This window comes from Rhinatrema bivittatum, chromosome 8 (assembly GCF_901001135.1).
Source record: "Rhinatrema bivittatum chromosome 8, aRhiBiv1.1, whole genome shotgun sequence".
Taxonomy (NCBI): Eukaryota; Metazoa; Chordata; class Amphibia; order Gymnophiona; family Rhinatrematidae; genus Rhinatrema; species Rhinatrema bivittatum.
The window spans coordinates 155,733,901-155,865,283 of record NC_042622.1 but is presented as its reverse complement, the minus strand read 5'-3'; the positions used below and the strand labels follow the sequence as shown (position 1 = coordinate 155,865,283).

The 131,383-nt window shown below is 47.2% G+C and overlaps 2 protein-coding genes across 7 annotated transcripts; one reads left to right on the top strand and one right to left on the bottom strand.

Moving 5' to 3' along the window:
- Positions 1–11,786: 11,786 nt before the first annotated feature.
- Positions 11,787–27,529, bottom strand: TMEM203 (transmembrane protein 203). 3 transcript variants are annotated; one of them, XM_029612360.1, is made up of 2 exons: positions 27,487–27,529; positions 11,787–13,572 (listed from the first exon to the last, which is right to left on the bottom strand). In XM_029612360.1, exon 2 carries the CDS (start codon positions 13,441–13,443, stop codon positions 13,033–13,035), a length of 411 nt encoding a protein of 136 aa, XP_029468220.1. In that variant the 5' UTR covers positions 13,444–13,572; positions 27,487–27,529; the 3' UTR covers positions 11,787–13,032. The 3 variants fall into 3 exon arrangements, with proteins under 3 accessions (XP_029468220.1, XP_029468218.1, XP_029468219.1); XM_029612358.1 differs by lacking the exon at positions 27,487–27,529 and adding an exon at positions 26,874–27,012; XM_029612359.1 differs by lacking the exon at positions 27,487–27,529 and adding an exon at positions 26,862–26,998.
- NDOR1 (NADPH dependent diflavin oxidoreductase 1) lies at positions 26,915–127,195 on the top strand. Of its 4 annotated transcripts, none has more exons than XM_029612355.1 (15): positions 26,915–27,036; positions 51,518–51,681; positions 56,823–56,900; positions 59,005–59,102; positions 59,597–59,695; positions 80,522–80,623; positions 84,242–84,445; positions 87,861–87,982; positions 89,548–89,768; positions 105,935–106,042; positions 106,265–106,379; positions 107,538–107,684; positions 115,829–115,947; positions 124,878–124,972; positions 126,778–127,195. In XM_029612355.1, exons 1-15 carry the CDS (start codon positions 27,003–27,005, stop codon positions 126,920–126,922), a joined length of 1,851 nt encoding a protein of 616 aa, XP_029468215.1. In that variant the 5' UTR covers positions 26,915–27,002; the 3' UTR covers positions 126,923–127,195. The 4 variants fall into 4 exon arrangements, 3 of the variants coding, with proteins under 3 accessions (XP_029468215.1, XP_029468216.1, XP_029468217.1); XM_029612356.1 differs by having other exon boundaries at positions 26,928–27,036; positions 51,547–51,681; XR_003858183.1 differs by lacking the exon at positions 126,778–127,195 and having other exon boundaries at positions 115,858–115,947.
- The last annotated feature ends 4,188 nt before the right edge of the window (positions 127,196–131,383 follow it).

Genomic DNA, 131,383 nt, shown 5'->3' with positions numbered 1-131,383 from the left:
ACAAGAACTAAAAACCATGAAATATAATCTAAGAAAACAAGAAAGAAGTTGGCGGAAAGAACCTTCCCCCTCACTGCTTGCTAAATACAAGTCCTCCCTCCATAGCTACCGTGAAGACATTAAACAAAACTAAACGGGATTTCTGTGCCCGAAGAATCCACCATTTACAATTCAATGCCCAAGCCCTTTTCGATTACATCACTGCCTTAACTAAATCACTACCCTCCCTTATGCCTGACGAACATGCCAAAACCAAATGTGAGGACCTCGCACTATACTTCCATGACAAAATCATCAATCTACTGACACGCTTTCCATCTATCCCCGCAACCACCAGAACCCACCCAAAAAAACCACTCCACCGAACTAAAATCTTTCAAAATCATTGCTGCCTCCGAAATTGAAGCCATCCTAAAGAAAATGAGGCCATCCTCACACCCCTTAGACAACATCCCCAGTAAAACTCTCCTATCCATCTGTAATACAATACCAAATGCCCTCAAACAAGCAATAGTTAAACCCATATTAAAGAAACCCAAACTTGAGCCTGTAGATCTCTCCAACTATCGCCCCATTTCCAACTTTCCTGTCATTGCAAAAATCCTAGAAAAAATAGTTAACTCAACTGACTACCTGGATAAATATATTCTATCCCCAGCCCAATTCGGATTCTGTAAATATCACAGCACGGAAACCCTCCCTAACAGATTACCACATCAAAGGCCTTGACAAAGGCCACTCGTACATTCTGGCCCTACTAGACATATCCTCAGCCTTTTACACCATCAATCATAATATTCTTCCACAATGCCTCAGTGAAATTGGCATTTCTGGAATCCCCCTTAACTGGTTCAAATCATATCTTAGAAACAGGCAATACAAACTGTGAATCCAAACCAATCTTCATGACGCAAGGTGTCCCACAAGGCTCCTCTTTGTCATCCACACTTTTCAATATATACCTCCTACCCCTCTGTCACCTCCTTTCTGAACTTGGTCTCCCGCACTTTATATACGCAGATGATGTACAAATACTCATACCTGTGACTGACACCGTTTCCAACGCCATTAGAACATGGGAATCAGCTTTCCCTCAATCAGCAATCTACTCACTAACAGCAACCTAGCTCTTAACACTCAAAAACTGAACTCATGACCACTCGCCACAAAACATCACCACAAATCTCCTCACACTCGATACACCCCTACCCACAATTTCTTTTTCACAACAGGTACATGACCTAGGCATCACATTAGACTACCAAATTAATCTAAAAAAATGTATTAACTCTACCCTAAAAGATTGCTTCTTCAAACTTCACACCCTAAAAAAATTAAAACCCCTTCTGCACCTCAACGATTTCCGCACTGTTCTCCAAGCCATCTTCTTCTCTAAAATAGATTACTGTAACTCACTCCTCTTAGGCCTACCCAAAAACGCTATCCATCCTCTTCAAATGATGCAAAATGCTGCTGCCCGCATACTTACTAATACCCGCAGAAAAGAACATATCTCCCCCTGTTCTCAAGTTTTTGTAGTGTTAAGAGCTAGGTTGCTGTTAGTGAGTAGATTGCTGATTGAGGGAGAGCTGATTCCCATGTTGTATGGCTCCCTATCTCATCTCGAATCATATACAAGACCCTCACCATCATTCATAAAGCGCTGCATAGCCCCAATATGTAATGGCTCAACAACTCCCTACTATTTCGCACTACCACAAGACCAACCAGAAGTCATACCTAGCAACATTACACACCCTGTCACACAAACTCACCAACCTACCACCAAAAATCATGCACTTTCCATTGCAGGACCTGCATTTTGGAATTCTATGCCAAGAGAACTACGCCAAGAACTCTGTCCAAGAAAATTTAAACAGAACCTAAAGACCTGGCTATTTAAGTAGGCATACACTTGAACATACCCTCTAACTCCACCTTACAAGACATCTTCCTCTCTTACCCCTTCCTCGCTAGATAACTCTTTCTTTCCACCCCTATCCACCTCCCTCCCCTTTCCCCTTTCCCCTCACCTCCTTCCACTACATTTTCCCCCATCATTACACCCTCCCCTCTCCTCTTAAACTCCCTTCGTTCCACCAAGTTAAGCTTGCTGAAGAAATGTTCCCCCTCTAAACCCACTTACCTGCTAATGCCTCCCCACAATCTCCCTCACCCTCCTCTTATTGCCTTCCCCACGTCACCTTTTATTATGCAAACAGCTGGTTTCTGTTTACCTTGTATATTTTAAATCTGCACCTTTCATCAGGCAAATATCTGGATACCGCTTACATTGTATATATTAAATCTTTCCTGCTCACTCTGTAAATATTTAATTTTCCCTTTTCACATACACTGTGCTTAATCTTTGTTATAATCCCTGTTCTAAACCCTCATTGTAAATTGTCTTTATTTTTATTTAGTCAATTCCCTGTAAACCCTCATTATAAATTGTTTTAAATTATTCAGTTCCCTATAAAGCCTTTTCGGCTGCTTTCATGTTTAGTGTAAACCGATGTGATGTTCACAACTAATGTCGGTATAGAAAAATGTAAAATAAATAATCTCTTCATTCAACATGTTTGCTGCCTGCACAGCCTGCTAGTTCACCTCTCTGACAGAGGAGCTCAGGTCACAGCCCATTACCGGAAGGGCTTGTGTAGGAAGTTTGCAATTTCATTGAATTTCACCTCCGCTTACAAACCAAACAAGTGAATCAAAGCCTCAAGTCCTTTCTGCATGCCTACATGAATCTATGACAAAATAATTGGGCCTCCCTTCTTCCTTGGGATGAATTTGCCCATAACAATCATGTGAACAGCTCCACAGGGTCATCATCCTTTTATATGGTCTTTGGGTGTCATTCCCGTATATCTAGATCTATTGTCATCTCTGACAATTGCCAAGCATCTAATTGAAGGGGCAGAAACTCCAGGAACTATGGCAAAGGACGCACTTTCTCCTAGACCAAGTGGCAAAACGTTCTAAAGAAAAAGTTGATAAAAATCGTCAGTCTTATAGCACTGCCACTCCACCCAGGAATTCTAGTTTGGCTTAGCACCAGGAACCTACAGCTTAAGATGCCATCCATGAAGTTCACTCCGGGATTTGTGTGGCCCTTTTCCATCAAACAACAACTCGGTCCTGTAGCATACAAACTCAGATTGTCAGTTTCACTAAAGATTCAGGAACTATTCCACCTCTTTTTTTTTTTTTTTTTTAATTAAAACCAACAATTCTCTCCTGGTTGGGCAGCCCATCCCCCAAACCACCAAAGTTCCACTGAAGATGATACTCAGTTTGAGGTATAAGAAATTCTAGAATCTCAAAGGGTCCAAAATCAAGTATAATATCTCATTTCATGGAAAAACTATGGACTTGAGGAAAACTCATGGGAAACAACCTCCAAATCTACAAGCCCCTTAACTTTTATCGGAATTTCACAGAAAATTCCTCAGTAAACCCATGCGAAGACTGGGGAGGGAGCGTACTATTAGGATTCGCAGCTCGTCCTGTAAGTTGCAGCACTCAATCCCGATGCTGCCAGGACTCAACATGGCAGGAACGCGCTGGATCCAGCTGTCAACACAGCCTCTCCCATAGCCATTCAAATATGCATGCAATGACAGGAAGATCCAGAGCAGCGCCTTCTGAGAACATCAGTCTCCTGGCCTATAAAAGTTCAGGCCCTGCGGCAGTTCCTCATCTCAGCAACAGGTCTCCTGTCGTGCCTTGCTTGTCAGTGTGTATTGCCTTTTTCTTACATTCTTGTCCATCCCCATGTTCCAGTCATGTTCCTATCTCTAGCCTTGTCCTTTTCCTTGCCCGGTCCCAGTGCTCCTTACGCTTACTGGTCCTAATCTTGCCACTGTTCTGTCTTGTCCTTCCTTGGCTTGATTTTCCTGGATTCTGACCTCTGCTCTGACCCTTGCTTTGGACCTGACCTCATCTTGTCTGGTGCCTGTCCTGAACTCCGGCCATCTACTGGTTCTCATTGTCTGGTGCCTGTCCTTGGACTCTTGTTCTTGCTAACATCTTAGGGACCTACCTAAGGCCTGCTGGCTGCCAGACTCCAAGGGCTCAACCTGCAGGGAAAGTGATTGGTATAGGCTAAGCTACAGTTAGTCCCACCACAGGACGTGTCTGCCTGCTGATGGAGTGAATCTAGTCACTAGATTCTAGTGGGTTTCCTTGGCACCAAGGCTCCACCATCCAGATTTTTACACTACTTTCCCAGGTTCTCATAATTTTTCTAGATATTATCCCCTTTCTTCCTCTTTCTGTGATCTTTTGTAATTTATGAACAATAACCATTTCTCCCTTAACTTTTCAGCCATAACGGCCACTTTTTTCTCTTCCCTTTATTTACTTTTCTGGTTCTGCAACCAGGGCAGCAGACGATGGTGGTGAAAGTAAATGGTGATGCAGGCCTCCCTCAGCCAACAATAGATTGCCAGTCTGTGTTCCAGTATCCCTACTTCCCATGTCCAAAAGGGGAGGCCCTATTGGGATGGGGAGAAGATGCTGGGGCTCTTGTGGCCCAGGATGCGCCTGTTAGGGGTGGAGGACTGCTACTGCATCTCCAGCTCGTGGTTGGGGTGGGGGAAGATGGTCTCCCCAGCAGTGGCTGCTGCAAGGAGGGGTGGAGTTCTGGGGCTGGGTCCTCATTGCTAGACTCTTGGTCCTTCTCCTCCGGCGATGAGATGTCATCTGTGAAGAGTACAACAACAGTGTGTCATGTCATGTGCTTCCATTCTGTTACAGGGCATTCCTTTAGTGGGAGATGTGAGGAAATGGAAAAGCTCATTGCTATGGGACTAGGACATCCTATATGTGGTGGCTCACCCATATAAAGATCCTTTGATATTCAGAAGATAATTTTCAGTCGCATGTTGTTTGATGCTGCCTTGCATGTGCAATGGGCTCTGAGCTAGACTCAGTGACAGGGTTTGATGCAATAAGTAGTGGTTTACATAGCAAGGCATCTAGGGCCATAAGACTGTAAATAGTTGTGATGGATAGGGTCCATATAATTTCCATATGAAGAAATGTTAGCGTGGTTGGGAAGAGTTCAAAAGGTTACCATCTAGGCGAGAGGGTGACTTTCAACAGACCTCCTGAGGCAGTCTTTAATGAAAACACCGCACCCTGTTGGGGTTATCTGCTGTGTATAGCTTTAAATAACAGAAATGTCTTCGGTGCAATATAGAATTTGTATCCACTCTCAGAACTGGTATTGTCTTAGATACTATTTAGTTTTTGTGTTGGTTTTGTTAAGGTTTAATAGTTACATCAATATTTTAATTGTATGTTATACTTTATTGGATGTTCCACAGTCTGTTTAGCCTGTTTTTTCGTCAAAACTGTTATATGGAATTTAGTTTATTTAATACCTATTAATAATGTCAATGTAAAGCCTGTTGCTAAGTTATTGTTAAATGTAAACCGCGGTGATGTATTTCTTTACGTACTGCGGTATATAAAAACCCCTTAAATAAATAAATAAATGTTTTTTTTCATTGTGTGACAGATATTCAAGAAGAAAGACACCAGTTTTGGGTCCATTGGGATTTAAGCATTATATTTTCATGTCTAATTTTGGACTACATTTCTTCTATTTTAAGTGCACTGGAATATAACAAAACAAAAAATATATATAGTATATTGGACCAAATTTTGGTTGCAGCACTATTTCATTATAATTAGACCTCTTTATAAATAAGGTCCTACATATTTAATGCATATTATTATTTTAAATTTCTCTGGGGCAATGGTTTTTGTTCTGGATTCATTATCGCTCCCGGTATATAGAGATTGGGTCTTGGGCTTTGTTCAGTGATTGTTTTCACCACCCCAAATTTCTCATTTTATGACAGCTACTATTTGGCAAAATCTGAACATTGAAGACAATCACACTCTGGCTCCTAAAATGACCCAAGGTGAATCAACCCCTAGTTGATCTCTAAAACAATTTGTAAACTCTCAGATCCTGTTACATTATGATAATTAGCACATCTCCAGTCAAGCTTATAAAGCCTTTTCTTATTCACAAAACTGATTGTGGGAATCTGTTTTACCTAAACATCTGAGAAAGTCTGTAACAGCTCAAAATCCAGAGAGGAATTTTCTGTTAACTTCCATTTCTCAGTGAGATGATGTAATTTCAAACTAACTACTGGATGCATTCCTTAAAACACAGGCCCTGACAATGAGAAATTACTATTTTAATTTCCTTTTCTTTAGGACAAACAGATGAATCAAGAACCAGTGGGTTATACACCGCTACCAGCAGATGGAGACGGAGTAAATTGACGTCACAGTACATATACCTCTGCAGTGACATCAGCCTGCCAGTATCCTCTTCAAAAGCAACTGTGGACAGACTAGCAAAAACAATTAAAATCAGACAATCAAATCTATACTGAAACAAGAAACACTGAGCTCAGACAAGAATCTATTAACACTAATCTAGGGACTGAATTAACATTTACCAGTAATCCCTGGAAAATCTTAGCCATACAGGAGGACCAGAGCCCAATCATTCGGCAGCCAAAAGCAGGAAGCTGGATTCATCTGTATGTCCGAAAGAAAAGGAAATGATCAGGGAAGTAGTAATTTCTCATTTCTTAGCGTCCAGACAGAAGAATCCAGAACCAGTTTGATGTACCCAAGCTACTCCCGAATAGGGTGGGAGGCTGCCTGTGGTCCAGTCAAAACTGCACGTGCAAAGACTGAGTCCTCCCAGGCTTGCATATCCAGATGATACCTGGAAAAGGTGTGTAAGGAGGACCACAATCCAGCTCAGCAAATGCTGACAGGAGACAACAATCTAACCTCTGCCCATGAAAGTGCCTGAGCCCTAGTGGGATAAGCCCTAACCTGAGTGGACAATGGCTTTTCAGCTGCCACATACGTGGCTATAACCATCTCCTTAATCCAGCGAGCTATTGTAGCCCGTGAAGCTGGATCACCTGGTTTTCCTCCACCATGAAGGACGAATAGGTGATCCATCTTTCAGAAAGATTTAGAAACCTCCAGATATCTGACGACATGTCTCTTGACATCCAAGGGACGCAACAGGCGGTATTCCTCCGCATATCTTTCCTTATCCAAGGACAGTAAGGAAATGGACTGAATCAAGTGAAAATCTAAGATTACACTAGGCAAGAAGGAAGGAACGGTATGCATCCATATTGTCCCAGGAGTCACCTGAAGGAATGGCTCCCGACAAGACAAGGCCTGCAGCTCGGAAATTTGAAGCACAGAACAATCACCACCAGAAACACTGTTTTCAAAGTCAGTAACTACAAAGAAAGGCTATGCAGTGGTCGAAACAGGTCTGCTAAGAAATCCAACACCAGGTTAAGACTCCACAAAGGAACTGGTAACCATACGGAGCATGAAGATGTTTCACTCTCCTCAGGAAATGGGCCACATCAGGATGAGACGATAAGTATCCACATTCACCTCGCTCCTGAAACAAGCAAGAGCCGCTCTCTGTACCTTCAAAGAATTAAGGGTCAACCCTTTATTCAACCCATCCTGTAAAAATTCCAAAATGAGCAGGATCCCAACTGAACGAGGACGCACTCCTCGATCTTCAAACCAAGCCTCAAATACTCGCCAAACCCACGCATAGGCTAAGGAAGCGGAGAACTTTTGTCCTCGTAGCAAGGTGGCAATCACCGCAGAAGAATATCCACGCTTCAACAAGTGAGCTGTCTCAAGGGCCAAACCATAAGACAAAACAGAGTTGGATCTTCATGAAGGACAGGTTCCTGCTGCAACACTGAGTGCTATGTCTCCATGCAAAAGTGAGTCACCCGCAAATAACAGTTGACCACTTTGAGAACCAGGATGGGATGAAAGGAGTCCTTCTTGGGCACAACAAAATAAATGGAATATCAACCTGTATTTTCTTGAGACATGGGCACTGGAACCACAGCTCCACAGGTGCTAACCCTGCAGTCCTGACTGGCTGGATATTTTGAGGAAACTTTGCTCGCCGAGGTGGCAGGTTCCTGAAGAAGGGTCATCCCTCAGGCTGAGCCGAGCGTACGGGGGGTTGGATACCCCTGTCCAGTTCAGCCCAGGACCCCTGACAGCCAGTTCACCCCAAACTGGTAACCCCAAACTGGCTGTCAGGGGTCCCGCCAGTGCAGCCAGTCAGGGCTGCAGGGTTATCACCTGTGGAGCTGTTCACATGATTGTTATGGGCAAATTCATCTCAAGGAAGAAGGGAGGCCCAATTATTGTGTCAGATTCATGTAGACTGAGGAGCCTTGACAGCACACTCTTGGACTGCCTGCTTCTGAGGAGAGTGGCAAGGAGACACCATGAACACATCCTGAGGAATACTGAGAAACTCCAGCGCATATGATCCAATGTAATCTTAACCCACCTCTGATAAAAGAGAGAGAGGTATCCCCCTATCTCCTGTTCTCAGGGGTGGATCAGCACAGCTTCATTGGGAGGCTCGGGAGGTTCCACTACCCAAGCTTGCTCCCCGCTTGGACTGTCTGGAATGACAGGACTAAGACCTGCTAAAAGACCGAGCCCTCTTAAAGGTTGTCCCTCTGTAGGGATGAAAATGCATTGACCCTTGAGATGACCCCTCATAGCAAAGGGGTGTAGTGACCGCTTCTTATCCTCTAGCAATCGAGGAACCAGGGATTTGCCCCACTTACTGGCTAGCTTCTCCAACTTTCTCCGAAACAAGAGTGATCCTTTAAAACGCAATTTCGAAAGATTAGCTTTGGAGGTCGCATCAGCCGCCCAGTTTCTCAGCCATAACTGACACCTGGCCGCTATTACCAAAGCCACTCCTCTGGCAGAGGTGTGAACCATCCGCAGCCCGCATCTGCTAAAATGGCGGCGGCAGGTTCCATAACTATGATTTTGACGAAAGATCAGCCGACCAATTTCGTAGCCACAAATGATGTCTGGCTGCCACCAGCGACACCATACCGCGAGCCGTGGTTCTCACCAGGTCATATAAGGCATCAGCGCCATTGGCAACACCTGCCTCCAGGCGAGCTGCCTAGGTTGGGGACAGAGTCCCAGAGGCCGTCTGCTCCTGCAGCTTCTGGATCCAACACAAACAGGACCGCTGCATGAGACTTGCACAGACCACCACTCGCCAGCCTAAACCAAGAACCTCAAAGGCTCGCTTGAGATGCACCTCCAGCTTCCGATCCTGAACATCCTTCAGAGTGGAAGCTCCAGCCACCGCGATGGTAGTCTTCTTGGTGACCGCCGAAACCACCGCATCCACCTTTGGAACCTTAAGAACATCTAAATGTTCCTGCATCAGCGGATAAAGCTTGGACATGGCCCTGCCGATTCGCAGACCCGAGTCAGGGGAATCCCACTCCCGGTCAATCAACTTCTGAATTTTCTTCGGAATTGGGAAGGCACTGGGAGGTCTACTGAGGCCATCTTGCACCGGATTAACTCCTTCTGCATCCGAATCCTCCAGAGTGAGCTTAACCCCCAATTCCTCTAACACCTGGAGGATAAGCGAGCGAAGCTCCTCTCTCCTAAAGAGATGGATCACTCGTAAATCATCGCCTTCAGCCTCTGAGACCCCCTGTTCCGTTCTAGAGTCTATTGGGTCCAGAGGTTGGCCCCCGGGTCCTCATCTCGATCAGCCCCCGAGGAAATATCTTCCTCCTCTCGAGACTCATCCAAATCCGACTCCAAGCGCACTGAGCAATCCTCGCGGGGCAGGTCCCGCGGACCCCTTAGAGGAAACCTTCTTCTGCTTCGCCAAGTCCGCCGGGCTTACCTGCTCACTACACTTACCGGCCTGCCTAGTCAGGAAGGCCTCGTGTAGTAGCAGCACAAATTAGGGAGAAACCCCCACCTCCACGGGCCCCGAAGGGCGCTTGGGGCTGCTAGGACCACAACAATCCTGGTCTTCCAGTCTCGGCTGGACCATGGGAGACAGAAGCAGCGGGAACCCCCTGGAATCTCGGGGCAGAACCCCCTATCCGGCTCTGCTTCCATGGCCATAGCCACTCCCTCCTGTGCCCCAAGCGCGGCTGCTGCGGTCCTCAAATGTCTCAGGGGCTTCAACTTCTTTTCCGACGCCCCCTCCCTCCCTCCTGCACACTCTGTGCAGAGGAGGAGGTCATTAAGGGAGGCCGCCCGACCTCCACAGGCTCGGCAGGTCTTCCCGAGCTGCTTGTCTGCCATAACTTAATCCACTTCTGGATTTTCCCCAAAAGACAGTAAAAACCACAAAAATTACAAAATTGAAAAATAAAAAAATAAATACAATCAAGTCCGCTGCGCACCGAGCGGCAACACGGCCGGGACCGCGAGGGGGAGGGGCGCACCACGCAGCCGAAACGGAAGAAGGCGCACTGCCTGAAGGAATTCCCGCCGGCGCTATCAGAAGGCCGCTGGTGCGGCAGAAAATCACACACTCCAAAACGGAAGGGCAGTCAAGCTAAAAACGGAGGTACCTGTCCCCAGCTGGGGTCTTCATCCACTGTCAGTTCCCCCGCTCCGGTCGAGTACCACCAGGCCCGCTCCCGATGATTGCAGAGTCTACTGCCTGACAGGCAGCTCAGCCTAAGCTCAAGCCGCCTCTGCCGCAAAGCAGAAACCTTTTTTTTTTTTTTTTTTAAACTTAAAGCCTTAAAGGTCCATACACCAATAAAAAGGTAAACTAAGGGTACTTCCCTGAAAGATCCTGGGCCAGTGGAGGGGCTTCGGGTCCCACCAAGGGAACCAGACCACTGGCTGTCAGGGGTCCCGGGCTGAACTGACAGGGGTATCCAAACCCACCCCCCATACGCCCGGCTCAACCTGAGGGATGGCCCTTCTTCAAGAACCTGCCACCTCGGGGAGCAAATTTTCCTCAAAATATCCAGTCAGTCAGGACTGCAAGGTTAGCACCTCTACCATCTGCTGGAGGTAGAGAAATACTGAGGGACTGCAGGTAGCACTCTCGTAAATGTGGCAGTGCCCAAAGTTTTGTTCTCTACCTTCATCTGCTGGTAGGGATGAATAAAACCCACTTGTCTGGACTGATCTGGGTATGTTCAGGAATCTTCCTTTGCAAATTCTCCTTCTAAAAGCTGAAGCAATCCCCAGTAGGGAGATGCACATCCACCATCTGCTAGAGACGGAGAATATTTACAGGCTGTCACTGCAGGAGTATAAATACTGTGACGTCGGTTTGCTCCATCTCCATTTGCTGGTAGAGGTGCATAACGCAATGCTTCTGGATTCATTTGTCTGGATGCTAAGAAACTGAGGCTTATAAAGTGCTCTGGTAAGCAGTGTCATTACCATATGGCAACAGATGAAATATTTGCTCAGGAGGTGGTCACAAGTGCTGAAACTCTCCAGATGAGGCCATATACCAGCTGAGTTGCTTTTTTCTAGATTGGCATCTTCAAGGCTGTGCAGAAACCCTATGGATATTGGCATGATGACCACATTTTGCAGATAGCTAGAGAAGCTGCTGAGCAAGCAGACCCAGGATCTGTAAGGAAAACAGGGGCAGAAGGATCTAAGGGGATCAGACAGGCCTATAATGCAGCCCCAAAATTCAGCCAGTCTTGTGAAAAAAGAGGAACAGACTCAGTGTTTTCCTTGAGGTGGGGGAAGAGGGGAGGCGAAGAGGGGGAAGGAAAGCTTGCTTCAAAGTCACAAAGGTAACTATTATCAAAGAGACAGAAACAAACTATTTCTCAGCACTAATATGCAATTTATTTTGCCAACCGGATGCATCAACTACAAAATACTAAAAAAGGACTCTCAGGATCACATGAAAAAAAAAAAAAAAAGGTTTTTAATCACATAGAGCTATAATCCACCATTTCAGTTCCATACAGAAGTTGTCTCATAGTAATATTAATAATAAACCATTCCAGGTAAGTCCAAGAAAAGGGATAAGATCTTTTTCAGTGAGCCTGAATTGGAAAGAGTAAAAGTATACATGACTTATACAAAGTGAAGATCCCCAGTGGTCCTAATCCTTACCCCCCTCCCCGCCCCTCCTCCAGAATTGTCCATGCTTTGCTGGAGAACTCTGGGGCCGAGTCACAGACAGCTGCAAATTTTACTGCATTTTGGGGTCACTGACAAATACACTGGCTCAAAGACTCCAACAAGGACAAAGCTCAGGCACTGGGATATTAAGTGTGGCAGTGTTCAGTTACATTTACCCAGGAATGGTCTGTGCTGACAAGAGTCTATTGTAGCTGAGGGCACAGAATCCTCACCTGCTATGCCTCCCTGTACTGGCTATTACTGCATTCATGGGTGCGACCCATCCAGAAAGCAGAGTGGCTCACGCCCTTCCATAACCAAAGACACACACTCAGTATTGCTGCACCTACTTCACCAGGTCTTCAAATGCTTTCTGCTTTCTTTTTTCTCATATGGGAGTGATTCAGCTAACAAAGCATGTCGTGCTTTATTTTCTTAAAAGCAGCAGTACTAAACTACAGTGTCTGATTCTTCTTCTTTTGGTCTAATTCCTAGGTTCTCTTTCTTTTTCATTCCAATTCAATTTATTTCTCCTGTCTTTAACACAACAAAACAGGAGTGTCAACATTTTATTATGGTCATATATTCCTCATATTTAAAAATCTCCTTTCTTTAGTCCCCTCCCCAGCTATCTGTATTGTATTCATTCTTTACAAGCATCAGTGTAACCCTGAAAACTTGAGATGAATATTTAAAAAAATAAATATAAAGAACTCCTTTTGACAAATGAAGGACAGGGGGATTCTAAACTCATCTGGAAGGACATATGAACTTAGAAAAAAGGTTAGAAAGAGAAGATTTAGGTTTTGTAATATGCACATTCCCTCTGCAGATCATCTTAAGTTACAGATGGAGAGATATTACTTCTGTAAGACAGTGCAGAGAAAGAGATGATATACAGCAGTTAAGGTGAATCTTACCTTAACAAGGCCATAAACTACTCTACATTGGGCTGCAGACACAAAAACAAACACAACTCTCCTCCTCAAATAAAGCAGTTCTCTGGTAGGAGGCAGGGCTTGCTGCTTAATTGACTCTGCATGCTCGGATCATGAGGAGCTGAAGCAGTATGAACACAGGAGACATGATGAGTCCATACCAGAGATCAGGGTTTCCCTGCACAAGTTTCTGACACAGGAGCATCTCAAAGACAAACTTCAGACTGAGGATGGTCAGAATCCAGAAGAGGCGGAGCACTGCCAGCCGCTTCTCACCGTCTTGGAATAAGCGCACCGACACAATTGCAGTGAAGTATGTTCCAAGGCCGTCAGCTACGAAAAACGGAATGAAAATGTTCCACCAGCTCAGGCCCGGAGCAAAGTCATCCACCTTCAATGCCAGAAGTACGGAGAATATCAGCAGGGCAGACACGTGCAAAAATACCTCAAACTGAGCCAGGCCAAGCCATTGAACCAACTCCCGCAAGGAGAAGAGCATGCTTTCTGTGTTCTGGGATCAACTTGATACCACCGCTTATAGAATAGTTATATTACCCACAGGGCATCCTTCATGTCAACTGAGAATCACCTGCAGGCAGGCAGTGGTGAATGGAGAAGTAAAACACAGCTAGAAAGGAAAAGAAAAAGTATGAGCACTTCAGAACACATGAAAATCAGTTACCCTGGAATAAATTCAAGTGAAGGTCATGAATGGATACCATGTAAACATGGCAACCACAGTACATTATTAAAAAACAATTCCAGAAACAGATTAAAAAACAAAAATCAAGGATATTGGGTATCCTGAGATTGGGGGGGGAGGGATAAAATATTGTCCAGTGGTTCAAACAGGAGGCTATAGACCAAGGAGTTCCATGGGCTCCATGAATACTAATTTTGGTTCTGTGCCTTTACAACCAATGTCACTAACAGCCCTGACCTAATCCTGGCTCCACTGGGACTCTTTGTATCTCTGTTTAACCAGCAGTATTTAGGTGTACTATGGAGAAATTACTACTTACCTGATAATTTCCTTTTCCTTAGTACAGTCAGGTGAATCCAAAACTAGTGGGTTAGGCACCTCTACCAGCAGATGGAGAAGGAGCAAAGCTGACATTAAGGTATATACCCCTGCAGTGACATCAGTCCCTGCAAAAACCAACTGTGGACAAACTAGGAAAACTTGATTATTAACAGATAACCATTCCAGCACTCTGCCAACAGTAAACACTGAGCTCAGACAAAGAGTGTAAGAACACTAATCCAGGGACTGGATAGACACTTATCACTACTCCCTGGAACACACAGCCACTCACAGGAGGACCACAGCACAACCATCCGGCAGCTGAGGGTGGGAAGTTGGTTTCACCTGTCTGTACTAAGGAAACGCCTGGAAAAGGTGTGTAAGGCAGACCAGGTCGCAGCTCGGCAAATATCGACAGGAGACAACAATCTAACTTCCGCCCATGACACTGCCCGAGCCTAGTGGAATAGCCCTAACCTGACCAGGCAACAGCTGCTCAGCATCAACCTATGCGGCCGTAACTATCTCCTTAATCCAGTAGGCCAATGAGGCCCTGCGACGCCTGCATATCCTGTCAACTCCCACCATGGAGAATAAACAGTTGGTCCCAGATAAGGGCACACAAAAACTGTGCCCTTAGAAGTGCCCAAAACCTGAGCTCCCTCAGGACACTGAGCTCCTTCAGGACTGATAATGCACACAAAAGGCACGTGCATGCGCACACAACTGGGCGCTCTGGTAGGCGCTCTTATACACCTAACTAGGCGCCTAGCTAGGAGTCCAACTAGGCACACAAGCAAATGGCACAATGGACCCCATAAGCACGATCTGATGGAACTGAAGAGGGCAGTCTGTGGCACACAAAAAAATGTGTGAATACGCTGCTGCGGCCTACCACACGGCAAACCAGATGAGTCTTGGAGTGGGGCCTAGCTATAAGGACTGCTCAACCCACCAGGCTTCCCTCATCCTTTGAACTCCACCAGAGGTGGGAATGACCATTGGATTGCGCACTGAGCAATTTTTTTTTTTAAACTACCCTATACCTGAGCTCAGCCTGTCCCGGTTGAGTACAAGGTCGGTCTCCAGCTGCGGGCATAAACCTTCACCGCCATGCTGGGCTTCTTGCACCAGCTACCTTTTTTTTTTTTTTTTACAGTTAAGTCCACGCCAGTTGAAAAACCAGCCACCAGACCAAGGCACTCATCTGAGGGACCAAGGAAATCACCTCAAGAATTCTCAACTGAGGAAGGAACCATAAAGGTATCACCACAGGAGAGCAGAACAAATTAACTTTCCTTCTAAACTTTAAGCAATCCCCAGAAGGAAGATGCACGTCCACCATCTGCTGCAGATGGAGAATACTGGTGGGCTGATATCACTGCAGGGGCATATATACTGTGATGTCAGCTTTGCTCCGTTTCCATCTGCTGGTAGAAGCGCATACGTAACCCACTGGTTTTGGATTCACCTGTCTGTACGCTGTGAAATTCAAGCTTATTTGTAAAGACTGTCTGTAAAATAAAAAAGCGAATTTGTTTACTGTAAATGGTGTTCTCTGTAGACAGCAGGATGACTTAGCCATGAACAAACAGACTCGACTCTCTCTAGCTCAGTAGTGAATTAGTGCTGAGCATACATGGGAATTCCCACATATGCGCTGTCTTGTGAGCCCCTCAGTCGACTGTAGAGCTTAGCTTTAGCAAGGTAGTTGACTCTCCGGGGGGGGGGGGGGGGGGGGGGGGGTGAGCCGGTATTAAGCGTAGCTAATTCATCCTGCTGTCTTATTGTAAGACAATTTGCTTTCTCTGTTGACAAGCAGGGCTGAATTAGACATTATATGTGGGGAGTCCCAAGCTGAGGACTGCATAGCGGAGCACTTAACGAGCAAGCAACCCGGCCCCTCCTCTCCATCCTCCCTCAAGAAGAGTGCATTACTGGGTGAACAGGCTGTGCAAAATTGCTGGTTCAAAGTTGCTGTCATCTATTTAAAATCTGGCCAAACAGTGATGGGACATGAAGCTGTACAGTGTGGCAAGGAGTGAGTATATGTGCTAGCTACTGCACCACAAAAATCCCCCAGAAAAAGCTTATCACACAGTACAAGGTTAGATCCACCAGAGTAAAGTGCAGTGGACTACATTTCCCAGGTTCCAAAGCAGTAGGGAGAGCTCCACACTAAGTACACAGGTGAGTTAAAATTTAGAGAATTAGAATTTCAAAAAGGAGGAGGAGGAGGAGCTGCAGATGAACCAGGAATGGGAAATAAAAGCAGCAGAATCACTAGATGAATACGAATAGATGGAGAAAGCTTGAAGCTCTACTAATTCACAATGGGCTTATTGTTATTTTCTCTTTGTTGACTTGCTGTGAGGGATGAGCAGATTAATTGCTATAACTATGGACTGTGGCTATTACAAACACTGCAAAGTTTAATTGTGAGTAAGATCAGCGGTGAGAGAAAAGCCTTGCTTCTTTTGCTGCAGGAGGGGGTGACAACAACTGCTGTGAAGGAAACTATTATAAAATGCGGCCTGGACCAGTAAAGGCAGCGAGAAACAGAGGATGCATGCCTGAACTAACACACTTGTTATGGTTGACGGACAGGCTCTGTTCTGGGGGCATTTGGGTCTACACTACATTATAAGACACCCGTTGTGAGCCAGCAGTTAAAGGAAGAAGATAGTACCCTCTGTAAGAGTCTATTGGCCAAAGCTCCACCAGTGAGTTGCAGCTGAACAGACCTTCACAACAGGCAACCATATGGCAGCTTTGCAAATGACTTCAATTGAAATAGCCTTTAGATGAGCAACTGATGAGCCTTGACAGAGTCCTCAAGTTGGAGACCAGTCTGTGAATAACTGTGCAAAGCAGTTCACCAGCCTGTTAGATAGAATATGTTTGGAAACTGCTACTCCTAGTCTGTTAGGATTGTAAGGTATAAACAGCTGAGAAAACTGACAATGTGGTTGAATTCTTTTCAAGTAATAGGCTAGGGCCTTTTTGCAGTCCAGCATGCGCAGAGACTTTTCTCCTTTTACGTGCATGCGAACTCGAAAAGAACACAGGCAAAACGATAGCATGATTTAAATGAAAAGCGGAAACTAATTTCAGCAAAACATTTTGGGTGGATGCATAGCAATACTCTGAAGTATGACACCAAGGCTTGAATTTCACTGACTCTTCAAACTGAAGTGATGATAACCAAAAACACAACTTTCCATATGAGAATTTCCAAAGAAGTAGATTCCAGTTGTTCAAAGGGCAATTTCATTAGTTATGCTAAGACGGCACTGAGATCCCATGGCACAAGAGGTTTTGAAATGAGGGATCTTGTATGCCACAGGCATATATAGAGGAGACCTTCAGGGACATAGTAGCCAAGTCCAGTCTGGCAGCCCTGGTGCTGCCTTGGAGGAGGAAGGTCTCTTGGTCAGAGAGATCACCCTGGTATAATAGGAAATGATCCGGTAGCAAGGACTTGCTCTCCAGATGATGCATTGTCCTCTCACAAGTAGGACAAGTTTCCCAGGGCTATTTCCCAGGAGGGAGGGGTTAAGTCGGCTGTCATAGCTGGTGATTCCATCATTAGAAATGTAGACAGCTGGGTGGCTGGTGGACGTGAAGATCGCCTGCTAACTTGCCTGCCTGGTGCGAAGGTGACAGACCTCACGCATCAACTAGAGAGGATTTTAGACAGTGGTGGGAAGCAGCCAGCTGTCATGGTACATATGGGTACCAAAGACATAGGAAAAATTGGGAGGGAGGTTCTGGAAGCCAAATATAGGATTTTAGGTAGAAAGCTGAAATCCAGAACCTCCAGGGTAGCATTCTCTGAAATGTTCCCTGTTCCATGAGCAGGTCCCCAGTGGCAGAAAGAGCTCCGGAGTCTCAATGCATGGATAAGACAATGGTGCAGGGAATAGGGATTCAGTTTTGTTAGGAACTGGGCAACCTTTTGGGGAAGGGGGAGCCTTTTCTGAAAGAATGGGCTCCATCTTAACCAGGGTGGAACTAGGTTGCTGGCACTAACCTTTAAAAAGGAGACAGAGCAGCTTGTAAACTAGGTCAAAGGGAAAAGCCAACAGTCGCTCAACAGCACATGGATCGTAAGGAGGTATCTTCAAAGGATACTAATGAAACAGAAGAGTTAGGGCATCCTAACAGAGAGGTTCCTATAAAAGCAAAAGTAGTCCACATGTACCTATAAGTGAAGAATCACATGAGCTATAAGATTCCAAATTATCCCTATCAAGTGAAAAGAAGGTTATTAATACAAACAACACACTTTGAAATGTCTGTAAGCCAATGCCAGAAATATAAGAAGGGTGGGAGAGGAGTGTATAGCAGTGAATGATGAGATAGACTTGATTGGATATCAGAGACATGGTGGAAGAAGGAACATCACATCAATGGGATAGTGTAACACCAGGGTACAAATTATACTGCAATAATAGGGAGGATCAACTTGGTGGTGGTGGTGGTGGGGCACTCTATGCCCAGGACTGCATACAGTCCAACAGGATAAAGATCCTGCAAGAACCACACAACCGAACTCAACACGTGAGAGAGCTATATCCATCGCCAGCCCCACTCTATGGAACACAATACCAATCGAAATAAGAAATCAACCAGATATTAAAACTTTCAAAAAAGACCTGAAAACCTGGCTTTTCACCAGAGCCTACTCAAACTAACTCAATCATCCAGACCACCAATCAACCACGCAACCCAACACCAAGAAAAACGCTCCATCCCTCTAACAATTAAATAACGCCCACCATGTGAACACTTAGGATAATGTGCAACTGACCTTACTTATTACCCCAACCTCCCTAGTCTATATGTAACAACAATTTTTATTATATGTATATATTAACTTTAACGTATGTAGTAACTCTGCTGCTACATAAGATTGATAATATGTAATAATAATTTTATATGTATTTACCCAACCTTTAAACCCCAAACGTTATTTCAATATGACAGTTTGCTGCAATGATGTCTGTAAACAATATTATGTCTCTACTACTGTAAACCGTTCTGATGGCGAAACCGAATGACGGTATACAAAACATGTCAAATAAATAAATGCACAGTAGAATCTTCATGGGTAGAAATCCCATGTGTGTTGGGGAAGAGTATAACAATAAGAGTATATTACTGTCCACCTGGCCAAAATGAAAAGATGGATGCCTGGAATGCCCTTCCAGAGGAGGTGATGAACACAAAAACAGTCAAAGAATTCAAAGGGGCATGGGATAAACACTGTGGATCCCTAAAGGCTGAAGGACAAAAATGAAGACAAAGGGTGCATGGGGGTTACCTGCTCCATGGTGGTTACTACCCTTAACAATATGCATGGGGATTACTACCCTTAACCAATACGTCTTGATGCTTTTGACATAATTTCTCTCTGCTTTGATGGCTTGGGGGGAAAAGGGGAACTGGATTTAGAAGACAATCAACATGGGCCCTGACATTTATGGTCTGGGGTACTGATACACAGACATAAGGGAAAAAAAAAGCACAAAGACTGCTTTTACGGCCAAGTTCAAAAGCAAAACACATCAAGCAGCACATTCTGAATTTTCAAGAAGGCTCCTCAACCAGTAAAAATGTCTGACATATGAACTCCATAGACAGATATAGTGACTTATAATATGTACATAGTTCCTACTGTATTTACTACTTTCTGGTATATAGTGATTTATAAGATGTATATACTTCCTTGTTGCATTCACTATTATCAGGTACATAGTTCCTGTGTAACCAGTTTAGTTCGATTTCTATCTCATCATTCACTTCCACCCCTTTACCTTCTATCTCATCATTCGCTTCCCTCGTCTCCCTTTACCTGCCTTATCATCCTTTCAGTTCATTGTAAACCGGCTTGATGTGCCTTACGAATGTCGGTAAAGAAAAGCCTATAAATAAATAAATAAATAAATATGTTACTTTATTAATATATAAGGCTTGGGGGTAACCTGCACACAACGGCAGTTGCTACCATAGGAAACATGCTGGGCAGACTAGATGGCCCATTTGGTCTTTTTCTGCTGTTAATACTCTGTTAAGGCAGCCTTTAAAGAGAGATCCTAAATAGATGTTCTCTTCAAGGGCTCAAAGGGTGCTCCTACCAATAGTTTAAGGACTAGATTAAGGACCTATTGAGGATGTATTTAGAAGTTAGGCCTTAGTGGAGACAGAGCTCTCACACAGACACTCATCACATAATTATAACTACTGTGAGAATAAGTGGTGCAGATTCTGATGTGAAGGTGTCAGAATTAAAAGAGACAGCCTAGACTGTGTTTTGGGAACACTGCATGCATTTCTCATAAATGAAAATTGGTTCTTACCTGCTAATTTTCATTCCTATAATACTAGATCAGTCCAGAAAAGTGGGTTGTGTATCCCTACCAGCAGGTGGAGTCAGAGAGCAAAACCTTGGGCACTACTATAAATATAAGAGTGCCACCTGCAGTCCCTCAGTATTGGCCTGTACCCAAGCACACCAAAACAACACGAACGGGCGAAGGGTCGAGAAACCCCTGCATACCACTTTGCCCAACGTAAAACAATAAACCGAAACAACTGCCATAACAACTGCCCCATCAAACATGTCTGCAAAAAACCGGAGCTCCAAGAAAAACATAGCCATAGGCTAGCTAAAACAGTCTTTCGGTATCCGAGATAAGAGGTGGGCTTCTGGACTGATCTGTGGTATTACAGGAACAAAAATTAGCAGGTAAGAACCAATTTTCATTTCCTGAACATACCCAGATCAGTCCAGAAAAGTGGGATGTACCCAAGCCACCCTACACTGGGCAGGAACCCGAAAGACCCACACGCAGAACACTCTCCTCAAAGGACGGTGCATCAGTAGCCCTAACGTCCAGGCGATGATGCCGAGCCAAAGTGCGTAAGGAGGACCACACCGCTGCTCTGCATATTTCCTGAGGCGACAGTAGCTGACACTCTGCCCAGGAAGTAGCTTGGGCTCTGGTGGAATGAGCCCTGAGACCCAAAGGAGCTTGGCGTCCTCGGCCAAGGTATGCCAAAAAATAGCTTCTTTAATCCAACGCGAAATAGTCACCTTAGATTTTCCCCCTTCTTTGGACCCCCGAAGAGGATGAACAAATGATCAGATCGTCTGAAGTCATTGGTGACTTCCAAATAGCGCAATAAACACGCCGCACGCACAAAAGATGAAGCTCTCTGTCAGGAGATGCTTCACGAGACCATCGTGGGAATCCTGGTAGCTCCACCGTCTGATTTACGTGAAAGGCCGATACCACCTTAGGGAGGAAAGCCGGTACCATCCGCAAGGACACTCCATCATCGGAAATCCGAAGAAATGGATCCTGGCACGACAGAGCCTGTAACTCCGAGATCCGACGAGCCGAACAAATGGCCACCAAAAACACCGTCTTCAAAGTCAGATCCTTCAGCGAAGCCCTGCGGAAATGCTCGAAGGGAGTGCCACAGAGGACCCGCAGCACGAGATTCAAACTCCAATCTGGACAGACCGAACGTACAGGAGGCTGCAAATGTTTGACCCCCTTGAGAAACTGGGCTATATCCGGATGCAGTGCAAGTGAGAAGCCGTTGAACCTGCCCCGCAATGCACCGAACACTGCAAACTGTTGTGACCGTCGCTGCCCGACGTCTCCACTCTGCCCACCTTACCTCTTTGGCGACTCCCTCTTTGCTTGATGGAAGTTTGGCTGCTGCGGCGTCATCTTGCTGACCTTCTCCGGCGTCCCCAGACCGGCTCGACGCTGCCTTTCCGCTATGTTCTCCTGAGGGCTAAAGGCGCGCGCGCAGCTGGCCCCGATTCAAGTACCAGCAGTGGCGCGAACCTCAGGGGCGTCCCCCTGAGATGACGTCATCATCGTCAGATATTTAAGGTCTCTTGTTTTGCTAGCTAATCGAGCTAGCAAAGGGTTTAACTACCTAGCTGCCTCCAGGTATCGCTGCGGATTGGAGTTGCTCTCCGCTTACCTTGCTACTCTGCCTCCTCGGACTTTACCAGGGGTACCCGCTCCTCGGGGGCCTCGCTCTCTCTTTTGCTTTTCAGGACGCAGTCTGGAACAGATACTCGCTCCTCGAGGGCCCACGTTCCCGGACCTGCTACTGAATATAACTTCTGCCAGGAAGTCACTGCTGCCTACAACGCCAGTGAGTTACCATCTCTCTCTCTGAGCTTTCCCTGGAACCAGGTACTTGCTTCTCGAGGGCCTACTTCATTCCAGTTCCTGGGCTGTTCTAAGAGGATATTATGTGAGTGTACCATCAAGGTTCTGTTTCTGAACTCTGCATACTCTGCCTACTCACTATCTCAGTTTCTCTACAGCTCAGCCTTCCTGGGATCGCTGTTCCAGTGCCTGAGGGACTACAGCCCAGCCGGGCTTCTCCAGCTCACTACTGCCACCTCTGGTGGTTCTCAAAAACAGTTTAATAAAAGAACTTGTGTGTGTCTGTCTCCCAACTCTGATCCTGACCAGTGGTCCCTCTCGGGATCCTCCCCCGTTGGCATGATCATCTGCCACCGGCCCAAGGATCCACCCACAACTATCACAAACAACAACACAACCTGAAGACAATTGAAAGCTAACCCCTTAGCGAGTCCCTGCTGCAGAAAATCCAGTACCCGAGAAACATCGACCCGCAAAGGATCACAGGAGCGTTGGTGACACCATGCCTCAAACAGCTTCCAGACCCGGACATAGGCCATAGAGTTGGAAGGGCGTCTGGCCTGCAGCAAAGTGGAAATGACCGGTTTGGAGTAACCTTTCAACCGTAAACGTCACCTCTCAAAAGCCAAGCCGCGAGAGAGAAGTGATCCTCCCGATCCGAAAATATTGGTCCCTGCCGAAGAAGCTGCGGCAGATGAGCTAGCGATAACAGACCCTCTAGTGCCAGGCGAACCAGATCCGCGAACCACGGGCGACGCAGCCACTCCGGCGCCACCAGAACCACCCATCCTGGATGGATGCGCCGGAGCAGGGGACCGATGAGAGGCCAGGGAGGAAAGGCATACAGGAGAATTCCCGTGGGCCAGGGGCTGAAGAAGCGAACTGTTTTCGCATTCGCCCGCGTTGCCATCAGATCCAACTGTGGGACGCCCCATCTGGCACAAATTTGGTTCCACGCTTCGGGAGACAACTCCCACTTTCCTGGATCAAGTTGCTGTTGGCTGAGAAAATCCGCCTGTACGTTCTCCACTCCCACGACATGAGAAGCAGCAATTCCTCTGAGATGGTGCTCCGCCCAGGCGAACAGAAGCTGCACCTCCAGCGCCACCGCAGGGCTCCTTGTCCCGCCTTGCCGATGTATGCCACAGTCATCGCATTGTCGGAGAACACTCATACCATTCTGCCCTGGATCCATGGAAGGAATGCTTGCAGAGCCAGGCGCACCACTCTTGTCTCTAGGCAATTGATGGACCACGAGCCTTCCGTCTTCGACCAGAGGCCTTGGGCCGACCTCTGTCTGCACACTGTTCCCCAACCGGAAAGACTGGCATCGGTGGAGATGATCATACAATTTGGGGGATCCAAGTCCACCCCTCGATCCAGATTGTCACGCGACAGCCACCATGACAGACTGGCTCTGGAAGAAGTGGCACTGACAGGTGGAACAACTCAGAGACTGGATTCCACCGTGACAAAAGTGCATGCTGTAAAGGACGCAAGTGTGCGAACGCCCATGGAACCAAATCCAAGGTGGACGCCATGGAACCCAGAACCTGGAGATGATACCGTGGGATTGTCCCGAAGAAGGAGGGCATGAATCTGGTCTTGTAACTTCGTCACCCGGTTCTCTGCCAGAAAGACCTTTCCTTGACAGGTATCAAATCTTGCTGCCAGGTAAACCAGCTCTTGAGTGGGTTCCAAGTGGCTTTTCTGCACATTGACAATCCATCCGAGCAACCTCAACTTGAATAGGACCCTGTGTACTGATCTCTCGCAGTCCTCCAGTGACTTTGCGTGAATCAACCAGTCTTCCAGATAAGGATGGACCAAAATCCCTTCCTTTCATAGGAAGGCCGCTACCACCACCATTCACCTTGGTGAACGTGCGAGGAGCCGTCGCGAGACTAAACGGTACGGCTCAAAATTGGAGGTTGACCCAAGACCTTGAAGCGCAGGAATCGCTGGTGGCCAGATTGGGATATGAAGATACGCCTCAGTGAGGTCCAGGGATGCCAGGAACTCCCTCTTGCGAACCGCAACCATCACCGTCCGCAGTGTCTCCATACGAAAATGAGGGACACGAAGACAACGGTTTACCTTCTGCAAGTCTAAGATGGGACGAAACGTGCCCTCTTTCTTGGGGACCAGAAAGTACACAGAGTACCGACCTCGTCTCTGCTGTGCCTCCGGGACTGGGACAATCGCTCTGGGGTCGAGAAGCCGTTGTAGAGTTTCCTGGACCACTTCCTGCTTGTTGCAGGATGACACCCGGGACTCCACAAAAACTTCCCGAACCGGACGCGAAAACTCTAGCGCGTACCCATCTTTGATTACCTCTAGAACTCAACGGTCTAAGGTAATCCTTGCCCATGCCGTGTAAAAGTTGGATAATCTGCCTCCGACAGCTTCGACGACGGAATGGCGCTCGTGGCTTCATTGGGTGTTTTACTGTTTCCACTGCCAAGATGTCCTGTGTCCCTACCGGAGCGGCGACCTCCGCAAAAGGACTGCTGGCATCCAGAATTTGGTTTAGAAGCCGCCGGAGTGGTATATCTGCCGGCTCTATAGCGGCGAGAATCCCTAAAGTGAGAGCGCGATGGAAAAGTCTTCTTTGAGGACCTCCTATCCTCTGGTACCCAGTGGCCCTTGGATTCACCGAGTAGCTTCACCAGCTCCTCCCTGAAAAGAAGTTTGCCCTTGAAAGGCAGACTGCAAAACTATGACTTAGAAGACAAATCCGCAGCCCAATTCCTGAGCCAGAGAAGGCATCACGCCGCCACCATGGACACCATACTTCTCGCCGAAGTCCGCACCAGATTATACAGTGCGTCTGCAACGTGTGCGGAACATAGCGCACCCTTGCCACCAGTTCCAGAACCAGAAGCCGATTCCTGGACCCAGCACAGACACGTCCTCTGCATAAGGCTAGCGCATACCGCTGCCCGAAGACTCAAAGCTGCCACCTCAAACCCTCGCTTCAACTGGATCTCCAATTTGCGGTCCTGCACGTCCTTCAAAGCGGTAGCTCCATTCACCGGTATGGTGGTCTTCTTTGTGACCTCAGAGACCGTGGCATCTACCTACTGAATTTTCAGAAGGTCTAACACATCCGTCGTCAGGGGGTACAGCTTCGCCATAGCTCTGCCCACCTTTAGTCCTACGTCCGGGGCCTCCCACTCCTGTGTCACCAGTTTGCGTACCTTCTTAGGCAACGGGAAGGATGATGTAGGGCCCCATATGCCATTGAGGACTGGATTAACACCTTCATTATCCGATTCCTCCTGGGCAACTTTAAGCCCCAGGACCTCCAGGACCTGGGGAATAAGGGGCCACAGCTTGTCTCGTTTAAAGAGACGTAACACACTAGGGTCATCCCCCTCTGCAGACGAGGTATGGGATTGAGGGAAAGCTGCAGCAGTTACAGGGGTGATAAACCAGGAGCCCCTGGTCTTCACACGCTGACCGATGCGGGCGACCACCTGCCAGGGATATCCAATCCCCCAGGCACCCGGCTTCCACTGAGGGATGGCCCACGAAGGTGCCCAACAGAAAAAACCCCCAACTAAACTCTAAACTAAAATATTCAAAGCAAAAACTAAGACTGCAGGTGTGCATCTCTACCAGCTGCTGGAGTCAGAGAAATACTGAGGGACTGCAGGTGGCACTCTTGTATTTATAGTAGTGCCCAAAGTTTTGTCTCTGACTCCACCTGCTGGTAGGGATACACAACCCACTTTTCTGGACTGATTTGGGTATGTTCAGATACCAGAAAGAAAGGGTATAACTGGCAGAGGGACAGAGAGTGGAGAAAGCTGTAAGTAATTAGAACCATGCAGATCTTATACTTCCTCATAGCACAGACTGTTCCCTTGGAAATGTAAGCTTTGTATATACATATGTGTGTTTAAACATTTATTCTCTTTAGCAATTATCTGCAAGTACATTTCTGTATTACATGATTTTATTTATCATTTCTATCTTCTTATTGCTCAAATATACCTACTTTCATAAACCGTGATGTACTGAGTCAGAATGTGCGTATATTTGGGTGAGGAATAAACGCCTGGGTTTAAACTCCCGGGTATAATCCGAGTAACTGTGTGTAGGCACACAGGACTAGATTGTCTAGTCCTGTGTGCCTACAGGTGATCAGCCCCTCAAGTAACTCCCAGTGTAGATCCCAGTGAGAGCACAAGAGAAGAGAAAACGCTTTTATTTGGTTAAGAGAGAAATAATGTAATCATGGAAGTTAACCTTTTATCTTTAGAGACTGGCAGGCAAGCGAGGGCCCACGGCCCTTCACCATAAGAATGCTTCCCGCAGCCTCGCCAATTACATAGCAGCTAAGCTGTTAAGCTCGTACCCCCCTCCCCTCCCGACTTTAGGTACCCCGCTCGGTTCCGGTCCGTGCCGTCTATCTTTTAATATTGGCGCATCGAAACTCTCATAGAGACGTGATGGCCCAACGCCCTGGTTTGTGTTTTACTAAAGGAAGCATAGGCCTTCCACGAAGCGGCCGAGAGCGTCCATGAATCTGCGAGGCTTCATAGCACAGATGCTGCCCTGCCCCGCAGCGACCGGAGATTATACTGTACCAGATGCCAAAGCAGCTGCCCCAAAACCGGACTATCCTATCCAAAACCAATAGAGAGGCAGCGCGACCAAGCTTCTAACAGCGCAAAATAGCTCTACCTCTTCACTCACCCACAGCCTCCCGAAGTACTCGCTAGTCCCCACTCCATTACAGCCACAGTCCAGGGCGTCACATTCTGCGCCAAGCCAATTCTATGACGTCATCTCCGAGCGCTGTCCAGTGTGCGGAAGCACGGATCTATGCTTGGGGAGTATTGGGCTGTCTGCGGCAGAAGTGAGTGATATCACCTTTCGCTTAGGCACGGCTCTTTAGTTATTCTTTGTACCGCTTTCCTATGGTTTTTATTTTCTTTCTTCTATGCTGCTCCTTTGCTTTTCTATTTCTCTACCCTATACGGCTTCCCGTTCATGCAGCTAATCCTGACTCTCCTATCCTGCCGGTTGCTTCTGAGACATTCGTGCTGTTTGCATAAATTAAACCATAAAAGGATTCGGCTGTTGAAGTAAAAGGGTCTTTAGGCTCCTCTGTTACCCGAGGCTTTCTGCTGGCGCCTTTCGGGCGTTTTACAGTTATCCGGGTGTAGGACTGGTGTAAGCACTTGACTAGGCGATCGCCTAGCGCGCCACGGGTCTGGGGGCATTTCTTTCTTCCCAGCTGCGCGGCCCGGAAGAGGAAATGATGAGTCCGCGCGAGCGGAAAGAAGGAAAGAGCAAGTTTGCTTACCGTAAACGGTGTTTCCGTAGATAGCAGGATGAATTAGCCATGCTGTCATGGGACTGTCCGTCAGGCCCGGGAGGCGGAGCTTCCTAAGCGATGTCAGAGCTTTGCTCTGAGGCTGCGCGTGGGTTCCCGCGCCGGATTAACAGTTCTCCTCAGTCTGTGATATAGCAAGCGTGATCGTGTAGATCGGTCGATAGCCAGGGAGGTGGGTGGGTCAGCATGGCTAATTCATCCTGCTATCTACGGAAACACCGTTTACGGTAAGCAAACTTGCTCTTTCCCGTCGATAGCAGGCTGAATTAGCCCTGCTGTCATGGGAGTCCACAGCTCCCCGTCACGCTGAATTTGTGATTCTGTCCCGTAGCGTGGCGTGACTAAGTGGCTGTCGACCCTGGTTTTAGTGAAAGTGATGACTGTAGGACCGATTGACCCACTTGTGCATCATTTGTGGCTTGTTGATGAAGGCAGTAATGGGCTGCAAAGGTATGTAGAGATGCCCATGTTGCTGCTTTACATATGTCCAGAAGAGGGACCTGTGTGAGATATGCCAGAGAGGTTGCCACCTGTCGTGTTTGGTGAGCTTTTGGTCGAACGTGCAAAGTGATGTTCTGTTTGGTATGACAAAATTGGATACATTGAGCTATCCAACTGGCTATGGTTCGTTTCGCAACCGGTTTTTCTGGTGTGGTTGGGTTATAGGAAAGAAATAGTTGCAAGGGACGAGATGGCGATTGGGTTCTTAAGGTGTAGATTGCCAAAGTCCTTTTGCAGTCTAAAGTGTGTAGAAGTTTTTCGTGTTCAGAAGCATGAGGTTCTGGATAGAACGTTGGTAGGTCTATAGACTGATTAAGATGAAATGGAGTTACTACCTTTGGTAGAAAGGATGGATGAGGTCGAAGTGTCACCTTTTGTGGGTGAAATTGAAGATATGGCGAATAATGTACCAGGGCTTGTAATTCACTCACCCTCCGTGCTGAGGTAATGGCTACCAGAAACACCGTTTTCCATGTCAGGTATTTCGGGTGAGCGGTATGTATGGGTTCAAAGGGTGGCTTCATCAGTTGATTGAGAACCATGTTTAAATCCCATTGAATTGGAGGTTTGACGACTGGTGGTCGCAAGTGATTGAGCCCTTTCAAGAATTTGGATATCATTGGATGTAGAGAAATTGATTGACCTTTATATGGTCTATGTCTGGCCGCTATAGCGCTGAGATGAACGCGTACTGACGCGGTTGCAAGTCCTGCTACATATAACGTGTGAAGGTAATCCAGTAGTCTGGATGGGGAACAAGATAGGGGGTCTAAACGTTCCGTTGTACACCAGAGTGCATAACGTTTCCATTTAAATTGGTAATTACGTCTTGTAGATGGTTTCCTGGTTGCCAGGATTACTTCCTGTACAGATAAGGAGACACCTTGTTCGGTAAGGAGGATCCGTTCAGTCTCCATGCCGTGAGATGCAGAGAGGAGTGTAGAGGGTGTAGCAGGGCACCTTGTTCCTGAGAAAGCAGGTCCACCCGAGGTGGTAGCCGGAGTGGTTGTTCGATGGACAGTTGGAGTAGATGCGTGTACCAATGTTGACGTGGCCAGGCCGGTGCAATGAGAATCATTTGTGTCGCATCTAACATGCACTTTTGTAGCGTACGTGTGATCAAGGGTATTGGGGGAAACGCGTACATCAGCGGTTCCGTCCAAGGAAGGAGAAATGCATCTTGTGTTTGTCGTAGCTGACTGGGCCATACTGAACAGAACCTGTCCACTTTGCGATTGTGTTCGGTTGCAAAGAGGTCGATGGACAGGTATCCCCACGTTGCAAAGATCGAGTCTGCTACGTCTTGATTCAGTGACCATTCGTGGGGATGAAACACCCGACTCAGCTTGTCTGCTCGAGTGTTCGCTATGCCCGGAATGTAGGTTGCTTGTAGGTAGATGGAGTGCTGGCATGCCCAATTCCAGATCTTTATGGCTTCGTTGCATAGGGGCCAGGATCCTGTTCCCCCCTGTTTGTTGATATAAAACTTTGCTACCTGATTGTCCGTATAAATCATTACTCTGTGGCCATGTAAATACGGAAGAAATGTCCGTAGTGCGTAACGAATCGCTCTGAGTTCCAGAAGGTTGATTTGAAAAGTCCTTTCTATGGTCGACCAGAGGCCTTGTGTCTGGAGATGATTGAAATGTGCTCCCCATCCCTTCTTGGAGGCATCCGTGGTGACTACGGCATTGTGGGGTAGTACTGTAAACGGTGCTCCGTTGGTCAAGGTGTGATTCTGGAGCCACCAATCGAGTTGAGTGATCATGGGTGTCGTAAGAGTTACCCTCCAAGAGAGAGGTTGTGAGTGTTGTGTCCATTGTCGTCGTAGATGCCATTGAAGTATGCGCATGTGTAGACGGGTGTTGACTGTGTAAATGGAAGCCGCCATGTGACCCAACGCGACTAAGATTTGGCGGGCTGATGTTGTATGAAGCGTTCGCAAATGGAGAAATATCTGTCTCATGGTCAGACTCCTGTCTTGTGGAAGGAACACTCTGTGTTTGGTGGTGTCCAATATAACTCCGATGAATTGTAGGATCTGTGTTGGTTGTAATTGAGACTTTTGGTAATTTACTTGAAGTCCTAGCGTGTTCAGGCAATGAATGGTGTCCGAAAGATTTTGACGAAGTGTGGTGGGATCTGTTGCTACCAATAGCCAGTCGTCCAGGTATGGAAAAATCATGATCCCTTGTTGACGGAGATGTGCCACTACCACTGCCATGCATTTGGTGAAAACTCTGGGAGCCGTCGAGAGTCCGAACGGTAGTACTTTGTATTGGAAGTGATTGTTGTTGGCTCGAAACGAGAGGTATTGCCATGAAGAGGGGTGCATTGGAATGTGGGTGTATGCATCCTTTAGATCTATGCTGCACATCCAGGCTTTGTGTTGTATTAAGGGTAAGATTGATTTGAGAGATATCATTTTGAATTTTTCGTTTACTATGAATTTGTTGAGTTCCCGTAGATCTAAAATTGGACGTAGATCCCCGGACTTTTTCGGAATGAGGAAGTACGGGGAGTAAAAACCCGAATTCCATGACCCTTTGGGAAGAGGTTGAATTGCTTGTTGTTGTAATAACATTGTCAATTCCATTTCCATTTGAATTGTGTGGGGATGATGATTCTTTGGTGGTGGATGTGGTAGGGTGGGTAGTAGGTGAAAGGGGATTTGATATCCATATTTTACGATGTGAAGGACCCATTGGTCTGTCGTTATGGTCTCCCATTGATGTAGGTGAGAGGAAATACCTCCCGCAATGACTTTTTGTGGTAGTGGCGGGGGTATCACTAAAAAGATTGCACTGGTTTGGATTGCGTAGTTTGCTGTTGTTGTTGTTGTCGTTGTGGACGTCCTCGTCGAGACTGGTTTTGAGTATTTTGTTGTCTGGCTGGTGGTTGATAAGGTTGTGGTCGATAAGAGGTATATGGTCGGTATGGTCGACGTTGGAACGTAGGTCGACGGTATTGGGGGAAGTATCGCCTATTTGTACTATACGTTGAAGGTGTAGTAAGAGATTGTACCGCCACCGATTGTTCTTTAAGTTGTGCTACTGTGTCATGTAGTTTGTCTCCGAAGAGGTTGTCACCTCGACACGGTAAGTTGGCGAGTTTGGTGTGAACATCTTCACGTATGGAACTAGCTTTTAACCATGCCAGCCTACGTGCTGCCAAGGCACTTGCCGATACTCTGGAAGTCGTATCAAAATTTTCATATACCGTGCGTAGCAGATGGCGTATGGCCTCTTCTATATCTTGGAGGGGCGTGACTCCTACCAGGTTGTGTTCCGTCTTCAGCTGTTGTACACAATTGAATAAGTATTGCGCCAGATAAAATTGATGATGACTTATACGTGCTCCCAACATTGCTCCTTGAAAGGCTCGTTTTGCAAAGTCGTCTAGGGTTCGAAGATCTTTGATAGGAGGAGATGTAGAATGTAACCTCTGTTTCCGTGCTTTAGTCATTGCTGATTCAACTACAAGTGATGCATGAGGTAGTTGGGAGGTGGAATAATATGGAGATTTTTGTATCTTATATTTTAAATCTATTTTCTTGGATACAGCTTGTGTTGTGAAGGGAGTTTCCCATGATTTTTCCAACAATGCATTCAAAACTGCATGCGAGGGTAATGCAGTGGGTTCTGTTGGCACATCAAATATTTTTAACAGATCAAGCGTGTCTGCTCTCGGATCCGGTATCTTCTGGATAGGAATGTTTAAAGCCGTTCCCATTTTCTCCAAGAATTTTGGGTAAGTTAAATCTTCCGGAGGAGAATAAGGCTCCTGGGAAGCTTCCTCTGGATCTGACGGATATCCTGTGGAAGAATCAGGAGACACATCTGTGTCTAATGAATGTAAATTACTATGAGACGTATGCTGTGCATCTCGTGTACCATCATGTGGTATTGAGGATTGCGGAAGTGGTAGACGTGGGTTGTGATGTGGCGGTGAAAGAGTAATTGTACCCCGGGGACTCGGAGAGGTGTCCTGTTGACTTCCAGGATTTATAGTGTGGGTTGAAGTGGACTGAAGTTCAGCATCTACAGATGTTGGCATGTGATAGGAGGCTTGCATGGCTTCAAAAAATCCAGATAAGGCTAATGACAGTGTATGAAAAGCATCTTGTGCTTGTCCTGTCATTTGAGGTTTGTTGCCTGTTGAAGTATGAGAGGCAGGATTTTGTGCAGGTTCAGCATCTTTAGACATTTTCCTCTTTTTATTGAGTGGTTCTTGAAAAGATGTTTGTTTTGAGTATTTGGAATGGGTAAGGTTAGATGACCTGCCCAATGAGGAATAGGAGGAGGAGGAGGAACAAGAGGGCACGTCCGACTCCTCTGTAGTGTTCCATTGGGGAGGTGACTGTGAAGGGACAGTACGAATGGGATGTGCTGCAGGTCTTGTGTGACCTGAGGTTGTTGGTTGTGTAGACTGTGTATCCCTGTCTGCCCCAATCCTTTTTATTCTTTTATTTTTCACTTTCGATTGAAGGGGGTACTGTTTCTTTAAGGGTCCCCGTTGAGATTTTTTATTTACATTTGAGCCGTGCCGGCTCGAGCAGTCTGAAGCGCCGTGGTGCGCCGTGACTGGATGAACGGAGTCACATGGTGCGCCACGTCGGTGCGTCGGGCTCACGTGGTTTGCATTGAGAAGGGATTCAGTAGCGTGCCTCGCGCCAGTGAGAGCTGCGCCGTCTTTCACGGCGCCGGATTGCGCCTTTTCGCTCTGCCTCACTGCCCCCTGAGTCGCGTCAGTAGATGGCTGTTTTGAATGTTTGGTAAGTGCTTTCTTCTTTGAGGGGGAGCTATTCGATCTTGAAGAGGATCTCAGTCGTGAGGGCGGGCGATCCCTGTGCCTACGTTCCTCTTTTCTATTAGATTTTAATTTGTGTTGGCTAACATGTTTTGTGGAACGTCCTCTCTGCGTTTGAGGAGGAGTAGTTCCCGGACCCGGAGAAGATTTTGTGTCCGATACACTGTTAGCTGTCTCACGGAGGTGTGTTAGCACTCTTATCTTTTCCGCTCTCATTCTTTGTGCCCTCGGAGACATACGGCCACATGAAGGGCAATTATCAGTGTCATGGTTTGGCCCCAGACAGCGATAGCAGAGGGAATGTGTGTCCGTAATGGACATTACCTTGCCGCATTCACATGGTTTGAATCCTGAGGGTCTCGGCGGTCGTTGTGTGTCAGACATTTTTTTTTTTTTTTTTACTGGTATCTGTTATTTATACTGAGGAGTATAGAAGCTCCGCGTGCGATCCCGCGCGCAGAAAAACAGACTGAGGAGAACTGTTAATCTGGCGCGGGAACCCACGCGCAGCCTCAGAGCAAAGCTCTGACATCGCTTAGGAAGCTCCGCCTCCCGGGCCTGACGGACAGTCCCATGACAGCAGGGCTAATTCAGCCTGCTATCGACGGGAAAAGCCGTGCAGCCGAAGTAGGCGGAAGATCAGCGCGTGTTCCGGGTCATTGAGGGAACAGGCAACATCGGCGTTTAAGCACAAGTGGAGCGGCAACACTGCTGCTTCCCCTTCCCATCAAAGGTGCAGGAAGCAGGCGGGCGCTGTGCTTCTGATTAAGGTGGCCAATTTTTCATGGACCATAACTGGAAACTCCACTAAACTTCATGTATTGGTTACAGGCTACAGGCTACTGTCAATTGTCGATCCACTCATTTCTTGGCTTTCAAGCACTCCCCCTCAATATACTTTGTTTTATAAAATGTTTTTTTTTTTCCAATTATCCTCATAAAGACATCTACCACAGTCTCTCTCATGTAGTTTTGCTCTCTATCACAACTAAAGCCTTTCTAATACACACAATCTCCTATCTTATACATAGACATACAGCCTCCTCTCTCAGGTACAGGTGGTTTGCTCACCCCTTTATACCTTCCCAGCCTTTCACCTGCGTCTCCCTTGTTCCACCTGTCTCTCAATATGCCCTCCCCTTCCTCTGTGCACTCTTCTCTTGTGCTGCCTTCCTGTCTCTAGTCCCTTCCCTTACCATACTCTTGTTTTCTCCCTCTGCTCCCCAGTGCCACCTTTCTCTCAATATGCCTTACCCCTCTGTGCACTTTTCTCTTGTGCTGCCCTCCTGTCTCAGGGAATCCAAATTTCTTGAGAACAACGAACAAGAAAGGCCACCAAAGTCTATCAAAGGCCTTCTCTGCATTCAGACTCATAATTAACCCAGGAATGTTATCCCTCTTATCCACTCTGTTAATGGAGCACTTAGGGAAGATAAGGCCATCGTGGAAAGACCAAATGAATTCTTTGAGTCACTGTTTACTGAGGAGAATGTTGGGGATACCCATTCCAAGACCTAACTAGTGAACACACTAGTGCGTCCCTAGCGCCTCCTTTTTGACAGAAGCGCCCACTGTCAGCGGGTTTGACAGCCGACGCTCAATTTTACCGGCGTCTGTTCTCGAACCCGCTGACAGCCACGGGTAGATTTTTAATTTTTTTTAAAATTTTGGGGCCTCCGACTTTATATTGCTATGATATTAAGTCAGAGGGTGTACAGAAAAGCAGTTTTTTCTGCTTTTCTGTACACTTTCCCAGTGCCGGCCGAAATTAACGCCAGCCTTTGGCAGGCGTTAATTTCTGAAAGTAAAATGTGCGGCTTGTCTGCACATTTTACTTTCTGTATCGTGCGGGAATAACTAATAGGCCCATCAACATGCATGTGGATGTTGAGGGCGCTATTAGTTTCGGGGGGGTTGGCTGCGCGTTTTCGATGTGCTATTTTTACCCCTTATATAGTAACGGCCAAACGTGGCTAACAGTGCACTCCACCGGAGCGCACTTTACTGTATCGGCCTGACAGGTACTCCAAGCAGAATTGAGTTGCAGTAGTTTAGGTTTGAAAAAATGAGGGTATGCAGGACTATACATAAGTCTGCATGAGTCAGCAACGGTTTCAGTCTATGTAGTACGTGCAGTTTAGTATAGCCTGATTTGATTAATTTATTTACGTGCTTTTCCATTGATAGGTTCTTGTCAAATCTGTATTCCTAAGTCCTGCACTCGGTCTGAGGGTGTAATATTGAAGTTGCCCAGGTCTAGAGTTTGGAGTTGCTATGGGTTGGTTTCTTCTTACAGAATGATTTCAGGGTTTTTTTGTGTTTAGAGTTAGTTTGAGCTTGACTAGTTCATGCTGTATAGCCTTCATGTGTGTTGCAAGAGTCAATATTGTATTTTCAGCGGAGAAGGTGCATGGTATAGAACTAAATGTCATCGGTGTAAAGGTAGAAGGTGATTCCTAGATCAGATAGCAAGTTACATAGGGGAAGCATGTAGATATTGAATAGAGTTGCGGATAGTGCTGAAACTTGGGGAAAACCTGCCTCGATCGGAAAGGTGCCCAGTTTGACTTGGGATTTCCTTTTTGATAGGAAGGAGGTGAACCACTTTAATATCTCTCCTTCAATTCCAATTTTTCTCAGTTGATGTCATAAAAGGGTATGGTCAACAGTATCAAAGGCTGCTGTTAGGTCAATTAGTACCAGGATATAAGATTTGTCATTGTTAAATCCCCGTAATATGGGGTCCATTAAGGATACAAGTAATGTCTCGGTCGAGCAGTTTTTTTCTGAATCTGAATTGGTGTGGATGTAGAATGTGATGGTCATCAAGCTGGTCTTCTAGTTGTGATAAAATGGCTTTTTCAAGAATTTTAGATAAAAAGGGCAGTTTAGATATGGATCGATAATTTTCCCAATTGTCAGAACTGCTGGATTTATTTTTCAGGATAGGTTTTATCACTGCTTGTTTTTGTTGCACTGGAGGTGGACCCTTGGCCTGGCGCAGAGTTGGTACGGCCCTCTGGTCGGCCCCAGAGAGTATCTGCTACCAGGAGGCGGAGCACACGAGGAGACAGAGGCAAGCTGGAGCTTCGCCAATAACAGCCCGGGATTTCCACAGGTTGAGCCCTTGAGTACCCGGGCCGCCTGGACTTAGGTGGCCTCTGGAGGTCTCCTCGAGAGATGGCGGAGTAGTCAGGCAGGCGAAGGTCAGGCTTGGAGAGGTCAGCGTAGTCAGGCAGGCAGAGGTCAGATACCAAAGAATCAACAGTAGGGTGTACAGGAACCAGGACACAGCCAAGAACCAACAGTAACAGGATGAACCTTGTTGCAAAGGCAGGGCTGACGTGACGTGAGCCCTTTTGTATGGCTGAAGGTAGAAATGCCCAGCTGACATCACCGGAAGAGCCAGAAGGACTGGCCCTTTAAATCCAGTGAGGCGGTGCAGCCCTGCGCCTAAGGAGGAAGCAGGAAGGAGTGCAGGACCTTGGACAACGGCCCTGCTGAAGATGCCGAACAGGAGGGACAGGCCGCAGGATAGGCCCCGATGTGGGAGGCGGCTTCCTGCCGCACGAGGACGTTGAGGGAAGCTCTCCCTGCCACGAACCACCGGCATCTGCGGTCTCCAGGCCACAAGAAGAGGAGTCTGGTCGGCGGCCCCTGCCGTAGGAAATTCCAGCGTCGGCGGCCCAGCCACGAAGGAAGGTGAGATACTGTCCGCGGCCCTAGCCGCGGGCAGAAGCACAACAGTACCCCCTCCTCAAAGCCCCCCTCCTGAGAGCTGTGTTGACTAGAGTACCGAACATCCTCAAGATCATGTGAATCCGGGGATCGAGGCTCCGCATGGTGAGAAAGAAGGACATAGAGATTTCGGATCTTGTCTTCCGTGAAGGCCAGGAGGGATAAAAACCCCTTCATGGCTTGAGTATGCTTTTTGACGAGGGCTTTATGTTCAGTCCTCTTCTGTCTCAGTTGAGCCTCCAGTTGGTCAAAAAGTGCCCTCGAGACATCCGTTCGAGGGGAACTGGATCTGGTCTGGAACTCCCGAGTCTTCAGGCAAGGAAGAAGGTTGGGGAGAGCGGTAGCCACGGTTAAGGACCGAGAAGACTCGCTTGGTTCCAGACAGAATTCGGAACACTGTATTAGATCGTCTGTGGCCCAATCAAATTGAGGCTGATGTTTTCGAAGCCATGGAAGGCCCAGGATGACAGGATTCACCGCTGTAGGCAAGATATAAAAGGAAATAAGCTCCGAATGATCTGAGCCGATCTTCAGGGTAAGGGGTTGAGTGGCCCTGGACACAACCCCGGGAAGAAGGTCCTCATGGACTGAAGAAAGAGCCAAAGGTGGAGTTAATGGGAGCGTGGGAATCTGGTACTGCTCCACGAGGTCCTGCTGGATGAAGTTTGCCCCTGCGCTGGAGTCCACTAGGACTTGGGTAGAGAAATTGATGGCTGACATCTCCACTGAGGTAGGCAACAGGAATAATGATGAGGTCATGGTGAAACCGAGGACTATGGTTTCTGGAGCCTCTCGGCGCTGGGTCATGCTTTTCCTGGGACATTGAGGTAGGAGATGACCCGAATTCCCACAATAGATGCAGAAGCCAAGTTGACGGCGACAAGATCTTTCCTCATCAGGAAGACTGCTTTAGCCCAACTGCATGGGTTCTTCAAGGGAATTGGCGGAAGGCAAGGGGTGGTCACTAGGAGAGAGGGATTCCCTGAGGTGATTCCTTGGGGTAGTGCAGGTCTCCAGAGATCGTTCCTGGAGACGTCTATCAATCCTCCCTGTCAGATCGATGAGACCTTCGAGAGAGGTAGGGAGCTCCCGTGCTGCTACTTCATCCTTTATCCTGGGGGCCAATCCCTCCAGGAAAATGGCATGCAGGCTGTTCCCTTGCCAATTCAGCTCGGTGGCCAAAGTTCGGAATTCAATTGCGTAGTCAGAAAGGGAGTGGTTCCCTTGGCGCAGTTGCAAGAGATCAGATCCCATGGCTGGGAGCCTGCCAGGTTCCTCAAATACCTGCTTAAAGGTGGATACGAACTGCAGCAGGTTAGAAAGTATGGGATCAGAGCTCTCCCACAAGGGGAGGCCCACCCCAATGCCTTATCATCTAGGAGGGACAAGATAAAGATCATCTTGACCAAATCATTCGGGAATAGTACCGCTTGGAGAGTAAAATGCATGTAGCATTGGTTCAAGACTCCCTGACACCGTTTGGGATCCCCTGAGTAATGCAGTGGAGCTGGCATCGAAATGACCTCGCGTCCAAGGTTGGCTGCCAGCGTGGAGGCCACAAGGATAGGTGGTGGGACAATAGGCTGAGACAGGGCATCTTCTCGAGCCTCAAGACGGTTTACATCCGCCACCACTTGTTGCATGCTTAGCTGAAGGTCTTGGAGCTTCTGAAGTATCCCAGGAATGGATTTTAACACAGTCAGATCCACAGGATAGGAATCCAGCCTGGTGGAAATGTTCTAAGGAAGAGGCCAGATTTTCAAGAAAGTGCTGTTGCTCCTGCACCTTGGAAGCTAGGCTCAGAATGGTCTGCAAGGCACGCGGCTCCACCGAGTCCATGGCCTTTGCAATCTGTTGCGCTGGAGGTGGACCCTTGGCCTGGCACAGAGTTGGTACAGCCCTCTGGTCGGCCCCAGAGAGCACATGCTACCAGGAGGCGGAGCACACAAGAAGACAGAGGCAAGTTGGATCTTCGCCAATAACAGCCCGGTGTTTCTGCAGATTGAGCCTTGAGTACCTGGGCCACCTGGACTTAGGTGTCCTCTGGAGGTTTCCTGGAGAGATGGAGTAGTCAGGCAGGCTAAGGTCAAGCTTGGATAGGTCAGCGTAGTCAGGCAGGCAGAGGTCAGACTTGGAGAGGTCAGTGTAGTCAGGCAGGCGGAGGTCAGATACCAAAGAATCAACAGTAGGGTGTACAGGAACCAGGACACAACCAAGAACCTACAGGAACAGGATGAACCTTGTTGCATAGGCAGGGCTGAAGTGATGACTGAGCCCTTTTGTAGGTAGGACTGAAGGTGGAAACACCCAGCTGACATCACCGGAAGAGCCAGAAGGACTGGCCCTTTAAATCGAGGAGGCGCGGAACAAAGGAGGAAGCAAGAAAGAGTGCAGGGCCACAGGACAGGCCCGATGTGGGAGGCGGCTTCCTGCCGCACGAGGACATTGAGGGCGGCTCTCCCTGCCGCGAACCATCGGCGTCTGTGACCTCCAGGCCGCTGTTGCGTCCATCGGTCGCAGACGGCTGCGACCGCTCTGTCTTACCTCTTTTTCTCCTCTTTCACTCTCTTTGGGCAAGATGGCTGCCTCCGGTACCGAATGCTGAGAGTCTCAGCGTTTCCAAACCAGCATGTGTGTCCCCATCCGCCATGCTCACTCCCGTGGCCTCCTAGGGCGTGAGCACGCACATCTCCTACACTCAAATACACGTCATGGTGGGAACTTCGGGGGCGGCCCCACCGCATGACGTCAGTACCTCTGGGTATATCTAGCCTCCGCTTCCGCTACCACCTTGAGTTAGTAAGGACTTTGGTTTTAGCTACTCTGGCCGCTCTAAGCTGCACACTTAGACACTGCTTTCACTCCAAGGGCCTCGCTCCTGTAGAAGCTCTAGATACCCTCTCCTCGGGGGGTCTCTCGCTTCCAACTACCCTTCGGGGTCTCTTTAACTAAGACAACCACGCCTTGGGGGTCTTTCTCTCTCTCCTACATTCCAGGATATCGGACCATCGGGTTCTCGCTCCTCGAGGGCCTACCAGCCATTATATCCTGCACCACGGACCTTCGGTCCAACTTTCCACCATCAGGAAGATGCCATCATTCCTGTGAATACCTCTACCATCTGGTGCTCCAGCTCCACCCACTAGCCGCAACTTTACCCACACTGCGGGCTCCCACCTATCGTGAACATGTGGGTGAGACTTCACATCTGAATCTGTTGAATGTACTGGCACTTCTTGGATCACCATCTATCTACAGCAGTACAATAAAGCCTCTATCCATACTGTGTCTGCTATCTGAGTTCAGCCTATCGCAGTGTTTCCCCATGGGGCCCCTCCCTGTGGGCGGAGTCATCTCCATTGCAACCAAGGGTCCACTATGCCACAAACACAACAGCCGCAAGAAGAGGAGTCTGGTCGGCGGCCCCTGCCGCAGGAATCCCGGCGTCGGCGGCCCATCCGCAAAGGAAGGTGAGATACTGCCCACGGCTTTAGCCGCAGGCAGAAGCGCAACAGTTTTGCCCTGTCTGGGACTAGACCTTCCAAGAGAGATTGATTGATAAAGGATGTGATTGTTGGAGTGATAGTGCTATGTATTTGTTTTAAGGAGCTAGCTGGAATGGGGTCAAGAGGGTGATTTGTGGGTTTTATTTAAGAAACAATTTGCATGATTTGTAGTTTAGAGATCCTGCCGAAAGTGGTCTATTTAGCTGGTTCATGTTTTTCTTGTTGGTGGGCAGGCAGGGTATTGAGTTTTTAGTCTGGTTATTTTTTCTAAGAAATGATTAGTGTATTCATTACAGTCATTCTTAGAGAAGCAGTTGTAGCTCGAGATAGAGGAGGATGGGTCATTGATTAGGTGTTTAATGATGTCGAAGAGTAATTTAGAGTTAAAAATTACTCCATTGATCTGTTTAGCGTACTGTTCTTTCTTCACTTTGTTGTTTGAAACCCGATATTTTCCAAGTGATTCTGAAGTTTGGCTTTTCTGCCGGAGTTTCTCAGATTTCCTCAATAATTGTTTAGAGTGTCTTAGTTCTTCATTGTACCAAGGTTTCTTATTTTTGGAGGAGAGTTGTTTGGGTTGGATTGTTTTTGTTTGGATTGGGCTTAGGTTCTCTGCTATTTCATTAACCATGATATCCCATGCGTCAAATGATGCAGAAGCATTAGTATTCTGAATCAGGTACACCTCTGTGCTTTTTCCCATTCAGGCAGTTAACTTTCTCTCCAATCAGTCCTCAAGACAAAGATTCTTTAAGTTTGAAATCATTTATTGAACAGGTAAATTCCACTTACAATTGTTGAATCTCAAACGTAAGCTCCTAGGCAGAGATCTTTGTCAAATGGAGGGAGGGTAACAGTAGGGATTTGAGGCTGATTTAGTCTTCCAATGAAGGCAGTAAAAGAGAAGGTAAAAAACCCGATCATTTGACAGGTTTTCACAGAGCGCAGCTGGCTCAGAGGTAAACATAGGCAAGACTCTCGTCGAAAGTTGCTAAAGGAAATGCTCCACAAGCTGGGGGCAGGGGGCAAGGTCCAATGGCAGCGAGCCTAAGAAACAATTAAGACAGGGAAAACAAGAAGGGCAATCCCTTGAGCCTTTAGGGTACCTAGAAAGACTCAAGTTAGATTGAGAAGCATTCAAGCCTTTCCAATGTGAGAGAAAGAGATGGGGTGGGGCGCCTCTTAAAGATAAAGGCTCACATCTTTTTATCCTAGGTTACACACAGTACTAAGAGAGGACTGCATTAAACACAGTTAAACTACAATATATATATAGATACAACATGTACCCACTGCTGGGGACAGAGCAATTAGCAAAATTGAAATCGCTTAGTCTATTTTTTATTAAATCAGTAAGTAGGTCTGGCTCTTATCTTTTTTCTGAAGGTGAAAGTTTGGTTGTTTGTGTTTGTTCTTGTTGTGTTGAGGATACTCATGTCTGCTTTTAGTAATTGGTGATGGACCATGGCAGAATAGGGTGGGAGGTATTTATCCTACAACTGTTGAGATTGGTGAATATAAGATCTAGAATATGTCCTGCTTTATTGGTAGGTTTAGTTATGAATTGTGACCAACCCATTGCTTCCATTGTTTCTAAGAAGGTCTCACATGCAGAGGATTTGTTTGAACTATCAACATGTAGATTAAGGTCACCTACTCTGAGGGTGGATTCAGGTGATGGAAATGCTTTCGTGAATACTTCGATTAGAGGTGAACAGTCTTTTTGAGGAATTCTTTGGGGGCAATAGACCATACTAATGTTTATTTGTGACGATTTAATATCTACTTTGTATGGGATAAGTTTGAGCTCATTTTTACTAATAATTAATAATCCCCCACCTTTACGCTTAGGCCTGGAGATGTGAAAAACATCATATTTGGAATGCTCAATTTGATTTGAGTACATTATCATTGTTGGTTAACCAGGTTTCAGCGATGCAGAAGATGGTCAGGTTTAAATCTTCAAGTAGATCATTTATTAATGGGATTTTTTTTTTTTTTTTTTTTTTTTTAGAAAGCCTGAGCATTCAGAAACAGCAGAGTGAACATTAGGTGGGAATGAGCTGCTGAGGAGTTGCTGTTTCTCGTACAGTGGGTTAGGTTGGTGTTTGTTTGCTGTTTGTTTTTTGTGGATCTCCTAAGGTTTCCATGTAACCCTTGTCCTATCTTAGTTATGACGAGGTGTTCTTGCTCCATTTTCCTTGTATAGTCAGGGCAAAAGAGAAAAGCCTCTACCAGTGCGCACAAAGGGACAGGCTCCTTTGTTGCATTCTCGCTGGTGCAGGCGCCTCCAGCGTTGCTGCCGGGGCCTTATTCCCTCAGCAGTGGTGGGCGAGTTCTGGTGACTGGCGCCGGTGTCTGCCTTCCCTCACCTATGGGAGGAGGGAGCTCTCCTTCCCGCTGTTTCCCACTGGCTTCTTTTGTCTCAGCTCAGGTGGAGGTGAGTTGCGTCTGTCCACCACCAGAACGCGGGTGGGAGCGAGCCGCGTCCCTCCGCTATCAGGGGCTCAGGTGGAGGTGAGCTGGCCACACTGTGCTGCCGCCGGATACCTACTCCCTCAACAGTGGTGAATCTGGAAGATGTAGTAGGCTAGGTTAACAAACTGAAGAGTAGCAAATCACCTGGACCAGATGGTATACTTCCTGGGGTTCTGAAAGAAGTAAAAAACGAAATTTCAAACCTTAGGGGCGGATTTTCAGAGCCCTGCTCGCCTAAATCCGCCCAAAACTGGGCGGATTTAGGCGAGCAGGGCCCTGCGCGCCGGTAAGCCTATTTTACATAGGCCTACCGGCGCGCGCAGAGCCCCAGGACTCGCGTAAGTCCCGGGGTTTTCGGAGGGGGCGTGTCGGGGGCGGGCCTGAACCGCGCGGCGTTTTCGGGGCGTGTCGGGAGCGTTCCGGGGGTGGGCCCGGGGGTGTGGCCGCGCCCTCCGGACCCACCCCCAGGTCGCGTCCCAGCGTGCAGGAGGCCTGCTGACGCGCGGGGATTTACGCCTCCCGGAGGGAGGCGTAAATCCCCCGACAAAGGTAAGGGGGGGGCTTAGACAGGGCCGGGTGGGTGGGTTAGGTAGGGGAAGGGAGGGGAAGGTGAGGGGAGGGCAAAAGGAAGTTCCCTCCGAGGCCGCTTCGATTTCGGAGCGGCCTCGGAGAGAATGGGGGTAGGCTGCGCGGCTCGGCGCGCGCCGGCTATACAAAATCGATAGCCTTGCGCGCGCCGATCCAGGTTTTTAGCAGATACGCGCGGCTCCGCGCGTATCTGCTAAAATCCAGCGTACTTTTGTTTGCGCCTGGAGTGCAAACAAAAGTAGGCCTATTCGTGGAGTATGAAAATCCGCCCCTTAATTTGTAACTTGTGATTAAAATCATTGTTTTACCTGAAGGGGAACAGTGTAATCCCAATATATAAAAAGGGCTTCAGAAGTGATCCGGGAAACTATATATAATAGTGGAAACTATTATAAAGAATAAAATCACAGAACATTTAGATAAATATGGTTTAATGGGACACAGCCAGCATGGATTATCCAAGGGAAGTTTTGCCTCACAAATCTTCATTTTTTTGAAGGGGGTGAATAAGCATGTAAATTCACCACATCTACCAGATCACGTTAATTTGGATTTTGAGAAGGCGTTTAACAAAGTCCCTCATGAGAGGCTTCTAAGAAAACTAAAAAGTCATGGGATAGGAAGCGATGTCCTTTCGTGGATTGCAAACTGGTTAAAAGACAGGAAACAGAAAATAGGATCAAATGGACAATTTTCTCAGTGGAGTGCCTAGGGGGAGACCTGGAGGTGAGAGGGGTTCGGCCCTTGACTTTCCCTGCCTTCCGGTTTGACCGGAGCCTGAGAGATTGGAGAGACCTGCCTGGATGCTCTGAACCAGCTGCATTAGCTGATTTCCATCCAGAGGCATGGCCTGTGACATCATCCGGAGCCGACTGCGAGCCAAAGGGGCGTGCGGCTTTGTCTGGCTTCGTCCGGCCGAGACAGGGAGACAGAGGTTTCTGCTTGCCCCTAAATGGGAAAGAAAAGAGAGGCAAAAATGATAACATCTTCACCTGCTGCAGGAAGTACATGGGGGCCAATGGACAATCACGTGGTAAAGGTGATTGAATCGCCATTAGAGGATGGGGAGGGGGCTATATCTTTAGCATCCCTGTATCCTGGCAGGGGTCCGTCCTCTCCCCCTCAACCACCGGTTACATCATTGGAGGGTGAGAATAAGGTAACAGATACATTATTTGTTATCAATCTAAGTTTTGGTAAGCATAGTGATTCTATACTGGTAAAGTTGTTACATCTGTGGAGACAAGTATTCAACAGCATGTTGTAGTACCGAATAATGTTACCCTTATTGATTTTTGGAGGTTGATATCCAAGCTGGATTCAAATGTATCTTTAATGAATGCATCATTGTCTTCTGTAGTTAATAACAATAGGGTATTAATTGAAGAGCAGAATAAGAACATTTCTACTGTAGAGAAAGATTTGGGTGTATTTTCTTCAAAAATACAATTATTACAGAATTCAGAATATATGCAACTTGTCAGGTGCTGACAGCAGATCCCCTCCCAGGAGGTTGTCAGGTCCTGGTGGGACCATTCCTCCTGGTCGTAGGGCCGAACAAGCACGGGTTGGAGACCCAAATCTGTTCCTGGTGACCTAGTGGAGATGAAAACGGACGGTCCAGTTCCCTGACCTCCAGATGCCGATGAGTATTCCTCTACCACTCTTCAGCTAAGCTGTTCCGTTTTCTTCTTATAAAGTTTAAAAAAAAAAAAAAAGTAAAGAGGAAGGCAGGCCTGATTGGCAGCCAGGGATCAGGTTTCCTGTTTTCTCCTTTCAGTTGGGCTGTGAGGCTTTTCTGGGATTGGTTCGTTTTTTTCGTTGTTCCTTCTCCCGCTTGCTTCCTCTGCCCGCATGGTCCCTGCTGCAGCCCGGCATATCTAGTGAGCTCTGTTGCTCTGTCTGCGGGTTGGCCTCTCCACGCTTGTCGCGTGCAGGCCCCTGTGTCCGATGCCTCACCGCTGGTGAGGGCACATCGGTGGGGGAGGGGGGAGGCCCGCAGCAGCATCGTCTTCACAACAGAGTGGGTCGGGAAGCTGTAAAGCTGCTCGGTGTGCGGCTGCAGCTCTCTTCCCACTGAGCATGGGAACGGTGGCCATTTTGGGGGCATTCGCGCCTAAGGCACTGATCGCAGCTGGGGGAGGGGATCTCCCCTCCGTGCTTTCCCCTGCCGAATTAAGCCCCGTTCAGGCCCGGGAGGCCCACAGGTGCAATCTGAGGGGGACTTTGATGCTCTGGAGGAGGATACTGATTCTTTTCTCCCCGAGTTTGTGCTCTTAAGGCTCAAAGCTTTCATTGCCTGTGAGCGCCAGGCCACCGATCCTCTGAAGGTGAAGAGGTCTAAGCTCCGGGGGCCCTGAGGATTCATTGGGACCAGGGGTCTCCAAAACCTGGAAATTTGGAGGGGGCTTCCCCCAGCAAAGCAATACTTACCAATTCTATTCTGCCACCAGCAGAATCCCTTGTGCTCCCAGTACTCTCTTAGGATTGAGAGTTACTGAGCTCTTGCTTTGCTATATATTTTGTGCTTCCAAGGCAAATTACTTCTAACAAATCCCTTTGATACACAATTCAATTAGTTTTCCAGTGTGACCCTCTCTATTGTTCCTTTTTAACAACTTTATTGAACACCTATTCAGATCAGTATCACACTTTTCTCTCACCTTTTCAAAGTAAGGTATCTTTTCCTTTTTTTAAAATCAGGCACACTCAATAAAGTTACCTAACGTTTGCAGGTCTTACCAAAATCTGTGAAAAACACTATGTAGTGAATCTCGAGGAATTGTCTAGAGTCTGGCAGCTAAGATTTAATGCTAAAATAAAATGTAAGGTCATGCATTTAGGTTGCAGAAACCAAAGGGAGTAGTACAGTATAGGGAATGATGTTCTGTAAACAAAAAAAAAGAGTAGGATCTGGGGTTAAGCTGATAGTAAGGTAGCAAAACAAGTAGATAAGGTGAAAGAAAAAGCCAGAAGGATACTTGGGTCCTTAGGGAGAGGAATAGCTAGCAGGAAAAGGGAGGTGATATTGCTTCTCTATAAATCTGAGATCTCATTTGGAGTACTGTGAATAATTCTGGAGGTCGTACCTTCAAAAGGATATAAACTGGGTGGCATCGGACCAGATTTGATTTGTTAAAATGTATTGATCTCCTAAGCCCAAGGCACTAAGCGATTTTACAAAAGATGCATTCATAATAAAAATACAACAAATTCAAAATAGAAACAATTATCAGAAGCACACATCTGCGGTTACAGGTACTAGAGCTCAACTAGAGCAACTGCAGGACACTTCTACCTAAAAATATATAAATTCATTCACATGCCTGTTTTAGAAAAAAAGCAGATAGCAGCTACTAAAATGGTCAACATAAAACATATGGGGACAGACTTAAATATGTAAACACATATACCTGGGAGAAAGGGAGGGAAAGCGGGAGATAGGATAGACATTTAAATACCCCCAAGAAATAAGTTCACAGTAAGTCGCCTCTTTCAATGGAAAAGAGGTTCTAGAGTGAGGGGTTATGGGATGAGGTTAAAAGGGGGAAATATTTCTTTACATAAAGGGTGGTGATGCATGGAATAGCCTCCTTGCAGAGAAAGTGGAGACAAGGACAGTATTGGATGTCAAAACATGGGCGAAGCACAGAGGATCTTTAAGAGAAAGGAAGGGACTATTAAGCTGATCAGGAGATGGAGATGGGCAGACTGGATAGGCCGAATGGTATTTTTCTGCCATCATGTTCTGTGTTTAAGAGGTAATGGAATAAGGTTTAAAAGAGGGCAGATTATATAGGAATATCAGAAATCATTACTTTATAGAGAGGGTGTTGGATGCATCAAACAGCTCTCAGAAGGAATTGGTGGGTGCAGTAACAGTGGCAGAATTTTAAGGAGGAATTGGATAAGTAGAGTCTGAGGCCACTAAGAAGTGAAGGAAAATTTGAGAACAACTGAGGTCAGAAGTATGCAATAGGAAATAATTTAAGCAGCCTAGGTAGTTCCTATTTTCCTTTTTTAGGTTTCTATGTTTAATAAAAGACAGTCAAGGAGTTTACCTGTACTAGAATGTCGTCTTTCATCTCTCCCCTAAGAAGAAGTAAAAACTACACTGTCTTGAATAAACTGGTTTCTCCTAGGACAAGGAAGATGGTAGTCCTCACACATGGATGACATCTTCAGATGGAGCCCGGCACGGAAAACTTTAGTCAAAGTTTCTAGAACTTTGACTAGACACACTGAGCATGCCCAGCATGCCACTATCCATGTGTCCACGCGAGGTCCCTCTTTAGTCTCTTCTTTTCTGCGGAGCTATTGACTTGCGGATGTGGAGCTTGCACTTTGTTAGAGTTCTCTAGCTTTTTTCTTCCCCACCGGGTCCCTCAGTCTTTTCCCAGCCTTAGTCAGAGGGCATTGTGGTGTTTGTATATCCCCTGCAGTCGATTCCCAATGGTGCCGTCTCCCGCCAGCGACCGCTCGCTGGTTGATTTTTTCAATGGGTCGAGTTTTCGCCGATGCCCACAGTACCCTCGGACTATGTCCATTGCAGACCCCCATGAGGTCTGTGTTTTGTGCCTAGGGGCGTCTCACAATGTCAGTGGATGTGAGTTCTGTCCTCAGATGACCCCCAAGGGTCACTGTGCATTACTTGACAAAATGGAAAAGTTGTTCGGTCCCAGGAGGTCCGATCCGTCGACACCTCGGGGGAAGGAGGTACCGGTAGCCACCAGTCCAGGTGTAACTTCTCTATTGCCAGATCCCCCTGTCGAGTTAGGTGCTGGGGACCGGCTGCTTTCTTTCTACTTGTTCCAAGTCAGGTTCCTCACTGTCTCCTTTGGCGACAGTGAGGAAGCATCGACATCAGTCACCTTCCTCCTACAATTCCAAGTCCAGGAAGGCACCAGCATCGGCCAAGATGCCCTCGAAGCAGCCATGTACTGAGAAGGTGCCGCCCTTCATTGAGGCTGAGGGCTTGAGGCAGTCCCTACCAATTCCAATGCCGGATACCGGTTTCCCACGGGGCTCTGAGGAAGACCTGGTTATGCCACCTCCTGCTCAAACTGTCCTGTCTTTGGCAGACTTTGAAGAGGAGTTGGAGTGCAGAGTGCACTTGGAAGTCAGCCAAGCCCTGCAAGGCATCGAGCCACCGGCTCCTTCGGGGCCGCTACCGCCACCAAACCCTTCTCTGTTGCTGCTGGCACTGTTGTTGGAATGTCTGGATTTGCTTCTCAGTGCGCTGCCGATGCAGCCTGTTCTGGTGCCCCGGGAGCCATTGATGCCCCAAGGGGGGGGGGGGGGGCACCGATATTACCTCACTCAGAGGTCATTCCCATTTCCAATTCCTCGGATGAGGGAAGACCATCGATGCTGGTGGCCCCACTTCTGAGGCTGTCGGTGCCCACAGTGCCCCGACCCAAGGCTGGGGTTAGGACTTCCCCATCTATGTCTCCAGGTGATTAGAGTGATGAAGACGCCCTGTACGACCCATGGGGGGATAAGGAGTCCATTTCTTCGTCTGAGGTCTCTGTGGACCTGCTCTCTTTACCGTCTCCTCCAGAGAAGTGATGTCAATCTCCTTCTGAGGATTTGATATTTGCAGGCTTTGTCAGGGCTATGGCGGAGTCCGTTCCCTTCCAGCTCCTGACGGAGGAGGACTCCAGACACAAGATGTTGGAGGTCCTCTGATTTGTGGATGCGCCTAAGGAGGTGGTTGCTGTCTCGGTCCATGATATTTTTAAGGACCTATTTGTCTGGCTCGGTGAACAGCCCATCTCCATACCCCCAGTGAACCGTAAGACAGATGCAGTATATCTGGTTCAGCCTACTGTGGGGTTTGAGAGGTGTCACCATCCGCCCCAGTCTGTGGTGGTGGAGTTCACCCTCAAGAAGGTGAAGAGGTCTCATACCCTGGCTCCCTCAGGCCATGAGCACAAGGCTCTGGATACTCTGGGGAGAAAAGTCTTCCAGGGCTCCATGCTGGCGTACCATATTGCTTGTTATCAGTTGTATTTGAGCTAATGTTCCAGAAACCTTTGGAGCATCTCCCTCAGCAACTTCAGGAGGACTGCCTGAAAGTCATTTAGCAGGGGTTGGAATGTGATAAGCATGAGGTCTGCTCCGCTTATGATGTCTTTGAGATGGCGGCGCGGGTAACTGCAGTGGGCATTGGTGTTTGTCGCATGGCCTGGCTACAAGCCTCGGATCTCTGGCTGGAGGTACAGGAGCGCCTTGCAAACTTGCCTTGTACCGAGGAGAACCTTTTCGGTGATAAGATCAAGGAGGCAGTGGTGCAGCTGAAGGATTATCATGAGACCTTGCAATATCTGTTGGCCAGCACTTCGGACCTGCAGTCCTCTGGCAAGAAGTCCTCACGACAGGGACCCGATGCTCCTTTTACTGGCCAAGGAAATACTACCCTCCAGCGGACTGGACCTAGGACTCGCCAGAGGCAGACTCGTACCCCTAGGACCCAGCTGGCGCCCCAGCAGAGCCCTGCCACGGGGTTTTGACTGGCTATGAGGGGATTGTAAGCCAGCTGCCAGTACCTTCACCAACAGACCCTCCAGTCAGGGGTCAGCTTCAGCTCTTCGCAAACTGGGGCCGGCTGTTGGGTCCTCTCCATCGTTCATCGAGGGTACAGGCTCAATTTCCAAGCTGTCCCTCCAGAGTCTCCCCCGTGTCTCTCATGGGTCCTCTTAATGGATCAGGATGTACTGGGCAGAGCTCTCCAGCCTCTTAACGGCCAGAGCAGTCGAGTCCATTCCAACACAACAGCGGGAAACCTGCTTCTACTCCAGATACTTCCTGATACCAAAGAGAACAGGAGGCCTCCATTTTATTTTGGACCTGAGGGCGTTGAACAAGTTCCTAAAGCAGGAAAAGTTCAAGATGGCCTCGCTGGGTGCCTTGATCCCTCTCCTACGAAGAGAGGACTGGCTTTCCTCCCTCGATCTAAAAGACGCCTACACCCATATTGAGATTTCCTGGGTCCACCAGAAATATCTTTGCTTTTTGGTGGGCGAGAACCACTTCTAGTATCGAGTATTGCCCTTCGGCTGGCATCCACTCCTCTCATCTTCACAAAGTGCCTGGCAGTGGTCGGGGCTTACCTGAAACGAATACAAGTGCAAATGTTCCCCTTCTTGGACGACTGGCTCATCAAGAGCCCTGCCAGACAGGGAGCGCTGTGATCCCTGCATTTCACCCTTCGGGTATTGGAAGCCTTAGGGTTTCTGGTCAATTACCTGAAGTCACAGCTGGTCCTATCACCTCAGCTGGACTTTATTGGTGCCAGGCTTGACACGGGTCAGGTTCTGACATTTTTGCCTCAGGATCGAGCACTCACCTTAGCATCCCTAGTAGGAGTGATCACTCAGTCGCCAGGTCACAGCGCACCGCATGTTGCACCTCTTGGGCACATGGCTGTGACTGTCCATGTCACTCCTTTTGCTCGTCTGCACATGCGCAGGGCGCAATGGACCCTGCGGTGCCAGTGGCGCCAGGCCACCCAGGACCTTCGAGTGCGGGCTCCATTCTGTCAGAGCCATGGCAGCTTCGGTGGCCCACTTGCGAGCAGTCCTTGTGGATGAAACATTAAGTTCTCTCCATACCTTCGCTTCATACTGTTGTATGGACAGGGACAGCCAACGCATCAGCAATTTCGGCCAACCTGTCCGCTGGAATCTTTCAGCTGTGAAACCCAATTTATCCTGTCTAGGACCCATTTTTCGGGTTCAGGCTGTCTCCCTCTTTTACCAACAGCACCACTGTTGTTGTGCCCATTGGCACCTAGTTAGGTGTCTGTTTGGTTGTTGGTTTCGGAGACAGCCTGTAGCTAGGGATTCACCCATGTGTGAGGACCACCATCCTGCTTGTCCTAGGAGAAAGCAGAGTTGCTTACCTGTAACAGGTGTTCTCCTAGGACAGCAGGATGTTAGTCCTTAGGAAACCCGCCCGCCACCCCATGGAATTGGGTTTCTCCTGGGTTTGCTATTTTATTTTTTCATAATTCTATATTACGAGACTGAAGAGGGACCCCACTTGGATGCATGGATAGTGGCATGCTGGGCATGCTCAGTGTGCCTAATCAAAGTTCTAGAAACTTTGACAAAAGTTTTCCGTGCCGGACTCCATCTGATGATGTCACCCATGTGTGAGGACTAACATCCTGCTGTCCTATGAGAACACCTGTTACAGGTAAGCAACTCTGCTTTATAGTGCCCAGAATAAATCATATGTACCATTAACCAGAATGGCTTAATATTTGGCCACTCATGGTAAATGGCTTCCTATAGCCAAAGAAGCAAGATCTACAGTCCTTATTATTTGTATGTGGGTCTGCTATTGTACTCTATAATTTTCCACTCCTATCTCACCAGCTCCTAGCACTATCCTCTCATCCCCACAGATGGTAGAACGGAGGTTACTAGTGCTGTTTGGCAGCCAAACTGGGACAGCAGAAGATATGGCTGAGAGGATTGGACGGGAAGCAAAACGGCGACACTTTGCCTGCAGGGTAGAGGCAATGGACAGCTACTCTGTGGTGAGTGATCCTGTGCATGTGTGAGGCCCTCTCTTATTTAAGGTGAGTGTAGCAGTGCTTTCTGCTTATCCTTTGCTTAGGGATCATAAAAAGAATTGAGAGGCTTCTGCTTTGGAAATCACACCCTAGCCGCCAGTATTGTCTTGGGGAGTCACACACTTAAGCCATGATGGTAACAGGTAGAAAAAAATGTGTGTTGACTGTGTGACTCAGAGGTAGTGCTACATGCTACCATGTAGGTCTCCATATTGATTTTTGGTCTGGGACTTCCACACCCAGGGTTGACTGGAGATGAGGCCGATCACAGTCCCTAAGGAGAGGAAGCCATGGGCATCAATAAGAGCAGCACTTGATGGGATTTAGAACCTAGGATAACAGAGTGCAGGAGGGAGCCCTGGTGCATGGCCTCAGGACAATCACCATAATGATTAGACCAGGAAGTGGGAAGGAGCATCTACTAAAATATGGGAAAAATCCCTGGGTAGCTCATGGACCCAGGATCCCAGTGTCGGTTCCAGCTGAGCTGGATTTAAAAAGGAGAAAAAAGTCTCATAATATAGGAGAAAATCTCGTAATATAGGAGAAAAAAAAAAGAAATGAGGAGGGCGGGAGGGCTTGATTGTTTTTTTCAGTCATATGAAATTTTAGAGGGCTAAAGAGGGGAGACTACAAGCCAGTGGTCAAAGAGTAACCGTATAACTGAAAGGAAAATTAGTTTCTTACCTGATGATTTTCGTTCCTGTAGTACCACGGATCAGTCCAGACTCCTGGGTTTTGCCCCCCCCCTCTTGCAGATGGAGACAGAGATGTTTTCAAACAAAACTCCGCCTTATATAGGATGGTGCCACCTACAGTCCGGCAGTATTACGCAATGTCAAAGCAGAATGGCTCACAAAGAACACCATAACTATGTACACTAACCCTTCAACGAGAAAAAAATTGTAACCGGTTCACTGAACCCTTCAAAGACCTGAACCATTTGAGGACGTTCAAACCAAATTTCTGCAGATCTGACAACTGAGTAAAAATTAAGAGCCGAGCGGACTCTCCCTCACGTCCATGATTCTTTTCAGGTGAGACTCTGGACTGATCCTTGGTACTAAGGGAATGAAAATTATCAGGTAAGAAACTCATTTTCCTTTCCCTGTACGTACCCGGATCAGTCCAGACTCCTACCTTTCTAACCAGATAGGCTCTGTGGAGAAGTAGCATAAAATCTGAGGAAAAGGCCTGAGAATTCTCAGATTTCCCCTGCCATCAAGGCCTCCTTGTCTTCAGAGGCTTCCTACCTCTCCATGGGAATCTGCAAGGCCAGCATTAAGGGAGGAGGGGACTTCTTTGCCTCTCTGGGAGCTTCCTGTGCTGCTGCGAATGCACTCAAGATGGCTGCCATTCCCGCACTCAGAGGAGAAGGATCAGCGGTGGCTGCCAACAATCGGGATGGTCTTTTATGTGCTGAATCAGAGTCTGCATTCTTATGCACCAACATGGAGCATGTACCGTCCAAACTGCATTCTACACTGGAAATGCAATGGGTGCACAAATCCACATGGTTGAGATGAGCATGTGAATCTCCACACAAGTGACAGGTTTTGCCACTGTGGCGTAGCTGCAGGTGGGAAACGGCCCACCCACTTTAGGCTCGGGCCCACCAGACACCAAATGAAGTCTGGCCACCGCCGACTCCATCATTGTGGTGGTTGAAGAAGAAGGCCCCGCCGAAGCAAGGCCACCACGGGAACCCATGCCTGTGATGGCGAAGAGGAAGTCCTGCCCTGCCGAAGCAAGGCCGTCATGGGAGCCCATCCCCTTGGCAGCGGTGAAGAAGAAGGCTGCCAGAGTAAAGCTGCGGCAGGAGCCCATCCCTGCAGCAGCAGAAGAGTTTGGCGGAGAGGCCTGGTGTGTGCATGTGAGAATGGAAGCCTGAGTGTGAGTGTTTGTGTGTGAAAGAATGGGAGGCTGAGTGCGTGAGTGAGAGCTTGTGTGTGTAAGGGAGTCTGTGAGAGAGGAAGGGAAGAAGATAGGGGAGAGAGAAGAAACGGAAAGAGAAGAGTAACCCTGGAGAATGAATTAGGAAAAGTCTGGCAAGGTGAAAGTGGAAAAAAGAGACAGGGAGCAACTGATTAGAAGAATAAAAAATCAGACAACAAAGGTAAAAAAAAATGTATATATTTTGAGATTTTAGCAATTGGAATATGCCATTTTTGGGTATGTGCAATTCTTATAATTTTGTATTTTGCTCTTTAGTGTTACTCTGTCAGATTCTGGTTTCTCAAGCTTTCTATTTCGGTTTTGTTTGCATGTTTCTATTTCTAAATTGTAATCCCTTTTTTCTATATTAGGTAAGGGTTGGTTTGTGTGTGACTGAGACACAATATTGCTGCTAGCGTGTGGTTTCTCTGTAGGAATTTGTAACAGTCTGACTTATTCTGTTATCCCAGTAGGTGGTGTATTAATGTTCTAGGCCCTGGTGTAGTATTTGCATTACATCTTCTTCATAAGGATGCTGTTATTTGAGACCTGAGAGTCAGTGCTGCTGTATGGTTTGACAAGGTTCTAGGTGCTTTATTTTATTTATTTATTTTTTAGATACTTCACAAAGGGGCGGATTTTAAAAGGCGCGCGAATAGCTTACTTTTGTTTGCGCTCCAGGCGCAAACAAAAGTACGCTGGATTTTAGTAGATACGCGCGGAGCCGCGCGTATCTGCTAAAAACCTGGATCGGCGCGCGCAAGGCTATGGATTTTGTATAGCCGGCGCGCGCCGAGCCGCGCAGCCTACCCCCGTTCCCTCCAAGGCCGCTCCGAAATCGGAGCGGCCTCGGAGGGAACTTTCCTTTGCCCTCCCCTCACCTTTGCCCTCCCCTCACCTTCCCCTCCCTTCCCCTACCTAACCCACCCACCCGGCCCTGTCTAAAACCCCCCCTTACCTTTGTCGGGGGATTTACGCCTCCCAGAGGGAGGCGTAAATCCCCGCGCGCGAGCGGGCCTCCTGCGCGCCGGGCCGCAACCTGGGGGCGGGTACGGAGGGCGCGGCCACGCCCCCGGACCGCCCCGGGCTGTAGCCACGCCCCGTACCCGCCCCCAAAATGCTGCCGACACGCCCCCGAAACGCCGCGACGACCGGGCACGCACCCGACACGCCCCCGACACGCCCCCTTGGAGAACCCCGGGACTTACGCGAGTCCCGGGGCTCTGCGCGCGCCGGGAGGCCTATGTAAAATAGGCTTCCCGGCGCGCAAGGCCCTGCTCGCGTAAATCCGCCCGGTTTTGGGCGGATTTACGCGAGCAGGGCTCTGAAAATCCGCCCCAAAATGTTTAGCAGTGGAGGGAGTCTTTTTTGGCTTAGGAGACTCCAAAATTTGTATATAGTTGGGTTGTAATGTGAACTGTTGTAGTTTTGCTCTGCACCCACTCTTATGATTATTGCTATTTTATTGTAGTTATGGTGATATCTGCCTTTCTGGAAAGAGGATTCATGAAAGAATACATTGATATTTGTTTATGACACAATTGATTGGATCTGATATTTGTGTTCTTTGCTTTTTACCTGATATTCTTGTGTATGTATAAATTGCAATAAATATAAAATAAAATAATACAGATTAATAAGGAATGTTTAATGTTGGTAAGTGCTTGAAATAAGAGTTAAAATATTCTAAAGTGTTTCACTCTTTTTTTTTAGACAGAATTCAAGGAAAGAGTTGTTGTATCTTGTAATTTCATGATGCGTAAGGGCTGTTGTACACTACTTGGGAACCCACTGGAGTACAACTAGTAGGGTTTAGACCTGTAGACCCTTGTTTACCTTGGGCCCATCCAAAAAATAAGTTCTGGCCACACCCCTGCTTGCCACAATCCATGGCTGATGCCATGTGCAATCCACATACACTGTCTCTTATTTGCTCGCTGTGGCACACTTGTCCATGCCAGGGCTCCCAGCTACTGTCGTCTCTCATCTGCCTAGTGTGGTCACCGATCACTCTCAGGGCCCACCAAAATCGAGAATCCTTCTCCAAGCCACCTGCCAGGTTTTTCTTTTCTTTTTTTTTTAAACTCCACGGATAAAAACAAAAGAGAGTACTTTCCTGACTGCTACAGATCAGTTGCTGTTTCCTGAGAGCTCTCCGGGGCATCGAGGGAACTGGACCACCAGCTAATCAAAACTCCCTCTGAGTCCAGGGACGAGACACACCAAGGGTCACCAACCCCCTACTTGTCCACCTCAGCCGGGGAAGATGGCCTCCAGCAGGGACCTAACAAACCCCTAGGAGGAAGCTCCTTTTGCTCTCTTTATTATTTTTTATTTTCACTCCAGACTGCATGTTCTACACCTCTACCATCTGCTGGAGACAGAGAAATACTGAGGGGCTGCAGATGCGACACTAGTTTAAGTAGCAGTGTCAGTAAAGCTTTTCTTCTCTGTCTCCATCTGCTGGGAGGCAAGCAAAACCCAACCATCTGGACTGTCTGGGGTATGAACAGGAGCCTCCATTTGAGATATCACACACACAGCTGCTTGTTCCCTCTGCTCTGGGTAGCTCACACAAATCCGTGCATGTCGTTCACTTAGGTGGGGATTCCTTACAGAGCTGTGTGTCCTTCACTTGGGTGGGGCCTTGGGGGAAATTGCATACAGAATCAAGTGTGTCCTCCACTTTGAGGGGTATCGTAAGCACAGCTTGGGGAATCTCATACAGAGGTGCAAGTGTCCTCTGCTTAGTGGTTTGCACAAAAAAACCACACACGTCCACATCTTGGGGGTCTTGGTGCGATATTTTCACCAATGCTGGTCTGTTAATAATGAGTTCCTTTGCTTGTTTTTATATTTCTTTCTTTTTTCATTGACCGTGTAAGAAGTAGATCCCCCAGTTTTGAACAATGCCACAAAAACTACTGCAGAATCTGCTTTGGGTCATGGAACTGCAGAGATATGAGTCCTTATTGCTTGCCTCATCCATCCTAAAGCTTTTCCACTCACTAACACACTCATCTGTTGCTCTTCATCTCCCTCTGCTTGCCCTGGGCCTCCCCTGCCCCCTACCTATCTCTTCAGCGCTTCTGGGCGCCCTAGGTAGTGATTCGTCAAAGCTACATCACTGGAGCTTCAGTAACATCATCTCTGTTTGGTTCTGAATGCAGGCTAATCTGATCCAAGAGCCACTGGTGGTGTTTGTGTGTTCAACAACCGGTCAAGGGGACCCTCCAGATAACATGAAGGTAAGACGCTCTCCCTAGGATCCAGATCCCCACTGTGTGGTGGAGTCATTCCGTCTGTTCCCGCTTGGCTTGGTGTCTTTTGTTCAAGTATCAGTTTCAGTTTGTGCACGTGAATGAGTGTGTATGGCCATAAAAAAAAAAAAGGGGGCGGGGGGGAGTGCCACTCTCCCCCAGGCAGCTCTTGTAAGGGGACGCCATAAAGATGTTTGCATTCTAGGTCCCACAGTCCATTTAAAAATGAAATTGATGCCATGCTAGCGGAAGAAAAGCAGTCATGGGAGTGACAGAAAGTGCTCTCCTCTGCTCCCTGATGTTTCTCCCACTTCTTGCAGGCAATCGGCTTATCTTGTGTCGGAGGGAACCGATAGGCTGCAGAGTCAGAAGCAGCAGCTCACAGCAAAGCACGTTCTGCTCATTTCTGTCATTCTGCCAGCGTGGGGCCGGTTCTTATTTTTATCAGTGTAAAGAGAGAGAGAAAAAAAAACAGGTGGCAGAGAGCAATGGAGGGGAAGGGAGAAAAGTACTGGTTAATAGTAATAGACAGCATGATACAAAGGAGAAGCCATGGCTAAAGGAGGGAGGAAGAGGAGGAAATGAATGGCACAACAGAGGAGGACAAAGTCCTGCGGCTGTCCTGGATCCTTGGTAAGAAGGTGGTGGGGTGATGATGGAGGGAGGATATAAAGGATTATTTGGTACAAAAGTAATTATTTTTATTTGATTTATTCCTGAACCAATAAGTCTGACGAGGTATCAAAACTTAAAAAAATTGGAGAAAGTCTTTTTTTCACACAACACAATTAAGCCGTGGAGTTTTGTTGGAGAATATGGTTAAGGCATCTAGCTTGTCTGGACAAATTCCTGGAGGAAAAGTCCATAAACAATTATTAGCCAGATGAACTCGGGGAAAGCCACTGCTTATCCCCTAGGAGTGAGCAGTAAGGAATTGGCTACTCTTTGGAATCTGCCGGATACTTAAGAACATAAGAAATTGCCATGCTGGGTCAGACCAAGGGTCCATCAAGCTCAGCATCCTGTTTCCAACAGAGGCCAAACCAGGCCACAAGAACCTGGCAATTACCCAAACACTAAGAAGATCCCATGCTACTAATGCAGTTAATAGCAGTGGCTATTCCCTAAGTAAACTTGATTAATAGCAGTTAATGGACTTCTCCAAGAACTTATCCAAACCTTTTTTGAACCCAGCTACACTAACTGCACTAACCACATCCTCTGGCAACAAATTCCAGAGCTTTATTGTGCGTTGAGTGAAAAAGAATTTTCTCCGATTAGTCTTAAATGTGCTACTTGCTAACTTCATGGAATGCCCCCTAGTCCTTCTATTATTTGAAAGTGTAAACAACCGAGTCACATCTACTCGTTCAAGACCTCTCATGATCTTAAAGACCTCTATCATATCCCCCCTCAGCCGTCTCTTCTCCAAGCTGTACAGCCCTAATCTCTTCAGCCTTTCCTCATAGGGAAGCTGTTCCATCCCCTTTATCATTTTGGTTGCCCTTCTCTGTACCTTCTCCATCGCAACTATATCTTTTTTGAGATGCGGCGACCAGAATTGTACACAGTATTCAAGGTGCGGTCTCACCATGGAGCGATACAGAGGCATTATGACATTTTCCGTTTTATTAACCATTCCCTTCCTAATAATTCCTAACATTCTGTTTGCTTTTTTGACTGCTGCAGCACACTGAGCCGACGATTTCAAAGTATTATCCACTATGATGCCTAGATCTTTTTCCTGGGTGGTAGCTCCTAATATGGAACCTAACGTCGTGTAACTACAGCTAGGGTTATTTTTCCCTATATGCAACACCTTGCACTTGTCCACATTAAATTTCATCTGCCATTTGGATGCCCAATCTTGTGACTTGGATTTATCACTGTCGGATCTTTTTCTTGTGGCTCCAAATGCTTCACTGTGGGCTTGCGTGCATGTGCTAATGTGCTTCAGGATCTCTGTGTTAATGTGCCCATGAGAATATCTGCATTGCATAAATGCCCACTGTGTTCCAGTGAACAGAGCAACACACTTTGTTGCAAACCTGTCACCCTGGATTAATTTTCTGTGCCCTCTTTTTTTTTCTAGAAATTCTGGAAGTTTATCTTACGGAAGCAACTGTCCACAACTTCCCTGTGTCAGGTGGACTATGCTGTCCTGGGACTCGGAGACTCCTCTTACCCAAAGTAAGCTGCTTGTCTATCTGCATGGGTCAGACAGTGAAAATTGTAGGTCATGATCACAGAGGGGAAGTCAGCATGAGTGTGAAACTTGTGGGCAGAACCACAGTTACAGCTCACGGGGGTTCCAATATCTCCTAATTCACCTCTCCTGCTACCTAGGTCTTCAGTTTCAGGCAACAGTGCATTCACAGCATCTCATCACCCAGAATAGTGCTTTTTGTCCATGGAGCAGAGAGTGTGGTGGGAAGCACCAGTTGAGGGTGGGAGATCGGATGATGGAGTTTGCACTAACCCCTTAGATATACTGTAAGTAACACTCATTAGCATAGCTCTCAGCAGCCAATACCATGCAGGGTTAAATCTGCAGCACATGATGATGTTAATGAGTGCTCTGGGAGGCACAGGTTGGAATAAAGAGAAGAAGGGAAAGTCAAGATCAAAGGAGGATCTGGTCAGGTCATCACTCCCTTTTCTTTCTGTACCTCTTCCACCCACAGGTTTAATTTTGTTGCCAAAAAGCTGCACAAGCGGTTATTTCAGCTGGGCGGATCCCCCATCCTGTCCGTGGCCTTAGCAGATGATCAGCATGAGCTGGGGTAAGGAGGCAGCAAGGTCCGTCTTTCTGTCTATCCTCCAGAGTGCTGACTTTGTGCAACAGGGGGAGAAAGTCCAGCCTGCACCTTACTTGGTTACAGCTTCTCTATAATGTCTTGTCATCTCGCAGAAGGATATCTAGCCAGCATGAATTAGATTGGTAGAAGTGGGATGTGTTTAGTGCTGCTTTCCCTGTACGTACCTGGATCAGTCCAGACAGTGGGTTATGTCCCCAATCCAGCAGATGGAGTCAGCACAAGCTTTGAGGGGGCGTATCCATATATACTACTACCCCCTCTGCAGGAGTTCAGTATCTTCTGACTCCAGCAGATGCGAGTAGGGGAATCAGGCTTCCCCTCCTTTTCCTTCACTTTCTTGCTTGATTATGGCTTGTTGTTGTCTTTTTCTGTGGATCAAGTTTGTATCAAGTTTGTATTAAGTTTAAAAAAAAAAAAAAAAGGCAGAGTTCTTTCAACTTCTGGGGAGTGGCTTATCTTCCTTGTCTCTTCTCTGCGGCCTTGCTGTTTATTTCTCGTTGCAGCCAGGGGTAAGTTTGTTTTTCCTTTGTAGTTTTTTTCCTTTACAGCTCAGCCCCCGGTGCCCGCGAAAGCCGGTGGAGCCGGCCTCTTCGCTCTTTACTCCCTCACCCGCGGCCATTTTACAGCTCCTCATGGGCTGCTGAGCCATTTAGGGAAAGATGTCTGGGGCGGGTCGTGTGGCCGGGAAGGCCCCCCCCGCGGCACCCTCCTCTATTTTCGGACAGCGGGCAGTGCGGGCCGACCGGGCCCCCCCGCAGCGGCGCCTTTGTGCGCGTGGCCCCCCCCCGTGGCTTTTGCTTTTCTCCTGCAGCGATCCCGATGCCGCGGCCGTCCCGCTGTGCGGCCTGCAGAGACCCGGGGACCCGGATTTCCCGGGAGGGCATCTGTGCACGATGCCTTCCCGGGGGGGAAGGTACCTCACAGTCCCTGACTGATTTCTCTTTTTTGCCCGGGCGGTGCGGGCTGGCCACTCCGCCATTTTTGGCGGGACCGGCGGCCATTTTACATTCTGAGCGCCCTGAGGCGCAGGCCACGAGGGGGAACGGATCCCTGGAGGCCACGAGGGAGAACGGATCCCTGGAGGACTCTACCAGCGGGGGTGTTCCCCCGATTTTGGTGCAGGAACCAAGCACCCAGAGCCAGGGAGCAGGAACCACGCCGCCCCCAAAGCACACCCGAGCAGGCCGGGGTTCTCTCCGGAGTTTATCCTGCTCATGCATACCGCTTATCTGCAGGGGCTGGAAGCACCTGTGGGACCCCCCCCCCTCCTAAGATCCCTCGGATGTCGCCCTCGACGCCGGCCCCCCCCGACCCTCCGGGAGTGGGGGCCTCCCGCCTTCCTACCCGGGTCCGATCCACGCCCGCGGCAGTGGGGGCGGTGTCAGACCCAGCGGGACATGGACTTGACCTCCCGGACGGGGGACAAGGGGACGGCACACAGGAGGGGGATGATCCGCGTACCCTACGCCTCTTCCAGAGGGAAGAGCTGGACGACCTCATCCCGCAGATCATCCAAGAATTAGATTTGGATCCGCCACCAGACCCGCCTGCCCCAGTAGCTCCCGCTGTCATCACTTCTTCAAGGAAGGGAGATCCTGTCCTGGCGGCACTCCGGCCGAGGGCTCGGGCTTTTCCCATTCATGACTCGTTTTTACAACTTCTCACCAGGGAATGGGACACCCCGGAGGCCTCCCTGAAGAGCAGCCGGGCTATGAAAAAGCTGTACCCACTCCCCGAAGATTTTCTGGACCTCATCAAGGTCCCAAAGGTGGACTCCGCAGTGTCGGCGGTCACGAAGAGGACGACTATCCCAGTGACGGGAGGTGCGGCGTTGCGGGACACACAGGATCGTAAGTTGGAAGTTTTCCTTAAGCGGGTTTTCGAGGTCTCCGCTCTGGGTATGCGGGCGGTGATGTGCAGTTCGCTTGCCCAGCGGGCTAGTCTCCTTTGGGTCACGTCTCAGAACCTGCCGTCCGATGAGGCTGCCCAGGCAGATCGGCTAGAAGCCGCAGTGGCGTATGGGGCGGACGCCTCGTACGACCTTTTTCGGGTCCTCGCAAGATCCATGGTTTCGGTAGTGGCAGCACGACGACTACTGTGGCTACGCAATTGGGCGTCTGATACGTCCTCTAAGTCCAGTCTGGGCTCTCTTCCCTTCAGGGGCAAGTTCCTCTTCGGGGAGGATTTGGACCAGATCATCAAGTCCCTGGGGGAGAACGCTGTTCATCGGCTGCCGGAGGATAGGTTTCAACCATCCAGAGCGTTTTCTTCTTCTCGGACCAGAGCGCAACGGCGCTACAGGGGCTACAGACAGACGGGCTCCCGGCCATCCGCCCCCAGGTCTCAGCCCTGGTTGCGTGCCTTCCGCGGGCATCGGCCCGCACGCACTACTCCCGGAACCGGGAACCCCTATACCAAGTCTTCACAATGATGCCAGTCTCGCCCACTCCCCTGTCCCCAGGATTGGGGACCGACTAACGTATTTCTAAGCGGAGTGGGCACAGATCACCTCGGACCAGTGGGTCCTGGATACCATAAAACACGGCTACGCATTGGAATTTGTCCGCCCCCCGCAGGGAAGGTTCATCTTTTCCCCCTGTGGCTCTGACCTCAAGAGAGGAGCGGTGCAGCTGACTCTGGACAGACTCCGGGAGATAGGCGCTACTCGGGCCACTATTCCATCTATTTCGTCGTACCAAAGAAGGACGGTTCCTTCCGGCCTATCCTAGTCCTCAAGGAAGTCAACAAATCCCTTCGAGTCGTTCGGTTCCGCATGGAAACGCTCCGGTCAGTGATTGCGGCGGTGCATCGGGGGGAGTTCCTCGCCTCCCTGGACTTAACGGAGGCCTACCTGCACATTCCCATCCGCCCGGACCACCACAGTTTCCTTCGTTTCAAAATTCTGGACCAGCATTTTCAGTTCACGGCTCTCGCGTTTGGATTGGCGCCGGCGCTGCACACCTTCACCAAGATCATGGTAGTTGTGGCGGCAGCTCTCCGGAAGGAGGGCATCCTGGTTCATCCTTATCTGGACGATTGGCTCCTCCGGGCGAAGTCATTCGATCATGGACGCTCAGCGGTGACCCGAGTAGTACGGTTTCTACATTCCCTGGGATGGGTAGTGAACTTCTCCAAGAGCTCCCTCATGCCCTCGCAACGCTTGGGTTTTTTTTGGGGGCAACTTTCGACACACTACTGGGCAAAGTTTTTCTGCGCCAGGACAAAGCTCAATCCTTGCGGGATCACACACGACGGTCCTCTGCGTTACCAGAGCCCACCTCCTGGGACTACCTGCAACTCCTGGGAGTGATGGGGTCCACCATCGACCTTGTACCTTGGGCTTTCGCGCACCTCAGGACCTTACAGTGGGCGCTCTTCTCCCGTTGGAAACCAGTATTGCAGGACTATCAGATGATTCTCCCGCTCCCACAGAATGCCAGGGACAGTCTGGGCTGGTGGTTGGATCCGCCGAACCTGGCCCGTGGCATGTCCCTCGATCTGCCAAATTGGGTGGTGGTGACCACCTATGCCAGTCTAGCAGGCTGGGGTGCAGTCTGCGATCGAAGCGCCACGCAGGGGACGTGGTCCACGGTGGAGGCGAAGTGGTCAATCAACCGTCTGGAAACCAGAGCGGTCCGGCTAGCTCTGCGACATTTCCTCCCGCTTCTTCGGAACCGAGAAGTCAGAATCCTATCGGACAACGCTACCACCGTAGTCTACATCAACCGACAAGGAGGCACGCGCAGCCCGCAGGTCGCGCTCGAGGCGGCGCTGCTGATGCAATGGGCGGAGCGTCATCTCGTCCGGCTAGCGGCCTCGCACGTCGCCGGTGTGGACAACGTCCAGGCGGACTTCCTCAGTCATCAACTGCTGGACCCGGAGAGTGGTCTCTCTCCGACAAAGCAATGCAACTTCTCGTCCATCGGTGGGGGGCCCCCCACTTGGATCTGATGGCGTCCGCTCTCAACGCCAAGGCTCCACGCTTCTTCAGTCGCCGGAGAGAGCGCGGAGGGAGTGGATGCCCTGGTCCTCCCATGGCCGCCATATCTTTCTTTTCCACCATGGCCCCTGGTGGGCAGGATGCTCCGCAGAATAGAAAGCCATCAGGGGACCGTGGTTTTCGTCACCCCAGAATGGCCCAGGCGACCCTGGTTTGCGGACCTGCTACAGCTGGTGATCGACGGGCCAATCAGGCTGGGGCACCTCCCCCAGCTCCTACATCAGGGCCCGGTATTTTTCGAGCAGGCAGAATTCTTCTGTCTTGCAGCCTGGCTTTTGAGAGGCGCCGCCTCCGGCGTCGGGGCTACCTGGAGGCGGTAGTATCCACGCTATTGCGGGCACGAAAGACATCGGCCTATGTTCGAGTCTGGAAGGTGTTCGAGCTGTGGTGTACCACCCAGGCCACGAGACCCGCTAAGGCTTCTGTACCTCAGATCCTTCAGTTTCTACAGGCGGGGGTGGAAAAAGGGCTCACCTATAATTCACTACGGGTTCAGGTGGCCGCCCTTGGTTCGCTGTTGAGCGATGGGGGCTCTCTTCTACAGCATCCTGACATTGCTCGTTTTCTCAAGGGTGTCAAGCATATGCGTCCTCCTTTACGGGACCCTTGTCCCTCCTGGAGTCTTAACCTTGTGCTTTGCTCCCTGTCGGGACCACCGTTCGAGCCGCTGCGCAGCGCAACGATAAAGGATCTCACTCTCAAGACTGTATTTCTTGTGACCATCTGTTCCGCTCGACGCATCTCGGAGATGCAGGCTCTGTTGTGTAGAGAGCCCTATCTCCGTTTCTCCGACTCTGGAGTTTCGCTTCGCACCGTTCCCTCCTTCCTTCCGAAGGTGGTTTCTGCATTCCATGTGAACCAGACGGTGGAGTTGCTGTCCTTCTCTTCCTCAGAGCCGAAGTCTCTCCGTCTCTTGAATGTCAAGCGCACTCTGCGCCTCTATCTGGAGGCTACAAATGAGTTCCGAACCTCTGACCATCTCTTTGTACTCTGGGCCGGTCCTAAGAAGGGGTCTCAGGCCTCGAAGACTACCATTGCCAGATGGCTGAAGGCCGGCATTGCTGCTTCTTACATTGGGGCGGGTCGGACTCCCCCACCTGGAATCGTAGCGCATTCTACACGTTCTCAGGCGGCTTCCTGGGCGGAGGTTCGCTCGGTATCCTCACAGGAAATTTGTAGGGCAGCCACCTGGAAATCGTTACACACGTTCTCGAGGCACTATCGTCTGCACCTCGCCTCTTCGGTCTCTGGACACTTTGGCGAGCAGGTTCTCCGAGCAGGCCTCGCAGGACCCCACCCGATTTAGGGAAGCTTGGGTACATCCCACTGTCTGGACTGATCCAGGTACGTACAGGGAAAAGAAAATTATTATTTACCTGCTAATTTTCGTTCCTGTAGTACCATGGATCAGTCCAGACGCCCACCGCGTTTGGGTTCTTGATCCTGCTCAGCTCTGCGCTGCTTCTTGCTCGCAGTGTTCTGTGTCTTCACAGTTGTTTCTTTTCGCTGTTTTTCACAGCTCCCTACAAGTTGGTAGGATGTTTGCAGTTACTTGTTGCGGTTACAATTGTTTTCATTATCTGTTTCCACAAACTTGATCCTTCGGGGGTTTCTACTCGGGCTTTGATATACTCGATACTGAACTCCTGCAGAGGGGGTAGTAGTATATATGGATACGCCCCCTCAAAGCTTGTGCTGACTCCATCTGCTGGATTGGGGACATAACCCACTGTCTGGACTGATCCATGGTACTACAGGAACGAAAATTAGCAGGTAAATAATAATTTTCTTTTATGGTGCATGTTATTTGAAGTGAAAGAGATGTGAAGCATTCCCCAAGACATCACTGCAATACCACAGGACATCTGCAGCCCTCAGAAAAGAGCCCAAGGCAGAGAAGCAGAAGCCAAACTGGGAGTTTTGAGCCCTGCAAGCACAGGCTTTTAGGTTGGGAGCAGTGCATCATTTTCTAGCTTCATATTCTCCCAGGCACTGCCCACTTACCTGAATCTATGCCCATCTCCCTCCCCTCTCCCTGCATTAAGTGTTGCATGTATACAAACACTATGAAAGCCTCCAGGGTGTAAAACTGCATTTGGCCACCCACCAAAGGGGCTATAGAGTGGTGCAGCCAACACCCCACAGCTGTGAGTGTTACTTGTGCAACACTTCCTCTTCCAGTTGAGGTCATTCCTGAGCTCAGGTCTCCTATGAGGAAGCGCACAGTACTGATTGCACAGCCACTAGGCTGGCCTGAGGAGATGAGAACTAAGGTCATTCCTGAGCTCAGGTGTTCCTGCATGGAAATGCAAAGCACTAAGCACAGGGGTCACTGGGTAGCCCCCAAATAGTGGCTTTTTCTTCTTTTCCAGCTCAAACTAATCAAAATCGGCAAACTCAAAGGCCAGTCTAGTGGTTGTGCTATGCACTAACATGCAGAACACCCAAGTCTTATTCCCAAGCCTGGAATGCTGAGGAGACAGCATTAATAGCCCTTGTGGGGAGAGACTCCGGGTGCATGCCTCCTGGGTTCCAGAGGTTTAGCTCCTGGCTGAAGACTTGCTGCAATGACAGGGCTTAGTTGGAAGGTGGGGGGGATTGTGGGATTGCTTTTTGAGAATGCATGCTTATGGTGCTAGAGCTGTATGGGCTAAATCTGAAGTAGCTGGGCAGAGCCTTCTGGTCTTTCTCCGCCATTACATTCTGTGTTCCTATGACCTGGAAGCCCAGTGGAGTAGAAGGAAACACTTACTCCCCACAAAAAGTACATTTAAAAAAAATCTGTAAGTCCAGTACCCAGTCAAAAATAAGCAAGCCAAAGGGTTGGAATTCTATTAAGTCCGTCGATTGCCTTGCTCAGCTACATGGGTAACTGCGAACATAGCAGAATCCATAATACGAAGACACTCTCTATTTGTTGTTCTGTAATACTTTGATTTTTCAGAATAATTCATCTAATATTAAAGTAAAGTTTTGTGGTCAGATCAAGCTTTGATCTCATGTACTTAACTCATGAAAATATAGGAAGTCAGTATTCAAAGCTAGCTGTTTAAGTAACTAATCTGGATATATCTGCACTTAGCCATACAAATTATAACCGGCTAAGTTTAGACCTGCTCTATGGCACATCTAACTTAGCCGCATAACTTGTATGGCTATCACTGAATATTGATAGTTAGCTATAACATCTAGGGTTTGCTCCGCCCTGATCCACCCAGTACATGCCTACAATTTATGCAACTAAACTTTTAGCCACATAAGTGACTTATACGGCTAAGCGGCAGCTGCTGAACGTAGGCACATATTCAGCAGCCACTACTTAGCCACATGAATTACACTTATCCAGCTAAATAGCGCTGAACACGCTTTGAATATTGACCTCATAGATTTCTCCTTTAAAAACAAGATGCCTATAGAGAAGAGGGGGACATACAGGTGTGGATGCATTCGGAGTACATCTGCAAAATCAGATGTTCCCTGTACGTACCTGGATCAGTCCAGACACCTGGGTTCATTTCCCCCTAACAGCAGATGGAGACAGAGAAAAAACTTTGCTAACACCGTATTATAACCAACAGTGCCTCCTGCAGTTCCTCAGTATTTCTCTGTCTCCAGCAAATGGCAGAGGTTGTGAATCCTGCAGTTCTGCAGTTTACCAATTTTTTAGACCAATATTTTTTCTTTGAGCCTTCCTCCCGGCGTTTTTTCTGTTTTTTAAGAATCCTGGTGGGTTCTGCCCCGTCTGGTTGAGGCGGCCGAGCCGGGGGTTGGTACCCTTGTGTGTGCTTGGTCTGTGCACCCATGAAGTGTAAATCTGATTGTCCAGATCCCTCCCTTCACGAGGATGCTGAGGCGGCTGCAGGCTCTTTTACAATATTTTTAAACTACTTTTTATTGTCTTTGCCTATATTTTCAGGGCAGATTGTTTTTTTCGGTAAAGCTAATAGAAAAAAAAAAAGTGTGTTTGCACCGGAGCACCGCTCTACAGTGCGGGCGGCTTCCTCCCCTTAGGTAGGAGCTTTTTTCTGGGGCTCTGGCAACTTTTTGGGGGATCCTATCTTCTTTCTCGGTGAGTACCTTCTTTGGATGGGGAGAGGATTTCTCTTTACTTTATGGCTTGCGGCAGGGCAGGCTGTTCGTGCGGCACAGATTCTTTGCAGCTCAATAGGTTGGGACTGTGCGCAGGCTGTACCGACGGTGGGGAGGGCTCGTCTGTTGCTCCTTCTCCCACTAAGCAGTGCCGCATTTCGGTCGCGTAAGGACCAGCTGCGACTACTTTTTCTTCTAATTTACCTCACCCGGCCGGTGCGGGATTGGTGACCATTGTGGATTTTGCCGCGGCAGTTCCCGTGTCGCCGGGCGGGGGGGGGGGGGTGGTTGGGGGTGGGTCCTCCATGTCTGTCTCCGGTCCATTCTGGGGTGGAGAATGGACAGGGAGGGCAGGGAGGGCAGGAAGGGGAGGAAAGCTCTGGGCTGCCTGTTTTTCAACCAGACCATGCGGGTTTTGGTGCAGGGAGGCTGTTTTCCACAGACTTTGTTTTATTACTCCATGATGCCTATATGGCCAGTCAGAAGGCGGCTTGAGGAGCTCCACAGCCACAGCCTCCACTAGTCCAGCCCATTGAGGGACCTCCGGGTGGTGCCAGTAGGTCAGCTATGCCCGGTAGTAGGGTTTCCTCAGCACAGGGTTTGATTCTTTGCCCGCTGGGTGATGCAGCTGGGGCTGTTGAACCAGAGGACGCTAGCTTAGCTCCTGGGGGTACTGGTTCAGGGTCTGGCCAGGGACCACCATTAGCTCCGGTTCTTCTGGCTACCGAGGATGCGGGTCAAGGGGGTGACCCTGTCTCTTCTATTCATGAGGCAGAGGATCCTAAGGTGGTCCGCCTTTTTAAAAGGGAAGAGCTTGAGGTTTTGCTTCCCTTAGCTTTCCAGGTCCTTGGGATGAAGATGCCTCAGGAAGACCAGGATTTGGAGGGAGACGATCCAGTCCTGGATGGCATGTGAGGTCCCCTGACTTCTTTCCCATACCACAAGTCGGTTAGGAAGCTAGTGGAAGCAGAGTGGAGGACTCCTGATTCTGGTTTGAAGGTTGGCAGAGCCATGGGAAAGCTTTACCCTCTACCGGAACAGGATTTGGAATTTTTATCTTTCCCTAAGGTAGACGCAGCGGTTTCAGCTGTGACTAAATGGACCACGATTCCGGTGATTGGTACGGCCGCGTTAAAAGATGTGCAAGATCGTAAGATAGAGTTGCACCTTAAAAGGAGTTTTGAAGTGGCATCCCTGGGTTTGCATGCAGTGGTTTGTTCCTGTTTCTTTCAGCATGCTTGTCTTCGATGGGTACAGCAGCTGCAAGGAAATTTGTCACAGTCAAGTGTGGACGCGGACATGACTGAGTGGGTGGAAGCGGCTGTGGCTTATGGTGCAGACACCCTCTTTGATTTGGTGAGTACCTCCTCCAGAGTGATGGCATAAGCAGTGGCAGCCTGAAGGTTGCTTTGGCTCTGCAATTGGGCAGGGATGTTTCCTCTAAAGCGCAACTGGCATCCTTGCTTTTTAAAGGTATGTTCTTGTTTGGTGAGGATTTCGAGCAGTTGATGCAGTCTCTTGGAGACAATAAAGTCCTCAGGTTACCCGAGGATAAGCCTAAGGCTAAGAGATTTTTTCAATCAAGGTCTCATTTTCAGTCTGACAGAAGATCGCGGCCTACGTGGGGTATGCTGGGGTCGCAGAGACAATATTTTTTGCATGAGCAGGCATGGGGACAGTCCTTTCGTGGAGCCCGAAAGTCCTTCAGGGGATCCTCTGGTGGCTCCTCGGCAGGAGTCAAGTCTGCCCAATGATGCAAGGCTGGTCCACTCTTTCGTTCCTACTATAGGAGGTCACTTACGGCAGTTTTACGACGAGTGGGCCAAGATCACTCAGGACCAGTGGGTTCTCAACGTGGTAAGAAACGGCTACGCTTTAGAATTTGCTCGTCCCCTGCGAGAGCTTTTTCTAATTTCCCCATGCGGCTATCTGGACAAGCGGTCGACAGTTCAAGTGACTTTAAACCGGTATGACACTTAGGTGTGGTGGTACCGGTTCCCCAGGCAGTGCTCCATCAGGGACGATATTCCATTTATTTTCTGGTCCCCAAAAAGGAGGGTTCGTTTCGGCTGATACTCGATTTAAAGAAGGTCAGTGCAAAGCTCAAGGTGCCATGCTTCAGGATGGAAACCCTCAGGTCAGTCATAGCGGCAGTGCACAAAGGAGAATTCCTGGCTTCCTTGAATCTCATGGAGGCTTATCTACATATTCCCATCCATCAGGACTCTCAGCGTTTTCTCCGCTTTATGATTCTGGGACAAAATTTTCAGTTTCAGGCCCTTCCGTTTGGTCTTGCCACAGCTCCCCGGACTTTCACCAAGGTGATGGTGGTGGTGGCAGCTTTCCTTCGAAAGGAGGGTATTTTGGTACACCCATATTTGGATGATTGGTTGATTCAGAGCCAAGTCAGAGTTTCTGTGCCACAAATCAGTTCATCAAGTTCTCGAAGTCCTCCAGTCTCTAGGTTGGGTTCAGAGACAGCCACGCAGTTGATTCAAGATCATTGGGGAGTGCCGTATGTGGAGCTCTCGGAATGCCAAGGCCTCAGGGGGTTCTACTGTATGTTTTTCCTCCTTGGCCGCTGGTGGGCAAGGTTCTGCATCACATAGAAAAGCATTGCGGCGAGGTGATTCTGGTTGCTCCGGAGTGGCCTCGGCGCCCGTAGTTTGTGGATCTTGTCGATGGCCCACTTCGCTTCAGCTACCTGATGTGACTTCTTTGACGGGGTCCCATATTTTTCAACCAGGCTGCTCGCTTTTGTCTAGCGGCATGGCTTTTGAGAGGAGGTGTTTGAAAAGGAAAGGTTATCCGGACTCAGTAGTCACCACGTTGTTACAGTCTAGAAAGAAGTCTACTAACCTGTCTTACATTCAGATATAGAAGATTTTTGAGTCCTAGTGTTCTGTCAGGAGCGTTCATCCACTCAGGGTCTTAATTTCCGAAATTTTATCTTTTTTTGCAGGATGGCGTCGCCAAGGATTTATCGCTCAGTTCTCTTAAGGTACAGGTATCAGCACTGGGCTCTCTCCTTGGCAAGATTGATGGCTCCTCTATTTCGACTCATCTGGACATGGTTCGTTTTCTTAGGGGGACGATGAATTTATGTCCTCCAGTTCGGAAATCTTGTCCGTCCTGGAATCTTAATCTTGTCCTTAAAGCTCTGTGTGAAGCTCCTTTCGAGCTGCTCTGAAGGGCTACGTTGAAGGATTTGACACCTAAGGTAATTTTTCTGGTGGCCATTTGTTCGGCTAGAAGGATTTCTGAGTTACAGGTGCTATCTTGTCGAGATCCTTTTCTTCAGATTTCAGAATCTGGAGTTTCCTTACAGAGACAGTACCTTCCTTTTTACTAAAGGTGGTTTCAGCGTTTCATGTCAATCAGTCAGTGGAGCTTCCGGCCTTTCCTGCCTTACCGATGTCAGATCCTCATGCGAAGGAGCTCAGACATCTGGATATACGGAGAGCCTTATTACGTTACCTCGAGGTTACGAATGACTTTAGGAGGTCCGATCACCTCTTTGTGCTGTGGAGTGGTACGAACAAAGGTTCCAAGGCTTCTAAAGCCTCTATTGCATGATGGTTGAAGGAGGCTATTTCTTCCAGTTCCGGAAAGACTGCGTGCTCATTCCACACGTTCGCAAGTGGCCTCATGGGTGGAATCACAACTTGTTTCTCCACAGGAAATTTGCAGGGCAGCGACTTGGAAGTCGCTGCATACTTTTGCAAGGCACTATCGCTTAGATGAGGGGGCTCCAGCAACCCCTTCCTTTGGCGAGAGTGTTCTGCGAGTGGGACTCTCCAGGTTCCACCCTGGTTAAGGGCTTGGGAACATCCCAGGTGTCTGGACTGATCTGGGTACATACAGGGAAAGGAAAATTGGTTCTTACCTGCTAATTTGCATTCCTGTAGTACCACGGAGCAGTCCAGAGCCTGCCCAATTAGAGAAGAGGTATATTCGGGGGAGAGTCCACTCAGCTGTAAGATTGTTCTCTGTTGCATTCCATGTTGTTGTTGTTTATCTTTTAATGGTTCAATGTTTTGTGTTATTATCTGCTTTGATATAGATATACTGAGGAACTGCATATGAAGGCGCCGCTCACATGAAGACGTTATACATGTAAAAAAAAATACAACAGCAGACATTTCCCTGAGGCCCCTGAAGCAGGCAGAGTGCTGCCGAAACATGGCCATTGTCGGGCGGGCGGTTCTGAACCCATTAACAGCGGCAGCAATTTGCGTTTAAAAGGTGAGATAAGTACCTGATTAAGGATTTGCACAAGTGAATGGAGGTTCAGACCGAGCATATCGGGAAATATAAGCACAATGATTTAAATATCGCTAAGTGGGTAATAACACAAAATATGGAAGTTATTGAAATTTATGAGAAATAAAACAATAAAACACGGGAACTATTGCAACAGGTCAGCCACAGAGTGGTTGGTCTATCAATAGCTACCGCACAAAAAAACATATACCAAGGGGTTTCCTTTGTTATTTGGAGGTTGAAGATTGGATTATAATACGGTGTCAGCAAAACTTTTTCTCTGTCTCTATCTGCTGGCAGGGGGAAATGAACCCAGGTGTCTGGACTGATCCATGGTACTACAGGAACAAAAATTAGCAGGTAAGAACCAATTTTCCTTTATCTTGTTCAACAGGCAGTTAGTGAATGGCACAGGTCAGTCCAGAGGACATTTGACCAGATTGCTTCATTAAAAACCTTTACTCCTTGCAGAAAGAGAAGAGTGTCCTTGTGTACCCATACTTTGAGAGTAGCTAAAAGTCAGCTGTGACGCTCTTAACCAAATGACTATGTCTAATGATATATTGTAACCGAACCTTTGATGGCACCTGTTAGAATGTACTATAGTACACTTTTACCGACATTAATTATGTGCTTACATGTAAACCGTTGCGATGGTATTTAACTTAGCAACGGTATAGAAAAGTTTTTAAATAAATAAATAAACCCTTCTAATCTAGGGGTATATCGTCATGAGCTTGCTCAATAACGAGGTAAAATCCATCATGCAAAGTGCACATTTTTTCAAGAAAAATTCATTTGTCCCTAATTAATACACGTGAACATTTCTTTATGGTGAAGAATCTTATTAAGAATGAGTCGTTGTCTAACAATAGAGTCACCCAATTAAGTTGAGATCCAAGCAAATGCCAGGCTGTTGCTGATTTTTCCATGAATAAGATTAGTGACTTGTCAAGTAGGTTTTCTACGGACTACCCAACATCCATTCGTAGTACACATGTAGATCAGGTACAGATGAAGTGGGACACCTTTACCGATAGCATTAATAAAATGAATAATTTTGGCTGTCCACTTAATCCTTGCTCTATGGAATTGTTTAAATTACTTAGAGAGGACATTAGTCCTTTTATTGTGAGAATTGTTATCATGTCTTTGAGTGAAGGTTTAATGCCATCTGCACCTCTGTATGGCCCTTGTTGAACCAAGTCTTGATTCACAGGTTTTCTCTAACTATTGGCCCATATCTTCATTTCTCTTTTTGGCAAAGATAGTAGTTATTTTAGTTTCCTGTACATACCCAGATCAGTCCAGACTCCTGTGTTTTGCCTCCCTGCCAGCAGATGGAGACAGAGAACGTTTCACTGACACTGTACATAACCCAGTGTGCCACCTGCAGTCCCTCAGTATTTCTCTGTCTCCAGCAGATGGTAGGTGTAAAACCTGCAGTCTGGAAAGAGAGGACAAAAAAAGATTAAAAGACAAAATTTTTGGATCCTCCCAGGGGGGTTCTGAGGTCCTTATGGGGCCAACCCCTCTAGTTTGAAGCGGACGAGCAGGGGGTTAGTGACCCTTGTGATAGCTCGGTCTGGAGGTCTGTGGGGTGGACATCTGGTGGTCTAGATCCCTCATCCCCCACGAGACAGCAGTGGAAACTGCTGGCAGTTCTGCACTATAAGCCCAGTGGAGCAGGGAAGGATTCCTTTTATATGGTTTGTCCTGGGCTGGGTCGCTAAAGTTTGGTGAAAGGAGATGGTTGTTGCCAGTGGTCTGGCTCTTTTCTTATCTGCCATGCGTCCTGTGCTCCTGGAACCTGAAACTCTGCACCAAAGGAAAGTATTGGTTTCTATGTATCTTTATTTGTTCTCAGAGAGTAAAAAAAAAGAGAGAACAAGGAACTAGATAGAGGAATCTGTGCAGCATTGGGGTTCCAGGGGGAAGCTACCTTAGCATCTCGGGTAGCTCAGCGATGGGGTTTTTCAGCAGCTCCTCTGCCTGCAGATGCTTCTTAGCCTTGGCACTGAAGGAATGTTCCCCTGCTTGCCGTTGAGGTGCCGGTGGTGCCGCAGGTGTGGGGAGGAACAGTGTGTGCGTGCAGCAAAAGCGGCATAGCATTCGGGGGTCTGCGTCGAGAATGCTGCACTGGTAGAACAAACTTTGCGAGTGACGGTGTCTAGTGCTGAGGCTTTCCCCGTCAGCATGGAAACGATGGCCATTTTTGATTCCCTAGCAGCGATGGTAGGAGAGGCAGGGGATCCCCTCCTCGACCGTCACCAGTGGTTCCCTCTCCCGCAGAGAGGCACTTGCAATGAGGATGAGTCTCTGGTTCTGGTAGAGGCCTTCTGTTTTAATTTGCTTATGCACAATGCATGTTTAGTGGGATGCTGGCTTTTGGCCCCAGTCTCCATGGATTCCTGGCCGCTCAGGCCAATGATTTTTGGTGCTGGGTGTTAAATGGATCCGGGCCTAAACGCGCTGAAGGTGCAGGCAGGCTTTGCTTAGCCTTGTGGTAGTCCATGGCAACGGTTCTTTTCTCGCATGCATAGGTGTGTGCATGCATTCTCACCGGGTGGCGGTTGCATTCGCAGGGACCTGTGTGCATAAGGCTGCACCCTAAATTTAAGCACATACATCTGCAACCGAGACTTGAGCGTATATTTGCGCAGGAACTTGACCGTATATTTGCGCAGGAACTTGAGCGTGTAAGGCCACGACCTAGACTGGATTGCATATTTGCATGGGTACTTGTGTGTGTACGACCATGACCTAGTCTCGCGCGCATATTTCCACACATCCTGGAGGGCTATGCGTGTACGCCCGGGTGGCACTGGTGTGCACACAGGAGGCCGCCTAGAGCCAAAGTTCAGGAGAGCTAGGCACTGGGGACAAACAGTACCCAGCGTTTTGCTATCTGTGAAGCTTGCTTTCTGTAGCAATTCAGTCCTCATTCTCTCTCCATTTTTGACAGTGCTGTTTAGAAACTCAAAGCGATTTGACTACTATGGTTTTTTTTGCACATGTTGGGACATCCCCTCAGTCTATGGTGTCCCTGGAGGGGAGAGAAGTGGGAGGCGAGGAATTGGTCAGTTCTTCTCCTCCCTTGTTCCCAAGGGCAGAAGCTTCCCCAAGAGAGAGAGGTTGGAGATAGCAAGTTTGGACCTATGGGCTCCAGTATAGATCCATCTTCCTTCTCTTGGGTGGAATGTTTCTAGGGCCTGCAGACCTTTCTGAAGGGGTGCCCAGCAAAGGCGAAGCAACCTACCATGTAGGGATCACATGCCTGGGCCTCCAGTTTTTCAGTCACAGTGGGCAAATGCCACAGGGAGGCTGTCCCTGGTAATGTTCAAGGAGGTGTGGATCATGAGACATCGGAGGATTCCGATAGAGAATTGGCTTTCTCACCTCTAGAAGAGGGAGAAATTGCATATGATTGAGACCCATTTCGGACTTTGCTTAGATTTTTTTTCTTTTTTCACAGAGATGCCTCTTTGAACTTGCTTGGCATGGCCCGAGTTTGTTGGCTCAGACCCTGAATACGCTTAGTGTGACCAGAGGTCAGTTTTAAGTTAAACATCCTGTTTCTTTTCCTTCCGTATCCAATTCAAGAGATATTGGATTTAAAGAAAGTAAACTCCGAGGTCCAACATAGCGGTAGTATGCAAGGGAGACTTATTGGCATCTCTCACCTTGCAGAGGCGTATCTGCACATAGCCATCAGGTCGGAGCACCAGAGATTCTGGAGGTTCATGGTCCTAAGGGAACATTTTTGGTTTCAAGCCCTTCCCTTTGGCTGGCAATGGCTCCATGTACCTTCATCAAGGTGTTAGTGGTGAGGGCGGCCGTATTGCAAAAGGAGGGTGTGTTGGTGTATGTGTATTTGGATGACTGGCTCATTCATGCGAAATCAGATGACCTCTGTTGACAATTAGTACAAAAGATACCGATGCACTTGAAGTCTCTGGGATGGCTGGTGAACCTAGCAATGAGCCATTTAGTTCTCTTACAAACTCTTGAGTATCTGAGAGCTCAGTTCGACACACTGGCAGAGAGAGTGTTTCTCACTGAGAGAGATTGCTGAAATTGCAATCAGATTAGGCTTCTGCTAGATTTTTCAGTGCCCAGGGTCTGGGTCTATTCACAGGTCCTGTGTTCTAAGGAATTAACATTGGAATTAATACATTGGGTGTTCACACATAATCGGCCTCTGCAGGGGGCTCTTCTCTCCTGCTGGAATCCATTATTGGAAGAGTTTCATCTTCCTTTTCCATTAGAGAGGGAAGCCAGGGACAGTCTTTCATGGTGGCTTACTCGCACCAACCTCAAGGGTGTGTGGGATTGGAGATTCCAAATTGTATAAGTCACCACCAGTACAAGCCTCTCCAGATGGAGGGCAGCATGGCCAGATCAGTTGGCGCAAGGCCAATGATTGAAACAGGAGGCCTCATGGCCTATCAATCAGTTTGAGACGAGAGTGGTGCATTTCGCATTGCTTGCTATCTGCCAAGTTTATGTGGCCATCCAGTACGGATCGCTGGAGTGAACAACATTCAGGCAGATTTTATCAGTCAGATAAAGTTAGATTCCAGGGAATGGGAGCTGTCGGAGGCAGCAATGTGTCTCATTCACGGAAGATGGGGGTATCCCGACCAAAGTTTTACAACCAGTTTTACAGCCGCTGAACAGAACACAGTACAAAGGAATCGGAGCTGCCATGCATTCGAGGGATTCTTCTTTGTCTTCCTTCCCGTGGCCTCTGGTGGACAAGGGATTATGGCGGATAAAGAAACATCCAAGCAATGTGATCCTGGTAGCTCCAGAATGTCCACATCGACCATGCTCCCCAGATTTGATCAACCTGGCATAGACGGACCCCTGAGGTTCAAACATTGGTCGACTGTTTTCCACCAGGGCCCATATTTTTGGGTCAGGCGGCTCACTTCTGTCTCATGGCTTCATTTCTGAGTGAGTAGACTTTTGAGATGGAGAGGATATTCCGAAGCAGTTATTTCCACCTTATTGCAGGCTAGGCGATCTTCTACAACCTTGAAGTCTGTGTGAATTTGGAGTATATTTGAGTCCTGGTCTGCTGTTGACGTAGTGCAGCCTCAGTCTGTTCAGGTTATGGTGTCACATATTTTGGCTTTTCTACAGAAAGATTCTGGACAAGGGACTGGCCTTTAACTCTCTGAGGGTTCAGATAGCGATACTGGGTTGTCTCCAGGGTAAAGTGCAAAGGTACCTCTGTCCACACATCCGGATGTTATACGGTTCCTTCAGGGAGCTAAGAACTTGTGTCCTCAGGTGTGGAATATTTGTCCATCTTGGAATCTGAATCTAGTCCTTAGAGACTTGTGTGAGGCTTGGTTTGAACCACTATAGGACTTGACTCTTAAAGTGGTTTTCTTGGTGGCTATTTGTTCAGCTAGGAGAATTTCAGAGCTCCATGCACTGTTATGTCGAGATCCCTTCCTACAGATGTCTGATTCAGGGGTATCTTTATGCATGGTACCTTCTTTTCTGCCTAAGGTAGACTTGGGGTTCAATCTTAGGTAGACAGTAGAACTTCCAGCTTTTATGGATTCGGATTCCTCTACACCTCACGCGGGGGAGCTTAGGCTCTTAGATTGGAGGCATGCATTATTGAGGTATCTAAAGGTCACTTATTATTTCCATAGATCGCATTACTTCTTTGAAGAACGGATCACATCTTTGTACTGTGGAGTGTCCAAAGAAAGGAAATAAGTCGTCTAAGGCTACAATTGTGTGGTGGCTGAAGGAAGCGATCAAGTTGACTTACATTTCTAAAGGGCATCCGCTGCCGGAGGGTTTAGTGGTGCACTTGACGCATTCTCAGGCATCTTCCTGGGCTGAGTCACAACAGTCACAACAATTTGCTGGGCAGCTCCTGGGAAGTTGTTGCACACTTTTGCTAGTCATTATCACTTGGATGTGGGGGATCCGGCTTCCATGTGCTTTAGTTAGTGTTCTACAAGCAGAACTCTCTAGGTCCCACCTGAGTTAAAGGGAGCTTAGGTACATCCCAGGAGTCTGGACTGATCTGGGTACATACAGGGAAAGAAAATTGGTTCTTACCTGCTAATTTTCATTCCTGTAGTACCACAGATCAGTTCAGAGTCCCACCCATTTACTGGGGGGGAGAGTCTGCTGGTCGTACTGTTGCTTTGTATGTAGTGCGAGTTGGAGGATTTTCAATGCCGATCACTTGTGTTAAATTTGGGAAATGAGTTTTCCATTGTCTTTTTGGGCAACTTCACCTTCTTATGGCTTGTTGGAGGGGAACGAGTTTGCTTAGAAGTTTAAGGTTGTTGCTGTCATCTTGGCTTGGGTACAGGTCAATACTGAAGATTGCAGGTGGCACACTGGGTTATGTACATTGTCAGTGAAACTTTCTCTGTCTCCATCTGCTGGCAGAGAGGCAAAACCCTGGAGTCTGGACTGATCTATGGCACTACAGGAATGAAAATTAGCAGGTAAAAACCAATATTCCTTTTTACAACAGCTATCTGTTTTGATTACTGATCAGTCTGTTCATGATTCCCATCAGTTTGGTTTCTTAATACAGAAATATTATTGCTTTCAAATTCTGATATTATCTTCTGTGGGTTTGACCATGGGACCCAATAGATCATGGTAATATTAGATATTACCGCCACATTTGACATGGTAATTATAAGATCATGATTTCCCGGTTGATAGATATCTGCATAGGAGGTATTGTTCTGTAATGGCTTACCTCATATCTTTCAGATCATCAATAACAAGTAAGAATTGGTTCTAATACCTCGCAGTGTTATCATATGCTTATGAGATTCCACAGGGCTCAGCTCTATTGGCTTCCTTTTTTAACATGTATTTGGCACCCTGTGCAAGCTCTTAGCACATCTTTGATGGTTATATTCTTTATTCTGTAAGTTTGTTTATGAATGGCACTAAGAAAATTGTTTATACAAAAAAAAAATGTATGCACATGACATAACATTTTTCTTCCCAGTCACAGCATCATGGTCATCTACATTGAAATTTTTCTCTTTATGCCATTAAACAATGGCCTGTTCATAACAGGCTAATTCTTAATGTCAGCAAGACAGAAATTATCATCCTCAACAGATTCCCATCTGATGACTTTCCATCAACTTTTTTGATTTTGAGGGCTGTAAAATACCAATAAAAACCAAGGCCTGGAATCTAGGGATAGTTATTGTCAATAATCTATCCATGCGACCTCATTTAAATTAATTGTTGAAGTCATCTTTTATGAAATTGCGCCTGTTGTAGTGTCTTAAACTGGCCCTGATTTCCATACCATTCATTGTTGTTTCCTTCACTTAATTACTGCAGCTTCCTATTTTCAGGTCTTCTGGCAAATGCAGTCAGAATCATCCAAATAGTACAAAATAGTGCAGCCTGACTATTGGCTCATAATCATACCATCCCAGTTTTGGTGGATCTTCATCAGCTGCCTGCTTATTGGTGGCTACATTGTAAAGTACTTTTATCGATTTACAAGTTAATTTATGAGATTACTTTAGTCTGGCTATGCTCGATTATTAGTATTTATAAGCCCTCCAGAGCCTTAAGGTCAACTGATAGAGGCTTATTGGAGGTTCCCTCCCCCAAGCTCGCTCATCTAGTGGAGGTGTGTGATCGTGCTATCTCACGAACAGGTCCCATAGCATGGAACACTCTTCCAGAATCAATATAGTTGCTGGTACACATGGCCCAGTTAAAAAAAAAATGTTATACATATTTATTTCAGTACATTTTATGTTCTAAGGATTAACCTTATTTTATTTGTTCTAAGGATTCCTTATTTTATAATGTATATTTATGCGGGCAGCAGTTCCTATTGAAGCTGTGATGTATTATATTGTAATTTCCTCATGATGTTGACACTTTACTAGATTTTCTTCTGGACCAGAGATGTCAAGTCATTTATTTGTTTATGTAATTGTACTATGATTTTATGAATGTTTTATTTGTACCTCACTTCAGTGTGTCATTTAGATTTTTTTCAGATTTTTATGTTCTGCTTTTCGGCAAAGTGTCCATCAGAGCGGATTACAGTCAGGTGCTATAAGGGCTTACAATCTAATTTTGTACCTGAGGCAACAGGTTAAAGTGACTTGCCCAAGGTCACAAGGAGCGACAGTGGGATTTGAACCCTGGTTCGTAGCCCGCTGCTACAACTACTAGGCTACTCCTCCACCCTTTGGAGATAACAAGCAAGACATTAATAAACTAAACTAATAGCTGGTTGTGCTTTGCACCCCTGAAAGTGATTGCATCCTTTGTGGATGAAAGGCCCTGTATAATTGCCTACATTATGATTTAATTATGAGAGCAGGTTTGGTTGTTTATTTTTGGTTGCAGGAAGTATTGTGAATAATTATATTTGTCTTGTGTTTCCTTACCTGTGGCAGCCCAGATGCGGTTAGTGACCCATGGCTTCAGGATCTATGGGGTAAGATTCTGTCGCTGTATCCACTGCCCCCAGGACTCAGCATAGTCAGCAGTGATGTGTTGTAAGTATTAGGAATGATTAGAGGGTATTTACTTTAACTGGATTCCTTGCAGCCTACATTACCTTTTACTAGACCAATATGAGAGTCACAAGATGATGTAGCCTATGACTCGATTATGAGTCACATCTCAAGAAGGAACCTATGTGGTCTCAAGAGTTCATGTAATACCATTTTTTTTCTGTTGCTGGTATCACAAAGAAACATAGAGCATGATGGCAGATAAAGACCATACATCCTTTCCATTCTGCCCATCCACATCTCCTGTTCAGTTTTATAGTCCCTTTCTTTCCCTCAGAGATCCTCTGATCTTGTCCCAGATTTTCTTGAATTCTGATATGGTCCTCGTGTCTACCAATTCCACCTCCACAGGGAGGCTGTTCCATGCATTCACCAGCCTTCTGAAAATAAATATTTCCTTAGGGTACTCCTGAGCCTACCAACTTTCACCTTCATCCCATAACCCCTTTTCTCTCAGCGTTCAGACATGTGGATCCAGAACAAGTGGGTTATGCACCTCTACCAGCAGAAGGAGATGGAGCAAAACTGACATCATGGTGTATATATACCCCTGCACTGACATCAGCCCACTAGTATTCGCCATCTCCAGCAGATGGTGGACGTGCATCTCCCTACTGGGGATTGCCTAACGTTTTTAGAAGGAGAAAAAAAGAAAGAGCATTAATTCTCCTCACTCTCCTGAGGTGATACCATATGGTCCTTCCCTCAGTTGAGAATTCCTGAGGTGATATCTTGGATTCCTCCCTCAGATGAGTTCCTTGGTCCGGTAGCTGATTTTCAGCTGGTGTGGACTTAGCTATAAAACACAGCTGAAAAGCAAGTGGGTGCAGGAAGCCGAGCGCGGCAGTGAAGGTATATGCCCTCTCCGTATACCATCAAGCCCAGCATCCTGTTTCCAACAGAGGCCAAAACCAGGCCACAAGAACCTGGCAATTACCCAAACACTAAGAAGAACCCATGCTACTGATGCAATTAATAGAAGTGGCTATTCCCTAAGTATAATTGATTAATTTGCTGAGCGGCAACATGGACCGCCTTACACACCATTTCCAGGTATTATCACCTGGTTGTGCAGGCACAGGAGGACACAACCTTTGCACGAGTAGTGTGGATTGGACTGCGGGCAGCCTCCTGCCCTCTTCGTGAGTAGCTTTGGTATATCCCACTTGTTCTGGATCCACCTGTCTGAATGCTAAGAAAGGAGAAAATTACTACTTACCTGATAATTTCCTTTTACTTAGTACAGACAGGTGGATCCACCTTCCCGCCCTTGGCTGCCGGCGGGTTGTGCTATTGTCCTCCTGTGTGGTTGTGTGTTCCAGGGGTTACTGGTAAGTGTTACTTCAGTCCCTAGACTAGTGTTAATATATTCTTGTCAGAGTTCAGTGTATTCCTGTTAGCTGAGTACTGGAATTGTTATCTGTTAATAATCAAGTTTTGTTAGTTTGTCCACAGTTGGCTTTTGCAGAGAATACTGGTGGGCTGATTTCTGTGCAGGAGTATATATACCATGTTGTCAGCTTTGCTCCATCTCCATCTGCTGGTAAAGGTGCATAACCCACTTATTCTGGATCCACCTGTCTGTACTATAGAAAAGGAAATTATCAGGTAAGTAGTAATTTCTTCTTCTAGAGCCTCTTGAAAGAGACCAGCCTGTTCATTAATTACCTCTAAGCTATTTAAATGTCTCTATCTTATCTTCCTTATCTCGCCTTTCCTCCACGGTATACATGCATAGATCTTTGTCTGTCCCCATATGCTTTATAATGAAGACTGTTGACCATTTAAGTAGCTGCCATCTGTATTGACTCTTTGTTTTATATTCTTTTGAAGATGTGATCTCCAGAATTGCACCCAGTACTCCAAATGAAGTCTCACCAAAAACTTACACAGAGGCTGTCACCTCCCCCTTCCTGCTGGCTAATCCTCCATCTGTGTAACCAAGCATCTTTCTGGTTTTTTGCCATGTCATTATCTATCTGTACATCCACCTTCAGATTATCAGATATGATCTTGCTCTTATTTGTGGAGAGAACTTCACCCCTTGTACTACTTGGGTTTTTGCAACCCAAATGTGTGACCCTGCATTTGTTTTTACAATTAAATCTTAGCTGCTGAACTCTAGAACCTTCCTCAAACTTCACTAGATCCCTCCTTATGCTTGCCACACCTTTGTACACTATTGCAAATTTTGGTATCATCTGCAAAATGGCAAACCTTTTGCGATAGATTTTCTGCAGTATTACTGACAAAAATGTGGAAGAGAACTGGACTGAGGAGCAATCCCTGTGGCATATCACTGATAAACCCCTTTGCTCGGCGTGAACTATTTACCACTACTATTGTCGCCTCCCACTCAGTCATTTTATGGCCCATACTTAGGGCGTTTAGTTTGTTAATAGAAACCTGACAGCGGCCTTGCTGGAATCCAAACACACTGCATCTTGCTCTCTCCCCTGATTTAACACTCTTTTCACTCAAAGAACTTGATTAGATTCATCTGACAAGAGCTATCTCTGATGAAACCATGCTGCCACCGATTCTGTAATCCATTGGATTCCAGAAACTGCATTATCCTTAGTTTTAGCAGCAATTCCATTAATTTACTCGCCACCAAGGTCAAACTAACTAGCCTGTAGTTATTAGATTCTTCTTTACTTCCACTTTTATAAAGCGGAACCACATCTGCCTGTCTTCAGTCCTTTGGAACTACTTTGACTCTAAGTACCCTTAAAACTCTCTGATGTATCCATCTGGCCCCATTGCTTTATCTGTATTTAGTATTGCTAGTTCCTCGTGAGCACAGTCTTCTGAAAACTGATTGAGGTCTACCTCACTTCCATTCCCGTTTATTGCAATTTTCTGTGGTCCTTCTCCAAGCCCTTCCTCATTGAACTCTGAACAGAAATATATTTTTAGCAATTCCGCTTTCACTTCATCAGCCTCTACATAGCCCCCCCCCCTTTCAGCTCTAGGTCTAACAGTCCCAGTTTTGTGATTCCTCCTGTCACCAATAAATAAATAAATAGATAAATCAATGTCTTTTTTGCCCTGCTTTACCATATTAGCTATTTTTTTCTTCCATGTGCGCCTTCACTTTCCAGACTAATTTCTCAGCTTCTCCAGGTATTGTTTCCTATCTTCCTCTTTCTGCAGTCTCTTATAGGTAAAAAAGGTTCTTCCCACTATTTCTGCTCCTTCATGAACTGCCCTGGGCCGTTACCTGGTTGAGTCCTTCAGGATAAATGTGTGGCTCCTGGTTAGAAGGAACAGAGGCCCAATTTGATATTTTAACATTGAGTATCTCCCAAAAGGCTTTGAGAAAGGAGCTGAACTGCTAAGAAGGACGCGCCTCTTTTTATAGTCTGGAGGCAGGGATGGGCTGTGAGTAACGGGCAAGACCCATAAGAGGGACTTTGCATTTTAAAGGGGGCTGTGTGTGGTCTAAGTCTAAAACAGTGGTCGCGTTCTGGCCTGCTTGAGGCACATCACAGGTAACCCTGTTCTGGAATTAGTGACACCCTCCTGGAGGAAGGTTTCCTTGGAGACTTGGTATGAAGGAGATAGCTGATTTCCTGTGAACACGTTTTTTTTTTCCAGGTTACCATGCAAGTTTACACTTTGTTTCCTTGATGATGACATACATAACAAGAATGACCGAGTGTCAAGCCTGGACCCGGGAGCTGCCCCCTCAGAGCTGCATCCGTTCCCTGCACTCATGCTGTCCAATGAAAGAGTCACAGCAGAGTCTCATTTCCAAGATGTGCGACTTGTCGAATTTGATATAACCGGCTCTGGGATTGAGTGAGTAACAAGAGAGGCAGTGATCACTGAGGCACCGTCTGTATGTTGTGTATACATGTGTGCTATAGGAGCATGTGTATTATGGAAGTGTGTATATTTGTCCTGGAGGACTTCACGTGTGACTGGATATATGGAAAGGTGTATAAATGTGCTATAGAAATGTGTATGTGTATAGAGAGAGAGGAATATTTTCTAGGAATGTGTGTATGGAAAGGTGTGTTTAAATGCCATGGGGTGCATATGGAAAACTATACAGTGCCTTGTAAAAGTCTTCACACCCTTGTACATTCTGCTGTCTAGAAAATACAAATCAAAATGCTTTAAAATAGAAATTTCATTGATCTACACAACATACTCTACACTTTAATCATGAAAATAAATTCCACACATTCCAAAATGTGTAAAGATAAAAACAAAAAGTCTTGATTGCATTAAGTTTTCATATCCCTTGATTCATTACTTGGTGGAAGCCCTTTCTGAAGTAGTAGCCATGAGTCATTTAGGATAAATGTGTGCCACTTTGCACAGTGGAATGGTGCAGTTTCTGCTATTTTTTTTTTTTTTTTTTTTTTTGGCAGAACAGCTCACAGCTCTTTCAGGTTGTCTGGAGATGGTCTGTGGACTACAATCTTCAAGTCTTGCCATAGATTTTCAATAATTTTCAGGTCTGGGCTTTAACTGGGCCACTCAAGGGCATTCACTTTCTTCTTGCTGAGCCTTCTGTTAGGTTTTTTTGTGCTTAGAATCATTGTCCAGCTGTAAGATGAATCTTCTTCTCAGTCCCAGGTCTTCGGTAGACTGGAACAGGTTGTCTTCAAGGCTCTGCCTTTACTTTGCACCATCCAGTTTTCCCTGTATGTACCCAGATCAGTCCAGACTCCTGAGTTTATGCATCCCTGTCAGCAGATGGAGACAGAGAAAGTTTTACTGACACTGCTACATAATTCCGTGTACCACCTACAGTTCCTCAATATTTCTCTGTCTCCCACAGATGGTAGATGGTGCAAACCCTGAAGTTCTGCAGTCTGGAGAGTACTTTAGTTTTGTGAGCCTTCTTCCCAGGGGGTTTTGGGTCCTGGAGGATCTATCCTTGTCTGCTTGAGGTGGACGAGCTGGGGGGGAGGGTCGGTGATCTTTTTGTATGCTCGGTCCGTTGTCCCGTGGGGTGTAAATCTGGTGGTCCAGAACCCTCCCCCTCACGAGGCTGCTAAAGTGGCTTTGGGCTCAGGGCAGCCGTTTTTTTCTCAGCTTGCCTCTCCTTTTTTGAATTGGCTGATCTTCCTGTAGTGCTGGGCAGCTCTTTATTAAATGCTGAGGGAATATTTGCTAGTATTTATTAAAGTTAAAAAAAAAAAAGTTGGGAGCCAGAGGAAGGTCTATTCAGAGGTAATGCGTGGGAGGCCTGATGGTTCTGAGGGACGGCTCTTTTCCCTTGTGAGTTGCCAGTAAAGGGAGAAGGGTTTCTTTTGCCTCTCCCGATTGTTGGTGCATCCTGGGCGAGGGAGAGGGGTTTGGTTCCCACTGAGCACATTATGGTATGCTGCTCAGTGCCGGCGCATCTGAGCTGCCTTGGGCTCTGTGTGTCTTGCATTTTGGGGGGAGAAGGGCCAACTGAGGGCCTGGTAGTTGCGAAAAGAAGTAAAATGAGTTCAGTCTCCTGCGGCGGCTGTACCTGTGCGCCGGAGTTCAGAGCGGGTCGGGGCCTCCTCCGTTGGCACGGGAACAGCAGCCATTTTGGATTATCATGCGGCACTGACCGCGCCAATGGAGGAGGGGGAGATTTTTTCCCAAGGCTTTGCCCAGTCCATGTGAGTTCTGTGGAGGAGCAGGGGAGGACAGATGAGGTTCTTCCCTCAGATCTGCTGGTGGCTGGGTCCCCTATAACTGGGTCCACTCAGTTTTCTGCTGCTCCTTGGCCTTTTTTGGCAGATTTTGTTTTACTTCTGCATAAAGCTTATTTAGCTTAGCAGGCAGGGCTGGGGACCCAGTCTCGACCTTCTGTGTGTCTGGGATTGGGTCCCAGACCTAGGCAGACTTGGAATAAGTGGAATTTGCTGGGTCCTGATCCAGCCGGCGAGGGTCAGAGGGAACACCCAGGGATCTGGGGTGTTGATGTTGCAGGACCAGGTTTGATCTGGATGCGGCCAGCATGGTTCCGGGGGATGATCCCCGTTTTCTGAGGGGGATGACCACAAGGTGGTCCGTTTGTTCCATAAGGAGGAATTAGGCCCTTTGATTCCTCAGGTGCTAGAGGAGCTTGGGTTGAAGATTCTACAAGAAGTCTCTGACATGGAAGGGGCAGACCCAGGCCTGGATGGGCTTAGGGGGTCCCATGAGGGCCTTCCCCTATCATAAGTTGGTGAAGAAGCTGGTGGATCGGGAGTGGGGAGTTCCCGACGCTGGCTTAAGAGTGGAGAGGGCGATGGCAAAGATTTATCCTTTGCCTGAGCAGACAGAGCTGTTTTCTCTTCCTAAGGTAGATGGCGGTCATGAAAAAGATGACTATCCCAGGCGCGGGTTCCACAGCTTAGAAGGAAGTACAGGATCGAAAGCTGGAGGTCACCTCGAGGATTTTTGAGGTGAGGGCCCTGAGCTTGCAAGCGTCCATCTGTTCCTGTTTCATGCAAAGAGCTTGCCTATGTTGGGTACCTCAATTTCAGGACGGGCAGGCAAAGTCTGGTGACGAGGCAGGTAAAGCTGAGCGCTTAGAGGCAACAGTGATGCACGTTGCGGATGCCTTGTATGATTTGGCCACTGTTAGAAACAGGATGCTGGGCTTGATGGACCCTTGGTCTGACCCAACATGGCATGTTCTTATGTTCTTAACTTTCTCACACATTATGGGATCCGCAGTGTCAGCCAGGCGGTTGTTATGGCTGCATAACTGCTTGGCAGATGTGTAATCTAAGTCCCAGTTGGGTTCTCTGCCCTTTAAGAGACATTTCAGTCCAGAACCCGCCCAATCTGTGGAGGTGGAGAGTCGTCTGCTCAGCTGAGATTTATTGGTAGGGAATACAGATTTTCATGGTATGGAATACAGACTTGTTGAAAAAGTTTTTGTAAATTTGTTGTTTGTTGGTGCTTTTACAATTTTTTTTGTGCTTGCGTACAGGTCAATACTGAGGAACTGCAGGTGGCACACAGTATTATGTAGCAGTGTCTGTAAAACTTTCTCTGTCTCCATCTGCTGTCAGGGATGCATAAACCCAGGAGTCTGGACTGATCTGTGGTACTACAGGAATGAAAATTAGCAGGTAAGAACCAATTTTCCTTTCTCTCTGTTTTCCTAAGCCTCCTTGCCCTGCTGCTGCAAAGCATCCACACCACACAGTGCTGCCACCATCATGCTTTTCTGGATTTGATTTAATCTATACGTATCTCTTAGCATTGAGACCAATCATGCCATATCTTGCAGGTATTCTGCCGGAGATGTGGTGATGATCCAGCCTCAGAACTCACCAGAAGATGTCCAACAGTTCTGTCAACTTCTCCAGCTCAGTCCCAGCCAGAAGTTTATACTGGTCTCGCATGATCGTTGTGAGTATTGCCCCAGTCTTCTCAGTCCAATCTCTTCATTTTTCTTGCACACTAAATCCCAGAATAATGTTGCTTATTTTAGTATTGCTAAGTGATTATTATGTATTTTTCACCCAAGTGCCACACACAGAGGAAAATCAAAGATCATCATGTGATGCGGTAAGGATAAGCTGAGAATTTAAGCCAAGCAGTTAAACAGATGAGTTTTTAAGTTCGGAAGATTCACCATAAAGTAAACAATACAATTGTAATAGGAGATTTGTTACTCCAATATTGATTAGGTAAATGTCTCATTGGGACATGCTGGGGAGGTAAAGCTTTTAGATGCTATAAATAACTGCTTCATGAAGCAGTCGATTCTGGAACTGATGGTGGAGGGTTATTCTAGATGTAATCCTGACTGCAATGCAGAATCTGATGCAAGTGTTTATAGTGGTGGGACCACTTGGCAACAGTGATATAATGCAATCAGATTTAACAGATTACTGAAGGGAAGGCATTAAGGAAAACTACTGCAGTGGCAGTTAACTTTAGAAAGGGAAACATAGTAATGATGGCAGAAAAGGACCAAATGGTCCATCCAGTCTGCCCAGCAAGCTTCCCAAGGTAGTAACGGCTACTCTGTGCAGGCCATTGCCATGTTTCTCTTAAGGGCAATGGGAGGATGAGTTTGTGAAATCTTCTTGGTTGCAGCAAAAACCACACTGATTCCCGCCTTTTATAATGCATTCTCAACTTTTATTAATATAAACAGCAAATTAGCATACCAGTAGACTGCCCATCTTTTACTGGGTGATGAGCCTTCTTGAAAATTCAGACAGTGCTGCTTGACGTGCTTTGCTTATGGCTTGGCCGTAGAAGCAGTCTTTGTTCTTTTTCCCTTATATATGCGTATCAGTACCCCAGACTATAGAAGTCGAGGTCCTCTTGGTTGTTGTCCGAATCCAATTCCCCTTTTACCCCTACCGTCAGAGTAGGGCACAATGTTACAGTTCCATTAAAAAACCACACACAAAAACCTATGTCTATTACATTTATGGTGGAAACAATCTACTCTAAAATACTTTTTATTGTTTAATTTATATTTTTTAGAATATTCTTTTAATGAAAGGAAGGTGGTAGTTTCATATCTTATACTATTTTAAGGTAGCATCCCGGTTACCAAAATAGAATCGTCTTTGTAATCATCAACTCATCACCAACCGCCCGTGTGAATAATATGTGAATAGTGCCACAAATAATATGATTTTTTTATTTTATCATGGAAAAAAACTTGTACTCCCGCCCAAAAGTAATATTATATTGCGACTTCAACTTGCCATGTTTAGTAGCACTGTACTCGAAACACAACCCCATAGCCATTCACGCCCCCTCCTATATTGCCATACTACCATAGGCTATCATGCTTATTAATATTCTCTGCTCCAGGAGCTGTTTCTTTACAAACATTCTTGCTTCATTTTTGTTTAATGTAGCAAGTGCAAGGCTCTTCTTTCTGTAGTAGCACAGAAACAAAATTAGTATCAGCTCATCTTATCAAGCCTGTGTTTATTTTCTCTTTGAAGCAACTCCACTTCCTGCCCATCTGCCACAACCTTGCACTGTACAGTACCTGGTTGAACGTTACTTAGACATCTCCTGTGTCCCTCGGCGTTCCTTTTTCCAGCTGCTGTCCTACTTTTCTTCTGATAAGTTGGAACAGGAAAAACTACAAGAATTCAGCTCTGCCCAAGGCCAAGAGGAACTGTACAGCTACTGTAACCGACCACGTAGGACCACTCTTGAGGTAGGAAGAGGACTGATTATTCTCCTGTTAAATGATCCAAACCTATTTCTCTGTATGCTGTAATATGTCCCTGATTGGCAGGGCCTAGGTTGGAAGTTGCATAGAAATATTTGTACCTTTTTATCTTCTATAAATGTAAAAATTCTAAAAACATTTTTCCTCTTCATCCAGGCAAGCCAGTCCACACCAATGGGTTGCTCACTCCAACCAGCAGCTGGAGACTGAGAACGACGACTTGCTGACGTCCTTCTCATATAGCTCACCACAGACATCAGCCAGCCAGTATTTCTTCATCTCCAGCAGTCCTTGCTTGTGGACTTTAGCCTGCCAAAACTGAACAGGCTAGCCTGACCTCCTGTGGTGAGAGCATTTGCTCCCTCCCTCAGTTGAGTGTCTGATATGTCAGGAGCTTCAGATTTGTCTCAGGAGGGAAATGTGGACACAGCTCCTCCTAGGGGAGGGGAGGAGTCTTCCCCTCCGTCTCTCCTGCCAGTTCCCATGGGGGTGAGCTCGGAAGGGGCTTTCCCTACTAAGGCAATGAATCTTTCCACCGTGTCATGGGTGTACTTTTTTTTTTTAAAGGATTGCAGGTCTTTTGTAAAGGGCAGGAAGAGCCCTGGATGGAATTTCGGGAACACCCGCATCAGTGGTCTCCCTCCTCGAGATAGCAGAAGCAGTCAAAGGAGGATTCGCCCCGTCCCCGTCCCCCCGATGGGTAAAGCGGAGAAGGCCTCAGCTGCTGGGGGAGAAAGTGAAGACGCGGATCCTTCAGGAGACTCCTTGGAAGAGTTGAGATCCTTGATGGGGCATCCCGATAAGGCAGTTTTGGAGGAGGGGGAGATGCTTCCAGATGCAGAGCCGCACAGGAAGATGCTTTGGCGTTTTCACAGAGATAAGATGCCAGGTTTGATTTTACAGACTCTGAAAGCCCTTGGTTATGAGGAGGCCTTGCCTGCAGCGGCTCAGGATCCGAAGAAGAATCCTGTGATGTTAGTTTGCGAAAGGCATCTTGTTTTATTCCTCTCCACGAGGCTGTTCAGGAATTGATCGATTTGGAATGGAGTTCTACTGAAGCTAATTTTAAAGGAGGGTCACACATCAGCAGGTTTGTATCCTATGGATCTTAAAGCTAGGGAGCAGCTCCAGTTTCTCAAGGTGGATGCCCTGGTCTGCATGGTGCCAAAACGTACCACCATTCCAGTGGAAAGAGGTGTGGCATTAAAAGATACCCAGGATCGAAAGATTGAGGCGATTTTGAAACAGGCCTTTGAGAAGGTGGCCATGATTTTTCAAATCTCTGCATGCTCTTGTATGGTGGCCAGGGCCGGATTACAGTTGGCCCAGGAGGCATTGGGCAAGAATGGCCCATATCTGGAGCCGGGAGCTGCGTTCTTGGCAGATGCAAGATATGATTTGGCGCATACAGATGCTTGGAGGGTGGCTTTGGTGATTGCAGCCCGAAGACTCCTCTGGTTGTGGAACTGATTCACTGATACTATTTCATAGTCCAGTCTCGCCAAGTTATCTTTTAAGGAGCACTTATTGTTTGGGGAGGAATTAGAGAAGATGGCGGATCAATGGGGAAACTCCAAGTTTCGTTGGTTAACCAAGGACAGGAAATCTACTCCTCGGTTTTTGTCAATGAAGGGGCGATTTCAGAGCACTCAGTATTTTCGCTCTTGCAGAGGTCCAAGGGTCAGGGCAGGTATCCATATCTGGCGAGCCATCCAGAAAAGGACTTGCCCCAGGAGGCCCCCCTGCAGTTGTATCAGGGTTGACTGATTCATCAGTATCCCCCTGAGGACCTCCAGGCGCTGCAAACAGTCCTAAAACCTGCGTGCTCTCTCTGTATGCCTCTTTTTGGACGGGTTGCTCCTTCCATCACGGACCGGGAACCGGATTTTCCACCCAACCTAGCCTTGCACTCTGCGGCCTCCTTTTTTGGCCAAATATGCTTTGTACATTAAAAGGACAAAACTGCTGGAGAAAAATTGGGAGTCATCCTCAATCCCCCCCCCCACCCACCCACACACACACACTCAGGGGAAATTCACCAGCACCACCATCAGTTGAAGTGAGAGGACAATTCTCCCTCTAGATCCCGCTTGTACTGTAGGGGAGAGCAGTAGAGGAGATCTCCATGCTGCAGGCACCGTCACCGCCGGCCTTGATGCACCTGACAAAGTGGCCACTGTTCCCACATCAAAATTGCTCTCCCCTGCTGAAGGCCTGGAGCCTCGGGATGCCGCAGCAGATCAGGGACCAGGGAGAGAAACTCCCAACGAGCCTTCTCTTCCCTCTGCACACCTGGAACACAGGACCTCCCTGTTTAATCTGCCCTGCGATCCCTCGCAGGCGCAGCAAACCATGCAGCACACCATGCCACGTGGTGGTCCCAAAATGCGCTGGAGGCTGAGAGAACCCGACCATGGTAAACATTTAACCATGTTGGGAAGCACAATCACCGGCATAGGGAAAAAAAGCAAAGAGACTCTGTTCAAACTTTTTTTTTTCTCTCTCATAACTTTAATCGCTGACAGAAAACATAAAGGATACTTCCCTTGTTCCAGTCAGCAGAAGCAGAGCTGCTAGTCCGGACCACCGCTACCTCATGGGGGATGAGGGATCTGGACCACCAGATGTCCACCCCACCGGTACCTCCGAATGAATTAACAGAAGGGTCACCAACTCCCTGCTTGTCCGCCTCAAAACCGGGAGAAATAGCCCCAGCAAGACCTCATAACCCCCTGGGAGGATAAAGAGTTAAATCTTCTCTTTTCTTTCTTTCTTTCTTTTTTTTTTTTTTTTTTTTAGATCTCTCCCCACTGCAGGTTTTGCACCATTTACCATCTGCTGGAGACAGAAAAATGCTGAGGGGCTGCAGGTGGCACACTAGGTTAAGTCTAACTTGAGTGAAACTTTGTCTCCATCTGCTGGCAGGGATGCAAAACCCAGGAGTCTGGAATGATCTGGGTACGAACAGGGAAACATGAATATAACCGTGCTTATCTGTATAAGTGATAACCGGCTAAGTTTAGACCTGCTCTATAGCACATCTAACTTAGCAACATTCGACACAAAAAAAAACAAAACATGATAAGGTAAAACAAATAGAAATTAAACTATAAAGATCACCTAGACCATATCAAAAAATACTACAAAATCCACTAATAAAAATTTGCTAATAAAGACTAAGGGAAGCAACTATTTTATAACATACTAGCAGTACCCGGCCATTCGTTGCAGTGGCAGAGTCAGGTTCTTCACCCTCCCTCCCCCTTCCCCTTGCTCATTTACCTCAGTCACTCCTCCTCCTCCCCCTTGGTCACTCACCCCCCCTTCCCTCCCCTGTCCCCACTCCAACTCTCTCCCCTCACACTCACCTCTCCCCTCATTCTCCCTCCCCTGAAATGTATGCTTTCTTAGGTAAGAGGACCCAGACTGTAAGAAGCAGCTAGGATGCCGATTGAGAAAAAAACACCGAAATAGAAATTGGTGGTGGTAAACGTGGTCCGTCAGTGGGAGGTTGTGCGTGTTCTGTATCAAAATAGGGGAGTGCCTAACCAAGTTACCACTCTCTATTTAGTTAATTGTTTTGTAGAGGGCTAATTAGGTGCCTTTCTGAGATCAGGGACGATTTCTGTTTGTGTTTGTGTGTGCCCTCCGTCTTTCCACCCCAAAAGAACCCCACCATAAATGCAGTGTTTAAATACGCGCCCCCCCACGAGAGTTGCAGAATGACCGAAACACCCCCTCCCTCCCCTGAACACGCGCGCAAGAAAATAATTGCGGCCCCCCACCGTGCAGCCCCCCGGATACCTGTGCAAACAGTCAGTCGGTGGAGCGGGTGTTCGGTTCGGGATCGAAGTCTTGGGTTCGGGCCGTCAGCTGCTAGCAATGAAAATGGCTCCGACGGCCCTTTGACCTGACTATGTCACTGTGGAGGAGTAATGGGAGCGCTAGGTTCCCTGACATAGTAAGGGCAAAGGTCCGCTGGCTGCCAGTCCTGAAAATGGCGTTGACGGGCCCTCGCCCTTACTATGTCACATGGGCTACTGCCGCCATTGTTGTCTCTGAGTGGCATAGTAAGGGAAAGGGCTGTCGGCGCCATTTTGATTGCTGGCAGCCGACGGCCGTAGTGTACGCAATGTGTCCCGGAACGTTCTTGGCCCCCCCCTGAGGGACTTTGTCAAATGCCTTCTGAAAATCCAAATACACTGCATCTACCAGTTCACCTTTATCCACATGTTTATTAACCCCTTCAAAAAAATGAAGCAGATTTGTTAGGCAAGACTTCCCTTGGGTAAATCCATGTTGACTGTGTCCCATTAAATCATGTCTTTCTAAATGCTCTACGATTTTGATCTTAAGAATGGTTTCTACTATTTTTCCCGGCACTGAAGTCAGGCTCACTGGTCTATAGTTACCCGGATCGCCCCTGGATCCTTTTTTAAATATTGGGGTTACATTGGCCACCCTCCTCTTCAGGTACAATGGATGATTTTTAATGATAGATTACAAATTTTAACTAATAGATCAGAAATTTCATTTTTGAGTTCCTTCAGAACCCTAGGATGTATACCATCTGGTCCAGGTGATTTGCTACTCTTTAGTTTGTCAATCTGGCCTACTACATCTTCCAGGTTCACAGTGATTTTGTTCAGTTCGTCTGACTCATCACCCCTGAAAACCATCTCCGGACCTCATCCTCATTAGTAAACACAGAGGCAAAGAATTCATTTAGTCTTTCTGCAATGGCTTTATCTTCCCTAAGAGCCCCTTTAACCCCTCTGTCATCTAATGGTCCAACCGACTCCCTCACAGGTTTCTTGCTTTGGATATATTTTAAAAAGTTTTTATTATGAGTTTTTACCTCTATGGCCAACTTCATTTCAAATTCTCTCTTCGCCTGTCTTATCAATGTTTTACACTTACCTTGACAATGCTTATGTTTTATCCTATTTTCTTCAGATGGATCCTTCTTCCAATTTTTGAAGGATTTTTTTTGGCTAAAATAGCCTCTTTCACCTCATATTTTAACCATGATGGTAATCGTTTTGCCTTCCTTCCACCTTTCTTAATGCGCGGAATACATATGGACTGCGCCTCTAGGATTGTATTTTTAAACAATGTCCAAGCTTGCTGAATACTTTTAACCTATGCAGCTGTTAGAGCTGCAGATTTGCTTATTGTCCCCCTTCCAGTTATTAGTTTAAATTTGATCATGTTATGTTGCCAAGTGGCCCCACCACCGTTACTTCTCTCACCAAATCTTGCGTTCCACTAAGAATTAAATCTAAAATAGCTCCCTCTCATGTTGGTTCTTGAACCAATTGCTCCATGAAGCAATCATTTATTACATCCAGGATCTTTGTCTCTAGCAAGTCCTGATGTTACATTTACCCAGTCAGTATCGGGGTAATTGAAATCTCCCATTATTATTGCACTGCCAAATTGGTTTGCTTTCCTGATTTCTCTTAGCATTTCATCATCTGTCTGACCATTTTGTCCAGGTGGACGGTAGTATACTCCTATCACTATACTCTTACCCAACACACATGGGATTTCTACCCATATAGATTCTACTGAGCATTTACTCTCTTGTATGATCTTTATCCTGTTGGACTCTATACCTTCCCGGACATAAAGTGCCACACCCCCACCAAGTTGATCCTCCCTATCATTGCGATATAATTTGTACCCTGATATAGCACTGACCCATTGATATCCTCCTTCCACCAAGTCTCTGTGATGCCAATTATGTCAATCTCATCATTTGCTGCTATACACTCTTAACTCTCCCATCTTACTTCTTAGACTTCTGGCATTGGCATACAGACATTTCAAAGTGTGGATTTTGCTTGTTTTAACAACCTGCTTTTCAGTTGTTTGGGATAATTCGGAACTCATTAGCTTTGGTGATTTTTTTACATATAGGCATATGAACTATGTTTGCTTTTAATGGAACCTCTCTGTTGGGATGCCCTAACTCTCCTGTTTCATTAGTATCCTTCAAGGATACATTTCTCCGAACCATGCACTGCTGAGTGACTGGTGGCTTTCCCCCTTGTTCTAGTTTAAAAGCTGCTCTATCTCCTTTTAGAAAGTTAGTGCCAGCAGCTTGGTTCCACTCTGGTTAAGGTGGAGCCCATCCTTTTGGAAAAGTCTCCCCTTTCCCCAAAAGTTTCCCCAGTTCCTTACAAAGCTGAATCCCTCTTCCCTGCACCATCGTCTCATCCACTCATTGAAACTCTGGAGCTCTGCCTGCTTCTGTCTGACCATTTTGTCCAGGTGGACGGTAGTATACTCCTATCACTATACTCTTACCCAACACACATGGGATTTCTACCCATATAGATTCTACTGAGCATTTACTCTCTTGTATGATCTTTATCCTGTTGGACTCTATACCTTCCCGGACATAAAGTGCCACACCCCCACCAAGTTGATCCTCCCTATCATTGCGATATAATTTGTACCCTGTCCCATTGATATCCTCCTTCCACCAAGTCTCTGTGATGCCAATTATGTCAATCTCATCATTTGCTGCTATACACTCTTAACTCTCCCATCTTACTTCTTAGACTTCTGGCATTGGCATACAGACATTTCAAAGTGTGGATTTTGCTTGTTTTAACAACCTGCTTTTCAGTTGTTTGGGATAATTCGGAACTCATTAGCTTTGGTGATTTTTTTACATATAGGCATATGAACTATGTTTGCTTTTAATGGAACCTCTCTGTTGGGATGCCCTAACTCTCCTGTTTCATTAGTATCCTTCAAGGATACATTTCTCCGAACCATGCACTGCTGAGTGACTGGTGGCTTTCCCCCTTGTTCTAGTTTAAAAGCTGCTCTATCTCCTTTTAGAAAGTTAGTGCCAGCAGCTTGGTTCCACTCTGGTTAAGGTGGAGCCCATCCTTTTGGAAAAGTCTCCCCTTTCCCCAAAAGTTTCCCCAGTTCCTTACAAAGCTGAATCCCTCTTCCCTGCACCATCGTCTCATCCACTCATTGAAACTCTGGAGCTCTGCCTGCTTCTGGGAACCTGCACGTGGAACAGGAAGCATTTCAGAGAATGCCACCCTGGAGGTTCTGGATTTCAGCTTCCTACCTAAAATCCTATATTTGGCTTCCAGAACCTCTCACCCACATTTTCCTATGTCGTTGGTGCCCACATATACCATGACAGCCGGCTCCTCCCCAGCACTGTCTATAATCCTATCTAGGTGACGTGTGAGGTCTGCCACCTTCGCACCAGGCAGGCAAGTTACCAGGCGGTCCTTACGTCTACCAGCCACCCTGCTATCTACTTGTCTAATAATCAAATCACCAACTATGATGGCCGGCCTAACCCTTCCCTCCTGGGCAGTAGCCCTGGGAGATTTGTCCTCAGTGCGAGAGGACAATACATCACCTGGAGAGCAGGTCCTTGCTACAGTTACTACAATTCTCCACTATGGTAATAAAGAGTAACATGGTTAAACTACAGGGGTACAAGACTCATTGTATTAGTACAAAAGGCATGGCGCCACCATAGTTAGAGTAAGGTATCTCATATAAAATGATTTGGTGGCTTAGAAACAACAATAAAAAAAACATGAGTAAACATGAATGTCAAGGTGACTAGTCAGAATCAGCTAAAGGGGCATAAGTTTGATACCAAGAGTTGAAAGGAGCCCAGACTGCTTGGAAAGTAGTCATTCGTTTATGACGTATGGTGGTGAGACGCTCCAAAACTTGTAGGTGATGTAGACGTTGTATAAAGGACTCCTGTTTTGGAAGATGGGGAGACTGCTAGTGACAGGCCAGCGCCACTCGAGCTACAGTATAGATTTGTTGACAGAAGCTGAGTGGGTGTCGGTAAGCCCTCTATGGGCATCCCTAGGAGTACGTTAGTTGGGGATACAGTGATTGTCTGCCCTACAATTTGGGCAGTCCAGGCCTCTATTTGCGACCAGTAGGGGGTGACTACTTGACAATTCCACCAGATATGTATATATGTGCCCTCTTTTCCACAAAGGCGCCAACAGGTATTCGGTAAATGAGAATACATTTGGTGCATGTAGGTGGGTACGTAGTACCACCAATAAAGGATTTTTAGGCATTGTTCCTGTAGGTGAGCTGAAATGGAATTTTTCCGCGCTATTACAAATAGTGTCTTCCGTCTCCCATTGTAAATTAAGTTCCTTTTCCCAGGAGAGTGAAGATTCTAGCTTGGTAGATTGGGGGCCCAGTATAAGTTTATAAAGTTTGGAGATTGCACCTTTGACAACCTGTCTCTGCATACAATATGTTTCAAATAAAGATTTGGTGACGGCTATTTGAGAGGAGGAAAGCAAAGGTCTGAGGAAGTGCGCTGCTTGTGCATATTCGAGAAAAGAGGATGGGGAAGGTTCGTTCTCCCTTACAATATCAGAAAAAGGTAAAATCCTTCCCTGGGTTAACCATGAGCCGATAGTTATAAGGTTCTGAGCCTTCCATGATTGGAAAGCCCGCCTGGGGAGGCCCACCGGGAATTGGAGATTATGGAACAGGATAGAGGATTGGTGATAAAGAGTAGGTTCCACCAGTTTCACCTTCCAATGAGACCAAATCAGTAGCGTAGTTTGGAGCGTAGGTGGAAGATTAAAAATTGGTTGCCAAGTAGAGCCAGGTCTGCCAGAAGAGCGCTGTGATGGGCTTCTCCCCTAGGAAGTGTTGTTCAGTTGACTGCCAGGGGGCTGTGTGTTCTCGGCAGTTATGGATGTATAGTATCACCTTCAGTTGAGCAGCAGCATAATACCATTCCAAGTTTGGGACACCCATCCTGCCGTGGTCTCTGGAGCGGTATAAAACTGATTGAGCAATCCTGGGTGGTCTTTTCCTCCAGATAAAGGCGAATAATTTCCGTTGTGTTGACTGCAAGAAGCTAGTGGAAAGGAAAATGGGTAGTGTTATGAATAGATATAACAGTCGGGGAAGAATATTCATCTTAATAATGGCTATGTGGCCTAGTCATGAATGGGAGTCCTGATACCAGCGGAGTAAATCGTCATCAGTGGTCTTGAGCAGTGGTAAATAGTTCAGGTGATGCAACTTGGTGACATCCGCATTAAGATATATACCCAAATTTTTGATAGGTTTGGCCGGCAATCGAAACGGGAGTGAGAGTTGTAGTGAGTAAGCCTTCTGGTCAGGCACATTGACATTGAGAATTTTGGATTTTTCAAGGCTTACCTTGAAACCTGAGACAGAACTGAAGCATTGAATCGCATCCAAGGTTGTTGGGAGCGAGGTTTGCGGATGACTAAGGGTGAAAAGGATATCATCTACAAAAAGAATAATTTTGTAATGTTGTGGTCCAAGATGTTTGCCATGAACATGATCGTTCCTTCGGATTGCAGAGGTGAAGGGTTCAAGGAAAAGGGCAAAAAGCAAGGAGGATAGGGGGCAGCCTTGGCGCGTACCCCGTGCTATAGAAAAGCTAGAGCCATATCCACCATTGACCTTCACTTGTGCAGTAGGCTGACAGTATAGTTGTTGTATCCCGTTCACAAAATGATCCCCAAAGCCCATTTTGACAAGAGTGCGAAACAAGAATGACCAGTGCACCATGTCGAATGCTTTTTCTGTGTCAACCGTCAGGAGTACACTGGGGATATTTACCCGCTTAACCCACCAGAGGAGATCAACGGTCCGGCGTACGTTATCTGAGGCTGACCTGCCAGATATAAATCCTGCCTGGTTATGGTGTACCAATCCTGGAAGTATGTGATTAAGCCGTTCCGCTGGTATGAGTGCTAATAATTTGAGATCGAGGTTAATTAAAGAAATGGGGTGATAAGACCCACATAAAGTGGGGTCCTTGCCAGGCTTAGCAATTACTGAGATGCCAGCTATGTTGGAATGAAGTCCTAACATCTCACCATCCCGCAGTGCATTAAATGTGTCAGTCAAGATAGTAGCTAAGACCCTGGAAAAGGTTTTATAGTATTTACTGGACAGCCCATCCAAGCCTGGTGCCTTGCCAGGTTTGAGGGACCTGATTGTACTTCGAGAAGGGACATAGGTCTGTCCAAGGTAGTCCTTTGAGGGAGAGTTAGTGAGGGGATGGAAACATTTTCTAGATAGCTATCAATGTCAGAGGTTGTAATGTTGATGCGAGCAGTATATAAGGCAGCAAAGAATTTAGTAAAACGTTGGCTAATGTCTGCAGTTTGTGTTAAGTCACTCCTATCATTTTCGATTTTAGCAATACTATTACGGAGTACCGTACGCTTGAGGCGACGTGCCAGCAGCCTTCCTGCTTTATCGGTACCTTCGAAGTAAGCTTGTTTCGTGATGTTCAGGGCGTGTAGCAGTTGCGCATCATCCAATGCTTGCAGTTCTTGTCGGGCTGCTGTCAGCCGTTTCAGGACCGCGGGGGGAGAATGTTAACATATGTTGGCGAGACAGGTCTTTAATAATCGTGGAGAGATGAGACCGTTTTTCTCTCTTTATTTTTTTGCAATAGGAGGCCCTAGAGATAAACTCTCCCCTAGCATATGCTTTGGAGCATACCCATATCATAGTGTGGGTGGATTCTGAATTATACTGATTGTGAAAATAATCCTTCAATGAGCGTTCAAGTTTTGCAACAAAATCAGTGTCCTCCAAGAGAGACTCGTTCAGTCTCCAATATTGGGTGCCTCGGAACATATCCTGGATATTTAGATCCATCCATACTGGGGCGTGATCCGACCAAGTTATTAGCTCTATTTCCACCCGCAATATATTGTTTTGGACACTTTTGTCCACCAGTAGATAGTCAATGCGGGTGTAAGTGGAGTGAGCATGGGAGTAATATGTATATTGGCAAGAGCGGGGATATCTTTGGCGCCATACATCTACAACACTCCAGTCTTCCATAAGGTGTATAAGTGTCCTGTGTGCCACCACCGCTGTTGGTGCTCCCACCCGTGAGTTGTCAAGATCAGGTTTTAGGGTTAGATTAAAGTCTCCGCCTATTATTAAATGGTGATCAGCATGAGTAGATAACCTGTTTTCTAGCTGTTTCAGAAATTGCATCTGGTCAGAATTGAGGGCGTACACATTAATTATTGTGATTGTTGTGGCACCCACTCCAGTAGTTAATAGCAAGAGCCTACCTCCAGGATCAGCGTATTGGTGTATGACCTCATGAACAACAGTAGCAGAGATTAAGATGGCCACACCAGTATATTTGGCCCTTTTGGAGCTGGGCGCAAAATATTGCATCGCGTAGTTTTTATGAGTAAGTAGCCTCTCATACCTAGCCTTCAGGTGGGTCTCTTAAAGGAGAGCCACGTCTACATGTAGGGTATTTAGATCCTGAAATAGAAGGTGGCTTTTTTTGTAAGTCTGCAGTCCCTTGACATTCAAAGATAACACTTTAACCATCATCTGTGTGATATACTCCCAGGCCCAAAATGCAGAGAAACATAGCCATGGTTATGTAAACAAGAACTCGTGCTATACATAGTGGGTCAAAAAACAAACTGGCAAAACAATGTTTGGTGTATAACCCCCGTTTATACTGCGTTCTGCCCCACTTACTTGGCAGAAAATCTTTCCCATGGGGGCATGAGCAAGCATTGCTCATGCATTGCTACTATATCGATCCCCACTATGAACACCCCAATGCAGTCTCATTAAAGTAACAATAGTCCAGAACTATCAATCCAACAATTATCTAGATACCAAAGAGTGCATAAAAGATGACATATTTCAAACTGAGTCAGCAGATAAACTGCCCCATCAAGACATCAAGGTTTAGGAAGCTGGGGGCCACCCAGCTAACGGATAAGAATTGGCCCAGTCATTAAAGAATCATTTACCGCACATGGCACTCCACGGGTCGGTTCATCCCTGATCTGATAATGTAGGTTCTTGTGATTGACGCCGCAGTCTCCGACGGCCTTCTGCTGCTCGCTGCCAGCGTGGGTGGGTATCACGTGGAGGGAGTGACATGGGATTTGCCAGCGAGATGAATGACCGGGATGCCTGCCTTTTTGAAGGCCTCTGCTGCTTCCATAAGATTTTTGACACGATGAGAAGTGCCTTGCACAGAGAAAAAAAAGACCGAAGGGAAAAATCCAGCGGTAGCGAATGTGGGCACCGCTCAAGGCCTTGGTGACTTCGAGCATGTCGAAGCGTTTCTTCAAAGTGGTCGGAGCCAAGTCTTGAAATATAGCGATACTATGGTCGACCCACTGCCACGTAGGTTGTTTCCGTGAAATATCATAGATGGTAGATTTCTGGTGAAAACTTTGCAGGCAGAAAACAATGTCCCGCACTTTGTTGTCCGCTCTGGGGCCTAATGCTCTGTGTGGATTATTGGCGGGTTTTCGGTGGACCCTGTGGGTTGATCTGAGACAGCTTTAGTGAGAAAGAAGGTACAAATTTTCTTCGCAACTTCAAACGGGTCTTTATATATATCAGACTCAGGAACTCCCCGTATCCTGAGATTGTTCCGCCTAGAGCAGTTTTCTAAGTCCTCCAGCTTCTCTTGGATAGCTTGGTTTTCGGTCAACATTTGCCGATATTGGGTGTTACATGTCGCCATATTAATTGCTTGGCCCTCGGCACGCTGCTCCAACTCATCAACTCTGTTTCCCAGCTGCGCCATGTCTTCTTTGAGTTCCTCCATAGAGGCGAGCAGTTCGCTTTTGTGTTGACGGAGGTCTGTGTGCAGCTCCGAAAAACTAGAGACTAGTAGGGATATCCTGGATAGTATGTGCTGTGCCTGGATCAGTATAATCGTCCCCGATAGTCATTTCTTCCTGGGATCCCGCGGTTCCGGCAGCCTGTATGTCCACTGCAGGTGGTGATTCTTGTGCCTGTTTTTGAAAGCCATAGGACTTTAAATCTCCTGTTTTCCGCTTAGTAGCCATTCTGATATCTTCGTACTAGTTCTGGTAGCAATTTAATGATAGCAATATGAGATTTAAGCGAATTTTAAAGCAAAAAGGTGGGGTTCAGAGCGGGAGCTCAGAGCTCACATGTCCATCCACAACGCGCGCTCAACAGCACCCCCCAAGTACATTTATATTTTATTTAGAACTAGCTGTACCCGGCCACGCGTTGCCGTGGCTCAGTCTGGTTTAATTTCACAATGCGCATTAGCTCTGCTCCAGCCGTCCCAACTCCCTCCCTCCCTTTCCCGGCGGTGGACGGGCTGGCTCGGAGACTCTTTTACCCTTTCCTCCTCCTGTGTGTAACTGTCCGGCAGTCCCTACTCCCTCCCCCCTTCCCCAGCGGCGGAGGAACGGGCTGAGCCGTTTCTCAGAGCGCGTTGCTGTAGCTCAGTGTGGTTTAATTTCACAATGCGTATTAGCTCTGCTCCGGCCGTCCCAACTCCCTCCCCCCTTCCCCAGCGGCGGAGGAACTGGCTGAGCCGATTCTCGGAGCGGCGACTCATCTGCCCTTTTCTCCTCCCCTCTGTGACACCCAGCACGTAGCGCAGAGCTCTATGGCCCGCACATGCGCGGTAGAGCTGCTCTCTACTGCGCATTTGCGGTCCGTCGGTCAGAGCCCATTTATATTGTAGATAGCATGTGTTGCTTTTACGTCCAACAGATGGTGCTGTTTTTCCCAAAAAGCATGTTTTTACAAGGGACCAGCCAGTGACAGTGCTCTTTCCCTTACTTGCGTGAGATGTGCTGATTTGACAGAGGGGACAGTTAGTAGAGCTTTATTTGCAGATCTCAGGTTTCTTTGTGGTACGTGCACGCGCAGTGCCGTGTTAAGCCAGTCGGCTTTTTCATCGTGGATTAGTTTATGGATTATACAAAGTGCCTTATATTGTATTCTTTGTTCAATTGGAAGCCAGTGGAGTTCAGCAAGTGTTCCTGTAATATGGTCACTCTTTTTTTTGCCTGTCAAAACTCTGGCAGCGGAATTTTGCAATATTTGCAGAGGCCGAATTGTAGATTGAGGTAGTCCTAACAGCAGGGAGTTACAATAATCTGTGCTTGCAAATATCATTGCATGTAGAACTGTGTGAAAATTGTTAATCGTTAGTAGAGGTTTTAATCTTCTCAGGATCATTAGTTTTGCGTAACCTTTTATTTTCTGTGAGATGTGTTGTTTCATGTTTAGCTCAGGGTCAATTATTACTCCTAGATTCCTAACTTTTATTGCTAACTCAGCGGTTTGAATATTTTTGATTGTGAATGTTGGTTGTGTGTGGTGTGTGTTTTTACGTTCCAGGTGTAAGAATTCAGTTTTGTCAGATTTCTTCATTTGAGCTCCAAGAAGATGGTGACCAACTCCTTATACTATAAATTTCTGCATACTACCGCTTCTTATGGGCTACATGTGTCAGTGGCTGCCACTTGGGCTAATATCTTAGCTCAGACTATAACTGTCAATGCTATTCGTACCAGATGGTGTACGAATCAGCAAGTAGCAATTAGTGTATACTTGAGAGAGCTGCACTTTAGAATCCTTCATAACCTCATTATCTGGCCACGGAAAGCATTCCTTGCGGGCATTGCTGCTTCTCATGCATGTCTTAAATGTATTCAACCTAATGCCTCTTTATTACATTGTTTATGGGAGTGTTTTCCCCTTCAGGAGTTTTGGACATCAATACTTCAATATTATAATGAAGCAGCTCATCTACATTTGAACTGGGAGGTACAATTCTGTTTACTAGGGATTCCGAATTCCCGGCACCAGATCTCTGGAGGACATATACAATTCCTGCATAAAGGAAGATTGGTGGCTCTACGTGTGATCCTCAGACACTAGCTATCCGCTAATCCTCCGTCGTTGAAAGAATGGATGGACTCTATGCTTGATCTCTATCTTTTGGAAAAAAAAATCCATTCCACTGAGCTCCCAGAAAAAACAACTACAGTTTACCTCGATATGGAAACCTTTCATGAGTTCCATGCCGATTGATGTAGACACTGCAGCCACAAAGTGATTTACATATCACTTGCACGACCACCCGAGAGATATGCTGCCTTCTCCTGCATGGCCGTTCTTCTGGGTCTTTCTTCAGTACTGACGTCGCCTTTTCAAATCATACCCCTACTCATACGGATGGAAAAACATCACAATAAGCTTAGGGTGCTGGGGGGAGGATGGGTGGGATGGAAAGGGAGGGCGCCATGGGGGTTGGTGATTAACAGGTTTCTTTGATGGTTTGTTTGACTTCCTTACCATATATTATATTGTCGTTTTGTAGTGGTATTGTAATGTTTTAAATTGAAAATTCAATAAAAAGAATTAAAACAAAAGAGCGTTTAGGGGAGAATAATTATTAGAGCATATTGGGAATAATAGTGGGCCTGTAAGCCTATTTTTAAAGGGAAACGCCCTGCAGTTTTTCCCTTTAAAAATCCACTGGCCCACCAGTGTAGCAGGGATCTCTTACCCCGCATGCTTTGCAGATTTACAATATGTGGGGTAAAAAAAGTGACAGGATTTCAAATTAAAATCCCAATGCATCCCTGGCTCTGCTTCTTTTCCTGAGGAGGGGGGGAGTGCAATTTTTAAAGGTGTTTTTTCCATGGGTAAATGCCCATTCATTCATAGAAATTGCTTTGAAAATAGCCCCCTAAAATGAGAGTTTATGGGTTTACAGTTACATGCAAATGTGACACAGAATTGCTACAGTATCTTAAGAACATAAGAAATGGTATATTGGGTCAGACCAGTAGTCCATTGAACCCAGCAGTGGCCAATCCAATGAATTTGGAAGAAGTAACCAACTGCTCCTAATAGGGAGATCCATGTCCTTTTGTTCGCTCTCAGCTTCCAGCAGTAAGAGGCTGCCATTTTCCCAGGCTTACCTGGCTAATGGTGAATGGACCTGTCTCCCATAAAATTGTCAAAATCTTTTTAGAAACTAAACTGCACTACTTGACCACATCTTCCAGCAACAAATTTCAGAGCTATATTTTGTGTTGATTGAAAAATGTTTGTTAAATTTATTCTAAATCTACTATCAGTTAGTGACCTGTGAGTGTTATTCTCAGTTACTGATACCCAGGGGCATCACTAACTGGCCAATGCTGCAATCCTAAATCAGTATTTAGTAGGATTCTTAGGTGGAGTATATTGGAATGACCATATGCCATAGGGAGAAAAGATTAATGATGCTTATATCTAATGTTTCCATATTAATTGTCTGATTTGTCCTAATGTCCCTGTTCCAGGTTCTTTTCGATTTTCCTCACACTTCCCGCTACATTCCTCCAGAATACCTGATTGAGCTAATTCCGAGGATTCGTCCGCGTTCCTTTTCCATTGCATCTTCCCTCCTGGTGAGAACTTTGTGTGTCCCTAATGTGAAGATTGTCTCCGTCTTTCAGGATTATGGAGGGGCCTGCATTTCCTCTACCTCCTAGGCGGAAGGGTGTTACCTTTGGCAGCACTTTTAACTAAAGTCCACCGAGGCATGGAAGATTCGTCCATATCACATGTGATATTCCTCCCCCTGCACCTCTGTCATGTGTCCTTCTCAGCTCTTCTCTTGGGCTTTGCAGGTTCATCCCAACAGAATCCAGATTCTGTTGGCTGTGGTTCAGTACAAGACAAGGCTCAGCTTGCTGCGGCATGGACTCTGTTCCTCATGGCTGGCATCTCTCTGTCCTGCAGATGGTAAGACTCAAAGAAAGGCAGTGGAGTTAGGACATAGTGCTATGAAAATACATAATATCTACACACATGCCAGCCTATAAGGATCCAGCAGATTAGAACAAGGCAAAGAGAGTAATGTGACTTGCCCAGGATCACACAGCGTATTAGTGGCAGAGCAGACATTAGAACTCTGGCACAAGGAGAGAAAGTGACTTGCTCAAGGTCAGGCAGAGAGGAGGTGGCAGCGCAGAGATTAGGGCCGAGGCACAGGTTGGTAGTGATGCACATTTATTGGGGGCAATTTTCAGTAGCGCATGTAGATGCAACATATGCGATCATTTCAATACATGTACTTTGTAGCTAATTTACAAAGAGACATTTCCCAGCTACTTTCTCTTTGCTCATTGGCTAGTGTAAAGTCTGTGCATTTAAAGTGTCCACCTTCTTTGCATCTGCAATTTGTGCGGGCAGCTGAGCAGGGGGAACATAGTGTGTGTACATATGAAAATGGAATATGCATGGTTTTCCTCCCCTGATCTAATCACAGCTCTGGGAACACCCCGTTTTAACCTGGCTGAAAGTGCAAATGCTATGGAAGACCGAACTTACTTCTAACTGGATCAAGAAAGGCATTATCAGTGGGAAAAAGCTGCCCAAATAAATCCCTATCTACTCTGGTTTTGAAAATTGCTTTCATTGTTTATAGAGCACTCTGCGTAATCACAGCACTGCATTTTTGTGTAATGCAAATATGTTAATACTTTTGATAAAGTAATGTTCATATTAAATTTGTAATGCCTGCATACCTTGGTAGGTACAAGTCTATGCTGTGTCACAGTCCCTGTAAGACATGTGGCAGGTGCAGTCCACTTCAGATCCTGCATCTGAAGAATAATTGGAGAATAATTTATGGTTTCAAGTCATTTTAGAACTCAGTAGATGAAGTTTACAAACATTTATTTAACTTTTTTTTTTTTAAACTGGGTAATGTTTGCAAAAGTGAAAGGGTCAGGAAGGTGCTCAGTGTCCCTTCAGGTCATCTGAGCTGTTGCAGCGTCTGAGAAGGATCAGGACATATGAATAGTCAGTGATTCTGGGGAGGAAGAAGAGCAGTCCAGTGACTGGTGTGGTTCTTACACCCTGGGATTATTTTGTTGACCTGGCTTGGTTCATTTGCAGATGACATTCTGGTGCCGCTGTGGGTTAAGAAAGGAGGCCTGGTGTTCCCTGCAGACATGGATACTCCTGTTGTTATGGTGGGTCCAGGCACTGGTGTGGCCCCTTTCAGGGCAGCAATCCAGGAGAGGACTGCCCAGAAGAGGAAAGGTGAGGACAAAGTTTGTGAAGTATAGGCAAGGAGTGAGGGTGGGCCCTTGCTTCTGACTAGTCTCTGTTTTATCCTGTGTGTATGTATGTGTGAGCTCTGGAAAGATGGCCCCAGAAGAAAAATTCAGCCAGCCCAGATAAAAGCACTCATTGCAACATTTGAGTAATTGAAGCGTGCTGTAGGACTGTGGAGTTATCTCTTTGCCTGAAGCTAAAATCACTAAGTGGTTTCTCCGGTTCAGATCCTGGTAAAGCTGCTATGAGGGATGTGATTTGTCCCTAGGACAAAACTGTAATCTTTGAACATTCTTTCTGGCTTATCTTGGCTCAGCCTTTCTTGTAAAAGCTGTGGTTTGCCCACCTTCAGTTACATGGCCATCACTGGGGCTTGTAATGAAATGAAGCTCTGAGTTGCGATATACCTACATTTTTCAGTACTTCCTTGAAAATCTACATACCTGTGCACACTTTGCGCTCCTTACGCAAGAATTTACTGGATGGTCCTGCAGTGAGATTAGCACATTTAGTAGAAACCCATGAGAAAAACGTTCCTTATAGTAGGCCCTATACTTTGGAATAAACGTCTTAGAGATCTTATGTGCAGAGGTTTCTTTTACAGGTTTCAAAAAAAAAATCAATTAAAAACCTTGTTATTTAGTCAAACATTTATGCAACCAGGGTGGAGTTTTAGGAGTTGTTTTTAGCAGACTGCAACTGTAGGTCATCTGTCGGCACCTGTTATGTTATGACATATTGGGCATTGATTGATAGTTTTTTGTAGTGGCTCATGTTCTATTAATGTTTCTGTGGTTCATTTTTATGGTTGGTTTTATTTGTACTCTGTGTAGATTGATGGTTAAATGTTTAAATAAAAATGTCAGTCTGACCATGGCTTCTGTCATGGTTTTCTTTTAATGTTTTTAATTCTTTATCAGTTTTTATTTTTTTATATGTATCAACACTGTTGATTATCATTATGGTCTTAGTCATATCCTTAGTCTCAGATAAGCAGCATTTTAAGATCTCTCTCCAGAGCAAACCTTCCCCTGGTGACTTTAAGCAGAGAGCTTCAGAGTGTTTCTCCTGTCATGGGGCCTGGCCTGTGGGTGCAGGTGATGCATCTTGAAGAAGGTCTTGGTGGTTTGGGCTGGAAAATTGACTCTCTGGGGGCCCTACGACTTTAAGAGGGTGAAGTGCCTCTCAGATCCGTTCTCTTCCAGTCTGCTAATCTTCTCTAATCATGTTCCTAGAACTCCAAGTCTGTGATGAGAGATATATGGTGCGCATGTGGCTCATTTCCCTTACTAGCTAGAATTTATGGGGCTGAATCTAACCTGTCTGGCTCTTAGGAATATCTTTATTTGCTTGTTCCCCAGCCCTTAATAATAATACTAATCAATTTATATGCCATTTAAAGTCTAAATTCTTTTTTATTAAGTAATTATTGGTTACCCTCCACCATAGCAAAACTACAATTACTGAAAACTAAAGTAACCAAAATGTATGAAGCTTTATCAGCATGTGCAACATTATAATTCCTCAAACATAATTTCCATAGATTAAATATACCAAACTCCTCAGTTACCACACTCCAAATTAAAGTCAAATAAAGAGATTTCAAATACAAGTTCTTAAACATACAGCTTCAGTAGTTGTACTATACACCTTAAGCCAAATTACCCAATTCAAAAACACAGGGCTTTTCACACATGCTTTCACTAGTTACCTGATTCTAGTCCCCAAAGTACAAGGGCAGTTTAATCAATCATTTTTTTTAAACCTGGTCTTTTCAAATTTATAAGCCCAGGAATTGTAATTCTAAACCTTTAAAAACCTCTTCAGAATACTTAGTTAATATCCAAGCACTAGGTTTAAATATACGGCTCCCACAACTGCATTGCTGCATTTATAAATTCTGTCAGGCCGATACAGTAAGGACGCGGAAGAAAGAGTGCGGTAGTGCCGGGCGCACCCTCGTTTGCCGCGCGCACAGTCCGGCTCACATACCACTCGATACAGTATTTAAATGGCATACAAATGCAAGCCGCGTCCATGAAGCGCAATCCATTTTACTGTACAGAGCGCTATACAGCGCCTATACAGTATCCTGGGTGCGCTGGTACCTGTCATTTCAAATGTCATTTCAAATGACATTTGAAATAACAGGTACCAGGAAGTGGATACAGGAGAAGGGCTGGTGCAGTTTGTTTTGTTGTCCTGTGCAAATGATTGCTTCACTGCCTGACCCCCTCACCCCCCGGGACAAGACCTTTAGAGGAGCCAGGATCGGGCAAACTTTCCCCCAGCCCCCACTCACCTGCCCTGGCCGCATCCGTGGGTGCCGGTCTCCCGTGTGGGCGCGCTGGCAGCTTCGGAGCAGCCCCAGTCCTCTCGCCCCTCCTCCCGAGCGGCTTCAGCAGCAGCCCGGGGCGGATCGGGTGCTCCCCATGCGAGGTGCGGCTTCCAGCAGCCCCCGCCGACGAAGGTGCATGAATGCCCGCCTGTACGTGCATGAGCGCATGCCGTGACCTCGGACGTCCAGCCGGGCGCTCAGGTCATGGCGTGCATTCATGCACCTTCACTGCCATGAGCGCACGCCGTGATCTCTGACGTCCAGCCAGGCGCTCAGGTCACGGCATGCGCTCATGCACCTTCGCCGGCGAGGGCTGCTGGAAGCCGCCTCGCATGGGGAGCACCCGATCCGCCCCGGGCTGCTGAAGCCGCTCTCGCCGCCGGCTGCCCCCGGGAGGAGGGGAGAGAGGACTGGGGCTGCTCCGGAGCTGTCAGCGCGCCCGCATGGGAGACCGGCATCCATGGACGCGACCAGGGCAGGTGAGCGGGGACTGGGGGAAAGTTTGCCCCATCCTGGCTCCTCTAAAGGTCTTGTCCCGGGGGGTGAGGGGGGTCAGGCAGTGAAGCAATCATTTGCATGCACTCATGCACCTTCACCGGCGGGGGCTGCTGGAAGCCACCTCGCATGGGGAGCACCTGATCCGCCCCGGGCTGCTGAAGACAAACAGGAAAGTTTGCCTGTGAAATTTCGTCTCTCTCTGTTGGGGCTTGCCTGGCACTCCACGCTAATGCAGGGGTAAGGGTAGACGGTAAATTAGCAGGTTAAACACGCGGCAAAACTGCAGGCTAAAAAGGCGATAATCGGGGCGCACGTTACTGGATCGGAGGGAATAGCTAATCCGATCGTTTACATCTCATATACATGCCGCGGGTGGAAAGGGTTACCCGTTGATTTCAAGAAGCGGTAAGGATGGGTTAAAAGGGATAGTGAATCGTGGGTTGGACTTACGCGGCCAAATTGTGGGTACAAAGCGGGCTAGAAGCAGGGTAACCGCGGCCGCGCTTTACTGTATCGGCCTGTGTATTAGGCTTACTCGTTAAAGCATACGGGGTTTAAACCTCCTTAGTTGCACTGCCACACTTTCGCCCAAACATTGAACAAAATTGGTGACCATTCAAACGTAAATCTGTAAAGTAATTGTTCAGAAACTCATCTTGTTCAACGAATGTCCTTGGGCCAATGTGCTGTTACGGCTTTACCAGCCTTCTCAGACGCTGAGATCCCATCAATGTGGACTTTTGAAAGTGCAGGCAAGGCTTGTCGAAACAAGAGACTGCTCCTTCTCCATAGCAGCACCTACCTTTGTTGATTTCATTACCAAAAAGGTTATGGCAACAAAACTGTATAAAATCATTTAAAACTTTCCTTTTCTAACAGCCTACTTTTCTGTTTAGTGTACACAAATTTAGCTGAGCCGTGCTAGAATATACTGTTTGGTTCTGTTGTGGTCTATGATGTACATTTTTACTTTATGCATGTGTGAGGGAGTTTATAAGAAATGTTCTCAGACTACCTTAAGGGCCTGGGCTTAGCTGTCTCTCCCGGTCCTCCTTAAGATCCAGACCCATAAGAAATCCTAGATGAAGGGAGGAGCCCCTCACCAAAGTATAAGAACTCAGGGCCTAGAAGGGTTAGACAGGTCCCGAGGAGCAGGCCAGAACCCAGTCTATGCAAACACCTGCTATTGTTTCGTTTGGTGGCTTGCAGAATGTCCCCGCAACTGCTGCACCCCCCTCGAAGCTGCCAGCACCTGGGCCCCTCCTCCATGGCAGGTACCACCGGCCTTCCCTCGCACAGCAGGATGCCACCAGAACCACAGTCTCTAGCCTACTGCTTAGGCGCACGTGCAGGAAAAGGTCACGGTGCCCATGGATGACGTGATCAACTTCAGCCCCTATAAAGGGCTCCTCAGTCATCTCTCCCTTGCTTCAGTAACAGGCATCCTACCAGTGGCACTGAGTGTTGCCAGCGTTCTCCTACCTGAGTTTAGCTTTGCCTTGCCACTTTCGCCTGTCCTACCTCATCCAGCTTTGCCTCATCTCATCTCATCATTGAGATGCGGCGACCAGAATTGTACACAGAATTAAAGATGCAGTCTCACCATGGAGCGATACAGAGACATTATGACATTTTCCGTTTTATTAACCATTCCCTTCCTAATAATTCCTAACATTCTGTTTGCTTTTTTGACTGCCGCAGCACACTGAGCTGACGATTTCAATGTATTATTCACTATGACACGTAGATCTTTTCCCTGGGTGGTAGCTCCTAATATAGAACTTAACATTGTGTAACTATAGCATGGGTTATTTTTCCCTATATGCATCACCTTGCACTTATCCATATTAAATTTCATCTACCCTTTGGATGCCCGATCTTCCAGTCTCACAAGGTCCTCCTGCAATTTATCACAATCCACATGTGATTTAACTTCTCTGAATAATTTTGTATCATCTGCAAATTTGGTTACTTCACTCGTCGTATTCCTTTCCAGATCATTTATAAATATATTGAAAAGCACCAGTCCAAGTACAGATCCCTGAGGCACTCTACTGTTTACCCTTTTCCACTGAGAAAATTGACCATTTAATCCTACTCTCTGTTTCCTGTCTTTTAACCAGTTTGTAATCCATGAAAGGACACCGCCTCCTATCCCATGACTTTTTAGTTTCCTTAGAAGCCTCTCATGATGACTTTGTCAAATGCCTTCTGAAAATCCAAATACACTACATCAATTGGCTCACCTTTGTCCACATGTTTATTAACCCCTTCAAAAAAAGAAGCAGATTTGTTAGGCAAGACTTCCCTTGGGTAAATCCATGCTGACTGTGTTCCATGGTATCTGAAATAGCATTTTTTTGAACTAAATGTTATGATTCTCCAGTTTTTTCTGTCCTTTATTTCCTGGCTACTCTAGCCCCCAAGTTCATTCTCCCTGTTATTTGTACCTGCGCTTCGGCCTTCCTGTTATATGGTTATGTTCAGTTAATCCCTAAGTTTGATGTAAACCGGCCTGATATGAAGCTTGTCATGAAGTTCGGTATAGAAAAATGTTAAATAAAATAAATAAAATCTCTCTGGCCTGCCCTGCCTCGTACAGCCTTGCCTTGTCATATGCAGCTTTCTTGCCTGCCAGCCCTTCTCTATCAGTCCTTCTTGTTTCCTTCTTATCTTCTCTTCAGATTGATCACCCAGATTTGACCCATTGCTTGGACACTGACCTCTCTTGCCTGGACATTGACCATCCTTGTCTACTGCCTGCCTCTGACTCTTCGGGCCCTGGACTTCAATCTACCCCATGCTACAAGACAATCACCTAAGTCCTGCCAGCCCCCGGAACCCAAAGGCTCAACCTACGGGGAAAGAGGCTGATATAGGTGAAATCTTAAGACTAGTCTTTTGCCACCCAGCCTCCTCCAGCTGTCAGTGAGGGCCTGCATGCTTCATCCCACAGGCTGCGTCAACCTCACCACAGTCACAAGGGTTCACATCGCTTACAGCTATGTTTGATGTCTGTGTGCTACCTGAACTTAATGTGAGCTGTTTGTTTGATTTTGCTTTTCACTGTAAATAAATTGCACATAAAGGAAACAGCCTTATTCCTCCTGGCTGTTTCCCAAGCTCCTATTGCCCAAGTTACGAAATGTATATTGCTTAGTCTTTTGTATCTAGGCAATTTATAAATCTTAATAAACATAAAAATATAGCTTGAGTGAGTAGTTCTGAGAGGTTTTCCTCTTATGTATACAGTTTAGTCTAGCAACAAGTCCAATCCCTCTAAAGAGCATATGTCCCAAATACAGAGTAAACCAGCTGTTATCTATAAGGGTTTTTCCTTTCAGCCAAACTGCTAAGACACTTCTGCAGTGGCTAGAACTCTGTTTTTCCAATGGTCAATAAGTAACACTTTCCTAGTCTGTTGTGCTCCTGTCTTCTGTCTGCTTTAATTCTTCACAAGTCCTCCTTAAATGCAAGGACAGTATAATGAGTGGTGTGATAGTGATCCCTGGTTGCTGTGGCATAATTGGTGCCAACAGCAGATGAGCGAACTTTGTGATGGGTTGGACTGGAGCGTCCCCTATACCAGCTGTCTCCCCCTTGGGTTGAGCCCTTGGTATCTGGCAGCCAGCAGGACTTAGGCAGGTCCCTAGGGCAAGGAAGCAAGACAGAGTCCAAGTCATGTTGAGTCCAGGGCAGGCAGCAGTCCAGAGAAATAGATACGGGCCAGAGGTCAAGGCAGGCAGAAAGCAGGCATAGTCAGATCCAGGTGGCAGTCAAGGTCCGGTCCAGGCACAGGTCAAATCCAACGAATCGGGCCAAGGGGATGTCACCACCAAGCACTGATCAAGTTTCCTGCTGTGGGGCCTATTTATGTGCAAACTTGTGCATGCATGCGTGCCCAGGGAGGAATGGAGACTGAGCAGCATCTCTGAGCATGCAACTGTAGTGGCATGTGAACGAATTGGGAGGCTTCCGGCAGCATCGGACTGCAGCCTGGGTAACATAGTACAAAATCTGTTGAACCTCACATTACATATCTTCTAAATCTGAGAGGTGGTCTGGTAGGCCAGGCCAGGCCAGAATTACAGGATTTATAAAGAGACATGAACAAGTCCTGAATTCGAAGAGAGCTGGGAAGGTTTTAAGTTTACAATCTATGGGACCAATCTGACGTACTATAGAAAATGGTCCCACAAATCTTGGAGCAGACTTTGTTGATGGCATCTTAAGGTACAGGTTTTTAGTACTAAGCCAAACCGCGTGCGAAACCAGGATGGGGGGGCGGAGTCGGCCCCGGAAGAGGAGGACTCGGGGCCTCACCGGGGCCGACTCTGCGCCGACGCCGCGGACAGCGAAAAGGTAAAGTGCCTTTTCGCGGCAGCTTTCGCTCCCAATAGCTACACCTCCTGTGGTGGCGCTATTGGGTGTGAAACCGGCAGCGATCGCACCGCGACGCTGCGATCGCTGCCGGCTAGCGCAGGCCCTCCCCCCGTTTCGGCCCCCCGCCCCTCATCTTCTAAAGTATCGCAGGCCTGCGATACTTTAGAAGATGAGGCCCACAGGTTGAAGCCCGAAGCGAGCAAGAGCCTTTGGATTAAGAGTATATTGTACCTTTACAATCTGATACCACTCCCTAAAGGTTTGTGATGTAAATATTAAAGCAGTTCTTTAGGAACAGCCATCTTGGTTCAGCATTAACTGCTACATAACAGGTCCTGCCTTGGAGTTTTACATTTTATCTTTTCCTGTGCAGGGACTACACAAACTCCTGATCACTCCTCAGCTCCTCTCCAAAGATTCTGAGTATAGGAATTCTGTGCTGTGAAGCCCCACAGTACCAAGCGACCAAAACTGAACTGAAGCTTGATCCAAAGGCATCTCGCAACTGATCAAGCTGCTTTTTAAAATTCCTGTCCCGCTGAACTATCCAAGAAGTTCAACGTATGCATTTCAGGACTTGTTCATTTCAGTAATTCCTTCCATGTGCTGAGAGAGAGAATTCCTTTAATTCACTGATGTTCCAATGTCTGGAACCAAGTCCTTGATCTCTGAGAAATGCGAATTCCCTTCATTTGCCCCCCCATCCACATTCATACACAGTTAACAACCTTTTCAAATTGGGATCTGGAGGAAACCTCTTCCTGTTCCTTCTCCTCCCCCTCGCCTCCTTCTTTGTTCTGTGTCTCTGTAAGGTGCTTGGGACAGAATGGCTGCCGGACAGAAATATTGTATTATGCTACATTGTGTTATCTGAAGTTCAGTGCAGTTCTCCATGTTTTCTGTCTCTCAGATAATTATTTATTCTTCGGTTGCCGACAGAGGCTGAAGGATTATTACTGTGAATCGGAATGGGCAGAGCTGGTGAGAGAAGGATTTCTGACCCTGTTCACAGCTTTCTCCAGAGATCAGGTCAGTCACTCTTGTGGGAAAAAGGAAAGGTTTGTGAAATACTGACACACACACACACTCACTCCCATCCTCTCTGTGAATGCACAGTTCCCTGTACGTACCTGGATCAGTCCAGACCGTGGGTTATGTCCCCAATCCAGCAGATGGAGTCAGCCCAAAGATCTGAGGGGGCGTCACCATAAGTACTACTACCCCCTCTGCAGGAGTTCAGTATCTTCTGACTCCAGCAGATGCGAGTAGGGGAATCTGGGCTTGCTCCCGATTGCCTATAACCTTCTTCCTTTTCTTCCCTTGTTTGGGACTTTATTTCCTGCTCCTTTGTTAGTTTTATTTGCTTGGATCAAGTTCTGCTTCATTTCAAAAAAAAAAAAAAAAAAAAAATCCAAAAGTTAATTGATTAATTGGGGAGGCGTGGCTTCTGTGTTGTAAGTCTCTGTCCCTCTCTTTCCTGCCTCGGCGCCTGTTGTTGCTTCACCGGGGTAAGTGTTTTTCTTCTCCGTTGTTGTTTTGATTTGCAGCTAGTTTAGACGCGGCTGCCGGGGGCACCGGCCTCCAGCGTCTTCGCCTGCTCCCGCGGCCATTTTTCGTTTCCACGTGGGCTGCAGCGGGGAGCAGGGTGATCATCTTCGGCGGGTTGTGCAGCCAGGAAGGCCCCCCCGCGGCGCCGCTTTGTTCTTCGGCGGGTAGTGCAGGCCATCGGGCCCCCCCGCAGCGGCGCTCCGTATCGCGGCCCCCCCCCCCCCCCTCGAGGCTCCCAGGGCGTTTTTGGCTGCCGGGGACTGTTTCTTTTTTTTTTTTTTTTTATCACGATTGCGATGCTGCGGCCGGCGCGTTGCTCGGCCTGCAGCGAGCCTGGATCGCGTATCTCAAGGGAGGGGATCTGCGCTCGGTGCCTCCCCGGGGGGGAAGGCACGTCTCGGCCCCTCACTCGGTTTTCCCCTCTGGCAGCCTTGCCCGGGCGGCGTGGGCCGGCCCCTCCCCCATTCCTGGCGGGAACGGCGGCCATCTTGCATGTGCTGCGTCCTGAGGGAGACCAGGCAGCGCAGGGGGACGGGGAAGCCTCAGAGGGCTCCCCCCCGAGCTTATTACCAGAAATAGAGCCGGAAGAAGACCCGCAGGGGCAGGGTCCCCCGGGGCCCCCAACAGCGGATGTCCCCCCGAGTAGGCCGGGGTTTTCACCAGAGTTCATCCGCCTGATGCACACAGCTTATCTTCAGGACCTGGCTGCTCCCGCGGAACCGCCACCACCCAAGCTGCCGCGACCTTCGTCCCTCCACACGGCCCCCCCCGCGCCGGCGGGCGTGGGGGCCCCACAGCTCCCCGTCCCCACCCGGCTCCCTGTGGGCTCGGTGGGAGCTGGGTCGGACCCAGTTTCCCCTGGGGCGGACCCTGCAGCTTCGGGACAAGGGGACTCCACTTCAGAGGGAGAGGATCCACGCACGCTGCGCCTTTTCCAGCGGGAAGAGCTGGATGACCTAATCCCGCAAATCATTCAGGGGTTGGACCTCGATCCTCCGCCGGATCCGCCGGCTCCTGTGGCGCCAGCGGTCGTCACTTCCTCAAAGAAGGGGGATCCGGTACTGGCTGCCCTGCGTCCGAGGGCTCGGGCTTTTCCCATTCACGAGTCTTTCCTGCAGCTTCTCACCAGAGAATGGGATGCCCCGGAAGCTGCCCTAAGGGGCAGCCGCGCCATGGAGAGGCTGTATCCGCTGCCGGAAGATTTTCTGGATCTCATCAAGGTGCCCAGGGTGGACTCCGCGGTGTCGGCAGTCACGAAGAGGACGACCATACCGGTGACGGGTGGAGCGGCGTTAAGGGATACGCAGGATCGCAAGTTGGAAGTCTTCCTCAAGCGGGTCTTCGAGGTCTCCGCGGTGGGGCTGCGGGCGGCGATGTGCAGCTCGCTTGCCCAGCGGGCCAGTCTTCTCTGGGTGCAGCTATTGCTCACTTCTCAGGTGTTGCCGCCCAAGGAGGCCGCCCAGGCGGATAGGCTGGAAGCGGCGGTGGCATACGGGGCTGACGCCTCCTATGATCTGTTTAGGGTCCTCGCCCGTTCCATGGCCTCGGTGGTGGCGGCACGTCGTCTTCTATGGCTACGCAACTGGGCGGCGGACACGTCCTCCAAGTCAAGTCTGGGTTCCCTGCCATTCAGGGGAAAATTCCTGTTCGGGGAGGATCTAGACCAGATCATCAAGTCTCTGGGGGAAAACGCGGTCCATCGCCTGCCGGAAGACAGATATCGCTCCACCAGGGCTTTTTCGTCCTCCCGGACCAGAGCCAGGGTGCAAAGGCGCTACAGGAATTACAGACCGGCGGCGTCTCGGGCCGCTGCTCCCAGGTCTCAGCCCTGGTCCCGTTCCTTTCGCAGGCGCCGCCCACCGCATGCCGCTCCCACGGCAGGACAGCCCTCGCCCAAGTCCTCTCAATGATGTTCAGCTCGCCCACTCCGCCGTCCCCAAGATCGGGGGGCGGCTGGCGTTCTTTTACGAGGAGTGGGCACGGATCACCTCGGATCAGTGGGTCTTGGACACCATAGGACACGGCTACGCGTTGGAATTTGCCCGCGCTCCGAAGGGACGGTTCATCTTCTCTCCCTGCGGCTCGGCCATCAAGTGAAGGGCGGTGCAGCTGACCCTGGACAGACTATGGGAGATAGGCGCTATTGTGCCCGTACCCTCCGGAGAGGTGGGCTTGGGCCATTATTCCATCTACTTCATGGTACCGAAGAAAGACGGTTCCTTCCGCCCCATACTGGACTTGAAGGAAGTCAACAGGTCCCTTCGGGTGGTCCGGTTTCGCATGGAAACGCTACGTTCGGTGATCGCGGCGGTACATCCAGGGGAGTTTCTGGCCTCCCTGGACCTGACGGAGGCCTATCTTCACATTCCCATTCGCCGGGAGCATCATTGTCTGCTACGGTTCAAGATTCTGGATCAGCATTTCCAGTTTGTGGCGCTTCCGTTTGGATTGGCAACGGCCCCGCGCACCTTCACCAAGATCATGGTAGCCGTGGCGGCTGCCCTTCGGAAGGAGGGGATTCTAGTCCATCCTTATCTGGACGATTGGCTCATCCGAGCGAAGTCTTTTCGACATGGACAGGCGGCAGTGGCCAGGGTGATAGAGTTTCTGCAGTCCCTGGGATGGGTGGTGAACTTCTCCAAGAGCTCCCTCGTGCCCTCACAGCGCTTGGATTTCTTGGGGGCGACCTTCGACACCCGCCTGGGCGCGGTTTTTCTCAGACAGGACAAGGCGCACGCCCTACGGGAACACATACAGCGATTCTCTGCATTACCAGCTCCCACCTCCTGGGACTATCTGCAGCTCCTGGGAGTGATGGGCTCCACCATCGACATGGTTCCTTGGGCATTTGCGCACCTACGGCCTCTGCAAAGAGCACTTCTATCCCGTTGGAAACCACTTTCGCAGCACTACCAGGTGATACTTCCGCTGCCCCAGTTTGCCAGGGACAGCTTGGCCTGGTGGATGGTGCCGGAGAATCTGGCTCGAGGCGTGTCCCTCGACCTACCAAATTGGGTGGTGGTAACCACCGACGCCAGCCTCGTAGGCTGGGGAGCAGTCTGCGACCGAAGCGCCACGCAGGGGACGTGGTCCGCGGAGGAATGAAAGTGGTCCATCAATCGTCTGGAGACCAGGGCGGTCAGGCTGGCGCTCCTCCACTTCCTGCCGCTCCTTCGGAATCGGGAAGTCAGAATCTTATCGGACAACGCGACTACGGTGGCCTACATCAACCGTCAGGGCGGCACTCGCAGCCCGCAGGTTGCGCTCGAGGCAGCGATGCTGATGCAGTGGGCGGAACGACATCTGCGCCGCCTGGCGGCCTCGCACATCGCAGGCGTGGACAACGTCCAGGCGGACTTCTTAAGTCGCCAGCTTCTGGATCCCGGAGAGTGGTCGCTCTCCGACGAGGCCATGCAGCTGCTTGTTCGGCGGTGGGGCGCCCCCCACCTGGATCTCATGGCATCCGCCCAGAACACCAAGGCTCCTCGCTTCTTCAGTCGCCGGAGGGAACGGGGGGCGGTGGGCGTCGATGCTCTCGCGCTCCCGTGGCCGGCCGATCTGCTCCTATACGCGTTTCCCCCTTGGCCGCTGGTAGGAAGACTACTCCGACGGATAGAGGTTCATCAGGGGATGGTGATCTTCGTCGCGCCGGAGTGGCCAAGAAGACCTTGGTTTGCGGACCTCCTCCACCTGGTAATCGACGGTCCCATCCGGCTGGGACATCTTCCCCGCCTCCTCCACCAGGGACCGGTATTTTTCGACCAGGCAGAACTCTTCTGTCTTGCGGCCTGGCTTTTGAGAGGCGCCGCCTCCGCCGACGGGGGTATCCGGAGGCGGTAGTGTCCACTCTGCTGCGGTCTCGGAAGACTTCGACGTCGGTGGCCTATGTGCGAGTCTGGAAAGTGTTCGAGCTGTGGTGTACCGAGCGGAACACAAGACCCACGGAAGCGTCTGTCCCGCAGATTCTCCAGTTCCTACAGGCGGGAGTGGACAAGGGGCTCGCTTACAACTCACTTCGGGTTCAAGTGGCCGCTCTTGGCTCTCTCCTGCGGGGAGGAGGATCGCTGCTACAGCATCCGGACATCATCCGTTTTCTCAAGGAGGTCAAGCACTTGCGACCTCCATTGCGGGATCCTTGTCCCTCTTGGAGCCTCAATCTGGTCCTACGTTCCATGTCGGGACCTCCGTTTGAACCACTGAGGTGTGCGACGATCAAGGACCTCACTCTCAAGGCGGTGTTCCTGGTGGCCATATGCTCCGCTCGGCGTATTTCGGAGCTGCAGGCTCTGTCCTGTCGAGAGCCTTATCTCCGGTTCTCCGATTCGGGCGTGTCACTCCGTACTGTGCCTTCCTTCCTCCCGAAGGTGGTGTCCGCCTTCCATGTGAATCAGACTGTGGAATTGCCATCTTTCTCTTCGTCTGAGCCGCGGTCTCTCCGTCTCCTTGACGTCAAGCGCACCCTGCGGCTCTACCTGGAGGCTACGAATGATTTTCGGACCTCTGACCATCTCTTCGTTCTTTGGTCCGGTCCCCGGAAGGGATCCCAGGCCTCGAAGACGACTATTGCCAGATGGCTGAAGGCCGGCATTGCCGCTTCCTACATCGGGGCGGGGCGGACTCCCCCACCCGGTTTTGTGGCGCATTCTACACGCTCTCAGGCGGCCTCCTGGGCGGAGAGTCGCTCGGTATCCTCGCAAGAAATCTGTAGAGCGGCCACCTGGAAATCGTTGCACACGTTCTCAAGACACTACAGACTACACCTCGCCTCGTCCATCCATGGACACTTTGGCGAACAGGTTCTACGAGCAGGCCTCGCAGGACCCCACCCGGATTAGGGAAGCTTGGGTACATCCCACGGTCTGGACTGATCCAGGTACGTACAGGGAAAAGAAAATTATTACTTACCTGCTAATTTTCGTTCCTGTAGTACCATGGATCAGTCCAGACGCCCACCGCATTTGGGTTCTACTCCTGCTCAGCTGTATTTGGGGGCTGACTCTGCTCCACTGTTCTTTATGTTACAGTAGTGGCGTTACTGCTGTTGTTTTTCACGTGTTTCCAGTTTTCATTGTCTGTCACCATTCTCTTGGAGGTTGACACGCGATGTTCGTGGCCTCCCACCCGTTGGTGGGACGGTTCCAGTTCTCTATTTCGACCCAGCGGCTCTTTGTTGCCGTTTTGTTTAAACTTGATCCAATCAAGGGGTTTCTGTTTACTCGGGCTTTGATATACTCGATACTGAACTCCTGCAGAGGGGGTAGTAGTACTTATGGTGACGCCCCCTCAGATCTTTGGGCTGACTCCATCTGCTGGATTGGGGACATAACCCACGGTCTGGACTGATCCATGGTACTACAGGAACGAAAATTAGCAGGTAAGTAATAATTTTCTTACAACAGGTCTGCCTCCCATGCCTGCACATGCACACTTCGCGCCCCTTTGCCCACCCATTCATTGCTCTCACATCTCATCCATGCACATAGTTTCATGCTTTTCATGTATGCACACACACATATACTGTCTCTTATGCCCCTACACACATACTGCCTCTCTCCCATGCCCACATGTTAGGATTGCCAACTGTCTGGATATTGCCCGGACAGAACAGAATTTAAAGGCAGTGTCTGGAAGCCAAATGGAAGGCTAAAATATCTAGAAATTATCTGGATTTTAACCCTCTAGTCCAGCGCAGCACCTCACATCTCCTAACCCGAAGGAGCTGTGGTTTAACTCTACAGGCAACGGTGGTGTCAAACAACCACCGGGAAGTCTGATCACTTGAGATGCCTGCACATGCCTCCTCTTGCTGCTGTTAGAAACAGCAATCTACAGCAGAGGCAGGGACATCCTTAGCTAGAGGCACATCGGCCCCATGCTACGTGTCTCCACTTCTTTGGCCGCCAGCACTTTCCATCCCATTTGAACAGCAAGAGGCTCAGTGGGGCTGCTGCCATCTCCCCTCCCACCCGAACAGCAAGAAGCCAATGGAACTGTTGGCATCTTTCCCCCCTTCCCTCCCACCCACGAGGCTCAGCATGAACACTGGTATCTCCCCTTCCGCCAGTGGCCAAACAAGAAGAGGCCCAGAAGGGGTACAGATGTGCAGAAGAAAAAGACACAGGCGAGAGAGAGTTTGTGTGAGAGAGTGAGTGACATAGCCTATGTCTTTGTGTGTGTGTGTGAGGGAAAGAGAGAGCTTATGTGTGTGTGTGTGTGTGTGTGTGAGAGAGAGAGAAAGACAGAGCCTGTGTATGTGTGAGACAGAGCCAGTGTGAGAGCCTTTGTGTTTGTGTGTGTCACACTTCGGGGAGAGTGGACCCTTGACTGCTGAAAAGTTGACACTGCCTGATCCATGAGTCACAGGACAGGCCCCCGCAGGCGGCAGCAGATGCAACCTCAGACAGGATCAGGTAGTCCGAAGTCTTCACCTGTACCAGCCACCTTCCCCGCAGCTTGAGCCCTTGGGTTCTGGGGCTGGCAGGACTTGGAGGAACCCTCTAGGGTTGTGGCAAGCAAAGTGGAGCAAAACATCCAGGTCAGGTCAGGCAGTTGTCAAGCAGAAGCAATGTCCATGAGCTGGTCAGGGCAGGCGGTGGTCAGGTGTGGCCGAAGTCCAGGCAATAGTCAGGGCAGGCGGCGACCTAGCAAGGCGAAGTCCAAAGGCAGTCTGGGTCAGCAACAAACTGGCAGTCCAAGAAGGAAGGTTACGGAGTGGATGGCATAATTTTGAATTAGTTTTTGGAGGGTATGACTGGTGTGAAGCACAAGGCTTTGAGGAGGAGGGTGGAACTGGCGAGCACCATGACAGCAGGTACAAAGTCTGTGGGTGTTCAAGGACCCACAGTTCTGGCCGGCCCCCAGATTTTCAAAGAGAAACTTCGTGGGCAGTTTCCCAGGCTCTTGGATGTCTGATATTAAATCTTCTGATCTATCCATAAGATACAGATAAAATTATTTTCCATGCTCATTTTTCCAACATTAGAAACCTAACTAATGTAAATATGGTGAATAATATTTGATGCCTGGATATATAAACATTTGTGTTTTGTCTTGTTTGCGAATCTCTTGATAGTTATGAGTTTTAATCTGTATGTCATTTTATATTCAACCTAAAATTGTAGAGAGCGGGTTATGCATTTTATAAATAAATAAATCTCATGGTGCCAGGATCCCCAAACTGGGTCCAATTGAGCTGGAAACCCAAAGGAATAGGAGGAAACTACTGGGTCTAAAATAAAAATAGAAATGAAACCCCCTACATTTAACAGAGGCTCCCACCTTGCGGTGGTGTATGTTGTGTTCATGGTGAGGACACACTTTTTCCCTTGGCCATAGGTGCCAAATGGCCTGGCTACGGCTTTGCACTCACTACTAGCACTACAGGAAACAAGTATCCCAAATTCATCCACCAGAACTCTGGTTATTTTATCCTCCTTCCCACTGGCAGGGGGACAGCAGTGCTTCTTAGCTGCATGTAACTCCTATGCCAGTTTCAATCAGGTGTTCAAATGCTTGGGGCCCTGAAATCTCACAGGATCAGCTGGTTCCTCAAGTTCAGATGTCAAGCTGAAGCCAGCAGAATGAGGCAGACATAAGTAAAAAGTGCTAATTTTCTTCTGCTGTTAAAAAGTAAGAATTGTGCAGAATTTGGTTTGGTGAACCACAAGGATTAAACAAACTTGAAAGTGTGTCATGAAATAAAAATGGTTGAGAAGTACTGATTTAACATATCATTTATGGTCCAATGGTCAGCCTCTTCTCCTCTTAGCTAAGAGGTATGCTTCACGTCTTATATATTTTGTGCTGAGATTATTTGTTTTCTTGGCATTTTATGTTGTGTGTTATATTTACCCTCATTTATTTTTGTTATGTTTTAACATCTTATATTAATTTTAAAATTTGTATTTTCAAATTTGTATTATTTTCAATTTTATATACTTTTGGTTTATTCATTGTTTTATTTCTTATGTTTTTAGCATTCTTTGTTGTTGTTTATTATAATTTTACTTGTTTGATCGTAGTTATAGTTTCTTGATAGGAACTGAGGACAATCTTTTATATAATCATCACTGATGCAGACACTTTGTCGAAACATGGCCATTTCAGGTGTATAGAATCCATCACTGTGTTAGTTATGTTATTATTATATTTATGCTTTTATTGATATTAAATTTGTAATATTTTATCGTACGTGTTTTTTAATATTTATTTTTTTAACTTCCAAAGTTAAGCAAACAAGCCATTTTGAATATTGACTCTAAATTTCTGGAAGTATTTCCCTTTCCCTGGGTTTCATTTATTTTAGGATGTGCACTTCTAGTGCAAGAGACTGGCCCATCTAATTAGATGACTTTAATCGGACTTATCATTTTTAAACTGTTACCTCATTCCTTTTGACTTTTTCACTGCAGGTGGATAAAGTTTATGTTCAGCACCGGATTCTTGAAAACGGACATCTTGTTTGGGATCTCATCAGTAACAGAGGTGCATGGGTCTATCTGGCCGGGTAAGTGTGGACATGGATGACTTATTTACAGAAAGAAAGGGCAATGCTGGAATGGAGGCATCTACAAGACTTGTACCTACCGTGTCTTTGCCTCTTTATGGGAGTCTGACATTTTATTTCATGGGTTTTTGGGGTTTTTTGACCTGTCTGTTTCCTTATACTCCTCTGGGCCTTTAGCACAGACAGAATCAGGACTGGTATCTGGTACTATAAGCCTTCATTCACAACTACACTGGAATTTTTCTCCTATTTTACATGCCTTTTTCAATGTATCTAGTCTAGTCATTGTAGTGACAGTGCTGGACCATGGTCCATGCAATCAAGGTAATTGACAGCAGATAAAGGCCAAAATGGCTAAAAATCTTTTTTAGGTTCTGAATCCACCCACCAGGTGCCATTATTGAGCAAAGATCATGACTTGCACCTTTTTCCCTCTCCACTCTCCTACCCTCCAAGGCTGTGAATGCTGCCTTCACAGTATCCCCAGTGGACCTAGGATCCAACGAGGGTCCTTCTGAATGGTGGTGTTGTGCCTCTGAGTCACCAAGCTGACCCTCTTTGAGATTTGTAACACCTGGATCCCATTCCATCCACCTTCTTGCAGAATTCTCCATTTTTTTTTTTCTGTCTTTCCTCAAGATCCTTTTTAGGGCTTTCAAACAGAATTCTCTGAAAGTTGCAGCCAAGCTAGAGAAACCTGTAAGAAGGCAAGTCAGACCCCAACTATTCTGGTAGTTAATGACTCATTATTTTCCCTAAAGTCTGTTATTCCATCTATCAATTAACATACACAAACTACCCAACCTAGATGTTGCTGTATATGTTAACAAAGTAAAAGTGGTCTTACAGATTCATTTGGTGGGGTAGAGTGTCTAAAACTGCCAGAGAGAGAAAAGATTTGGCTCATTTTCATCCCAGTTGTAATATCAGTAATCTGCATATGGCATCATGTTACAGAAATCAGAGAGCTTCTTGTTCAACATAACCAAAGCGTCTCATGCTTTACCATGACCTGCAATTGCAAGCACATTCTGAGCTCCTTAGCTGCAGGAAAGCTCTTCTGTTCCTCTAGCTCACACTGAAATATTGGTCTTGGAGCAAGCCCTGGTCACACTAAGGAAGGGCTTCCAAGTACCAGCCTACAAATGGGAGGGATGTGTGAGATCATTAACGAGACAGTGGTGCTGCGCACTCCCAAAACAGCAGTGATATGACTGCATTGTGCTTCATAGAAGGAATGGGGTAACCTGCATGAAGACACACGGGGGAATGGGTATCAGGTTCCATATGAATTTGTATGCGCATCTACCCAGATTGACAAATCGTGATTGGATGAGCCATTCTGACTGTCATTGGGGAATGGGGATGTGAATATTTATTTATTTATTTATTTATTTATTTATAGATTTTTATATACCGCGGTACGTATAGTTATACATCACCTCGGTTTACAGTAAAACAATAAATTAGCAACAGGCTTTACATATAACAGGTTAAACAGAAAAAACATTTAACAGCTACAGGCTTTACAAAAAAAAATAACGGGTTTCAAGGGTAAAATGCTAACTGCCTGGGTGACTGCCTGGGCTCTGCACTTTGGGGAGCCCCGAACACCATGGTAAGGCCATCCCCAACACTATAATTTCAGTATTCCAGGGCCCTGCTGTGACTGATTCGCCTTGGACCCTGTGGAAGATGTTCTGCATGTCCTGGGGGTGAGAGAGGGATTCTGTACACATCAAACTAGAGGGATTTCAAATGATTGCTATTATGTTCTTTAACAGTGTTTCTTTTCCTATAAACAGAAATGCTAAGTTAATTCCAGAAGCAGTAACTGATGCCCTCAAGTCCATTTTCCAGTCTGAAGGAGGGATGTCCACTTCAGAGGCAGAAGAATATCTCACGATGCTGGAGCAGTCACATCGGTTCCAGTGTGAGACCTGGTCTTAATTCCAGAGAGAGCCAGCGGCTGTACTAGTTCCCTGTATGTGTCGCACTGGAATTCAGCGCTGATGGCTGTGATGGAAATGTATGGCATGTCGCTCTCTCTTATGGGTTATTTATCCCTCTGTTCACCTGGTAGCTTCTCAGGTTCATATTCTGAAATACCTATTAAAGACTACTGCATTGTGTATAATGTGACAGCCACTCAGCTCTCTGTGACTAAAAGTTCTTGAACCATTCCCAGTTTATAAATAAATACCGCAAGTTATTTTGGTCTTAGACTATGTCGGGTTTTGTTTCATAGAGTGCTGGTTGACTTGGAGCCAGCATAGGATACCATAGTTAAGGCAGAGGCAGCTTTCTTCAGTTAGGATTACTTTACAGTATGTTTTAGGCACAGTTCATAATACTAGTCTCTTTCTGCTACTGAGTTCTCATCAGATTTTTTCTTTTGTTCTTCTTTTGTTTCCACATCTCCATGTTACTTTTTTTATTTTTAAGATGGCAACTATATCTCTCAGTTTGCAGTTTATCTCACTTGGCCATTAGCTAACAACCAGAATAACAACAGCCATTTCTCTCCCTGAGCTACTCTTATACCATTTTTTGCCGAATTATTACATGAAAGGGTAACTATGTCAAGGGTAACCATGTCATTAGTATAGACTAGAACATAAAATTAAAGCTTAGAACATTCTCAGATGTTAAAATAAAGCGGTCATCTTATCCATGGATGAATTGGAGCCAGGAAAATACTACTTAACATTTCTGTAGTGCCACTCATCATACCTATATGGGGACAGATTTAAAATTGTATACCCTAGAGGAAAAGCAGGATATGGGAGATATGACAGAGACATTCAAATACCTCCAAGATTTTCATGCACAGGAGGTGGGCCTCTTTCAACAGAAAGGAAGCTATAGGATGAGAGTGAAAGGGGGTTAGATTTGGGAGTAATCTAAGAAAATATTTCTTCACAGAGAGGGTGATAGATGTATGGAATAATGTCTCCATGGAGCTGGTGGAGAAGGACAGTATTTGAATTCGAGAAAGCATGGGATAAGCATAGAGAATCTCTGAGAGAGGGATAGGGATTGTAAAGCCAAGTAGTTGGTATGAATGGTCTATGAAAAATGTATTCTTGCTGAAGGATTTGGTCTTTCAGAATTTTGTTCTGGCTAGTTCCATTTCTGCCTGTCTGATTGTTTTCACTTATAATTTAGTTAACCCTCTTACTCGCCTTCAGAGTTATGTGCCAGGGTGACCACATGTGAGAGTGCCTTAGAAACATATAAAATTGATGGCAGAAAAAGTCCATATAGCCTATCTGATCTGCCCATGCAAACCAACTGTTTAGTTTTACAATCCCTTCCACTTCTTCGGAGATCCTCTGTTTATCCCATGCTTTATTGAATTCAGATACAGCTCCAGAGTAGGTTGTTTCATGCATCCAGTAGCCTCACTGTAAAGAAATATCCCCTTAGATCAGTGCTTTTCAACATTTTTTTATTTTGTGGCACGTTTTCAAGTTTGCTCAATTCTTGTGGTACACCAAACCAAGTTTTGTACAGTTCTCACTCCCCTCCCCCCTCTGACAGGAGAAGAGTAACACATTTTACCTGGTAATACGGTCTGCTGGGTTCAATCTGACATCTGAACATATGAAACCAGACGAATCTGTGAGCTTAGAGGGCCCTACTCATTCAAATATCAGATTGAAGCTGTGTAGTGGGTGGGGAAAATTGGTGATTATTGTGTCATAGATTACACAACACACTTATTTATAAGTATAGGAGCTTTACTTAGAAGTCTGAGAATAAGCAGTAAAAGTATACAAGATTAGAGTTTGGATTAAGGAATATATTAAAAAATACTTCCCCTCACAGTTCCCAATGTGAGTCTGATATATCTTTGGAAGGACTGAAACACAGCACCAAGAAACCAGCAACAGTTCATCAGGCACTTCATTAACCACTGGTAAAGTCCAAAAGCTCTTCTTCTGAGCCTTTCTTTCTCTGATTTCAAACAGTTAGCTTGAATAGGTCTTTTTATGTTGATTCTGCTGACCTTTGTCCTAGTTTCAATTTTTCTCTGGTCTACTCCCATGTGTTCTTGAGGCCCCAGCTGTCTGTTCTTATCACATCAGCAAGCAGTTAGGTGTGGCCAAGTCTCTACTGTTCTGTTTTCCTCTGATACCTGCACAGTTAGCCTCCTGAGTAACTACTCTTTACTATATCTGATCTCATGACTTTTTTTGTTAGAAACAGGCTAAGAAAAATGGCATATTTATTCTCAGAATTTATAGGCCTTATATCAAATAATTACACTAATATCAGTGATTATCTGCTTCAATACTTTCTATCACGGTACAATATTATTCTTCACATAAGCTAATTAGCTGCTTAAAATAATTTCCCACAAGCTGACAGAAGAGGTGCATGCAGGTAACAAGCACTGCTCTTCTCCTTCCTTCTCTCATACCAGAGTTCTGGTGGTGAATTTGGGACACTTGTTCTCCCCATATTGCTAGTAGTGAGCAAGCAGTTCATTTTGGTGGGAGGGAGAAAGTCTGGTGGTCTGTCCCTAAGGAAATCAGTAGTAATCTACTCTCAAAATATTCCTAAAAGCACATTCTTTAAGTTTTGTTACCCTAAAATATTTTTGGCCCCAGTGTGATAGCTTCCATGCTGGAGGGTTATGTCCTACATGCAACAGGATTAATTATATGCCAGAAAGTCAAAATTAGCCAACAAAATTCAACTCTTTCCAACATGTAAATTCTATGTGGAATCAAAAATCCAGAAGCAAACCACCTCTCAAAATAATCATCAATCAAGACACAAAGAGAGGGAAAAGGATCACAATCCAATCACAAAACCATCAAAATTTCCTTAAAACGCAAATGACAATATCATAAAGACAGCTCTCAAATTTTAATCTGCAGCCTCTCACCGCGCAATGGGCCGCAAGCTGTATGCAGCCTTCAGAGCAATGTGATGTTTCAATCATTTATTGTCATTTGCCAAAAAAAATTTTCTTTAAATTTTTATTCCCAAAAAAACTTTTTTAAAGAACGTTTTGTTTAAACTACCAAAAATTTTTAGTTCCCACATTTAAACTACCCAAAGTTTGTTTCAAAAATTCCCACACCAAGAATGTTGAAAAAAGAGAGAATACTTAGCCCAATTAATGAAAGCATTTAAACCGAGCCAAAAATAGCTTTTTCATCGTAATTCATAACTTTCCCTTTTTGGCTCGGGTTTCCCTTTTTGCCTCTTCCCTTCTTCTTTGTCTCTTTCCTTGAGTGGATATTTTAATACTTTCTCTTCCCTTGATGGTCTTCTTTCCTCTCTCCTTGTCCTTTTTCTCCTTCTTTCCATTCCTCATTCCCTGTCTTCTCAATTATCTCACAGAACTCCCCTACCCCCAAATCCATGATCTTCTCCCATCCCCTCTCTCTATTCCTGAGTTATTTCTCCATATTTTTGAGTGGTCTCAGTATTTGAAATCTAAAGGGCGGATTTTAAAAGACCTGCGCACCTAAAAATCGGCACCTACGCACGTAGGTAGGTCCTGCGCGTGGAAAGTGAATTTTGCGTAGCGTTATTTGTGCGCGTAAATGTGCCTGCGCGCACAAAGTTGCACGCATAAAAAGGCATGTCGGGAGCGTACACATGACTAACGTGCGCATGACATATTTTATAAGGGATGCGTGCATATCACCTGGCGCTTTCAGCCAATCTCACGCGTGTATATTTACTACTGCCAGCCTGATTGCGCAAGTGACTACTTACTTTCAGGTTTCCTCAGTTGTTTCCGATTTCTTGGCCTCCTTGCTCTGGGTCACTCGATTCCAGAGGAAGGCAGAAAGTGGGAGGAAGAGCTAGTGGGACTTACTGGTGGTAACTGGGAAAAGTAAAGTTTGTGTATGCACTGTTGATTTTTGTCTAACAGAAAGAGACTGCAACAGGAAGTGATAAACACAAAGAACAGCAATTGTGTGGTATATTTTGCATTTCTGTTTCTCCACATGATTATAATAGCTGCATGGGTCCTCCCATCTATTCGGCTCAGAAGAGAAAGAGAGAGGAGAAGACGAATGCTGAGACTGAGGAGTTACCCTTTACATAGAGTTTACAGGAATCAGACCCATTTTCTGAATCTGTCTGAAGAGGAAATAATGCGCAGGTTTAGATTTAATAAGGAAACCATACTGTACCTCTACCAAATGTTAGAGCCTGAACTGCAACCTACCACCCAAAGGGGCTATGCCGTGCCAGTACACATCAAGGTGACTACTGCCTTGGCCTTTTTTGCTACTGGCACCTTCCAAACACCACTCGGAATAACATCTGGAATCACTCAGTCTGCCACAACACTTTATCTCCTTCCCCTTCAGAAGACAGGAACAACAACAAATAATGACTGAGTTCTATCAAATTGCACGCTTCCCTTCAGTCTTGGGA

What these genes read in the sequence shown, in the direction of transcription:
- TMEM203 (XM_029612360.1), bottom strand. Translation starts at nt 13,443, where the DNA reads ATGCTCTTCTCCTTGCGGGAGTTGGTTCAATGGCTTGGCCTGGCTCAG.
- NDOR1 (XM_029612355.1), top strand. Translation starts at nt 27,003, where the DNA reads ATGCTTGGGGAGTATTGGGCTGTCTGCGGCAGAA. An exon ending in CCATTGCATCTTCCCTCCTG is followed by an intron (nt 106,043 to 106,264) that starts GTGAGAACTTTG and finishes TGGGCTTTGCAG; the next exon opens with GTTCATCCCAACAGAATCCA. An exon ending in ATCTCTCTGTCCTGCAGATG is followed by an intron (nt 106,380 to 107,537) that starts GTAAGACTCAAA and finishes GTTCATTTGCAG; the next exon opens with ATGACATTCTGGTGCCGCTG.